The sequence below is a fragment of the Rutidosis leptorrhynchoides genome, chromosome 1 (assembly GCF_046630445.1).
Source record: "Rutidosis leptorrhynchoides isolate AG116_Rl617_1_P2 chromosome 1, CSIRO_AGI_Rlap_v1, whole genome shotgun sequence".
NCBI lineage: Eukaryota > Viridiplantae > Streptophyta > Magnoliopsida > Asterales > Asteraceae > Rutidosis > Rutidosis leptorrhynchoides.
The window spans coordinates 648181289-648325467 of NC_092333.1; the positions used below are offsets into that span (position 1 = coordinate 648181289).

Below are 144179 nucleotides of genomic sequence, written 5' to 3' on the forward strand. Positions count from 1 at the left end.
AGTAATAAGTTTATATAATTAATAAAACTAATTAAAATTAAAAATAAAAATTAAATAAAACTAAATTTAATTAATTAAATAAATAACCCTAATTAGGGTTTATAATTATAATAATAATTAATACACCGTAATTATATTGCTGTACCAGGCTCACATGTGGCGTGTCAGAAGGGCCATGCGGTCGCATGGATTTTACGTTATAATTTCATGCGGTCGCATGGTTAATGGTTCCAGGCCAGAATATGGGCTGCTACAGTACCAGGCCCGAAAACTAAATATATATATATATATATATATTTAGTTTTCTGTTTTATAAATATATAAAGTATTTATATAAAATAAATAAAAACTTATATTTTTACAAAAAAAACTACCTATTAGTTTTTGTAACTAAAAGAAAATACAAACTCTTTAATTTTTTTTTTTTTGAACAACTCTTAAAAATATATATATTTTGTTTTTATTTTTTATATTTTTGTATTTTTAATATTTAAAACGTATTTTTACAAAAGCGTATTTTTACAAAAGTAAACTAAGAATTTTTTAATTTTTTTTTATATATAGCGTTTCGCTTTCGGCGATGTTATGTCCCAGGCAGCGGCGCCAAAAATACTTGATGTTAAAGCGAAGGGGTACAAAATAGTAGTATTTTTATTACGAAATACTATTAAATACGATACAATTTTACACAAGTTATTTATTTATTTATAGAGTGGATATACCTAAACCTTGCTACAACACTTATAGGCAGTGTACCTAATCGTACAGTAGTGTAGTTTTTAGTAAGTCCGGTTCGTTCCACAGGGAGTTAGCCAAGTTTAACGCTATATTTTTAAAACTATATTTGTAAATATATAAATATATATACATAAGTAGTATTATTATTATAAAAGGGGGTTTTTAGAGTTTAATGACCGGTTTGTCGATTTTAAAACTTTAGTCGCAGTTAAAACCTAATGTAAAAAATATAAAAGACTTAATTTAAAACGTAAAGTAAATGACAATAATGAAATTGCGATAAATTAAAGTGCGATAAAAAAATGACGATAAATAAAATTGCTATAAATTAAAGTGCGATAATTAAAATGACAATAAATTAAAGTGCGATAATTAAAAGTGCAATTAAATATGAAATAAAGGAATTATGCTTATTTAAACTTCCGTAATCATGATGTTTGACGTGTTGATTTTAGTTTATTACCATGGGTTAATTGTCCTTTGTCCTGAATTATTCAATATGTTCATCTGGTTTTTGTCCATAACAGTCCATCAGTCATAAATATAAAGTGCGAGTGTCCTCGTCAAATTATCTTTATATCCGAAGTCAAATATTCCAACTAATTGGGGACTTAAACTATAATTACACCAATTTTCCTTGTATATAATTCACCCCTGTTTTAATAAGTCCATAGACTATTAATCCATTCCCGTGTTCGGTTAAATGAACGATTATTAGTACTTATAAATATCCCGCCCATCGTGTTCGATCGAGTGTATATGTTTATTTATAGGTACATCCAATTGTAAATCTTTATATTAAATTAACAAACTATCATTTAATTAAACAAATATAAAGCCCATTAATAGCCCATAGTCTAATTTCCACAAGTGTCGTTCTTTTGTCCAAACCCCAATTATGGTACAAAGCCCAATTACCCAATTTTAATATTTAGCCCAACATCACGATTACTTCGGCTTAAATAAGCATAATAATAACTTAGCTACGATACATTAATTTAAAAAGGTTGAACATAACTTACAATGATTAATAATAGCGTAGCGTTACACGGACAGAATTTTGACTTACACCCTTACAACATTCGCTAACATACCCTTATTATTAAAATTAAAATTAAAATTAAAATTATAATATATATATTTATTTTTACGTAAGAGGAAAGAAGAGAAAAAGATGTGTCTTTGTTCGACCAAAACTGCAAAATTTATAGATGTGGCCAGCATATTGGGGCCATGCGATCGCATGGATTTTCTTCTTCCTGGCCATGCGATCGCATGGCCAGCTGGGAGAGCTCACATGTTGTTGTTTTCTTCTTGCCGACGGTTTTATTAAATATATATAATATATAAATAATTTTAAGAATTATTTATATATTATATTATATTTATGTGCATAGTTGACTTGTAATTTTCGCCCCGTTACGTCGCGCTTTGAAAGTTGACTTTGGTACCGGTTTCGGATTTTCGAACGTCCTTGCATATAATTTAATATCTTGTATTTTGCGTTTCCCGTCTTGTACTCTTGTAATTTTGAGACGTTTCTCATCAATAATTTGAACCACTTTGATTGTACTTTGTACTTTTTAGCTTTTTGGTCGTTTGCGTCTTTAATTCGTCGAATATGTCTTTTGTCTTCACCTTTTATTATTTAAACGAATATCACTTGTAAATAGAACAAATGCAACTAAAAGCTTGTCTTTCTTGAGGGATAATGCTATGAAATATATGTTCGTTTTTAGCATTATCAGTCTCCTTCTTTAAATTCTTTTGAACTTCTGATTCTTTTATCATACCATTTCTTCGTTCTTTCTTTATAGATTAACGAATTTTCGTATGCTTCATGTCTTAATTCTTCTAATTCGTTTAGTTGACTTTACCGTAGACGTCCGGCTTCATGCAAATCAAGATTACATGTCTTCAAAGCCCAAAATGCTTTGTGCTCAATTTCTACTGGAAGGTGACATGCTTTTCCGTAAACAAGTTTAAAAGGTGTAGTTCCAATTGGAGTTTTGTAGGATGTTCTAAAAGCACAGAGTGCATCCTCCAATTTCATGGACCATTCCTTCAGATTTGATCCTACGGTTTTCTCTAGAATACGTTTTAATGTTCGGTTGGTATTTTCAACTTGTCCACTTGTTTGTGGATGATAAGCGGTTGAGATTTTATGAGTTACTCCATATCTTTTAAGAACTTTCTCAAGTTGATTATTACAAAAATGAGTACCCCGATCACTTATTAAAGCTTTCGGTGTTTCGAACCTTGCAAAAAGACGTTTTAAAAAGTTGACTACAACTCGTGCATCGTTAGTCGGGAGAGCTTGTGCTTCTACCCATTTAGATACATAATCAATGGCAACGAGAATGTAGAGATTATTATGAGATTTTGGAAATGGACCCATAAAGTCAATACCCCAAATGTCAAATACTTCACATACTTGAATGACATTTTGTGGCATTTCATCACGTTGACTTATTTTTCTGGCCCTTTGACAAGCATCACAGGATTTACAAAGAAGCTGTGCGTCTTTGAAAATTTTAGGCCAATAGAATCCAGCGTCATAGACTTTTCTTGCTGTGAGTTGAGGCCCATAATGCCCTCCTGTTGGTCCTGTGTGACAATGGCTTAATATTTGACTAGCTTCATCTCCGAATACACATCGGCGTATTATTTCATCAGGAAAACTTTTAACCAAATGTGGATCTTCCCAAAAATAGTGTTTTATATCACTAAAGAATTTCTTTCGTTTATGGTACGACAACCCTTTTTCAAGGAATCCACATACTAAATAGTTTGCATAGTCTGCAAACCATGGAATTTCATTATAATCTATCTTCAATAGATATTCATCAGGAAATTTATCTTGTATGGCCGATTCATTTAGAACTTCTAATTCATGATTTTCAAGACGAGAAAGATGATCAGCGGCGAGATTTTCTGCTCCCTTTTTGTCTCGGATTTCAATATCGAACTCTTGTAAGAGTAAGATCCAACGAATTAATCTTGGTTTAGCATCTTGTTTTGAAAATAGGTATCTAAGAGCAGAATAGTCGGTATAGACCACCGTTTTAGCTAGAACGAGATATGAATGAAATTTGTCAAAAGCAAAGACAATGGTAAGGAGTTCTTTTTCAGTAGTTGTGTAATTCGTTTGTGCTCCTTGTAACATCTTACTAGCATAATAAATAGGTTGAAATCGTTTTTCAATCCTTTGTCCTAAAACGGCTCCCATTGCAAAATCACTTGCATCGCACATAAGTTCAAATGGTAGATTCCAATTTGGAGTTATCATGATCGGCGTACTAGTGAGTTTTTCTTTAAGAATATTAAAAGATTTGATGCATTCATCTGAAAAGATGAATGGAGCATCCTTTTCTAGGAGTTTATTCATAAGAGTGGCAATTTTAGAAAAATCTTTTATGAAACGTCGGTAAAAACCGGCATGCCCTAGAAAACTCATAACTCCTCTAACATTGGTGGGATGTGGAAGTTTAGCAATTACATCTACTTTAGCTCTATCCACTTCAATTCCTTCCTTTGAGATTTTATGACCAAGAACGATGCCTTCTTTAACCATGAAATGGCATTTCTCCCAATTAAGAACTAGATTTGATTGTTCGCATCTAATAAGCATTCGTTCAAGATTAACTAGACATGTTTCAAAAGTATCACCGAAGACTGAAAAGTCATCCATGAAAACTTCTATGCATACTTCTATCATGTCATGAAAAATCGCGATCATGCACCTTTGACAGGTTGCAGGGGCATTGCATAGTCCAAATGGCATGCGTTTGTAAGTAAAAGTACCATAAGGGCACGTGAATGTGGTTTTTTCTTGGTCCTCAGGTGCTATTGGGATTTGAAAATATCCGAAAAAACCGTCAAGAAAACAATAGTAACTATTTCCGGCTAATCTTTCCAACATTTGATCAATGAAAGGTAAGGGAAAGTGATCTTTTCTGGTGGCGTCATTTAATTTTCTATAATCAATACAAACACGCCATCCTGTTACAGTTCTAGTAGGAATAAGCTCATTTTTCTCATTTGTGATGACAGTCATGCCACCCTTCTTAGGTACGCATTAAACTGGGCTTACCCATGGACTATCAGAGATTGGTTAAATTAATCCTGCATCAAGCAGTTTAATAACTTCGTTCTTAACAACATCTTGCATATTCGGATTTAGTCTTCGTTGGCGTTGCACATACGTTTTATGACCTTCTTCCATAAAGATTTTATGTGTGCAATACGAAGGACTTATGCCTTTAATGTCATGAATCTTCCATGCAATAGCTGGTTTATGAGCTTTTAGCACAGAAATGAGTCGAGATTTTTCATTTTCCGTAAGAGAAGACGATATTATTACAGGTAATTCAGATTCACTATGTAAATAAGCATATTCCAAAGGGTTTGGAAGTCGCTTTAACTCTAATGTCGGTGGTTCTTCTATCGATGATTTATATCGATATCTGTCTTCCTCTTTTAGCATTTGAATTTCTTCTGTTGTTGATTCATATCCATTAGCCATGAGTGTAGCTAACATTTCAGCTTCATCAATTGGTTCAGTTCCTTCTCCTAAAGAACATTCTCCTGTTCCTTGTAATTCTGGAAATTCTTCTAAAAATTCTACATGGAAATCTATAGTTTGAATATAATAACATGTATCATCTGCAGATTGCGGTTGTTGCATGGCTCTATCAATAGAAAAGGTAACACTCTCGTCCTCTATACTTAGGGTCAGTTTCTTACCAAACACGTCTATTATTGCTTTAGCCGTGTTTAAGAATGGTCTTCCTAATATGAGAGGAACTCGAGAATCTTCTTCCATGTCCAGAATAACAAAATCTACTGAAAATACTAAAGTACCAACTTTAACTATCATGTTCTCCATTATCCCTCTAGGATATTTTACTGATCGATCGGCTAGTTGTATGCTTATTCGTGTTGGTTTCAATTCTCCGAGGTCTAGTTTAGCATATAATGAATATGGCATTAAATTTATACTAGCACCTAAATCTGCCAATGCTTCTATTGAACTAAGACTACCCAGAAAATATGGAATTGTGAAACTTCCTGGATCTGATAATTTTTCTGGTATCTTATTCAACAATACTACAGAACAATTAGCATTCATTGTAATAGCCGAGAGTTCTTCCATTTTTTTTCTATTTGTGATTAGATTTTTCAAGAATTTAGCATATCTTGGCATTGCTGAAATCACATCAATGAAAGGAAGATTTACATTTATTTGTTTAAACATATCCAAGAATTTGGATTGCTCGGCTTCAAGTCTTTCTTTTCTCATTTTACTCGGGTAAGGAAGTGGTGGTTGATATGGTTTAACATAAGGCTTAGCCTTAACTGTGTTATCTTCATTAACCTTTTCAACTACTGGTTCTGTTTCCTTATCTTGCTCAGGTTGTTGTTCTTGTGGAGTAGGAATAGAGTGATCAGAAATTACAGGTATTTCAGGTGGTTTAAGTGTAATACCACTTCTTTTGGTAATGGCTTTAGCTGTTTCATTCCGGAGGGTTAGCATTTGTATCACAAGGTAGACTTTCTGGTTTTCTTTCACCTATCAACCTTGCTAGGTTGCTTACTTCTTGTTCCAGATTTTGAATAGAAGCTTGTTGATTTCTAAATGCTTGAGCATTTTGTTCATTGGTTTGTTTCTGAGATGTGAAAAACTGCGTTTGAGATTCAACTAGCTTTGACATCATATCTTCTAGATTTGGTCTTTTTTATCATCGGTTTGTGGTGGTTTATTTTGAAAAATAGGTCTTTGCTGATTGTAAGTATTATTAGATACTTGTTGATTGCTAGGACCTTGTTGGTTGTTGTATGGAACATTTCGGTTATAATTCTGATTTTGATTGTAGATTGGTCTTGGTGGTTGATAATTATTCTGATTATTATTTCCAGGTCTTTGGTTCATGTATGAAACATTCTCTCTTTGTTCCATTGTTTGTTCAATACTGAGACAATCTTTTGTCAAATGTGGCCCTCCACATTGCTCACAACTAATTCGTATTGAGTGAATATCCTTAGTCATCTTTTCCATTCGTCTCTCGACAGCATCTATTTTTGCAGAAATGGAATCAAAGTCATGGCTAGAATCGGCTCTAGTCGCTTTAGATGATCTAACGATATCTTTTTCTTGATGCCACTCATGTGAGTGGGAAGCAGTGTTATCAATAATTTTGTAAGCTTCAGTTGCGGTTTTCTTCATAATGGAACCACCAGCTGCTATATTGATGTCTTTTCTTGTAGTGATGTCGCATCCTTGATAGAATATTGGTACTATTTGATAAGTATCTAAACCATGTTGCGGACATCCTCTCAACAACTTTCCAAATCTTGTCCACGCCTCATATAGAGTTTCATTTGGCTTTTGCGTGAACGTAACAATTTCTCCTTGAAGTCTTACGGCTTTAGATGCCAGAAAGAATTGTTTAAGAAATTATTCAACTAAGACATCCCATGTATCAATCGCCCCTTCAGGTAACGATTCTAACCAATCTTTGGCTTCTCCCTTTAAAGTCCAGGGAAATAACATGAGATATATCTGTTCATCCTCCACTTCTCTTATTTTGAATAAAGTACAGATCCTATTAAAGGTACGAAGATGTTTGTTTGGATCTTCCTTCGGCGCACCAGTAAATTGGCATTGATTAGTTACCATATGTAGGATTTGTCCTTTGATTTCATAATCTGGCGCATTAATGTCTGGTTGAGTAATTGCATGACCTTGGCCAGTGCGTTTAGCTCTCATTCGATCTTCCATACTTAAAGGTTCCAGATTTTCCATGATTGAATTTGTTGAATCTGAATCACTAGAGGATTCTGATTTAATGGTTTCTTCCTCGATAATTTCTGGATGAGTGATTTGTGGTTCAGGAGGAATGATTGGTGGTTCAGGATCTCTGAATTGTCCCTGAATATCCTCAGGATTCTCAATTGTGAGGTCAGGTTCAAAAAATGGATTATCGAAAATTTGAATTTGAGTACTTGGTCGACTAGATGACGATTCTAAAGAAAAATCAACGGCGACAATATTGGCTAGATGTCTTGATCGAGTTACAGGTGGTGAACGTATAAAAGGTGGTGGACGTTTTTCTCGGTGCATTCACTGAATATCCTATTAGTTATAAAAGATAAAAATTATATAAGTTATCAAATTAATATATACTTTTCTGATTTTGCACACGTTTCGAATAGCCAATAGATGCAGCAGGTAGCCAGGACCCTTTAAATCAGAAGCCCACAACTCACCACTAACAAATCCAACTATTACTACGAACCAGAAAATTATGGATGTCTATCAATTTAACCACTTAAAATAATTTTTCGTTTTGAAATTTTAGAGAAGAAATAGAAAATTCTATGTCCTAAAAACTAGAGCGTCGAGAAATAACAAAGAAAAAGAGCGCGTCGAAAAACGTCGGAAAATAAAAGGTCTAAAAATAATAAAAAGAACGTAGCGCGTCGAAACTTAAAAGTCTAAAAACTAAGAATTAAAAGTTGCGTCTAAAAGTATTAAAGCTTAAAAGGAATACTATATCCAAAACGGCAATAACTTAAAAAGTACTAAAATCTTAAAACGGCGTCGCAAAATTCTAAAGCATCTAAATCTTTTTCTAAAGAAAAAGCACTTAAGGGATTTTATGGCAAAGCCTAAAAATCTAGAAACAAAAATAACTACGGCAAAATACTAAATTTAAACTAATTACGAACGATAAATATATAAATTACGATTAAACGATTAAAATATACAATTTATAAAAAGATATAAAAAGTGATAAAATTACAATTTTATAAAAATATTATTTTTATATTACTATTTTATAAAAGTATTAATTCTTATATATTAATGAAACTAAATAAAACTTAATATTACAAATTAAAAAAAACTAAAACTAAATATTATAATAATTAACCCTAATTAGGGTTTAATAATAATAATAATTAATAATACTCCGTAATTAATCGATTGTACCAGGTACCAGACCAGTCAAATCAATCCATGCGATCGTATGGATTTCGTGTTATATGCTCATGCGGTCGCATGAGTTCGGATACCAGGCCAGAAAGTTGGGCTGCTACAGTGATCGACCCGATTACATATTATTATTATTTTTTTTAATTTATATAAAATATTTATATAAATAAAAACTTATATTTTAAAAACTACCTATTAGTTTTTGTAACTAAAAAAAATACAAACTTTTTAATTTTTTTTAAAAAAAAAACGTAAAAATATATAGTAATATATATATATATATTTATTTTTCTTTTTCTTGTTTTTATATTTTTGATATTTAAAACGTATTTTTACAAAAAGAAATTAAAACTTAATAAAAAAAATTTTTTTATAGCGTTACGCTTTCGGCATTGTTTTTCCCCGGCAGCGGCGCCAAAAATACTTGATGTGTGCAGCGGTGTATACGAAATAGCTATATTTTTATTGCGAAATACTATTAAATACGATACAATTTTACACAAGTTATTTATTTATTTATAGAGTGGATATACCTAAACCTTGCTACAACACTTATAGGCAGTGTACCTAATCGTACAGTAGTGTAGTTTTAGTACATCCGGTTCGTTCCACAGGGAGCTAGCCAAGTTTAAAGCTATATTTTTAAAACTATATTTGTATATATATATATATATATATATATATATATATATATATATATATATATATATATATATATATATATATATATATATATATATATATATATATATATATATATATATATATATATATATATATATATATATATAAGTAGTATTATTATTATAAAAGGGGATTTTTACCGTTTAATGACCGGTTTGTCGATTTTAAAACTTTAGTTGCAGTTAAAACCTAATGTAATATATTAAAAATAAATATAACTTAATTTAAAGCGTAAAGTAAATGACAATAATTAAAGTGCGATAAATAAAAGTACGATAAATAAAATTGCGATAATTAAAAAGTATGATAATTAAAAGTGCAATAAATAAAATGACAGTAAATAAAAGTGTGATAAAATATGAAATAAAAGAATTATGCTTATTTAAACTTCCGTAATCATGATGTTTGACGTGTTGATTTTATTTTAATTTATTACCATGGGTTAATTGTCCTTTGTCCTGGATTATTCGATATGTCCATACGGTTTTGTCCATAATAGTCCATCAGTCATAAATATAAAGTGCGAGAGTCTTCGTCAAATTATCCTTATACTCGAAGTCAAATATTCCAACTAATTGGGGATTCGAACTGTAACAAGGTCTTAATACTTTGTTTAATGAATACACCAGGTTATCGACTGCGTTTAATCCAAGGTTTTATTACTTTGTTAACAATTACACCAATTACCCTTGTATGTAATTCACCCCTGTTTCAACAAGTCTATTGATTATTAATCCATCCCCATGTCCGGTCAAATGAATAATTATTGGTATTTATAGATATCCCGCCTACCGTACTCAGTCAAGCGTATGTGGTTATATATAAATACGTCAAATTATAAGTCTATATATTAAATTAACGAGGTATCATTTAGTTAATATAAAGCCCATTAATAGCCCATAGTCTAATTTCCACAAGTGTCGTTCTTTTATCCAAACCCCAATTATGGTCCAAAGCACGATTACCCCGTCTTTAATATTTAGCCCAACATCACGATTACTTCGATTTAAATAAGCATAATAATAACTTAGCTACGAGACATTAATTTAAAAAGGTTGAACATAACTTACAATGATTAATAATAGCGTAGCATTACACGGACAGAATTTCGACTTACACACTTACAATATTCGCTAACATAACCTTATTATTATTAATCTTTAATTAAAATTAAAATTAAAATTATAAATTATATATATATATATATATATATATATATATATATATATATATATATATATATATATATATCGTGAGAGAGAGTGGATAGAAAAAGATGTATGAAATTCGGCCAAAACACGCGAAATTTATAGGACCTGACCCAACTTTTTGGCTCATGCGATCGCATGAGATTTCTTCTTCCAGGCCATGCGATCACATGGCCAGCTGGATCAGGCCACATTCTCTTGTTTTCTAGTTTGCCGACGGTTTTAATATATAATATAATATATATATATATATATAATTTTAAGAATTAATTATATATTATATTATATTCATGTGTATAGTTGACTTGTAATTTTCGCTCCGTTGCGTCGCGCGTTAAGAGTTGACTCTGGTCCCGGTTCCGGATTTTCGAACGTCCTTTCGTACTATTTAATATCTTGTACTTTGCATTTTGAGGCTTGTACTCTTGTAACTTTTAGGCGTTTCTCATCAATAATTTGAACCTCTTGGATTGTACTTTGTACTATTGAGCTTTTTGGTCGTTTGCGTCTTCAATTCGTCAAATCTGTCTTTTGTCTTCACCTTTTAATATTTAAACGAATATCACTTGTAAATAGAACAATTGCAACCAAAATCTTGTCTTTCTTGAGGGATAATGCTATGAAATATATGTTCGTTTTTAGCATTATCACTCACCAAGCTTTACAAGAAAATCGTTAGTAATAATCATGCGTAACGATCCTACTCGTATCGCCGGATGTTGACTCTTTCTACTTAACGCATCCGCGACCACATTCGCCTTGCCCGGATGATAAAGTATTTCACAATCATAATCCTTTACCACATCCATCCACCTACGTTGACGATAATTCAAATCTCGTTGATTAAAGAGATGTTTCAAACTCTTATGATCCGAATAAATCGTACACTTGACACCATACAAGTAGTGACGCCAAATTTTCAACGCATGTACCACCGCCGCCAATTCAAGATCATGAGTCGGGTATCTCTTTTCGTGTTCCTTTAATTGTCGAGAGGCGTAAGCGATGACTTTACCTCTTTGCATTAGAACATACCCGATTTCATTTAATGAGGCATCACAATAAACCGTCATATCTTCGATTCCCTCCGGTAATACCAACACCGGAGCTTGACACAATTTCTCCTTTAGCAATTGGAAAGCAATTTCTTGCTCGTTTTCCCAATTAAACCTCACGTTCTTCCTCGTTAACTTCGTCAATGGAGAAGCAATTTTAGAAAAGTCTTGGATAAACCGACAATAATAACCGGCCAATCCGAGAAAACTTCGAATTTCCGTAGGTGTAGTCGATTTTCCCCAATTTTTCACCTTCTCTATCTTCCCCGGATCTACTTGAATACCTTCTCGATTCACAATATGGCCAAGGAATTGCACTTCCCTTAGCCAAAATTCACATTTGGAGAATTTTGCATACAACTTCTCCTTCTGCAACGTCTTCAACACTTCATGCAAATGGTGCTCATGTTCCTTCATACTCTTAGAATAAACAAGTATGTCGTCAATGAACACAATTACCGACTTGTCCAACATAGGTTGGCACACTCAGTTCATAAGATCCATGAATGCCGCCGGTGCATTCGTAAGACCAAATGACATAACCACAAACTCATAATGCCCGTAACGCGTTCGAAAAGCCGTTTTCTCTATGTCTTCCTCACGGACCCGCACTTGGTGATAGCCGGACCGTAAGTCAATTTTAGAAAAATACGTTGCACCTTGGAGTTGGTCAAACAAATTGTCAATCCGAGGCAATGGATAACGATTCTTGATCGTCACTTTGTTCAACTCCCGATAATCGATGCACATCTGCATACTACCATCTTTATTTTTCACAAACAATATCGGAGCGCCCCAAGGCGAAGCACTCGGTCGAATGAAACCCTTTTCAAGCAACTCTTGGATTTGATTTAACAACTCTTGCATTTCCGTCGGCGCTAAACGATAAGAAGTTTTAGCAATGGGGGTAGCTCCCGGAACCAACTCAATGCGAAATTCAACTTATCTTTCCACCGGAACACCCGGTAACTCATCCAAAAAATATCTTCGAATTCATTAACCACCGGAATTTCACGAATAGATGGTGATTCATCACGAGTATCAACTACATGGGCAAGAAAATTCATACCACCACTCTTAAGAAAACGTCGCGCCCGTGCATAAGTGCATAATGGTACGAGTCTTCTTCGCTTATCGCCATGAATGATCAACTCTCCCCCACTAGGGGTCTTCACACGAATGAACTTATCATGGAATGCAATATCGGCTCTATATCGATCGAGCCAATCCATACCCACAACAATATCAAACTCGCCCAAAGTCATCGAAATGAGATCAATTTTAAACGTTTCGGTACCAAACACAACATTACAATCCTTACACACTTCAACCCCTAGCACCGTCTTGCCATCCGCTATTTCGACTTCTACCGGATGACTTAACTTAGCTAGCGGTTGGTTAAGCTTAGACACAAATCGAGGCAACACAAAAGACAAATTAGCACCGCTATCAAATAATATCCTTGCCGGATTAGAGTTAACCATGAAAGTACCTGAGACAACTTCATTGGATTGCTTGGCCTCACCATTGGTCATCAAATAATTTCGCCCCTGAGCCGTACACGTCGCTTTCTCCAACCTCTTAACATGATCACCCCGCAAGTCAGGACATTCCGTCCTTCGGTGCCCTTCTTTACCACAATTAAAACAAGTGAGCTTGGTTGTAGATGATGGTTTCGGACAATCACGAGCCATATACCCTTATTTCCACAATTGTAGCACACATAAGTAAAATCTCCGGAAGCACCTTTCTTCACACTACCAACACTCTCGGAGCCTTTCTTTTTCTTCTTGTTTGAAAAGTTCGAATGACTAGTAGCTTCAAACTTCCTCTTGCCAAAAGTAAAGCCACTTTTTCTCAAGACGAGTGACTCAAAACCTTTGGCCATATCAAACAACTCATCAAAACTTTTCACCACGTTCACACTAATCTTCTCTTGATAACTATCATCCAAGGTTCGGTAAAAGTCTTCCTTCAACATTTGATCATTACCGACATACTCCGGGAAAAATTGGGTCTTCGCCAAGAAAGTGGACTTAAGAGTGTTCAAGTCCATCGACCCTTGCCTCAAAGTACGCAACTCGTCTTTAAGCCTTGAAAGATCGGCCGATGTTCGGTATTCCTTGAAAAACTCCACCTTGAATTCATCCCACGTGAATTCCATACATTGTTCTTCACCATAAAGGTTGATTTTCGCGTCCCACCACAACTTGGCATCACCTCTCAACATGCTACAACCGTACCTCGTCTTCTTATCGAGAGGGCATTCACAAGTACAAAAAGCCCCCTCCATATCGGAGATCCATCGGGCACTCTTAAGTGGGTCCCATTCGCCCTCAAAAGTAGGAGGTTGAGCATCTTTAAAGTTCTTATAGAAAAAAGTCTCGCTTTCCAACGTTATCCTCTTGAAGGACAACCTTAATTTGTTCCTTTACTACATTGACTAATTGTTCGTCAATCGTATCTAGAAACATCTTCTTAACATCTTCTAGGAAAGCCGCATGATGACTTTTCAAAATGGCCTCCACCTTGGCCGTAAACTCGGAGTCCTCGTTCGAGCCTCCACCATCGGTATCGTGTCCGTTTCTCATCTTCATTCTATAAAACAGAATTTGGTTAAACAACGGAACGGAAAGACATGTCATAAACATACACATACACTTCACCGCCTCATCTTGCTCAACAATCATCTTACATCGCTCGTTTGACACGATTTGAACTCATAACAATGGTAGCTAGTCATTGCTATGCGAGCACGCCGCAATAACTTGCTAGTACAACGTCTATCTCGCTTGATGATTGCAAACACAACATAAAACAATTAGCGCAAGGTTAGTTCACATAAATCTAGGCACTAACCAATCCCGGTCCGACCCATCTCCTACAAGTCCTTCAATAAATGCATACACAATAAAGTCTAAGTCTAGGCACCTATCTCAAGTCGCCTAAATCCTTTGGACCATGCTCTGATACCACTTGAAACAACCAAACCCGCATTCTACACGACAAATTTTTTTTTTAAATAATAAACCATTAACGCCCAAATTCAACGGTTACATAACGTGAACCGTTCCAAAATAATTCATTTAAACAATACGACAAGTTTAATGTTTATAAAGTGGCACGAAGGCCATTAACCAAACAAAAGTAAGTTCAACCCATTAACATGATAGTTTTAATCCAAACAACACTCGAGCATGGTTTGGGGCTAAACTACCCAAAACTCTAGGTCGACTTCCAAAAAGCTTCATCAAGCATCCAACAAGGGAACTAGTGCCCAACAACCCCTTTCCCTTTCTCCGCACCTGCATCTAAAAAGATAAACAATGAGAGGGGTAAGCTAATGCTTAGTGAGTGCAACAATTATACAATTACAAATACAACCTACTTACTTGCAATCACTTACGCATTTACCGCATACATGCTGAAATGTCCCGTTCTTATTGATTAAAAACGTTCCATATTAATTGATTTCGTTGCGAGGTTTTGACCTCTATATGAGACGTTTTTCAAAGACTGCATTCATTTTAAAACAAACCATAACCTTTATTTCATCAATAAAGGTTTAAAAAGCTTTACGTAGATTATCAAATAATGATAATCTAAAATATCCTGTTTACACACGACCATTACATAATGGTTTACAATACAAATATGTTACAACAAAATAAGTTTCTTGAATGCAGTTTTTACACAATATCATACAAGCATGGACTCCAAATCTCGTCCTTATTTAAGTATGCGACAGCGGAAGCTCTTAATAATCACCTGAGAATAAACATGCTTAAAACGTCAACAAAAATGTTGGTGAGTTATAGGTTTAACCTATATATATCAAATCATAATAATAGACCACAAGATTTCATATTTCAATACACATCCCATACATAGAGATAAAAATCATTCATATGGTGAACACCTGGTAACCGACATTAACAAGATGCATATATAAGAATATCCCCATCATTCCGAGACACCCTTCGGATATGATATAAATTTCGAAGTACTAAAACATCCGGTACTTTGGATGGGGCTTGTTGGGCCCGATAGATCTATCTTTAGGATTCGCGTCAATTAGGGTGTCTGTTCCCTAATTCTTAGATTACCAGAATTAATAAAAATGGGCATATTCGATTTCGATAATTCAACCATAGAATGTAGTTTCACGTACTTGTGTCTATTTTGTAAATCATTTATAAAACCTGCATGTATTCTCATCCCAAAAATATTAGATTTTTAAAAGTGGGACTATAACTCACTTTCACAGATTTTTTTTTTACTTCGTCGGGAAGTAAGACTTGGCCACTGGTTGATTCACGAACCTATAACAATATATACATATATATCAAAGTATGTTCAAAATATATTTACAACACTTTTAATATATTTTGATGTTTTACGTTTATTAAGTCAGCTGTCCTCGTTAGTAACCTACAACTAGTTGTCCACAGTTAGATGTACAGAAATAAATCGATAAATATTATCTTGAATCAATCCACGACCCAGTGTATACGTATCTCAGTATTGATCACAACTCAAACTATATATATTTTGGAATCAACCTCAACCCTGTATAGCTAACTCCAACATTCACATATAGAGTGTCTATGGTTGTTCCGAAATATATATAGATGTGTCGACATGATAGGTCGAAACATTGTATACGTGTCTATGGTATCTCAAGATTACATAATATACAATACAAGTTGATTAAGTTATGGTTGGAATAGATTTGTTACCAATTTTCACGTAGCTAAAATGAGAAAAATTATCCAATCTTGTTTTACCCATAACTTCTTCATTTTAAATCCGTTTTGAGTGAATCAAATTGCTATGGTTTCATATTGAACTCTATTTTATGAATCTAAACAGAAAAAGTATAGGTTTATAGTCGGAAAAATAAGTTACAAGTCGTTTTTGTAAAGGTAGTCATTTCAGTCGAAAGAACGACGTCTAGATGACCATTTTAGAAAACATACTTCCACTTTGAGTTTAACCATAATTTTTGGATATAGTTTCATGTTCATAATAAAAATCATTTTCTCAGAATAACAACTTTTAAATCAAAGTTTATCATAGTTTTTAATTAACTAATCCAAAACAGCCCGCGGTGTTACTACGGCGGCGTAAATTCGGTTTTACGGTGTTTTTCGTGTTTCCAGGTTTTAAATCATTAAGTTAGCATATCATATAGATATAGAACATGTGTTTAGTTGATTTTAAAAGTCAAGTTAGAAGGATTAACTTTTGTTTGCGAACAAGTTTAGAATTAACTAAACTATGTTCTAGTGATTACAAGTTTAAACCTTCGAATAAGATAGCTTTATATGTATGAATCGAATGATGTTATGAACATCATTACTACCTTAAGTTCCTTGGATAAACCTACTGGAAAAGAGAAAAATGGATCTAGCTTCAATGGATCCTTGGATGGCTGGAAGTTCTTGAAGCAGAATCATGACACGAAAACAAGTTCAAGTAAGATCATCACTTGAAATAAGATTGTTATAGTTATAGAAATTGAACCAAAGTTTGAATATGATTATTACCTTGTATTAGAATGATAACCTACTGTAAGAAACAAAGATTTCTTGAGGTTGGATGATCACCTTACAAGATTGGAAGTGAGCTAGCAAACTTGAAAGTATTCTTGATTTTATGAAACTAGAACTTTTGGAATTTATGAAGAACACTTAGAACTTGAAGATAGAACTTGAGAGAGATCAATTAGATGAAGAAAATTGAAGAATGAAAGTGTTTGTAGGTGTTTTTGGTCGTTGGTGTATGGATTAGATATAAAGGATATGTAATTTTGTTTTCATGTAAATAAGTCATGAATGATTACTCATATTTTTGTAATTTTATGAGATATTTCATGCTAGTTGCCAAATGATGGTTCCCACATGTGTTAGGTGACTCACATGGGCTGCTAAGAGCTGATCATTGGAGTGTATATACCAATAGTACATACATCTAAAAGCTGTGTATTGTACGAGTACGAATACGGGTGCATACGAGTAGAATTGTTGATGAAACTGAACGAGGATGTAATTGTAAGCATTTTTGTTAAGTAGAAGTATTTTGATAAGTGTATTGAAGTCTTTAAAAAGTGTATAAATACATATTAAAACACTACATGTATATACATTTTAACTGAGTCGTTAAGTCATCGTTAGTCGTTACATGTAAGTGTTGTTTTGAAACCTTTAGGTTAACGATCTTGTTAAATGTTGTTAACCCAATGTTTATAATATCAAATGAGATTTTAAATTATTATATTATCATGATATTATCATGTATGAATATCTCTTAATATGATATATATACATTAAATGTCTTTACAACGATAATCGTTACATATATGTCTCGTTTAAAAATCATTAAGTTAGTAGTCTTGTTTTTACATATGTAGTTCATTGTTAATATACTTTATGATATGTTTTCTTATCATAGTATCATGTTAACTATATATATATCCATATATATGTCATCATATAGTTTTTACAAGTTTTAACGTTCGTGAATCACCGATCAACTTGGGTGGTCAATTGTCTATATGAAACATATTTCAATTAATCAAGTCTTAACAAGTTTGATTGCTTAACATGTTAGAAACATTTAATCATGTAAATATCAATCTCAATTAATATATATAAACATGGAAAAGTTCGGGTCACTACAGTACCTACCCGTTAAATAAATTTCGTCCCGAAATTTTAAGCTGTTGAAGGTGTTGACGAATCTTCTGGAAATAGATGCGGGTATTTCTTCTTCATCTGATCTTCACGCTCCCAGGTGAACTCGGGTCCTCTACGAGCATTCCATCGAACCTTAACAATTGGTATCTTGTTTTGCTTAAGTCTTTTAACCTCACGATCCATTATTTCGACGGGTTCTTCGATGAATTGAAGTTTTTCGTTGATTTGGATTTCATCTAACGGAATAGTGAGATCTTCTTTAGCAAAACATTTCTTTAAATTCGAGACGTGGAAAGTGTTATGTACAGCCGCGAGTTGTTGAGGTAACTCTAGTCGGTAAGCTACTGGTCCGACACGATCAATAATCTTGAATGGTCCAATATACCTTGGATTTAATTTCCCTCGTTTACCAAATCGAACAACGCCTTTCCAAGGTGCAACTTTAAGCATGACCATCTCTCCAATTTCAAATTCTAGATCTTTTCTTTTAATGTCAGCGTAGCTCTTTTGTCGACTTTGGGCGGTTTTCAACCGTTGTTGAATTTGGATGATCTTCTCGGTAGTTTCTTGTATAATCTCCGGACCCGTAATCTGTCTATCCCCCACTTCACTCCAACAAATCGGAGACCTGCACTTTCTACCATAAAGTGCTTCAAATGGCGCCATCTCAATGCTTGAATGGTAGCTGTTGTTGTAGGAAAATTCTGCTAACGGTAGATGTCGATCCCAACTGTTTCCGAAATCAATAACACATGCTCGTAGCATGTCTTCAAGCGTTTGTATCGTCCTTTCGCTCTGCCCATCAGTTTGTGGATGATAGGCAGTACTCATGTCTAGACGAGTTCCTAATGCTTGCTGTAATGTCTGCCAGAATCTTGAAATAAATCTGCCATCCCTATCAGAGATAATAGAGATTGGTATTCCATGTCTGGAGACGACTTCCTTCAAATACAGTCGTGCTAACTTCTCCATCTTGTCATCTTCTCTTATTGGTAGGAAGTGTGCTGATTTGGTGAGATGATCAACTATTACCCAAATAGTATCAAAACCACTTGCAGTCCTTGGCAATTTAGTGATGAAATCCATGGTAATGTTTTCCCATTTCCATTCCGGGATTTCGGGTTGTTGAAGTAGACCTGATGGTTTCTGATGCTCAGCTTTGACCTTAGAACACGTCAAACATTCTCCTACGTATTTAGCAACATCGGCTTTCATACCCGGCCACCAAAAATGTTTCTTGAGATCCTTGTACATCTTCCCCGTTCCAGGATGTATTGAGTATCTGGTTTTATGAGCTTCTCTAAGTACCATTTCTCTCATATCTCCAAATTTTGGTACCCAAATCCTTTCAGCCCTATACCGGGTTCCGTCTTCCCTAATATTAAGATGCTTCTCCGATCCTTTGGGTATTTCATCCTTTAAATTTCCCTCTTTTAAAACTCCTTGTTGCGCCTCCTTTATTTGAGTAGTAATGTTATTATGAATCATTATATTCATAGATTTTACTCGAATGGGTTCTCTGTCCTTCCTGCTCAAGGCATCGGCTACCACATTTGCCTTCCCCGGGTGGTAATGAATCTCAAAGTCGTAATCATTCAATAATTCAATCCACCTACGCTGCCTCATATTCAGTTGTTTCTGATTAAATATGTGTTGAAGACTTTTGTGGTCGGTATATATAATACTTTTGACCCCATATAAGTAGTGCCTCCAAGTCTTTAATGCAAAAACAACCGCGCCTAATTCCAAATCATGCGTCGTATAATTTTGTTCGTGAATCTTCAATTGTCTAGACGCATAAGCAATCACCTTCGTTTGTTGCATTAATACACAACCGAGACCTTGCTTTGATGCATCACAATAAATCACAAAATCATCATTCCCTTCAGGCAATGACAATATAGGTGCCGTAGTTAGCTTTTTCTTCAATAACTGAAACGCTTTCTCTTGTTCATCATTCCATTCAAATTTCTTCCCTTTATGCGTTAATGCAGTCAAGGGTTTTGCTATTCTGGAAAAGTCTTGGATGAACCTTCTGTAGTAACCAGCTAGTCCTAAAAACTGGCGTATGTGTTTCGGATTTTTCGGGGTTTCCCACTTTTCAACAGTTTCTATCTTTGCCGGATCCACCTTAATACCTTCTTTGTTCACTATGTGACCGAGGAATTGAACTTCTTCCAACCAAAATGCACACTTTGAAAACTTAGCGTACAATTCTTCCTTCCTCAATACTTCTAACACCTTTCTCAAATGTTCACCATGTTCTTGGTCATTCTTTGAGTAAATAAGTATGTCATCAATGAAAACAATGACAAACTTGTCAAGGTATGGTCCACACACTCGGTTCATAAGGTCCATGAACACAGCTGGTGCATTAGTTAAACCAAACGGCATGACCATAAACTCGTAATGACCGTAACGTGTTCTGAAAGCAGTCTTTGGAATATCATCTTCTTTCACCCGCATTTGATGATACCCGGAACGTAAGTCAATCTTTGAATAAACAGACGAGCCTTGTAGTTGATCAAATAAGTCATCGATTCTCGGTAGTGGGTAGCGGTTCTTGATGGTAAGTTTGTTCAACTCTCGGTAGTCGATACACAACCTGAATGTACCATCTTTCTTCTTGACAAACAAAACAGGAGCTCCCCACGGTGATGTGCTTGGTCGAATGAAACCACGCTCTAAAAGTTCTTGTAATTGGCTTTGTAGTTCTTTCATCTCGCTGGGTGCGAGTCTGTAAGGAGCACGAGCTATTGGTGCAGCTCCTGGTACAAGATCTATTTGAAATTCAATGGATCGATGTGGGGGTAATCCCGGTAATTCTTTCGGAAATACATCAGGAAATTATTTTGCAATGGGAACATCATTGATGCTCTTTTCTTCAGTTTGTACATTCTCGACGTGTGCTAGAACAGCATAGCAACCTTTTCTTATTAGTTTTTGTGCCTTCAAATTACTAATAAGATGTAGCTTCGTGTTGCCCTTTTCTCCGTACACCATTAAGGGTTTTCCTTTTTCTCGTATAATGCGAATTGCATTTTTGTAACAAACGATCTCCGCTTTCACTTCTTTCAACCAGTCCATACCGATTATCACATCAAAACTCCCTAACTCTACTGGTATCAAATCAATCTTAAATGTTTCGCTAACCAGTTTAATTTCTCGATTCCGACATATATTATCTGCTGAAATTAATTTACCATTTGCTAATTCGAGTAAAAATTTACTATCCAAAGGCGTCAATGGACAACTTAATTTAGCACAAAAATCTCTACTCATATAGCTTCTATCCGCACCCGAATCAAATAAAACGTAAGCAGATTTATTGTCAATAAGAAACGTACCCGTAACAAGCTCCGGGTCTTCCTGTGCCTCTACCGCATTAATATTGAAAACTCTTCCACGGCCTTGTCCATTCGTGTTCTCCTGGTTCGGGCAATTTCTAATAATGTGGCCTGGTTTTCCACATTTATAACAAACTACATTGGCATAACTTGCTCCGACACTACTTGCTCCGCCATTACTCGTTCCGACACCATTTGTTCCTTTCGTTCTATTAACCCCTGGTCCGTAGACCTCACACTTCGCCGCGCTATGACCATTTCTTTTACACTTGTTGCAAAATTTGGTGCAGAACCCCGAGTGATTCTTTTCACACCTTTGGCATAGCTGCTTCTGATTGTTGTTGTTGTTGCGGTTATTATTGTTGTTGGGATGATTGTTGTAGTTGCTGTTGTTGTTGTTGTTGTTGTTGGGCCGTTTGTTGTAGTTGCGATTGATGTTGTGATTGTTGGGATAATTGTTGCGATTATTGTTGTAATTGCTGTTGTTGTTGTATTGGTGATTCTTATCACTGTTTTCCTCCCACTTTCTTTTGACTTGCTTCACATTGGCCTCTTCAGCAGTCTGTTCTTTAATTCTTTCTTCAATCTGGTTCACTAGTTTGTGAGCCATTCTACATGCCTGTTGTATGGAGGCGGGCTCGTGTGAACTTATATCTTCTTGGATTCTTTCCGGTAATCCTTTCACAAACGCGTCGATCTTCTCTTCCTCATCTTCGAATGCTCCCGGACACAATAGGCACAATTCTGTGAATCGTCTTTCGTACGTGGTAATATCAAATCCTTGGGTTCGTAACCCTCTAAGTTCTGTCTTGAGCTTATTGACCTCGGTTCTGGGACGGTACTTCTCGTTCATCAAGTGCTTGAATGCTGACCACGGTAGTGCGTACGCATCATCTTGTCCCACTTGCTCTAGATAGGTATTCCACCAGGTTAACGCAGAACCTGTGAAGGTATGCGTAGCGTACTTCACTTTGTCCTCTTCAGTACACTTACTTATGGCAAACACCGATTCAACCTTCTCGGTCCACCGTTTCAATCCGATCGGTCCTTCGGTTCCATCAAATTCCAAAGGTTTGCAGGCAGTGAATTCTTTGTAGGTGCATCCTACACGATTTCCTGTACTGCTAGATCCAAGGTTATTGTTGGTATGTAGCGCAGCCTGTACTGCGGCTATGTTTGAAGCTAGAAAAGTACGGAATTCCTCTTCATTCATATTCACGGTGTGTCGAGTAGTCGGTGCCATTTCCTTCAAAATAGTTAAATGGAACAAGTTAATCATACAGAATATTAAGAGTAGTTAATAGTATTTCGTAGCATAATATGAACTCATTTATAAAAGCTTTTTCTTCATATTAGCGTTTTATAAGTTTAAATTCGGGTAGTACCTACCCGTTAAGTTCATACTTAGTAGCTAATATACAATTCAACTACTACAATTCTATATGAAAAACTGATTATAATAATATTTCGCGTTCAAACTTTTATACAATATTTTACAAACTTACAATACCGCTTATTTTACATAAAGCATGAAATATAGCACACAATAACTTTGATACAAGATAGTTGTGAAGACAATTCTAGCTAGTACACAAGTCGTTCAGCAAAGGCAATAAAGACACGTAATTCATACGTCCAGAAACAAGTCATGCATTCTGGTTTTACTAGGACTACTTCCCATCCTTGGTCTTGTGCAACATAACCGTTATGGCCGTTGATAAGACAGCGTGTTGTAACGTCATCAAAGGGACGAGGGTTACGTAATGTCCAACAGTCCCGTAATAATCTAAAAACCTCATTTCTTACCCCAATTACCGACTCCGTCACTTGTGGAAACGTTTTGTTTAATAGTTGTAGCCCGATGTTCTTGTTCTCACTTTGGTGAGAAGCGAACATTACTAATCCGTAAGCATAACATGCTTCTTTATGTTGCATGTTAGCCGCTTTTTCTAAATCACGAAGTCCAATATTCGGATATATTGAGTCAAAATAATTTCTTAACCCGTTGCGTAAAATAGCATTTGGGTTCCCCGCAATATATGCGTCAAAGTAAACACATCGTAACTTATGGGTTTCCCAATGTGATATTCCCCATCTTTCAAACGAAAGTCTCTTATAAACCAAGACATTCTTGGAACGTTCTTCGAATGTCTTACAAACTGATCTCGCCTTAAATAGTTGTGCCGAGGAATTCTGACCGACTCTAGACAAGATTTCATCAATCATGTCTCCGGGTAGGTCTCTTAAAATATTGGGTTGTCTATCCATTTTGTGTTTTTAAACTGTAAAATAGACAAGAGTTAGATTCATAAAAAAAATATACTTATTAATACAAGCAATTTTTACATATATCATAAAGCATAAGCACACTATATTACATATATTACACCACACGAATACAACTATCTTATTCCGACTCGCTCGTTTCTTCTTCTTCGGTTTTGGTTCGTTTTGCCAAGTTTCTAGGGATATATGATGTTCCCCTAATACGAGCCGTCGTTGTCCACATTGGTTTAGAAAAACCTGGTGGTTTAGAGGTTCCCGGGTCATTGTTACAACTTAAGGACTTCGGGGGTTGACGATACATATAAAGTTCATCGGGGTTGGAATTAAATTTCTCTATTTTTATGCCCTTTCCCTTATTATTTTCTTTTGCCTTTTTAAATTCAGTTGGGGTAATTTCTATAACATCATCGGAATTCTCGTCGGAATCCGATTCATCGGAGAATTGGTAATCCTCCCAATATTTTGCTTCCTTGGCGGAAGCACCATTGACCATAATTAACTTTGGTCGGTTGGTTGAGGATTTTCTTTTACTTAACCGTTTTATTATTTCCCCCACCGGTTCTATTTCTTCATCCGGTTCCGATTCTTCTTCCGGTTCCGATTCTTCTTCCGGTTCCGACTCTTCTTCCGGTTCCTCTTCGGGAACTTGTGAATCAGTCCACAAATCATTCCAATTTACATTTGACTCTTCATTATTATTAGGTGAGTCAATGGGACTTGTTCTAGAGGTAGACATCTATCACATAATATCAAACACGTTAAGAGATTAATATATCACATAATATTCATATGTTAAAAATATATAGTTTCCAACAAAAATGTTAAGCAATCATTTTTAAAGAAAACACGGTCGAAGTCCAGACTCACTAATGCATCCTAACAAACTCGATAAGACACACTAATGCAAATTTTCTGGTTCTCTAAGACCAACGCTCGGATACCAACTGAAATGTCCCGTTCTTATTGATTAAAAATGTTCCATATTAATTGATTTCGTTGCGAGGTTTTGACCTCTATATGAGACGTTTTTCAAAGACTGCATTCATTTTAAAACAAACCATAACCTTTATTTCATCAATAAAGGTTTAAAAAGCTTTACGTAGATTATCAAATAATGATAATCTAAAATATCCTGTTTACACACGACCATTACATAATGGTTTACAATACAAATATGTTACAACAAAATAAGTTTCTTGAATGCAGTTTTTACACAATATCATACAAGCATGGACTCCAAATCTCGTCCTTATTTAAGTATGCGACAGCGGAAGCTCTTAATAATCACCTGAGAATAAACATGCTTAAAACGTCAACAAAAATGTTGGTGAGTTATAGGTTTAACCTATATATATCAAATCATAATAATAGACCACAGGATTTCATATTTCAATACACATCCCATACATAGAGATAAAAATCATTCATATGGTGAACACCTGGTAACCGACATTAACAAGATGCATATATAAGAATATCCCCATCATTCCGGGACACCCTTCGGATATGATATAAATTTCGAAGTACTAAAACATCCGGTACTTTGGATGGGGCTTGTTGGGCCCGATAGATCTATCTTTAGGATTCGCGTCAATTAGGGTGTCTGTTCCCTAATTCTTAGATTACCAGACTTAATAAAAAGGGGCATATTCGATTTCGATAATTCAACCATAGAATGTAGTTTCACGTACTTGTGTCTATTTTGTAAATCATTTATAAAACCTGCATGTATTCTCATCCCAAAAATATTAGATTTTTAAAAGTGGGACTATAACTCACTTTCACAGATTTTTTTTTTACTTCGTCGGGAAGTAAGACTTGGCCACTGGTTGATTCACGAACCTATAACAATATATACATATATATCAAAGTATGTTCAAAATATATTTACAACACTTTTAATATATTTTGATGTTTTACGTTTATTAAGTCAGCTGTCCTCGTTAGTAACCTACAACTAGTTGTCCACAGTTAGATGTACAGAAATAAATCGATAAATATTATCTTGAATCAATCCACGACCCAGTGTATACGTATCTCAGTATTGATCACAACTCAAACTATATATATTTTGGAATCAACCTCAACCCTGTATAGCTAACTCCAACATTCACATATAGAGTGTCTATGGTTGTTCCGAAATATATATAGATGTGTCGACATGATAGGTCGAAACATTGTATACGTGTCTATGGTATCTCAAGATTACATAATATACAATACAAGTTGATTAAGTTATGGTTGGAATAGATTTGTTACCAATTTTCACGTAGCTAAAATGAGAAAAATTATCCAATCTTGTTTTACCCATAACTTCTTCATTTTAAATCCGTTTTGAGTGAATCAAATTGCTATGGTTTCATATTGAACTCTATTTTATGAATCTAAACAGAAAAAGTATAGGTTTATAGTCGGAAAAATAAGTTACAAGACGTTTTTGTAAAGGTAGTCATTTCAGTCGAAAGAACGACGTCTAGATGACCATTTTAGAAAACATACTTCCACTTTGAGTTTAACCATAATTTTTGGATATAGTTTCATGTTCATAATAAAAATCATTTTCTCAGAATAACAACTTTTAAATCAAAGTTTATCATAGTTTTTAATTAACTAATCCAAAACAGCCCGCGGTGTTACTACGGCGGCGTAAATTCGGTTTTACGGTGTTTTTCGTGTTTCCAGGTTTTAAATCATTAAGTTAGCATATCATATAGATATAGAACATGTGTTTAGGTGATTTTAAAAGTCAAGTTAGAAGGATTAACTTTTGTTTGCGAACAAGTTTAGAATTAACTAAACTATGTTCTAGTGATTACAAGTTTAAACCTTCGAATAAGATAGCTTTATATGTATGAATCGAATGATATTATGAACATCATTACTACCTTAAGTTCCTTGGATAAACCTACTGGAAAAGAGAAAAATGGATCTAGCTTCAATGGATCCTTGGATGGCTGGAAGTTCTTGAAGCAGAATCATGACACGAAAACAAGTTCAAGTAAGATCATCACTTGAAATAAGATTGTTATAGTTATAGAAATTGAACCAAAGTTTGAATATGATTATTACCTTGTATTAGAATGATAACCTACTGTAAGAAACAAAGATTTCTTGAGGTTGGATGATCACCTTACAAGATTGGAAGTGAGCTAGCAAACTTGAAAGTATTCTTGATTTTATGAAACTAGAACTTTTGGAATTTATGAAGAACACTTAGAACTTGAAGATAGAACTTGAGAGAGATCAATTAGATGAAGAAAATTGAAGAATGAAAGTGTTTGTAGGTGTTTTTGGTCGTTGGTGTATGGATTAGATATAAAGGATATGTAATTTTGTTTTCATGTAAATAAGTCATGAATGATTACTCATATTTTTGTAATTTTATGAGATATTTCATGCTAGTTGCCAAATGATGGTTCCCACATGTGTTAGGTGACTCACATGGGCTGCTAAGAGCTGATCATTGGAGTGTATATACCAATAGTACATACATCTAAAAGCTGTGTATTGTACGAGTACGAATACGGGTGCATACGAGTAGAATTGTTGATGAAACTGAACGAGGATGTAATTGTAAGCATTTTTGTTAAGTAGAAGTATTTTGATAAGTGTATTGAAGTCTTTCAAAAGTGTATAAATACATATTAAAACACTACATGTATATACATTTTAACTGAGTCGTTAAGTCATCGTTAGTCGTTACATGTAAGTGTTGTTTTGAAACCTTTAGGTTAACGATCTTGTTAAATGTTGTTAACCCAATGTTTATAATATCAAATGAGATTTTAAATTATTATATTATCATGATATTATCATGTATGAATATCTCTTAATATGATATATATACATTAAATGTCTTTACAACGATAATCGTTACATATATGTCTCGTTTAAAAATCATTAAGTTAGTAGTCTTGTTTTTACATATGTAGTTCATTGTTAATATACTTTATGATATGTTTTCTTATCATAGTATCATGTTAACTATATATATATCCATATATATGTCATCATATAGTTTTTACAAGTTTTAACGTTCGTGAATCACCGATCAACTTGGGTGGTCAATTGTCTATATGAAACATATTTCAATTAATCAAGTCTTAACAAGTTTGATTGCTTAACATGTTAGAAACATTTAATCATGTAAATATCAATCTCAATTAATATATATAAACATGGAAAAGTTCGGGTCACTACACATGCTAGCAATATAAATAATCATACTATCACAAGTATAATGCTAAACCTTCGACCATACAAGCTAGCATAACAAAAGCATATAACCCGAACGATATAATATGCTACATTACAACGCACAACTATGGTTAACCAATAATACAAGAGATGGTACTCGCATTTCCCATCGTTGTTCATAACAACCGTTAGAGTACTTAACATGTCGTACACTAACCCCACGGGTGGCATCTTAACACGTCGATACTTCACCCCGGGCAGTGTCTTAACACGTTGACACTTCACCCATTACAACTCTTGGAGTGGCATCTTAACACGTCGATGCTTCACCCCGAGTGGTGTCTTAACACGTCGACACTTCACTCGCCATGTGAGATGTGGTGTCTTAACACGTCGACACTTCACAACTCTTGCTACACAAATAAATACATTATATATGCACGCATATAATTATTACACTCACCTTATCGCCTTTGGTGAACTAGGAATCAAGCTCGCAACCTTCAATGTAATGCACCTATCACATTATGCATTTAATTAACATACAATCTTGTAGAATTAACCACTAACACCTAACACTTGAGCATTTAATGGCCTAAAAGCATTAAATGACTCACATCTACCAAAACCGCCCATTAATGGCCATGACTCATCATAAATCACTAAAAGCTAGTGATTAGAGTCTACTAACACCAACTAACACAATTTATGGGTATTTCATAACCATCTCACCTAACTAGGTCAACAATCACCCATTTGACCCATTTCAACACTTAGAATTACAAGTTTTGGTCAAACTTAACCCATTAACACCCTTTCATCATTTCACAAGTGTATAAGTGACAAACAACACAATTAACACTTACAAATCTCAATTTGCATGACCAAACCCTAGATTAACACCATTTGGGTTTCCTTACATCAAATTAACCCAAATTCACCCATTAAATCCCCAAATGGGTCTTACAAGTCTCAAATGACAAAACCCTAGCCATAGATTAACTAAAACTCAAAACATGGAGTTAAGACTTACCAACACTATCCACTCATAGCTAAGAATGAGGGAAAAAACTTTACTTCTTGCTCCAAAGATCGAATCCCAAATCTTCACTCTTAAATCTAACCTTGAATCTAAATGGGTTTTGTGTTTTGAGAGGAAATAGAGAAAGGAAATGGAAAAGAAATGAATAAAAATGGATAAGTGGCTGAGATTTAGAGTCCCAATCAGATCCATACGTAAAAAGATGGAATTACCCTTGATTTAAAACTCAAAATATCAAGAAAATCATCAAAAATCCGTCCCCAGCCGCAAATTGCGCCTGCTGGCCGCAATTTACGCCCAGGCCGCAAAAACGGCCGCCCAAAGGCACCCATTTGGGTCCTGAATGGATTTTTGACCCCCAACCAGCCGCAAATTGCGCCTGACAGCCGCAATTTGCGCCTGGCACATTTTTTCCGGTTTTTGAACTTGTTTTGGTCGTAACTTTTTGACCGTAACTCCGTTTTCGATGAATCAAATATCGTTGAAAATGTAATAAAATTTCCTTTCTAATGGTAAGGTTTTAAAACATCAACTCAAACTTTATTTGGGGTCAAAAAGGTACGTACACATCTTGTAACTCAAACAACGTCCAGTTTTCTTCGACATTCGAACAAGCAACACGTGCATGCTTGGTATCCTTCATACACGCATCGTACAAACATCTTTATACAATTATACAACCAAGTATGAACATTCTAAAGGTCAATTACGTACCTCGGACATGTATGATGAAAAGCGTTCGAAAAAAATGAGACGCTCGAAAAATGAGACGTTCGAAAAAAAAACATTTAAACAATTTAATTAATTCATCTATTTATACTACTTTCCAAACCACAAAAACACACAACTTTAACTTCAACTTCAAACATTTTAATATTTTTACAACCAAAAAAAAATGTGTAACACTCCAAACACTCCAAACAATTCACGAATTGAAGATGATGATCTCAACAACACCCCTCCGATATCAAATCTATTGGCTTTCGGGCATCCAAATAATCCCGGATCATCATCCCGACCTATCCTTACGTGTGCGTCTTTATTTTAGAAATTTAATAAATGTAATTTTCTTTATTTAGGATTTTTAATAATGTATTTTTTAGTAGTAATGGTATTAATTTAAATGCTTTTTTTTAATTTATTAAATGTGTAATTTTTCTTTTTACATTTTAAATTACATAAGAAAAAATAAAACAAATAGAAAAAACAGAAAAAGAAACATAAAATGTCACATCATCATTCCACTAAAACTAACATCAAAAAAGAAACACCACCACTACTCCACTCAAAAAAGAAACACGTCATCCTCATCCAAAAAGTGCAAAAAGACAAGTGACACCATAAGAAACGTCTTCTACCAACACAAGTGGTCTTAGACCACTTGTATCGGGCTATACAAATGCCCGTTTCTTTATGATGTGGCAAAAGAAACACCTGATTTTATCCGTAGTTGGGCGTTTCTTTGAGGCGTTTATTAGGCGTCCGTTGGAAAGTAACATGAAAAGCAACGTGTGTTTCTTGAACTTTATTAATTTTTTATTATTTAAAAATATTTTTTTTATCCTCTTTTAATACTTAACCCAATTATATTTTAACACATCTTCACAATAGTCCTACCCAACACAAAAAAGAAACACCACCACTACTCCACTCAAAAAACCAACACGTCCTACTCATTCAAAGAGTGCAAAAAAGGCAAGTGACACGAGCAAGTAACGCCCTAACTAATACAAGTAGTCTTAATGTAGTTGAGAATTTTCAGGAACCATAATTTCCAAATTTGCCCTTTTTATTTATCTTTAATTATGAAAAGCATTTATTATTTTACAGCCGTTGATCTAATACATCTAGAGTCCATATTCATTCTGAGAGGAGTCTTTCTTCCTCGGGTTTGAGGGATCTCCACTCTTGGGCTCTTGGCTCATACGTTTCGTAAAAATATGGATTTTGTAATCATATTAATTATTTTAATTAATTATTAATCAAAAAATTTAACAATTACAAGTGTTTGGGGTAATTTCACGGTTTCACCTGCCCAAACCCACAGGAACATGTTTCGACCCATTACCTCTAGTATCAAATGCTTCAGGAAAGAATAACATACTCCGTAATATTAAAGATAATAAAGGAAATGACATGCATACCCATTTCAAGTTGGAGTACGGAATCCTACGTGCCAATATCTCCAACACAGTGCAACCAAGGCTCCATACATCAGCTGCAAGTACATAACCCTTTGTTCTTCTATTAACAACCTGATGACGCAGGATGTGGATTGTTAACTCGAAACACCTTAAAGTGAATGATACATAACTTGTAGATTTGATAATGTGGGATGTTTATCTTGAAATCATATAACCCACCTTAACTTCTGACCAAGAGTAGATGCATTCAACAAAAAAAAAATGAAGTACGAGAATAGAAGTGACCTCTGGTGCCATCCAGTATGGACTCCCTACGCAAGAGTTAATGTCATTCAATGTGGTTTCCTATCAGTATAAAAAGTGTATATGTATAAATATAATCAAATTGCAAAAAGAAACTAACACTCATAAGTCATAACCCATAAAAGCTTGTGTTTAATTACTTACCTTTGCTAATCCAAAATCTGAAAGCTTCACATACATAGCCCCTTGCATCAACCAATATATTAGCACATCTAATATCCCTATAAAATCTTTTCAGATTTGAAAATGGTTGAATAAATATACATGCATAGCTTCAATATAGCACAAAAATGGAAGAAATTTACCTATGTACGACCTTTCGTACATGCAGGTAATTCAAACTTCTCAAAATCTGTCTGGTGTATTCCGAGACTTGGGAATCTTGCAAGTCATGCTTTCGGTAAAGCTTCTCCAGAGAACCTTTAGAAACAAGCTCAAGAAAAATATACAGTTTGCCATCATCCTGAAACAGTATTTCAAATCAATATGTGTAGGATTAATGTGCAAGGTACAACATATAACTATATGGCCAACTTCATTTGAGCCTTCGGGGTCACACACATATACACCGAGACGTCAAATAAAATATATATGTGATGTATATATATTACTCAAGTAACAAAATAGTAAATCGAAATTAATTCATTTACTATTCATATGAGTAAATGAAACGAAATTAATTAATTTACTATTCTCATGAAAGCGACATGATAGAAAGGATTTTCACTTTACTTATAATATACTCCGTCGACAGCAAGCGTCGATTTATTGGCGACTTGACTGACTCTTAGAGCCTAAATTAAATTTCAGGCAGGATTTAAATCCCATGTAAATTTGATTTTACCATTTTCATGGCGTTTCAATTTTATTTTATTTTTTAAAAATCTTTTTCCTACTTATTGGCCGGAGGTCCACTCGGAAGCAATCTCTCCATCCGTCGAATACAGAGAGGGATGACTTTCTCTACTTTTGAGAGTGTTTTCACTCTGGGTGGAGAAATGACTTGTCTTTATTCTAGGATAGAGGAAGGATTGTCTACATCTCACCTTCCCCATACACCACTTATGTGGTATTGGGTGTGCTGTTGTTGTTGTTATTGTTATAATATACTTCGTATCTTGTTTTGAACAAAAAGTAAATCTCATTTGATTGTTACGTTTAACTAATATGGAAATTTGATTTCAAAAGGTATGATTTAAATAATCTTGGTGGCCAACAAAAAATATATAGTTGGTGGATGATGACTCATGTATTTGTTTAAATAATCGAATAAATGTGACTCATGAGGTGGTTTGGTTTTTCCTCCCTATTATATATATAGATGTTCTTTTAAGGCTTGAACGGAAGTAAGTAAAAATATAAAGAGAATAAGTCCCAAAAACCTTTGTGATATTTTTGTTAGAAGACAATCATCATTAGTCTTCTTTTACTCTTTTCAAAAGCATCATTTATACGGAGTATTATTAATCTTATTAATATAACTTGATTATATTGATAAGTTACTTGGGTTTGGACTAGCAACCATTGACGGTTGTTTGAAGTGTAGTGTGGACTATCCAAAGAGACGGTCATACTTTGATCGTAAGTTTCTCTCCGTCTCATCAATTTCTCCAAGAAAGGTATATCGTTAACTCCTCTTTTGTTTTTATATTCATAACAATTATTATGGTGTAATTGAATCATTGGGAAAGATTAATCGTGTGCATGTTTCATTAAGTAAGTGAATATTTAATCTTGTAAAATTTTGTTCATAAAATAATAAAAGATTATTATTTTAACTATCCGCTGCGTTAATCTGACTAAAAGTACACACGATTTTCCAACAGTGGTATCAGAGCCGCTTTTACACCGTTTTAATTGTCGTGTGACTATTCTTTAGATTTAGCTTTGTGGTGTATTGGTGAAAGTCGAAACCTTTTTGGTTTTTAAAGTCAACGCGGTTGATTTAGACTTAACCTCATGACGTACAAATATGATTGAAAGAATATCACTATTTTAAATTATAGATTTAATTGTTATGGCTTGAATATTTATTATAATTGTTGATTGTTGTATTCCATGGTTATACACATGCATTGTAACCATAGACAAGCCATATATAGATTTTAAAAATGTAGTTATTAAAATTGTGATTGCATACATAGCCCATAATGCCCCGACCTATGTATGATTGTTGTGATTATTGATTATGACAATATTATGTTGATTATTTGATTTATTAGAAAGGCCATTTTGAAGCCAAAGTTGTATTATATTTATTTTTCATTTTCATAGTATTGTATTTATGTTTATTCTAAATTGTAAAAGTATTAGATTAGTTGTATTTTTCAATTTTAAATAAATATAATAAGATGAAGATTAAAGATAAAGATGCAATGTGGAGTTTGACTTAGAAGATGGCGAACAGGTCAATTTGACAACGATGGCGTTTGTCAAGTTTTCACTTGATTCTTGAATTAAGTGGGAGCTACGATATTACCCTTAGTTTGACCTCTTGATCTCATGTCGGCTCATGAGATCAAGCATATGATTTTTGGGCTAGGCTATATGTGTGTGATGCATGGTTGTGTTTTATTTTTGTATTTATATATAATTGTTGATTATAATATATGCTAAATGTTTTTGAAAGGAAACATTAAATAAAACCGGTAACGAGTTTCAAATATTAAAATTGTTGATTTTAAAAACGTTAAACTCTAACGAGTTTAAAGTTAAATAATTTTGAGACTTAAATTACATATGTTTTTTTTATGGAAACATTAAATAAAACTCTAAACGAGTTTCAAAGATTAAAATTGATGATTTTAAAATAAACTCTAACGAGTTTAATGTTAAATGATTTTGAAAGTCAAATAACATATATGGACGACATTTTTTAAAACAGTTTTAAAATGATACACGTTTGTGTATTTGTTATTTTTATATCCTATAAATTAAATAACAAATTAGATCACAAATATAATCGACATATACAATTGGTTAAAATGTTTTTTAACTAATAGTGTAGCGAATCTTGTGTGCATGCATTATTCGTTGACACAAAATTTTTACAAAATACCCGTCAAATTTAAGTCATGTCATCCAATGAGCTTGCAAACACTCCTCGTTATTTTTGTGATCTAGTGAGACTAGGCTGAATTATAGCCACGAGGTGGATTTTTTGATCTAGTGAGACTAGCGTGAATTTTCACTGTGTCCAAATTGGACGAATTAATCGTATTCACGGTGAGACCTGAGTTCGAGGCAATGATGGGACAAACATGCCATTAGATAATAGTGGTTTGTTGGACTACATATATCTCTAGGTCCTATAAAGATCTAAGAGTTGTACTTGTAATGTAATTGGTACCCGCTACCTACCAATAGACTCCATAACTGCTAGCTGATCAACAGATGTGGCTATGGAACCTCTATGTAGATCTTAGACTTTCGTAAATTAATTGTTTTTAAAAAAAATATTATAAAAACTTGGATAGTTAATTTATTAAAGCTCAATATCGAAAATACTAAATTGAATCTTATATCTGTTGTAGATATCAAATAATCAAAACGTAAACCAAAACATACTTCCTTCTTTGTTGGAGAAGGATAAACTCAATGTTCAAACTTCCTAGACTTGCACTGCAACATGAGAATTGTTCTCAAGCATAATTGGAAGTTGAATAAAGTTTAGAACCCATATCTTTTCTTCATGTTGTGGCAGTTGCTGCTGCTCAGCAAAATGATTATCGAATGTTGTTCGATGATCAGGAAGAAATAGGATTGAAGGGTGAAAAAGAATAAGCTGAATACTTTGTGGAAGGAAAATGACAAATCATTTGCTAGGAAAAATATTCCACCTTCCAAGAAGGAAAGCCCAACAAAAGACGCCGAATGTTTCCATTGTGGAAAGGTTGGCAATTAGAGAAGAAAGTTGTCCTATCTTCCAATCTGAGCTGAGAAAAGGCAACGCTGGTGAGACTAGCAAATCAGGTATATTCCATATATAGTTATATACTTCTTCTAGTGATTCCTAGATCTTTGTTTACTGGTTGTGGCCTTCACACCTGTAACAATATGAAGGGAATGAGAAGAAGTAATAGACTGAAGAAAGACACACTGAATTTGCAAGCAGGCAAGGGGGATCAAGCTTTTGTTAAAGCTATTGGTACCTCTGAACTTACTTCTCTAAGTGGTCTTATTGTTTTGTTGGAACAATAGCATTATGCTCTCAATAATGCGAGGGACATAGTTTAAAAGATGTTAGTATTGAACTTGCATTTACACACTTAGGTATTTCAGTTTCTAATGATAATATATTTATCTTAATACCTATTCAAGTGATGGTATTTTTGAAATTAATATGCATAGTGTAATTTCAAATAAGAATTCTGTGTATACCTACATCGCCAAAGTCTTCAAGCAAGAATTGAATAAGACATATCTATGACATTGTCATATTGGTCATATAAACAAACAATGCATTTCAAAACTCCAATCTGATGGACTTTTGGAATCAATTGACTCTTAGTCATTTGATGTATGCGAGTCATGTTTATGTGAAAAGATGACAAATGCTTCTTTCTCCGATTTAGGTAAAAGAGCTAAAGATATTTTAGGACTAATACATACTGTTGTATGTAGCCCTTTAAGAACAATGTATAGATTTAGTTAATTTTACTTCATTACATTTACTGATGAGTACAGTAGCTATGATTATGTTCACTTGCTGAAACATAAACATAAAGCTATTTTAACATTCAAAAGTATTCCAAAATGAAGTAGATAATCAGCTTGGAAAGACCATTAAAGCACTTCGCTCCGATGGAGTAAGTAAGTTTATGAATCAAGAGTTTTTTTTGGACCACCTAAAGAATTGTGGGATTGTCTCATAGTTCACTCTACCTTACACACCACAACACGATGGTGTGTATGAGTAAGAGGAATCGAACTTTACTTGATATAGTTTGATTTATGATGAGTCTGATTTCTCTACTACCGTCTTTTAGGGATATGCATGAGAGTCTACTGCAGTCATACTCAATATGATTCCAACTATGAAGGTAGAAAAGACACCATATGAGTTATGGCATAGGAAGAATCCCAAGTTGTCTTATCTGAAAGTCTGGGGTTGTAAAGCGTACGTGAAGCATGACACTTCAAACAAATTAGAACCCAGAACTATCTAATGTTACTTTGTACGATACATAAAGGAAACAATGGGTTACTACTTTTACTACCAAGCTGAAGACAACGTGTTTTCTGCTCGGTCTGCTGAATTTCTGGAAAGAGATCTTCTCTTACAAGAAGTCAGTGGGAGTAAAGTAGATCTTGAAGAAATTCAAGTACTTTAAAGTAATATACCTTCAGTAAGCACTAGAAATCCACATGTTGAAACTGAGTGCACTGTTGGTGAGCCAGAACGTGTTACACCTGCACTTTATAGATCTAGTAGAACTCATCGGCTTATGAGGTTTAATTATCTGATTAATTCAGATAAACCTCAACTAAGGGATTATGTGTAGTGACCCGAACTTTTCCATGTTTTTATATATTAAATGAAATTGATATTTACATGATTAAATGTTTCCAACATGTTAAGCAATCAAACTTGTTAAGACTTGATTAATTGAAATAGGTTTCATATAGACAATTGACCACCCAAGTTGACCGGCGATTCACGAACGTTAAAACTTGTAAAAACTATATGATGACATATATATGGATATATATATATATAGTTAACATGATATTATGATAAGTAAACATATCATTAAGTATATTAACAATGAACTACATATGTAAAAACAAGACTACTAACTTAATGATTTTGAAACGAGACATATATGTAACGATTATCGTTGTAACGACATTTAATGTATATATATCATATTAAGATATATTAATACATCATGATATCATGATAATGTAATAATTTAACATCTCATTTGATTTAATAAACAATGGGTTAACAACATTTAACAAGATCGTTAACCTAAAGGTTTCAAAACAACACTTACATGTAACGACTAACGATGACTTAACGACTCAGTTAAAATGTATATACATGTAGTGTTTTAATATGTATTCATACACTTTTGAAAGACTTCAAGACACTTATCAAAATACTTCTACTTAACAAAAATGCTTACAATTACATCCTCGTTCAGTTTCATCAACAATTCTACTCGTATGCACCCGTATTCGTACTCGTACAATACACAGCTTTTAGATGTATGTACTATTGGTATATACACTCAAATGATCAGCTCTTAGCAGCCAATGTGAGTCACCTAACACATGTGGGAACCATCATTTGGCAACTAGCATGAAATATCTCATAAAATTACAAAAATATGAGTAATCATTCATGACTTATTTACATGTAAACAAAATTACACATCCTTTATATCTAATCCATATACCAACGACCAAAAACACCTACAAACACTTTCATTCTTCAATTTTCTTCATCTAATTAATTTCTCTCAAGTTCTATCTTCAAGTTCTAAGTGTTCTTCATAAATTCTACAAGTTCTAGTTTCATAAAATCAAGAATACTTCCAAGTTTGCTAGCTTACTTCCAATCTTGTAGAGTGATCATCCAACCTCAAGAAATCTTTATTATTTACAGTAAGATATCTTTCTAATACAAGGTAATACTCATATTCAAACTTTGATTCAATTTCTATAACTATAACAATCTTATTTCGAGTGGAAATCTTACTTGAACTTGTTTTCGTGTCATGATTCTGCTTCAAGAACTTTCAAGCCATCCAAGAATCCTTTGAAGCTAGATCCATTTTTCTCATTTCCAGTAGCTTTATCCAGAAAACTTAAGGTAGTAATGATGCTCATAACATCATTCGATTCATACATATAAAGCTATCTTATTCGAAGGTTTAAACTTGTAATCACTAGAACATAGTTTAGTTAATTCTAAACTTGTTAGCAAATAAAAGTTAATCCTTCTAACTTTAATTTTAAAATCAACTAAACACATGTTCTATATCTATATGATATGCTAACTTAATGATTTAAAACCTGGAAACACGAAGAACAATGTAAAACCGGACATACGCCGTCGTAGTAACACCGCGGGCTGTTTTGGGTTAGTTAATTAAAAACTATGATAAACTTTGATTTAAAAGTTTTTCTTCTGAGAAAATGATTTTTCTTATGAACATGAAACTATATCCAAAAATCATGGTTAAACTCAAAGTGTAAGTATGTTTTCTAAAATGGTCATCTAGACGTCGTTCTTTCGACTGAAATGACTACCTTTAAAAAATGACTTGTAACTTATATTTCTGACTATAAACCTATACTTTTTCTGTTTAGATTCATAAAATAGAGTTCAATATGATACCATAGCAATTTTATTCACTCAAAACGGATTTAAAATGAAGAAGTTATGGGTAAAACAAGATTGGATAATTTTTCTTGTTGTAGCAACGTGAAAATTGGTAACAAATCTATATTAATCATATCCTAGCTAACTTATATTGTATTATACATGTATTCTAATATATTATGTAATCTTGGGATACCATAGACATGTATGCAAATGTTTTGACATATCATATCGACCCATGTGTATATATTATTTGGAACAACCATAGACACTCTATATGCAGTAATGTGGGAGTTAGCTATACAAAGTTGAGGTTGATTCCAAAAATATATATACTTTGAGTTGTGATCTAGCCTGAGACGTGTATACACTGGGTCGTGGATTGATTCAAGATAATATATATCAATTTTTTTCTGTACATCTAACGTTGGACAACTAGTTGTAGGTTACTAACGAGGACAGCTGACTTAATAAACTTAAAACATCAAAATGTATTAAAAGTGTTGTAAATATATTTTGAATATACTTTTATATATATGTGCATATTTTTTATAGGTTCGTGAATCGACCAGTGGCCAAGTCTTACTTCCCGACGAAGTAAAAATCTGTGAAAGTGAGTTATAGTCCCACTTTTAAAATCTAATATTTTTGGGATGAGAATACATGCAGGTTTTATAAATGATTTACAAAATAGACACAAGTACGTGAAACTACATTCTATGGTTGAATTATCGAAATCGAATATGCCCCTTTTTATTAAGTCTGGTAATCTAAGAATTAGGGAACAGACGCCCTAATTGACGCGAATCCTAAAGATAGGTCTATTGGGCCTAACAAACCCCATCCAAAGTACCGGATGCTTCAGTACTTCGAAATTTATATCATATCCGAAGGGCGTCCCGGAATGATGGGGATATTCTTATATATGCATCTTGTTAATGTCGGTTACCAGGTGTTCACCATATGAATGATTTTTATCTCTATGTATGGGATGTATATTGAAATATGAAATCTTGTGGTCTATTATTACGATTTGATATATATAGGTTAAACCTATAACTCACCAACATTTTTGTTGACATTTAAAGCATGTTTATTCTCAGGTGAATACTAAGAGCTTCCGCTGTTGCATACTAAAATAAGGACAAGATTTGAAGTCCATGTTTGTATGATATTATGTAAAAACTGCATTCAAGAAACATATGTCGATGTAATATATTTCTATTGTAAACCATTATGTAATGGTCGTGTGTAAACAGTATATTTTAGATTATCATTATTTTGATAATCTACGTAATGCTTTTAAAACCTTTATTGATAAAATAAAGGTTATGGTTGTTTTAAAAATGAATGCAGTCTTTGAAAAACGTCTCATATAGAGGTCAAAACCTCGTAACGAAATCAATTAATATGGAACGTTTATAATCAATATGAACGGGACATTTCAGTTGGTATCCGAGCGTTGGTCTTAGAGAACCAGAAAATTTGCATTAGTGTGTCTTATCGAGTTTGTTAGGATGCATTAGTGAGTCTGGACTTCGACCGTGTTTTCTTTAAAAATGATTGCTTAACATTTTTGTTGGAAACTATATATTTTTAACATGTGAATATTATGTGATATATTAATCTCTTAACGTGTTTGATATTATGTGATAGATGTCTACCTCTAGAACAAGTCCCATTGACTCACCTAATAATAATGAAGAGTCAAATGTAAATTGGAATGATTCGTGGACTGATTCACAAGTTCCCGAAGAAGAACCGGAAGAAGAGTCGGAACCGAAAGAAAAATCGGAACCGGAAGAAGAATCAGAACCGGAAGAAGAAATAGAACCAGTGGGGGAAATAATAAAACGGTTAAGTAGAAGAAAATCCTCAACCAACCGACCAAAGTTAATTATGGTCAATGGTGTTTCCGCCAAGGAAGCAAAGTATTGGGAGGATTACCAATTCTCCGATGAATCAGATCCCTACAAGGATTCCGATGATGTTATAGAAATTACCCCAACACAATTTAATAAGGCAAAAGAGAACAATAAGGGAAAGGGCATAAAAATAGAGAAATTTGATTCCAAACCCGATGAACTTTATATGTATCGTCAACACCCGTATTTCTTAAGTTGTGACAATAACCCGGGAACCTCTAAACCACCAGGTTTTTCTAAACCAATGTGGAAAACGACGGCTCGTATTAGGGGAACATCATATATCCCTAGAAACTTGGCAAAATGAACCAAAACCAAAGAAGAAGAAACGAGCGAGTCGGAATAAGATAGTTGTATTCGTGTGGTGTAATATATGTAATATAGTGTGCTTATACTTTATGATATATGTAGAAATTGCTTGTATTAATAAGTATTTTTTTTATGAATCTAACTCTTGTCTATTTTACAGTATAAAAACACAAAATGGATAGACAACCCAATATTTTAAGAGACCTAACCGGAGACATGATTGATGAAATCTTGTCTAGAGTCAGTCAAAATTCCTCAGCACAACTATTTAAGGCGAGATCAGTTTGTAAGACATTCGAAGAACGTTCCAAGAATGCCTTGATGTATAAAAGGCTTTCGTTCGAAAGATGGGGGATATCACATTGGGAAATCCATAAGTTACGATGTGTTTACTTTGACGCATATATTGCGGGGAACCCAAATGCTATTACGCAACGGGTTAAGAAATTATTTTGACTCAATATATCCGAATATAGGACTTCGTGATTTAGAAAAAGCGGCTAACATGCAACATAAAGAAGCATGTTATGCTTACGGGTTAGTAATGTTCGCTTCTCACCAAAGTGAGAACAAGAACATCGGGCTACAACTATTAAACAAAACGTTTCCACAAGTGACGGAGTCGGTAATTGGGGTAAGAAATGAGGTTTTTAGGTTATTACGAGACTGTTAGTCATTACGTAACCTTCATCCTTTTGACGACGTTACAACACATTGTCTTACTATCGGTCACAACGGTTATGTTCCACAAAACCAAGGATGGGAAGTGGTATTAGTAAAACCAGAATGCATGACTTGTTTCTGGACGTATGAATTACGTGTCTTTATTACCTTTGCTGAACACCTTATTTATTAACTAGAATTATCTTCGCAACTACTTTGTATCAAAGTTTTATGTGCTATATTTCATGCTATATGTAAAAAAAAAGCGGTATTTTAAGTTTACAAGTTATTGTATAAAGGTTTGAATATGATATATTTTTTTTTTTTTGTGATTAGTTTTTCATATAGAATTGTAGTAGTTGAAATGGTATGTTAGCTACTAAGTATGAACTTAACGGGTAGGTACTACCTGAATTAAAGAGTATAAAACGCTAATATGAAGAAAGAGCTTTTATAAATAAGTTCATATTACGCTACGAAATACTATTGACTACTCTTGATATTCTATATGATTAACTCGTTTCATTTGACTATTTTGAAGGAAATGGCACCGACTACTTGACACACCTTGAATATGAGCGAAGAGGAATTTCGTGCGTTTCTTGCTTCAAACATAGCCGCAGTACAGGCTGCGCTACATACCAACAATAACTCCGAATCTAGCAATGCAGCTAACGGCGCAAGAAATCGTGTAGGATGCACCTACAAAGAATTCACTGCCTGCAAACCTTTGGAATTTGATGGAACCGAAGGACCGATCGGATTGAAACGGTGGATCGAGAAGGTCGAATCGGTGTTTGCCATAAGTAAGTGTACTGAAGAGGACAAAGTGAAGTACGCTACGTATACCTTCACAGGTACTGCGTAAACATGGTGGAATACCTATCTAGAGCAAGTGGGACAAGATGATGCTTACGCACTACCGTGGTCAGCATTCAAGCACTTGATGAACGAGAAGTACCGTCCCAGAACCGAGGTCAATAAGCTCAAGACAGAACTTAGAGGGTTACGAACCCAAGGATTTGATATTACCATGTACGAAAGACGATTCACAGAATTGTGCCTATTGTGTCCGAGAGCGTTCGAAGATGAGGAAGAGAAGATCGAGGCGTTTATGAAAGGATTACCGGAAAGAATCCAAGAAGATATAAGTTCACACGAGCCCGCCTCCATACAACAGGCATGTAGAATGGCTCACAAACTAGTTAACCAGATTGAGGAAAGAATTAAAGAACAGGCGGCTGAAGAGGCCAATGTGAAGCAAGTCAAAAGAAAGTGGGAGGAAAACGGTGATAAGAATCACCAATACAACAACAATAGCAATTACAACAATAATCGCAACAACTATCCCAACAATCGCAACATCAATCGCAACTACAACAAACGGCCCAACAACAACAACAACTACAACAATCATCCCAACAACAATAACAACCGCAACAACAACAACAATCTGAAGCAGCTATGCCAAAGGTGTGAAAAGTATCACTCGGGGTTCTGCACCAAATTTTGCAACAAGTGTAAAAGAAATGGTCATAGCGTGGCGAAGTGTGAGGTCTACGGACCAGGGGTTAACAGAACGAAAGGAACAAATGGTTTCGGAACGAGTAATGGCAGAGCAAGTAGTGTCGGAGCAAGTTATGCCAATGTAGTTTGTTATAAATGTGGAAAACCGGGCCACATTATTGGAAATTGCCCGAACCAGGAGAACACGAATGGATAAGGCCGTGGAAGAGTTTTAAATATTAATGCGGCAGAGGCACAGGAAGACCCGGAGCTTGTTACGGGTACGTTTCTTATTGATAATAAATCTGCTTACGTTTTATTTGATTCGGGTGCGGATAGAAGCTATATGAGTAGAGATTTTTGTGCTAAATTAAGTTGTCCATTGACGCCGTTGGATAGCAAATTTTTACTCGAATTAGCAAACGGTAAATTAATTTCAGCAGATTATATATGCTGGAATCGAGAAATTAAACTGGGTAGCGAAATATTTAAGATTGATTTGATACCAGTAGATTTAGGGAGTTTTGATGTAATAGTTGGCATGGACTGGCTGAAGAAGGTGAAAGCAGAGATCGTATGTTATAAAAATGCAATTCGCATTGTACGAGAAGAAGGAGAACCTTTAATGGTGTACGGAGAAAAGGGCAACACGAAGCTACATCTTATTAGTAATTTGAAGGCACAAAAACTAATAAGAAAAGGTTGCTATGCTGTTCTAGCACACGTCGAGAAAGTACAAACTATATATATATATATATATATATATATATATATATATATATATATATATATATATATATATATATATATATATATATATATATATATATATATATATATATAAAGAAAAGAGCATCAATGATGTTCCCGTCGCAAAAGAATTTTCCGATGTATTTCCGAAAGAATTATCGGGACTACCGCCACATCGATCTGTTGAATTTCAAATAGATCTTGTACCAGGAGCTGCACCAATAGCTCGTGCTCCTTATCACTCGCACCCAGCGAGATGAAAGAACTGCAAAGCCAACTGCAAGAACTATTAGAACGTGGTTTCATTCGACCAAGCACATCACCATGGGGAGCTCCTGTTTTGTTTGTCAAGAAGAAGGATGGTACATTTAGGTTGTGTATTGACTACAGAGAGTTGAACAAACTTACCATCAAAAACCATTATCCACTGCTGAGAATTGACGACTTATTTGATCAACTACAAGGCTCGTCAGTTTATTCGAAGATCGATTTACGTTCTGGATATCATCAAATGCGAGTAAAGGAGGATGATATTCCAAAAACTGCTTTTAGGACTCGTTATGGTCATTACGAGTTTATGGTTATGCCGTTTGGATTGACTAACACACCAGCTGTGTTCATGGACCTTATGAACCGAGTGTGTGGGCCATATCTTGACAAGTTTGTCATTGTTTTCATCGATGACATACTTATTTACTCAAAGAATGATCAAGAGCACGAAGAACATTTGAGAAAAGTGCTAGAAGTATTGAGGAAAGAAAAACTGTTCGTTAAGTTTTCAAAGTGTGCATTTTGGTTGGAAGAAGTTCAATTCCTCGGTCACATAGTGAACAAAGAAGGTATCCAGGAGGACCCGGCAAAGATCAAAACCGTTGAAAAGTGGGAAACCCCAAAAACTCCTAAGCATATACGTCAATTTTTAGGATTGGCTGGTTACTACAGATGATTCATCCAAGATTTCTCCAAAATAGCAAAACCCTTGACTGCATTAACGCATAAAGGGAAGAAATTTGAATGGAAGGATGAACAAGAGAAGGCGTTTCAATTATTGAAGAAAAAGCTAACTACGGCACCTATATTGTCATTGCCTGAAGGGAATGATGATTTTGTGATTTATTGTGACGCATCAAAGCAAGGTCTCGGTTGTGTATTAATGCAACGGACGAAGGTGATTGCTTATGCGTCTAGACAATTGAAGATTCACGAGCAAAATTATACGACGCATGATTTAGAATTAGGCGCGGTTGTTTTTGCATTAAAGACTTGGAGGCACTACTTATATGGGGTCAAAAGTATTATATATACCGACCACAAAAGTCTTCAACACATATTTAATCAGAAACAACTGAATATGAGGCAGCGTAGGTGGATTGAATTGTTGAATGATTACGACTTTGAGATTTGTTACCACCCGGGGAAGGCAAATGTGGTAGCGGACGCCTTGAGCAGAAAGGACAGAGAACCCATTCGAGTAAAATCTATGAATATAATGATTCACACTAACCTTACTACTCAAATAAAGGAGGCACAACAAGGAGTTTTAAAAGAGGGAAATTTAAAGGATGAAATACCCAAAGGATCAGAGAAGCATCTTAATATTCGGGAAGACGGAACCCGGTATAGGGCTGAAAGAATTTGGGTACCAAAATTTGGAGATATGAGAGAAATGGTACTTAGAGAAGCTCATAAAACCAGATACTCAATACATCCTGGAACGGGGAAGATGTACAAGGATCTTAAGAAACATTTTTGGTGGCCAGGTATGAAAGCCGATATTGCTAAATATGTAGGAGAATGTTTGATGTGTTCTAAGGTCAAAGCTGAACATCAGAAACCATCAGGTCTACTACAACAACCTGAAATCTCGAAATGGAAATGGGAAAACATTACCATGGATTTCATTACTAAATTGCCAAGGACTGCAAGTGGTTATGATACTATTTGGGTAATAGTTGATCGTCTCACCAAGTCAGCACACTTCCTGCCAATAAGAGAAGATGACAAGATGGAGAAGTTAGCACGACTGTATTTGAAGGAAGTCGTCTCCAGACATGGAATACCAATCTCTATTATCTCTGATAGGGATGGCAGATTTATTTCAAGATTCTGGCAGACATTACAGCAAGCATTAGGAACTCGTCTAGACATGAGTACTGCCTGTCATCCACAAACTGATGGGCAGAGCGAAAGGACGATACAAATGCTTGAAGACATGCTACGAGCATGTGTTATTGATTTCGGAAACAGTTGGGATCGACATCTACCGTTAGCAGAATTTTCCTACAACAACAGCTATCATTCAAGCATTGAGATGGCGCCGTTTGAAGTACTTTATGGTAGAAAGTGCAGGTCTCCGATTTGTTGGAGTGAAGTGGGGGATAGACAGATTACGGGTCCGGAGATAATACAAGAAACTACCGAGAAGATCATCCAAATTCAACAACGGTTGAAAACCGCCCAAAGTCGACAAAAGAGCTACGCCGACATTAAAAGAAAAGACATAGAATTTGAAATTGGAGAGATGGTCATGCTTAAGGTTGCACCTTGGAAAGGTGTTGTTCGATTTGGTAAACGAGGGAAATTAAATCCAAGGTATATTGGACCATTCAAGATTATTGATCGTGTCGGACCAGTAGCTTACCGACTTGAGTTACCTCAATAACTTGCGAATGTACATAACACTTTCCACGTCTCGAATTTTAAGAAATATTTTGCTAAAGAAAATCTCACTATTCCGTTGGACGAAATCCAAATCAATGAAAAACTTCAATTCATTGAAGAACCCGTCGAAATAATGGATCGTGAGGTTAAGAGACTTAAACAAAACAAGATACCGATTGTTAAGCTTCGATGGAATGCTCGTAGAGGACCCGAATTCACCTGGGAGCGTGAAGATCAGATGAAGAAGAAATACCCACATCTATTTCCAGAAGATTCGTCAACACTTTCAACAGCTTAAAATTTCGGGACGAAATTTATTTAACGGGTAGGTACTGTAGTGACCCGAACTTTTCCATGTTTTTATATATTAAATGAAATTGATATTTACATGATTAAATGTTTCCAACATGTTAAGCAATCAAACTTGTTAAGACTTGATTAATTGAAATAGGTTTCATATAGACAATTGACCACCCAAGTTGACCGGCGATTCACGAACGTTAAAACTTGTAAAAAACTATATGATGACATATATATGGATATATATATAGTTAACATGATATTATGATAAGTAAACATATCATTAAATATATTAACAATGAACTACATATGTAAAAACAAGACTACTAACTTAATGATTTTGAAACGAGACATATATGTAACGATTATCGTTGTAACGACATTTAATGTATATATATCATATTAAGATATATTAATACATCATGATATTATGATAATGTAATAATTTAACATCTCATTTGATTTAATAAACAATGGGTTAACAACATTTAACAAGATCGTTAACCTAAAGGTTTCAAAACAACACTTACATGTAACGACTAACGATGACTTAACGACTCAGTTAAAATGTATATACATGTAGTGTTTTAATATGTATTCATACACTTTTGAAAGACTTCAATACACTTATCAAAATACTTCTACTTAACAAAAATGCTTACAATTACATCCTCGTTCAGTTTCATCAACAATTCTACTCGTATGCACCCGTATTCGTACTCGTACAATACACAGCTTTTAGATGTATGTACTATTGAGATATACACTCCAATGATCAGCTCTTAGCAGCCCATGTGAGTCACCTAACACATGTGGGAACCATCATTTGGCAACTAGCATGAAATATCTCATAAAATTACAAAAATATGAGTAATCATTCATGACTTATTTACATGTAAACAAAATTACACATCATTTATATCTAATCCATATATCAACGAGCAAAAACACCTACAAACACTTTCATTCGTCAATTTTCTTCATCTAATTAATCTTTCTCAAGTTCTATCTTCAAGTTCTAAGTGTTCTTCATAAATTCTACAAGTTCTAGTTTCATAAAATCAAGAATACTTCCAAGTTTGCTAGCTTACTTCCAATCTTGTAGAGTGATCATCCAACCTCAAGAAATCTTTATTATTTACAGTAAGATATCTTTCTAATACAAGGTAATACTCATATTCAAACTTTGATTCAATTTCTATAACTATAACAATCTTATTTCGAGTGGAAATCTTACTTGAACTTGTTTTCGTGTCATGATTCTGCTTCAAGAACTTTCAAGTCATCCAAGGATCCTTTGAAGCTAGATCCATTTTTCTCATTTCCAGTAGCTTTATCCAGAAAACTTGAGGTAGTAATAATGTTCATAATATCATTCGATTCATACATATAAAGCTATCTTATTCGAATGTTTAAACTTGTAATCACTAGAACATAGTTTAGTTAATTCTAAACTTGTTCGCAAATAAAAGTTAATCCTTCTAACTTAAATTTTAAAATAAACTAAACACATGTTCTATATCTATATGATATGCTAACTTAATGATTTAAAACCTGGAAACACGAAGAACACTGTAAAACCGGACATACGCCGTCGTAGTAACACCGCGGGCTGTTTTTGGTTAGTTAATTAAAAACTATGATAAACTTTGATTTAAAAGTTGTTCTTCTGGGAAAATGATTTTTCTTATGAACATGAAACTATATCCAAAAATCATGGTTAAACTCAAAGTGGAAGTATGTTTTCTAAAATGGTCATCTAGACGTCGTTCTTTCGACTGAAATGACTACCTTTACAAAAACGACTTGTAAGTTATATTTCTGACAATAAACATATACTTTTTCTGTTTATATTCATAAAATAAAGTTCAATATGAAACCATAGCAATTTGATTCACTCAAAACGGATTTAAAATGAAGAAGTTATGGGTAAAACAAGATTGGATAATTTTTCTTGTTGTAGCAACGTGAAAATTGGTAACAAATCTATATTAATCATATCCTAGCTAACTTATATTGTATTATACATGTATTCTAATATATTATGTAATCTTGGGATACCATAGACACGTATGCAAATGTTTTGACATATCATATCGACCCATGTGTATATATTATTTGGAACAACCATAGACACTCTATATGCAGTAATGTGGGAGTTAGCTATACAGGGTTGAGGTTGATTCCAAAAATATATATACTTTGAGTTGTGATCTAGCCTGAGACGTGTATACACTGGGTCATGGATTGATTCAAGATAATATATATCAATTTTTTTCTGTACATCTAACGTTGGACAACTAGTTGTAGGTTACTAACGAGGACAGCTGACTTAATAAACTTAAAACATCAAAATGTATTAAAAGTGTTGTAAATATATTTTGAATATACTTTGATATGTATGTGCATATTTGTTATAGGTTCGTGAATCGACCAGTGGCCAAGTCTTACTTCCCGACGAAGTAAAAATCTGTGAAAGTGAATTATAGTCCCACTTTTAAAATCTAATATTTTTGGGATGAGAATACATGCAGGTTTTATAAATGATTTACAAAATAGACACAAGTACGTGAAACTACATTCTATGGTTGAATTATTGAAATCGAATATGCCCCTTTTTATTAAGTCTGGTAATCTAAGAATTAGGGAACAGACACCTTAATTGACGCGAATCCTAAAGATAGATCTATTGGGCCTAACAAACCCCATCCAAAGTACCGGATGCTTTAGTACTTCGAAATTTATATCATATCCGAAGGGTGTCCCGGAATGATGGGGATATTCTTATATATACATCTTGTTAATGTCGGTTACCAGGTGTTCACCATATGAATGATTTTTATCTCTATGTATGGGATGTATATTGAAATATGAAATCTTGTGGTCTATTGTTACGATTTGATATATATAGGTTAAACCTATAACTCAGCAACATTTTTGTTGACGTTTAAAGCATGTTTATTCTCAGGTGAATACTAAGAGCTTCCGCTGTTGCATACTAAAATAAGGACAAGATTTGGAGTCCATGTTTGTATGATATTATGTAAAAACTGCATTCAAGAAACATATGTCGATGTAATATATTTCTATTGTAAACCATTATGTAATGGTCGTGTGTAAACAGTATATTTTAGATTATCATTATTTGATAATCTACGTAATGCTTTTAAAACCTTTATTGATAAAATAAAGGTTATGGTTGTTTTAAAAATGAATGCAGTCTTTGAAAAACGTCTCATATAGAGGTCAAAACCTCGCAACGAAATCAATTAAAATGGAACGTTTATAATCAATATGAATGGGACATTTCATTATGATGAACCCTGAAATGTCCCGTTCATATTGATTATAAACGTTCCATATTAATTGATTTCGTTGCGAGGTTTTGACCTCTATATGAGACGTTTTTCAAAGACTGCATTCGTTTTTAAAACAAACCATAACCTTTATTTTATCGACAAGGTTAACAAGACACCACTTAGATTATCCATAAATGATATTCTAACAAATATCACACTTACACACTACCAATACATATTGGTTTACAAATATTAATATGTTACAACAAAATAAATCTCGAATCCGGTTTTACGGTGTTTTTCGTGTTTCCAGGTTTTAAATCATTAAGTTAGCATATCATATAGATATAGAACATGTGTTTAGTTGATTTTAAAAGTCAAGTTAGAAGGATTAACTTTTATTTGTGAACAAGTTTAGAATTAACTAAACTATGTTCTAGTGATTACAAGTTTAAACCTTCGAATAAGATAGCTTTATATGTATGAATCGAATGATGTTATGAACATCATTACTACCTCAAGTTTTCTGGATAAAGCTACTGGAAATGAGAAAAATGGATCTAGCTTCAAAGGATCCTTGGATGGCTTGAAAGTTCTTGAAGCAGAATCATGACACGAAAACAAGTTCAAGTAAGATTTTCACTCGAAATAAGATTGTTATAGTTATAGAAATTGAATCAAAGTTTGAATATAAGTATTACCTTGTATTATAAAGATATCTTACTGTAAATAATAAAGATTTCTTGAGGTTGGATGATCACTCTACAAGATTGGAAGTATGCTAGCAAACTTGGAAGTATTCTTGATTTTATGAAACTAGAACTTGTAGAATTTATGAAGAACACTTAGAACTTGAAGATAGAACTTGAGAGAGATTAATTAGATGAAGAAAATTGAAGAATGAAAGTGTTTGTAGGTGTTTTTGGTCGTTGGTATATGGATTAGATATAAAGGATATGTAATTTTGTTTTCATGTAAATAAGTCATGAATGATTACTCATATTTTTGTAATTTTATGAGATATTTCATGCTAGTTGCCAAATGATGGTTCCCACATGTGTTAGGTGACTCACATGGGCTGCTAAGAGCTGATCATTAGAGTGTATATACCAATAGTACATACATCTAAAAGCTGTATATTGTACGAGTACGAATACGGGTGCATACGAGTAGAATTGTTGATGAAACTGAACGAGGATGTAATTGTAAGCATTTTTGTTAAGTAGAAGTATTTTGATAAGTGTCTTGAAGTCTTTAAAAAGTGTATGAATACATATTAAAACACTACATGTATATACATTTTAACTGAGTCGTTAAGTCATCGTTAGTCGTTACATGTAAATGTTGTTTTGAAACCTTTAGGTTAACGATCTTGTTGAATGTTGTTAACCCATTGTTTATTATAACAAATGAGATGTTAAATTGTTATATTATCATGATATTATGATATATAATATATCTTAGTATGATATATATACAGTTAAATGTCGTTACAACGATAATCGTTACATATATGTCTCGTTTCGAAATCATTAAGTTCGTAGTCTTATTTTTACATATGTATTTCATTGTTAATACACTTAATAATATATTTAATTATCATTTAACATAATTAACCAAGTGTATCAATATCTTAATATGATTCGTATGTACCTAGTAAGACGTTGTTATTACGATAATCGTTATATATATCGTTTTCGAGTTTCTTAAATTAATAGTCTCATTTTTATGTATATAACTCATTGTTAAAATACCTAATGAGATACATACTTATAATAAAATCATGTTAACTATATATATAACCATATATATGTCATCGTATAGTTTTTACAAGTTTTAACGTTCGTGAATCACCGGTCAACTTGGGTGGTCAATTGTCTATATCAAACCTATTTCAATTAATCAAGTCTTAACAAGTTTGATTGCTTAACATGTTGGAAACATTTAATTTTGTAAATATCAATTTCATTTAATATATAAAAACATGAAAAAGTTCGGGTCACTACAACTTTCACAGATTTTTACTTCGTCGGAAAGTAAGACTTGGCCACTGGTCGATTCACGAACCTATAACAAATATGTACATATATATCAAAGTATGTTCAAAATATATTTACAACATTTTTAATACGTTTTGCTGTTTTAAGTTTATTAAGTCAGCTGTCCTCGTTAGTAACCTACAACTAGTTGTCCACAGTTAGATGTACAGAAAATAAAGCAATATATATTATCTTGAATCAATCCACGACCTCGTGTATACAAGCCTCAGGCTAGATCACAACTCAAAGTATATATAATATTTTGGAATCAACCTCAACCCTGTATAGCTAACTCCAACATTACTGCATATAGAGTGTCTATGGTTGTTCCGAAATATATATATAGATGGGTCGATATGATATGTCAAAACATTGTATTCGTGTCTATGGTATCCCAAGATTACATAATATATTAGAATACATGTATAATACAATATGAGTTAGCTAGGATATGATTAATATAGATTTGTTACCAATTTTCACGTAGCTACAACAAGAAAAATTATCCAATCTTGTTTTACCCATAACTTCTTCGTTTTAAATCCGTTTTGAGTGTTTCAAGTTGCTATGGTTTCATATTGAACTCTATTTTATGAATCTAAACAGAAAAAGTATAGGTTTATAGTAGAAAAAATAAGTTACGAGTCATTTTTGTAAAGGTAGTCATTTCAGTCGAAAGAACGACGTCTAGATGACCATTTTGGAAAACATACTTTCACTTTGAGTTTAACCATGATTTTTGGATATAGTTTCATGTTCATAAGAAAAATCATTTTCCCAGAAGAAAAACTTTTAAATCAAAGTTTATCATAGTTTTTAATTAACTAACCCAAAACAGCCCGCGGTGTTACTACGACGGCGTATATCCGGTTTTACGGTGTTTTTCGTGTTTCCAGGTTTTAAATCATCAAGTTAGCATATCATATAGATATAGAACATGTGTTTAGTTGATTTTAAAAGTCAAGTTAGAAGGATTAACTTTATTTGCGAACAAGTTTAGAATTAACTAAACTATGTTCTAGTCAAGGTTGGAGAATTCGGATCTCGGGGAGATCTCGTTTGGACCTTTTTAGGGATATCTCGGCATCTCGGAATAATCTTGGGGAGATCTCGGACGTTGACTTACGTAGACTTTATAGTTTTTCTAATAAAAATATACATATAAACATAAATATATGTATATTTACATACGTTTTTATTAGATTTTACAAAAATATCCGAGAAATGAGCGAGAAAATCTTAAAAATTACGAATATTACAAGAAAATCTTACAAATTAGCAAGAAAGTCCGAGAAATCGTGGCTTTGACTAAGTTTGACCCCGATGACTGAGAAATCTCGGGAGATGAACATCTCGTCTCGGTTGCCTTCTAAAAATGAGATCCCGGGGGAGATCTCGGGGAGATCTCAGGAGATTTACAACACTGGTTCTAGTGATTACAAGTTTAAATCTTCGAATAAGATAGTTTTATATGTATGAATCGAATGATGTTATAAACATCATTACTACCTTAATTTTAGTAGGTAAACCTACTGGAAATGAGAAAAATAGATCTAGCTTCAAAGTATCCTTTGATGGCTTGAAAGTTCTTGAAGCAGAATCATGACACGAAAACAAGTTCAAGTAAGATTTTCACTCGAAATAAGATTGTTATAGTTATAGAAATTGAATCAAAGTTTGAATATGAGTATTACCTTGTATTAGAAAGATATCTTACTGTAAATAAGAAAGATTTCTTGAGGTTGGATGATCACTTTACAAGATTGGAAGTAAGCTAGCAAACTTGGAAGTATTCTTGATTTTATGAAACTAGAACTTATAGAATTTATGAAGAACACTTAGAACTTGAAGATAGAACTTGAGAGAGATCAATTAGATGAATAAAATTGAAGAATGAAAGTGTTTGTAGGTGTTTTTGGTTGTTAGTATATGGATTAGATATAAAGGATGTGTAATTTTGTTTACTTGTAAATAAGTCATGAATGATTACTAATATTTTTGTAATTTTATGAGATATTTCATGCTAGTTGCCAAATGATGGTTCTCACATGTGTTAGGTGACTCACAAGGGCTGCTAAGAGCTGATCATTGGAGTGTATATACCAATAGTAAATACATTTAGAAGCTGGGTATTGTACGAGTACGAATACGAGTGCATACGAGTAGAATTGTTGATGAAAATGAATGATGATGTAATTGTAAGCATTTTTGTTAAGTAGAAGTACTTTGATAAGTGTATTGAAGTCTTTCAAAAGTGTATGAATACATATTAACACACTACATGTATATACATTTTAACTGAGTCGTTAAGTTATCGTTAGTCGTTACATGTAAGTGTTGTTTTGAAACCTTTAGGTTAACGATCTTGTTAAATGTTGTTAACCCATTGTTTATTATATCTAAAGAGATGTTAAATTATTACATTATCATGATATTATGATGTATTAATATATCTTAATATGATATATATATATACAATTAAATGTCGTTACAACGATAATCGTTACATATATGCCTCGTTTCGAAATCCTTAAGTTAGTAGTCTTGTTTTTACATATGTAGTTCATTGTTAATATACTTAATGATATGTTTACTTATCATAATACCATGTTAACTATATATATATCCATATATATGACATCATATAGTTTTTACAAGTTTTAACGTTCGTGAATCACCGGTCAACTTGGGTGGTCAATTGTCTATATGAAACCTATTTCAGTTAATCAAGTCTTAACAAGTTTGATTGCTTAACATGTTGGAAACACTTAATCATGTAAATAAAAATTTCGTTTAATATACATAAACATGGAAAAGTTCGGGTCACTACAGTACCTACCCGTTAAATAAATTTCGTCCCGAAATTTTAAGCAGTTGGAGGTGTTGACGTATCTTCTGGAAATAAGTGCTGGTATTTCTTCTTCATCTGATCTTCTCGTTCCCAGGTGAACTCGTGTCCTCTACGAGCATTCCATCGAACCTTAACAATTGGTATCTTGTTTTGCTTAAGTCTTTTCACCTCACGGTCCATTATTTCGACGGGTTCTTCGATGAATTGAAGTTTTTCGTTGATTTGGATTTCGTCTAACGGAATAGTGAGATCTTCTTTAGCAAAACATTTCTTCAAATTCGAGATGTGGAAAGTGTTATGTACAGCCGCGAGTTGTTGAGGTAACTCAAGTTGGTAAGCTACTGGTCCGACACGATCAATAATCTTGAATGGTCCAATATACCTTGGATTTAATTTCCCTCTTTTACCAAATCGAACAACGCCTTTCCAAGGTGCAACTTTAAGCATGACCATCTCTCCAATTTCAAATTCTATATCTTTTCTTTTAATGTCAGCGTAGCTCTTTTATCGACTTTGGGCGGTTTTCAACCGTTGTTGAATTTGGATGATCTTCTCGGTAGTTTCTTGTATTATCTCTGGACCCGTAATCTGTCTATCCCCCACTTCACTCCAACAAATCGGAGACCTGCACTTTCTACCATAAAGTGCTTCAAACGGTGCCATCTCAATGCTTGAATGGTAGCTGTTGTTGTAGGAAAATTCTGCTAACGGTAGATGTCGATCCCAACTGTTTTCGAAATCAATAACACATGCCCGTAGCATGTCTTCAAGCGTTTGTATCGTCCTTTCGCTCTGCCCATCAGTTTGTGGATGATAGGCAGTACTCATGTCTAGAAGAGTTCCTAATGCTTGCTGTAATGTCTGCCAGAATCTTGAAATAAATCTTCCATCCCTATCAGAGATAATAGAGATTGGTATTCCATGTCTGGAGACGACTTCCTTCAAATACAGTCGTGCTAACTTCTCCATCTTGTCATCTTTTCTTATTGGCAGGAAGTGTGCTGATTTGGTGAGACGATCAACTATTATCCAAATAGTATCAAAACCACTTGCAGTCCTTGGCAATTTAGTGATGAAATCCATGGTAATGTTTTCCCATTTCCATTCTGGTATTTCGGGTTGTTGAAGTAGACCTGATGGTTTCTGATGCTCAGCTTTGACCTTAGAACATATCAAACATTCTCCTATATATTTAGCAACATCGACTTTCATACCCGGCCACCAAAAATGTTTCTTGAGATCTTTATACATCTTCCCCGTTCCAAGATGTATTGAGTATCTGGTTTTATGAGCTTCTCTAAGTACCATTTCTCTCATATCTCCAAATTTTAGTACCCAATTTCTTTCAACCCTATACCGGGTTCCGTCTTCCCGAATATTAAGATGCTTCTCCGATCCTTTGGGTATTTCATCCTTTAAACTTCCTTCTTTTAAAACTCCTTGTTGCGCCTCCTTTATTTGAATAGTAAGGTTATTATGAATCATTATATTCATAGCTTTTACTCGAATGGGTTCTCTGTCCTTTCTGCTCAAGGCGTCGGCTACCACATTTGCCTTCCCCGGGTGGTAACGAATCTCAAAGTCGTAATCATTCAATAATTCAATCCACCTGCGCTGCCTCATGTTCAGTTGTTTCTGATTAAATATGTGTTGAAGACTTTTGTGGTCGTTATATATAATACTTTTGACCCCATATAAGTAGTGCCTCCAAGTCTTTAAAAAACAACCACGCCTAATTCCAAATCATGCGTCGTATAGACGCATAAGCAGTTACTTTCGTTCGTTGCATTAATACACAACCGAGACCTTGCTTTGAGGCGTCACAATATATCACAAAATCATCATTCCCTTCAGGTAATGACAATATAGGTGTCGTAGTTAACTTTTTCTTTAACAATTGAAACGCTTTTTCTTGTTCATCTTTCCATTCAAATTTCTTCCCTTTATGCGTTAATGCAGTCAAGGGTTTTGCTATTCTGAAAAAGTCTTGGATAAACCTTCTGTAGTAACCAGCCAGTCCTAAAAATTGGTGTATATGCTTTGGAGTTTTCGGGGTTTTCCACTTTTCAACGGTTTCAATCTTTGCTGGATCCACCTGAATACCTTCTTTGTTCACTATGTGACCGAGAAATTGAACTTCTTCCAACCAAAATGCACACTTTGAAAACTTAGCGTACAGTTTTTCCTTCCTTAACAACTCTAGCACTTTTCTCAAATGTTCTTCATGCTCTTGGTCATTCTTTGAGTAAATAATTATGTCATCGATGAAAACAATGACAAACTTGTCAAGGTATGGTCCACACACTCGGTTCATGAGGCCCATGAACACAACTGGTGCGTTGGTCAACCCAAACGGCATAACCATAAACTCGTAATGACCGTAACGCGTCCTAAAAGCAGTCTTTGGAATATCATCCTCCTTCACCCGCATTTGATGATACCCAGAATGTAAATCAATCTTCGAATAAACCGACGAGAGTTGTAGTTGATCAAATAAGTCGTCGATTCTCGGTAGTGGGTAGCGGTTCTTGATGGTAAGTTTGTTCAACTCTCGGTAGTCGATACATAACCTAAATGTACCATCCTTCTTCTTGACAAACAAAACAGTAGCTCCCCATGGTGATGTACTTGGTCGAATGAAACCACGCTCTAAAAGTTCTTGTAACTGACTTTGTAATTCTTTCATTTCGCTGGGTGCGAGTCTGTATGGAGCACGAGCTATTGGTGCAGCTCCTGGTACAAGATCTATTTGAAATTCAACGGATCGATGTGGGGGTAATCCCGGTAATTCTTTCGGAAATACATCGGGAAATTCTTTTGCGACGGGAAGATCACTGATGTTCTTTTCTTTAGGTTTAACTTCCTTGATGTGTGCTAGAATGACGTAACAACCTTTTCTTATTAGTTTTTGCGCCTTCAAACTACTAATAAGATTTAATTTCGCATTGTTCTTTTCTCCGTACACCATTAAAGGTTTTCCCTTTTCACGCATAATGCGAATTGCATTTTTGTAACAAACGACCTATGCTCTCACCTTTTTCAACCAGTCCATGCCAATTATTACATCAAAACTCCCTAACTCGACTGGTATTAAATCAATTTTAAACGTTTCATCCCCCAGTTTAATTTCTCTATCCCGACATATATTATCTGCTGAAATTAATTTACTGTTTGCTAATTCGAGTAAAAATTTACTATCCAAAGGCATCAATGGGCAACTTAATTTAGCACAAAAATCTCTACTCATATAGCTTCTATCCGCACCCGAATCAAATAAAACATAAGCAGATGTATTGTCAATAAGAAACGTACCCGTAACAAGCTCCGGGTCTTCCTGCGCTTCTGTCGCATTAATATTGAAAACTCTTCCGCGGCCTTGCCCATTAGTATTCCCTTGGTTTGGGCAATTTCTAATAATGTGGCCTGGTTTTCCACATTTATAACAAACTACGTCGGCATTATTTGTTCCGACCTTATTTGTTTCTTAATTTTTGTTGTTCTTTGGTCCGTAAACCTCACATTTTGCCGCGCCATGACCACTTCTCTTACACTTGGTGCAAACTGTTGTGCAAAACACATTCGGATGGTACTCTGCACACCTGAAGCATGGTTGTTTCTGTTGTTTGTTGTTATTGAGGTTATTGTTGGGATTGTTATTGTTGTTGAAACGGTTATTGTAGTTGTTGTTGTTGTTGTTGGGACGTTTGTTGTAGTTATTATTAGGATTGCGGTTATTGTTGCGATTGTTGTTGCGGTTGTGATTGTAATTGTTATTGTTGTTGTACTGGTGACTCTTGTCACCGTTTTCCTCCCACTTCCTCTTGAGTTGTTTCGTGTTGGCTACTTCGGCCGCCTGTTCTTTAATTCTCCCCTCAATCTGATTTATGAGTTTATAAGCCATTCGACTTGCCTTCGGTATGGAAGCGGGCTCGTGTGAACTCACATCTTCTTGAATCCTTACTGGTAACCCTTTTACAAATGCGTCGATCTTCTCTTCTTCATCTTCGAACGCTCCCGGACACAATAGGCACAACTCTGTGAATCGTCGTTCATATGTGGTAATGTCGAATCCTTGTGTTCGTAACTCTCTAAGTTCTACCTTGAGCTTATTGACTTCGTTTCTAGGACGGTACTGCTCGTTCATCAATTGCTTGAATGCCGACCACGGTAGTGCGTAAGCAGCATTTTGTCCTACCTGTTCAAGATAGGTGTTCCACCACGTTAACGCAGTACCTGTGAAGGTATGCGTAGCGTACTTAACTTTGTCCTCTTCAGTACACTTACTTATGGCAAACACCGATTCGACCTTCTCGGTCCACCGTTTCAATCCAATTGGTCCTTCGGTTCCATCAAATTCCAAAGGTTTGCAGGCAGTGAATTCTTTGTAGGAGCATCCTACACGATTTCTTGTGGAATTAGTTCCACTGCTAGATCCAGAGTTATTGTTATTTTGCATCGCAGCCTGTACTGCGGCTATGTTTGCTGCAAGGAAAACATGGAAGTCTTCCTCGCTCATGTTCAAATTCTGACGAGTCGCCGGTGCCATTTCCTTCAAAAATAGCCCAAAAGAATTGAGTTAATCATATAGAATTTAAGAGTAGTCAATAGTATTTCGTAGCATAATATGAACTTATTTATAAAAGCTTTTTCTTCATATTAGCATTTTATAATTTTAATTCGGGTAGTACCTACCTGTTAAGTTCATACTTAGTACCTATTATACAATTCAACTACTACGATTCTATATGAAAAACTTATTACAATAATATTTCGCGTTCAAACTTTTATACAATATTTTACAAACATACAATACCACTATTATACATATAGGATGAAATATAACACATAATAACTTGCTACACGGCAGCTATAAAGGTAATTCTAATTAATACGCAAGTTGTTCAGCAAAGGCAATAAAGATACGTAATTCATAAGTCCATAAATAGGTCATGCATTCTGGTTTTACTTAAACGACTTTCCATCCTTGATCTTGTGGAAAGTAACCGTTATGACCATTGGCTAGACAGCATGTTGTAATGTCATCAAAAGGACGAGGGTTTCGTAATGCCTAACAGCCTTGTAGCAATCTAAAAACCTTGTTTCTTACCCCAACTACTGAGTCCATCACTTGTGGGAATGTTTCGTTTAATAGTTGTAATCCGATGTTCTTTTTCTCACTTTGGTGAGAAGCGAACATCACTAACCCGTAAGCATAACATGCTCCTTTATGTTACATGTTAGAAGCTCTTTCTAATTCACGAAATCCTATGTTGGGATATGTTGAGTCAAAATAGGTTCTTAACCCGTAGCGAAAAATTGCATTTGGGTTCCCCGCATTTAACGCTTTAAAGAAAACACTGCGTAACTTACGATCTCCCCAATGTGATATACCCCACCTATCAAAGGAAAGCCTTTTATAAACTAAGGCATTTCTGGAAAGTCTTTCAAATGTTTGACAAGTTAATTTCGCCATAACTAATTGTGCTGATGAATTCTGACCTACTCTAGACAAGATTTCATTAATCATATCCTCTGGTAGGTCTTCTAAAATATTCGGTTGTCTACCCTTAACGTCCATTTTGTGTTTTTATACTGTAAAAATAGACGAGGGTTAGATTCATAAAAGATAATTAACAAACAATACAAGCAATTTTACATTTATCAAAAAAGCACAAGCACACTATATTACATATATTACACAACATGATTACAACTCTTTAATCCGACTCACTCGTTTCTTCTTCTTCGGACTTGGTTCGTTTTGCTAATTTCCTAGGCATATATGATGCTCCCCTAATACGAGCTGTCGTTTTCCACAATGGTTTAGAAAAACCTGGTGGTTTAGAGGTTCCCGGGTTATTGTTACATTTTAGGAAATACGGACTTTGCTGATACATATAAAGTTCATCGGGGTTGGAATCAGGTTTCTCTATTTTTATACATTTTCCCTTATTATTTTCTTTTGCTTTATTAAATTGGGTCGAGGTAATTTCTATAACATCGTCGGAATCCTCATCGAGATCCGATTCATCGAAAAATTGGTAATCTTCCCAATATTTTGCTTCCTCGGCGGAAACACCATTGACCATTATTGACTTTGGTCCGTTGGTTGAGGATTTTCTTTTATTTAACCGATTTACTGTAGGTATCAATATTTCTTCCTCCAGGACCTCTTCTTCTTCCGGTTCTTCCTCTTCCGGTTCCTCCTCTTCTGGTTCCTCTTCTTCCGGTTCCTCCTCTTCCGGTTCATCTTCTTCCGGTTCCTCTTCGGGAATTTGTGAATCTTCCCAAAGTATATTCGACTCTTCATTATTATTAGGTGAGTCGATGGGATTTGTACTAGAGGTAGACATCTATCACACAATATCAAACACGTTAAGAGATTTATATATCACATAATATTTACATTTTAATAATATATAGTTTCCAACAAAAAAGTTAAGCAATCGTTTTTTGAAAAAAAAAACACGGTCGAAGTCCAGACTCACTAATGCATTCTAACAAACTCGGTAAGACACACTAATGCAAAAATTCTGGTTCTCTAAGACCAACGCTCGGATACCAACTGAAATGTCCCGTTCATATTGATTATAAACATTCCATATTAATTGATTTCGTTGCGAGGTTTTGACCTCTATATGAGACGTTTTTCAAAGACTGCATTCGTTTTTAAAACAAACCATAACTTTTATTTTATCAACAAGGTTACCAAGACACTACTTGATTATCCAGAAATGATAATCTAACAAATATCACACTTACACACTACCAATACATATTGGTTTACAAATATTAATATGTTACAACAAAATAAATCTCGAATGCAGTTAATATTATACAAGCATGCTGACACCAAATCTTGTCCATATAATAGCATGCAACAGCGGAAGCTCTTAATAATCACCTGAGAATAAACATGCTTTAAACGTCAACAAAAATGTTGGTGAGTTATAGGTTTAACCTATATTTATCAAATCGTAATAATAGACCACAAGATTTCATATTTCAATATACATCCCATACATAGAGATAAAAATCATTCATATGGTGAACACCTGGTAACCGACCTTAACAAGATGCATATAGAATATCCCCTATCGTTCCGGGACTCCCTTCGGACATGATGAATTCGAAGTACTAAAGCATCCGGTACTTTGGATGGAGCTCGTTGGGCCCAATAGATCTATCTTTAGGATTCGCGTCAATTAGGGTGTCTGTTCCCTAATTCTTAGATTACCAGACTAAAAAGGGGCATAATCGGTTTAATAATCCAGCCATAGAATGTAGTTTCATGACTTGTGTCTATTTTGTAAAACATTTATAAAACTGCATGTATTCTCATCCCAAAATATTAGATTTTAAAAGTGGGACCATAACTCACTTTCACAGATTTTTAATTCGTCGGGAAGTAAGACTTGACAACTGGTCGATTCATGAACTTATAACAAATATGTACATATATATCAAAGTATGTTTAAAATATATTTACAACATTTTTGATACGTTTTGCTGTTTTAAGTTTATTAAGTCAGCTGTCCTCGTTAGTAACCTACAACTAGTTGTCCACAGTTAGATGTACAGAAAATAAAGCAATATATATTATCTTGAATCAATCCACGACCTCGTGTATACAAGCCTCAGGCTAGATCACAACTCAAAGTATATATAATATTTTAGAATCAACCTCAACCTTGTATAGCTAACTCCAACATTACTGCATATAGAGTGTCTATGGTTGTTCCGAAATATATATATATATATGGGTCGATATGATATGTCAAAACATTGTATTTGTGTCTATGGTATCCCAAGATTACATAATATATTAGAATACATGTATAATATAATATGAGTTAGCTAGGATATGATTAATATAGATTTGTTACCAATTTTCACGTAGCTACAACAAGAAAAATTATCCAATCTTGTTTTACCCGTAACTTCTTCGTTTTAAATCCGTTTTGAGTGTTTCAAGTTGCTATGGTTTCATATTGAACTTAAGTTTATGAATCTAAATAGAAAAAGTATAAGTTTATAGTCGAAAATACAGGTTACAAGGTGTTTTTGTAAAGGTAGTCATTTCAGTCGAAAGAACGACGTCTAGATGACCATTTTGGAAAACATACTTCCACTTTGAGTTTAACCATGACTTTTGGATATAGTTTCATGTTCATAAGAAAAATCATTTTCCCAGAAGAACAACTTTTAAATCAAAGTTTATCATAGTTTTTAATTAACTAACCCAAAACAGCCCGCGGTGTTACTACGATGGCGTATATCCTGTTTTACGGTGTTTTTCGTGTTTTCAGGTTTTAAATCATCAAGTTAGCATATCATATAGATATAGAACATGTGTTTAGTTGATTTTAAAAGTCAAGTTAGAAGGATTAACTTTATTTGCGAACAAGTTTAGAATTAACTAAACTATGTTCTAGTGATTACAAGTTTAAATCTTCGAATAAGATAGTTTTATATGTATGAATCGAATGATGTTATGAAAGTTAAATAGACCTATTGGAAATGAGAAAAATAGATCTAGCTTCAAAGGATCCTTGGATGGCTTGAAAGTTCTTGAAGCAGAATCATGACACGAAAACAAGTTCAAGTAAGATTTTCACTCGAAATAAGATTGTTATAGTTATAGAAATTGAATCAAAGTTTGAATATGAGTATTACCTTGTATTAGAAAGATATCTTACTGTAAATAAGAAAAATTTCTTGAGGTTGGATGATCACTTTACAAGATTGGAAGTAAGCTAGCAAACTTGGAAGTATTCTTGATTTTATGAAACTAGAACTTATAGAATTTATGAAGAACACTTAGAACTTGAAGATAGAACTTGAGAGGGATCAATTAGATGAAGAAAAGTGAAGAATGAAAGTGTTTGTAGGTGTTTTTGGTCATTGTTATATGGATTAGATATAAAGGATGTGTAATTTTGTTTACTTGTAAATAAGTCATGAATGATTACTAATATTTTTGTAATTTTATGAGATATTTCATGCTAGTTGCCAAATGATGGTTCCCACATGTGTTAGGTGACTCACAAGGGCTACTAAGAGCTGATCATTGGAGTGTATATACCAATAGTAAATACATTTAGAAGCTGGGTATTGTATGAGTACGAATACGAGTGCATACGAGTAGAATTGTTGATGAAAATGAATGAGGATGTAATTGTAAGCATTTTTGTTAAGTAGAAGTACTTTGATAAGTGTTTTAAAGTCTTTCGAAAGTGTATGAATACATATTAAAACACTACATGTATATACATTTTAACCGAGTCGTTAAGTCATCGTTAGTCGTTACATGTAAATGTTGTTTTGAAACCTTTAGGTTAACGATCTTGTTAAATGTTGTTAACCCATTGTTTATTATATCTAAAGAGATGTTAAATTATTATATTATCATGATATTATGATGTATTAATATATCTTAATATGATATATATATATATATATATATATATATATATATATATATATATATATATATATATATATACACACACAATTAAATGTCGTTACAACGATAATCGTTACATATATGCCTCGTTTCGAAATCCTTAAGTTAGTAGTCTTGTTTTTACATATGTAGTTTATTGTTAATATACTTAATGATATGTTTACTTATCATAATACCATGTTAACTATATATATATCCATATATATGACATCATATAGTTTTTACAAGTTTTAACGTTCGTAAATCACCGGTCAACTTGGGTGGTCAATTGTCTATATGAAACCTATTTCAATTAATCAAGTCTTAACAAGTTTAACGGCTTAACATGTTGGAAACACTTAATCATGTAAATAACAATTTCATTTAATATATATAAACATGGAAAAGTTCGGGTCACTAGAAACCCTCTAGCTGCGTGAGGCCATATCAGATTCTAAATCTGAAAATGACTAGATTCTATGAATACAGATATGCAGTCCATGAAGGATAATCAAGTATGAGACTTGATTGATCTTCTACCCAATTGTAAGAAAAAGAGGTAAAAATGGGTCTTCAAAGGAAGACTGATATGGACGGTAATGTAAACACTTTTAAAGCTCGATTGGTGACAAAAGGTTATGATGAAAGTTTTTCACTAGTCGCGAGCCTTAAAACAATTAGGATACTTATTTCCATGGTTACTTTTCATGATAATAAAATATGGTTAATGGATGTCAAAACCGCTTTCCTAAATGGCGACCTAAGCGAGGACGTATATATTGTAGTGACCCGAACTTTTCCATGTTTATATATATTAATTGAGATTGATATTTACATGATTAAATGTTTCCAACATGTTAAGCAATCAAACTTGTTAAGACTTGATTAACTGAAATATGTTTCATATAGACAATTGACCACCCAAGTTGACCGGTGATTCACGAACGTTAAAACTTGTAAAAACTATATGATGACATATATATGGATATATATATAGTTAACATGATACTATGATAAGTAAACATATCATTAAGTATATTAACAATGAACTACATATGTAAAAACAAGACTACTAACTTAATGATTTTTAAACGAGACATATATGTAACGATTATCGTTGTAAAGACATTTAATGTATATATATATATATATCATATTAAGAGATATTCATACATGATAATATCATGATAATATAATAATTTAAAATCTCATTTGATATTATAAACATTGGGTTAACAACATTTAACAAGATCGTTAACCTAAAGGTTTCAAAACAACACTTACATGTAATGACTAACGATGACTTAACGACTCAGTTAAAATGTATATACATGTAGTGTTTTAATATGTATTTATACACTTTTGAAAGACTTCAATACACTTATCAAAATACTTCTACTTAACAAAAATGCTTACAATTACATCCTCGTTCAGTTTCATCAACAATTCTACTCGTATGCACCCGTATTCGTACTCGTACAATACACAGCTTTTAGATGTATGTACTATTGGTATATACACTCCAATGATCAGCTCTTAGCAGCCCATGTGAGTCACCTAACACATGTGGGAACCATCATTTGGCAACTAGCATGAAATATCTCATAAAATTACAAAAATATGAGTAATCATTCATGACTTATTTACATGAAAACAAAATTACATATCCTTTATATCTAATCCATACACCAACGACCAAAAACACCTACAAACACTTTCATTCTTCAATTTTCTTCATCTAATTGATCTCTCTCAAGTTCTATCTTCAAGTTCTAAGTGTTCTTCATAAATTCTACAAGTTCTAGTTACATAAAATCAAGAATACTTTCAAGTTTGCTAGCTCACTTCCAATCTTGTAAGGTGATCATCCAACCTCAAGAAATCTTTGTTTCTTACAGTAGGTTATCATTCTAATACAAGGTAATAATCATATTCAAACTTTGGTTCAATTTCTATAACTATAACAATCTTATTTCAAGTGATGATCTTACTTGAACTTGTTTTCGTGTCATGATTCTGCTTCAAGAACTTCGAGCCATCCAAGGATCCGTTGAAGCTAGATCCATTTTTCTCTTTTCCAGTAGGTTTATCCAAGGAACTTAAGGTAGTAATGATGTTCATAACATCATTCGATTCATACATATAAAGCTATCTTATTCGAAGGTTTAAACTTGTAATCACTAGAACATAGTTTAGTTAATTCTAAACTTGTTCGCAAACAAAAGTTAATCCTTCTAACTTGACTTTTAAAATCAACTAAACACATGTTCTATATCTATATGATATGCTAACTTAATGATTTAAAACCTGGAAACACGAAAAACACCGTAAAACCGGATTTACGCCGTCGTAGTAATACCGCGGGCTGTTTTGGGTTAGTTAATTAAAAACTATGATAAACTTTGATTTAAAAGTTGTTATTCTGAGAAAATGATTTTTATTATGAACATGAAACTATATCCAAAAATTATGGTTAAACTCAAAGTGGAAGTATGTTTTCTAAAATGGTCATCTAGACGTCGTTCTTTCGACTGAAATGACTACCTTTACAAAAACGACTTGTAACTTATTTTTTCGACTATAAACCTATACTTTTTCTGTTTAGATTCATAAAATAGAGTTCAATATGAAACCATAGCAATTTGATTCACTCAAAACGGATTTAAAATGAAGAAGTTATGGGTAAAACAAGATTGGATAATTTTTCTCATTTTAGCTACGTGAAAATTGGTAACAAACCTATTCCAACCATAACTTAATCAACTTGTATTGTATATTATGTAATCTTGAGATACCATAGACACGTATACAATGTTTCGATCTATCATGTCGACACATCTATATATATTTCGGAACAACCATAGACACTCTATATGTGAATGTTGGAGTTAGCTATACAGGGTTGAGGTTGATTCCAAAATATATATAGTTTGAGTTGTGATCAATACTGAGATACGTATACACTGGGTCGTGGATTGATTCAAGATAATATTTATCGATTTATTTCTGTACATCTAACTGTGGACAACTAGTTGTAGGTTACTAACGAGGACAGCTGACTTAATAAACTTAAAACATCAAAATATATTAAAAGTGTTGTAAATATATTTTGAACATACTTTGATATATATGTATATATTGTTATAGGTTCGTGAATCAACCAGTGGCCAAGTCTTACTTCCCGACGAAGTAAAAATCTGTGAAAGTGAGTTATAGTCCCACTTTTAAAATCTAATATTTTGGGATGAGAATACATGCAGGTTTTATAAATGATTTACAAAATAGACACAAGTACGTGAAACTACATTCTATGGTTGAATTATCGAAATCGAATATGCCCCTTTTTATTAAGTCTGGTAATCTAAGAATTAGGGAACAGACACCCTAATTGATGCGAATCCTAAAGATAGATCTATTGGGCCTAACAAACCCCATCCAAAGTACCGGATGCTTTAGTACTTCGAAATTTATATCATATCCGGAGGGTGTCCCGGAAAGATGGGGATATTCTTATATATGCATCTTGTTAATGTCGGTTACCAGGTGTTCACCATATGAATGATTTTTATCTCTATGTATGGGATGTGTATTGAAATATGAAATCTTGTGGTCTATTATTATGATTTGATATATATAGGTTAAATCTATAACTCACCAACATTTTTGTTGACGTTTTAAGCATGTTTATTCTCAGGTGATTATTAAGAGCTTCCGCTGTCGCATACTTAAATAAGGACGAGATTTGGAGTCCATGCTTGTATGATATTGTGTAAAAACTGCATTCAAGAAACTTATTTTGTTGTAACATATTTGTATTGTAAACCATTATGTAATGGTCGTGTGTAAACAGGATATTTTAGATTATCATTATTTGATAATCTACGTAAAGCTTTTTAAACCTTTATTGATGAAATAATGGTTATGGTTTGTTTTAAAATGAATGCAGTCTTTGAAAAACGTCTCATATAGAGGTCAAAACCTCGCAACGAAATCAATTAATATGGAACGTTTTTAATCAATAAGAACGGAACATTTCAGTTGGTATCCGAGCGTTGGTCTTAGAGAACCAGAATTTTGCATTAGTGTGTCTTATCGAGTTTGTTAGGATGCATTAGTGAGTCTGGACTTCGACCGTGTTTACTTGAAAAATGATTGCTTAACAAATTTTGTTGGAAACTATATATTTTTAACATGTGAATATTATGTGATATATTAATCTCTTAACGCGTTTAATATTATGTGATAGATGTCTACCTCTAGAACAAGTCCCATTGACTCACCTAATAATAATGAAGAGTCAAATGTAAATTGGAATGATTCGTGGACTGATTCACAAGTTTCCGAAGAGGAAACGGAAGAAGAGTCGGAACCGGAAGAAGAATCGGAACCGGAAGAAGAATCGGAACCGGATGAAGAAATAGAACCGGTGGGGAAAATAATAAAACGGTTAAGTAAAAGAAAATCCTCAACCAACCGACCAAGGTTAATTATGGTCAATGGTGTTTCCGCCACGGAAGCAAAATATTGGGAGGATTACCAATTCTCCGATGAATCGGATTCCGACGAGAATTCCGATGATGTTATAGAAATTACCCCAACTGAATTTAAAAAGGCAAAAGAAAATAATAAGGGAAAGGGCATAAAAATAGAGAAATCTAATTCCAACCCCGATGAACTTTATATGTATCGTCAACCCCCGAAGTCCTTAAGTTGTAACAATGACCCGGGAAACTCTAAACCACCAGGTTTTTCTAAACCAATGTGGAAAACGACGGCTCGTATTACGGGAACGTCATATATCCCTAGAAACTTGGCAAAACGAACCAAAATCGAAGAAGAAGAAACAAGCGAGTCGGAATAAGATAGTTGTATTCGTGTGGTGTAATATATGTAATATAGTGTGCTTATGCTTTATGATATATGTAAAAATTGCTTGTATTAATAAGTATTTTTTTATGAATCTAACTCTTGTCTATTTTACAGTATAAAAACACAAAATGGATAGACAACCCAATATTTTAAGAGACCTACCCGGAGACATGATTGATGAAATCTTGTCTAGAGTCGGTCAGAATTCTTCGGCACAACTATTTAAGGCGAGATCAGTTTGTAAGACATTCGAAGAACGTTCCAAGAATGCATTGGTTTATAAAAGGCTTTCGTTCGTAAGATGGGGGATATCACATTGAGAAATCCATAAGTTACGATGTGTTTACTTTGACGCATATATTGCGGGGAACCCAAATGCTATTTTACGCAATGGGTTAAGAAATTATTTTGACTCAATATATCCGAATATTGGACTTCGTGATTTAGAAAAAGCGGCTAACATGCAACATAAAGAAGCATGTTATGCTTACGGATTAGTAATGTTCGCTTCTCACCAAAGTGAGAACAAGAACATCGGGCTACAACTATTAAACAAAACGTTCCCACAAGTGACGGAGTCGGTAATTGGGGTAAGAAATGAGGTTTTTAGATTGTTACGGGACTGTTGGACATTACGTAACCCTCGTCCCTTTGACGACGTTACAACACGCTGTCTTATCAACGGCCATAACGGTTATGTTCCACAAGACCAAGGATGGGAAGTAATCCTAGTAAAACCAGAATGCATGACTTGTTTCTGGACGTATGAATTACGTGTCTTTATTGCCTTTGCTGAACGACTTGTGTACTAGCTAGAATTATCTTCACAACCATCTTGTATCAAATTTATTGTGTGCTATATTTCATGCTATATGTAAAATAAGCGGTATTGTAAGTTTGTAAAATATTGTGTAAAAGTTTGAACGCGAAATATTATTATAATCAGTTTTTCATATAGAATTGTAGTAGTTGAATTGTATATTAGCTACTAAGTATGAACTTAACGGGTAGGTACTACCCGAATTTAAACTTATAAAACGCTAATATGAAGAAAAAGCTTTTATAAATGAGTTCATATTATGCTACGAAATACTATTAACTACTCTTAATATTCTGTATGATTAACTTGTTCCATTTGACTATTTTGAAGGAAATGGCACCGACTACTCGACACACCGTGAATATAAATGAAGAGGAATTTCGTACTTTTCTAGCTTCAAACATAGCCGCAGTACAGGCTGCGCTACATACCAACAATAACCTTGGATCTAGCAGTACAGGAAATCGTGTAGGATGCACCTACAAAGAATTCACTGCCTGCAAACCTTTGAAATTTGATGGAACCGAAGGACCGATCGGATTGAAACGGTGGACCGAGAAGGTCGAATCAGTGTTTGCCATAAGTAAGTGTACTGAAGAGGACAAAATGAAGTACGCTACGCATACCTTCACAGGTTCTGCGTTAACATGGTGGAATACCTATCTAGAGCAAGTGGGACAAGACGATGCGTACGCACTACCGTGGTCAGCATTCAAGCACTTGATGAACGAGAAGTACCGTCCCAGAACCGAGGTCAATAAGCTCAAGACAGAACTTAGAGGGTTACGAACTCAAGGATTTGATATTACCACGTACGAAAGACGATTCACAGAATTGTGCCTATTGTGTCCGGGAGCATTCGAAGATGAGGAAGAGAAGATCGACGCGTTTGTGAAAGGATTACCGGAAAGAATCCAAGAAGATATAAGTTCACACGAGCCCGCCTCCATACAACAGGCATGTAGAATGGCTCACAAACTAGTGAACCAGATTGAAGAAAGAATTAAAGAACAGACTGCTGAAGAGGCCAATGTGAAGCAACTCAAAAGAAAGTGGGAGGAAAACGGTGATAAGAATCACCAATACAACAACAACAGCAATTACAACAATTATCCCAACAATCGCAACCACAACAAACGGCCCAACAACAACAACAACAACAACAACAACAACAGCAACAGCAACTACAACAATCATCCCAACAACAATAATAACCGCAACAATAACAACAATCAGAAGCAGCTATGCCAAAGGTGTGAAAAGTATCACTCGGGGTTCTGCACCAAATTTTGCAACAAGTGTAAAATAAATGGTCATAGCGCGGCGAAGTGTGAGGTCTTCGGACCAGGGGTTAATAGAACGAAAGGAACAAATGGTGTCGGAACGAGTAATGGCGGAGCAAGTAGTGTCGGAGCAAGTTATGCCAATGTAGTTTGTTATAAATGTGGAAAACCGGGCCACATTATTAGAAATTGCCCAAACCAGGAGAACACGAATGGACAAGGCCGCGGAAGAGTTTTCAATATTAATGTGGCAGAGGCACAGGAAGACCCGGAGCTAGTTACGGGTACGTTTTCTGCTTACGTTTTATTTGATTCGGGTGCGGATAGAAGCTATATGAGTAAAGATTTTTGTGCTAAATTAAGTTGTCCATTGACGCCTTTGGATAGTAAATTTTTACTCGAATTAGCAAATGGTAAATTAATTTCAGCAGATAATATATGTCGGAATCGAGAAATTAAACTGGTTAGCGAAACATTTAAGATTGATTTGATACCAGTAGAGTTAGGGAGTTTTGATGTGATAATCGGTATGGACTGGTTGAAAGAAGTGAAAGCAGAGATCGTTTGTTACAAAAATGCAATTCGCATTATACGAGAAAAAGGAAAACCCTTAATGGTGTACGGAGAAAAGGGCAACACGAAGCTACATCTTATTAGTAATTTGAAGGCACAAAAACTAATAAGAACAGGTTGCTATGCTGTTCTAGCACACGTCGAGAAAGTACAAACTGAAGAAAAGAGCATCAATGATGTTCCCATTGCAAAAGAATTTCCCGATGTATTTCCGAAAGAATTACCGGGATTACCCCCACATCGATCCGTTGAATTTCAAATAGATCTTGTACCAGGAGCTGCACCAATAGCTCGTGCTCCTTACAGACTCGCACCCAGCGAGATGAAAGAACTGCAAAGCCAATTACAAGAACTTTTAGAGCGTGGTTTCATTCGACCAAGCACATCACCGTGGGGAGCTCCTGTTTTGTTTGTCAAGAAGAAAGATGGTACATTTAGGTTGTGTATCGACTACCGAGAGTTGAACAAACTTACCATCAAGAACCGCTACCCACTACCGAGAATCGACGACTTATTTGATCAACTACAAGGCTCGTCTGTTTATTCAAAGATTGACTTACGTTCCGGGTATCATCAAATGCGGGTGAAAGAAGATGATATTCCAAAGACTGCTTTCAGAACACGTTACGGTCATTACGAGTTTATGGTCATGCCGTTTGGTTTAACTAATGCACCAGCTGTGTTCATGGACCTTATGAACCGAGTGTGTGGACCATACCTTGACAAGTTTGTCATTGTTTTCATTGATGACATACTTATTTACTCACAGAATGACCAAGAACACGGTGAACATTTGAGAAAGGTGTTAGAAGTATTGAGGAAGGAAGAATTGTACGCTAAGTTTTCAAAGTGTGCATTTTGGTTGGAAGAAGTTCAATTCCTCGGTCACATAGTGAACAAAGAAGGTATTAAGGTGGATCCGGCAAAGATAGAAACTGTTGAAAAGTGGGAAACCCCGAAAACTCCGAAACACATACGCCAGTTTTTAGGACTAGCTGGTTACTACAGAAGGTTCATCCAAGATTTTTCCAGAATAGCAAAACCCTTGACTGCATTAACGCATAAAGGGAAGAAATTTGAATGGAATGATGAACAAGAGAAAGCGTTTCAGTTATTGAAGAAAAAGCTAACTACGGCACCTATATTGTCATTGCCTGAAGGGAATGATGATTTTGTGATTTATTGTGACGCATCAAAGCAAGGTCTCGGTTGTGTATTAATGCAACGAACGAAGGTGATTGCTTATGCGTCTAGACAATTGAAGATTCACGAGCAAAATTATACGACGCATGATTTAGAATTAGGCGCGGTTGTTTTTGCATTAAAGACTTGGAGGCACTACTTATATGGGGTCAAAAGTATTATATATACCGACCACAAAAGTCTTCAACACATATTTAATCAGAAACAACTGAATATGAGGCAGCGTAGGTGGATTGAATTGTTGAATGATTACGACTTTGAGATTCGTTACCACCCGGGGAAGGCAAATGTGGTAGCCGATGCCTTGAGCAGGAAGGACAGAGAACTCATTCGAGTAAAATCTATGAATATAATGATTCATAATAACCTTACTACTCAAATAAAGGAGGCGCAACAAGGAGTTTTAAAAGAGGGAAATTTAAAGGATGAAATACCCAAAGGATCGGAGAAGCATCTTAATATTCGGTAAGACGGAACCCGGTATAGGGCTGAAAGGATTTGGGTACCAAAATTTGGAGATATGAGAGAAATGGTACTTAGAGAAGCTCATAAAACCAGATACTCAATACATCCTGGAACGGGGAAGATGTACAAGGATCTCAAGAAACATTTTTGGTGGCCGGGTATGAAAGCCGATGTTGCTAAATATGTAGGAGAATGTTTGACGTGTTCTAAGGTCAAAGCTGAGCATCAGAAACCATCAGGTCTACTTCAACAACCGGAAATCCCGGAATGGAAATGGGAAAACATTACCATGGATTTCATCACTAAATTGCCAAGGACTGCAAGTGGTTTTGATACTATTTGGGTAATAGTTGATCGTCTCACAAAATCAGCACACTATCTGCCAATAAGAGAAGATGACAAGATGGAGAAGTTAGCACGACTGTATTTGAAGGAAGTCGTCTCCAGACATGGAATACCAATCTCTATTATCTCTGATAGGGATGGCAGATTTATTTCAAGATTCTGGCAGACATTACAGCAAGCATTAGGAACTCGTCTAGACATGAGTACTGCCTATCATCCACAAACTGATGGGCAGAGTGAAAGGACGATACAAACGCTTGAAGACATGCTACGAGCATGTGTTATTGATTTCGGAAACAGTTGGGATCGACATCTACCGTTAGCAGAATTTTCCTACAACAACAGCTACCATTCAAGCATTGAGATGGCGCCGTTTGAAGCACTTTATGGTAGAAAGTGCAGGTCTCCGATTTGTTGGAGTGAAGAGGGGGATAGACAGATTACGGGTCCGGAGATTATACAAGAAACTACCGAGAAGATCATCCAAATTCAACAACGGTTAAAAACCGCCCAAAGTCGACAAAAGAGCTACGCTAACATTAAAAGAAAAGATATAGAATTTGAAATTGGAGAGATGGTCATGCTTAAAGTTGCACCTTGGAAAGGCGTTGTTCGATTTGGTAAACGAGGGAAATTAAATCCAAGGTATATTGGACCATTCAAGATTATTGATCGTGTCGGACCAGTAGCTTACCGACTTGAGTTACCTCAACAACTCGCGGCTGTACATAACACTTTCCACGTCTCGAATTTGAAGAAATGTTTTGCTAAAGAAGATCTCACTATTCCGTTAGATGAAATCCAAATCAACGAAAAACTTCAATTCATCGAAGAACCCGTCGAAATAATGGATCGTGAGGTTAAAAGACTTAAGCAAAACAAGATACCAATTGTTAAGGTTCGATGGAATGCTCGTAGAGGACCCGAGTTCACCTGAGAGCGTGAAGATCAGATGAAGAAGAAATACCCGCATCTATTTCCAGAAGATTCGTCAACACCTTCAACAGCTTAAAATTTCGGGACGAAATTTATTTAACGGGTAGGTACTGTAGTGACCCGAACTTTTCCATGTTTATATATATTAATTGAGATTGATATTTACATGATTAAATGTTTCCAACATGTTAAGCAATCAAACTTGTTAAGACTTGATTAACTGAAATTTGTTTCATATAGACAATTGACCACCCAAGTTGACCGGTGATTCACGAACGTTAAAACTTGTAAAAACTATATGATGACATATATATGGATATATATATAGTTAACATGATACTATGATAAGTAAACATATCATTAAGTATATTAACAATGAACTACATATGTAAAAACAAGACTACTAACTTAATGATTTTTAAACGAGACATATATGTAACGATTATCGTTGTAAAGACATTTAATGTATATATATATATATATCATATTAAGAGATATTCATACATGATAATATCATGATAATATAATAATTTAAAATCTCATTTGATATTATAAACATTGGGTTAACAACATTTAACAAGATCGTTAACCTAAAGGTTTCAAAACAACACTTACATGTAATGACTAACGATGACTTAACGACTCAGTTAAAATGTATATACATGTAGTGTTTTAATATGTATTTATACACTTTTGAAAGACTTCAATACACTTATCAAAATACTTCTACTTAACAAAAATGCTTACAATTACATCCTCGTTCAGTTTCATCAACAATTCTACTCGTATGCACCCGTATTCGTACTCGTACAATACACAGCTTTTAGATGTATGTACTATTGGTATATACACTCCAATGATCAGCTCTTAGCAGCCCATGTGAGTCACCTAACACATGTGGGAACCATCATTTGGCAACTAGCATGAAATATCTCATAAAATTACAAAAATATGAGTAATCATTCATGACTTATTTACATGAAAACAAAATTACATATCCTTTATATCTAATCCATACACCAACGACCAAAAACACCTACAAACACTTTCATTCTTCAATTTTCTTCATCTAATTGATCTCTCTCAAGTTCTATCTTCAAGTTCTAAGTGTTCTTCATAAATTCTACAAGTTCTAGTTACATAAAATCAAGAATACTTTCAAGTTTGCTAGCTCACTTCCAATCTTGTAAGGTGATCATCCAACCTCAAGAAATCTTTGTTTCTTACAGTAGGTTATCATTCTAATACAAGGTAATAATCATATTCAAACTTTGGTTCAATTTCTATAACTATAACAATCTTATTTCAAGTGATGATCTTACTTGAACTTGTTTTCGTGTCATGATTCTGCTTCAAGAACTTCGAGCCATCCAAGGATCCGTTGAAGCTAGATCCATTTTTCTCTTTTCCAGTAGGTTTATCCAAGGAACTTAAGGTAGTAATGATGTTCATAACATCATTCGATTCATACATATAAAGCTATCTTATTCGAAGGTTTAAACTTGTAATCACTAGAACATAGTTTAGTTAATTCTAAACTTGTTCGCAAACAAAAGTTAATCCTTCTAACTTGACTTTTAAAATCAACTAAACACATGTTCTATATCTATATGATATGCTAACTTAATGATTTAAAACCTGGAAACACGAAAAACACCGTAAAACCGGATTTACGCCGTCGTAGTAATACCGCGGGCTGTTTTGGGTTAGTTAATTAAAAACTATGATAAACTTTGATTTAAAAGTTGTTATTCTGAGAAAATGATTTTTATTATGAACATGAAACTATATCCAAAAATTATGGTTAAACTCAAAGTGGAAGTATGTTTTCTAAAATGGTCATCTAGACGTCGTTCTTTCGACTGAAATGACTACCTTTACAAAAACGACTTGTAACTTATTTTTTCGACTATAAACCTATACTTTTTCTGTTTAGATTCATAAAATAGAGTTCAATATGAAACCATAGCAATTTGATTCACTCAAAACGGATTTAAAATGAAGAAGTTATGGGTAAAACAAGATTGGATAATTTTTCTCATTTTAGCTACGTGAAAATTGGTAACAAACCTATTCCAACCATAACTTAATCAACTTGTATTGTATATTATGTAATCTTGAGATACCATAGACACGTATACAATGTTTCGATCTATCATGTCGACACATCTATATATATTTCGGAACAACCATAGACACTCTATATGTGAATGTTGGAGTTAGCTATACAGGGTTGAGGTTGATTCCAAAATATATATAGTTTGAGTTGTGATCAATACTGAGATACGTATACACTGGGTCGTGGATTGATTCAAAATAATATTTATCGATTTATTTCTGTACATCTAACTGTGGACAACTAGTTGTAGGTTACTAACGAGGACAGCTGACTTAATAAACTTAAAACATCAAAATATATTAAAAGTGTTGTAAATATATTTTGAACATACTTTGATATATATGTATATATTGTTATAGGTTCGTGAATCAACCAGTGGCCAAGTCTTACTTCCCGACGAAGTAAAAATCTGTGAAAGTGAGTTATAGTCCCACTTTTAAAATCTAATATTTTGGGATGAGAATACATGCAGGTTTTATAAATGATTTACAAAATAGACACAAGTACGTGAAACTACATTCTATGGTTGAATTATCGAAATCGAATATGCCCCTTTTTATTAAGTCTGGTAATCTAAGAATTAGGGAACAGACACCCTAATTGATGCGAATCCTAAAGATAGATCTATTGGGCCTAACAAACCCCATCCAAAGTACCGGATGCTTTAGTACTTCGAAATTTATATCATATCCGGAGGGTGTCCCGGAAAGATGGGGATATTCTTATATATGCATCTTGTTAATGTCGGTTACCAGGTGTTCACCATATGAATGATTTTTATCTCTATGTATGGGATGTGTATTGAAATATGAAATCTTGTGGTCTATTATTATGATTTGATATATATAGGTTAAATCTATAACTCACCAACATTTTTGTTGACGTTTTAAGCATGTTTATTCTCAGGTGATTATTAAGAGCTTCCGCTGTCGCATACTTAAATAAGGACGAGATTTGGAGTCCATGCTTGTATGATATTGTGTAAAAACTGCATTCAAGAAACTTATTTTGTTGTAACATATTTGTATTGTAAACCATTATGTAATGGTCGTGTGTAAACAGGATATTTTAGATTATCATTATTTGATAATCTACGTAAAGCTTTTTAAACCTTTATTGATGAAATAATGGTTATGGTTTGTTTTAAAATGAATGCAGTCTTTGAAAAACGTCTCATATAGAGGTCAAAACCTCGCAACGAAATCAATTAATATGGAACGTTTTTAATCAATAAGAACGGAACATTTCAGTTGGTATCCGAGCGTTGGTCTTAGAGAACCAGAATTTTGCATTAGTGTGTCTTATCGAGTTTGTTAGGATGCATTAGTGAGTCTGGACTTCGACCGTGTTTACTTGAAAAATGATTGCTTAACAAATTTTGTTGGAAACTATATATTTTTAACATGTGAATATTATGTGATATATTAATCTCTTAACGCGTTTAATATTATGTGATAGATGTCTACCTCTAGAACAAGTCCCATTGACTCACCTAATAATAATGAAGAGTCAAATGTAAATTGGAATGATTCGTGGACTGATTCACAAGTTTCCGAAGAGGAAACGGAAGAAGAGTCGGAACCGGAAGAAGAATCGGAACCGGAAGAAGAATCGGAACCGGATGAAGAAATAGAACCGGTGGGGAAAATAATAAAACGGTTAAGTAAAAGAAAATCCTCAACCAACCGACCAAGGTTAATTATGGTCAATGGTGTTTCCGCCACGGAAGCAAAATATTGGGAGGATTACCAATTCTCCGATGAATCGGATTCCGACGAGAATTCCGATGATGTTATAGAAATTACCCCAACTGAATTTAAAAAGGCAAAAGAAAATAATAAGGGAAAGGGCATAAAAATAGAGAAATCTAATTCCAACCCCGATGAACTTTATATGTATCGTCAACCCCCGAAGTCCTTAAGTTGTAACAATGACCCGGGAAACTCTAAACCACCAGGTTTTTCTAAACCAATGTGGAAAACGACGGCTCGTATTACGGGAACGTCATATATCCCTAGAAACTTGGCAAAACGAACCAAAATCGAAGAAGAAGAAACAAGCGAGTCGGAATAAGATAGTTGTATTCGTGTGGTGTAATATATGTAATATAGTGTGCTTATGCTTTATGATATATGTAAAAATTGCTTGTATTAATAAGTATTTTTTTATGAATCTAACTCTTGTCTATTTTACAGTATAAAAACACAAAATGGATAGACAACCCAATATTTTAAGAGACCTACCCGGAGACATGATTGATGAAATCTTGTCTAGAGTCGGTCAGAATTCTTCGGCACAACTATTTAAGGCGAGATCAGTTTGTAAGACATTCGAAGAACGTTCCAAGAATGCATTGGTTTATAAAAGGCTTTCGTTCGTAAGATGGGGGATATCACATTGAGAAATCCATAAGTTACGATGTGTTTACTTTGACGCATATATTGCGGGGAACCCAAATGCTATTTTACGCAATGGGTTAAGAAATTATTTTGACTCAATATATCCGAATATTGGACTTCGTGATTTAGAAAAAGCGGCTAACATGCAACATAAAGAAGCATGTTATGCTTACGGATTAGTAATGTTCGCTTCTCACCAAAGTGAGAACAAGAACATCGGGCTACAACTATTAAACAAAACGTTCCCACAAGTGACGGAGTCGGTAATTGGGGTAAGAAATGAGGTTTTTAGATTGTTACGGGACTGTTGGACATTACGTAACCCTCGTCCCTTTGACGACGTTACAACACGCTGTCTTATCAACGGCCATAACGGTTATGTTCCACAAGACCAAGGATGGGAAGTAATCCTAGTAAAACCAGAATGCATGACTTGTTTCTGGACGTATGAATTACGTGTCTTTATTGCCTTTGCTGAACGACTTGTGTACTAGCTAGAATTATCTTCACAACCATCTTGTATCAAATTTATTGTGTGCTATATTTCATGCTATATGTAAAATAAGCGGTATTGTAAGTTTGTAAAATATTGTGTAAAAGTTTGAACGCGAAATATTATTATAATCAGTTTTTCATATAGAATTGTAGTAGTTGAATTGTATATTAGCTACTAAGTATGAACTTAACGGGTAGGTACTACCCGAATTTAAACTTATAAAACGCTAATATGAAGAAAAAGCTTTTATAAATGAGTTCATATTATGCTACGAAATACTATTAACTACTCTTAATATTCTGTATGATTAACTTGTTCCATTTGACTATTTTGAAGGAAATGGCACCGACTACTCGACACACCGTGAATATAAATGAAGAGGAATTTCGTACTTTTCTAGCTTCAAACATAGCCGCAGTACAGGCTGCGCTACATACCAACAATAACCTTGGATCTAGCAGTACAGGAAATCGTGTAGGATGCACCTACAAAGAATTCACTGCCTGCAAACCTTTGAAATTTGATGGAACCGAAGGACCGATCGGATTGAAACGGTGGACCGAGAAGGTCGAATCAGTGTTTGCCATAAGTAAGTGTACTGAAGAGGACAAAATGAAGTACGCTACGCATACCTTCACAGGTTCTGCGTTAACATGGTGGAATACCTATCTAGAGCAAGTGGGACAAGACGATGCGTACGCACTACCGTGGTCAGCATTCAAGCACTTGATGAACGAGAAGTACCGTCCCAGAACCGAGGTCAATAAGCTCAAGACAGAACTTAGAGGGTTACGAACTCAAGGATTTGATATTACCACGTACGAAAGACGATTCACAGAATTGTGCCTATTGTGTCCGGGAGCATTCGAAGATGAGGAAGAGAAGATCGACGCGTTTGTGAAAGGATTACCGGAAAGAATCCAAGAAGATATAAGTTCACACGAGCCCGCCTCCATACAACAGGCATGTAGAATGGCTCACAAACTAGTGAACCAGATTGAAGAAAGAATTAAAGAACAGACTGCTGAAGAGGCCAATGTGAAGCAACTCAAAAGAAAGTGGGAGGAAAACGGTGATAAGAATCACCAATACAACAACAACAGCAATTACAACAATTATCCCAACAATCGCAACCACAACAAACGGCCCAACAACAACAACAACAACAACAACAACAACAGCAACAGCAACTACAACAATCATCCCAACAACAATAATAACCGCAACAATAACAACAATCAGAAGCAGCTATGCCAAAGGTGTGAAAAGTATCACTCGGGGTTCTGCACCAAATTTTGCAACAAGTGTAAAATAAATGGTCATAGCGCGGCGAAGTGTGAGGTCTTCGGACCAGGGGTTAATAGAACGAAAGGAACAAATGGTGTCGGAACGAGTAATGGCGGAGCAAGTAGTGTCGGAGCAAGTTATGCCAATGTAGTTTGTTATAAATGTGGAAAACCGGGCCACATTATTAGAAATTGCCCAAACCAGGAGAACACGAATGGACAAGGCCGCGGAAGAGTTTTCAATATTAATGTGGCAGAGGCACAGGAAGACCCGGAGCTAGTTACGGGTACGTTTTCTGCTTACGTTTTATTTGATTCGGGTGCGGATAGAAGCTATATGAGTAAAGATTTTTGTGCTAAATTAAGTTGTCCATTGACGCCTTTGGATAGTAAATTTTTACTCGAATTAGCAAATGGTAAATTAATTTCAGCAGATAATATATGTCGGAATCGAGAAATTAAACTGGTTAGCGAAACATTTAAGATTGATTTGATACCAGTAGAGTTAGGGAGTTTTGATGTGATAATCGGTATGGACTGGTTGAAAGAAGTGAAAGCAGAGATCGTTTGTTACAAAAATGCAATTCGCATTATACGAGAAAAAGGAAAACCCTTAATGGTGTACGGAGAAAAGGGCAACACGAAGCTACATCTTATTAGTAATTTGAAGGCACAAAAACTAATAAGAACAGGTTGCTATGCTGTTCTAGCACACGTCGAGAAAGTACAAACTGAAGAAAAGAGCATCAATGATGTTCCCATTGCAAAAGAATTTCCCGATGTATTTCCGAAAGAATTACCGGGATTACCCCCACATCGATCCGTTGAATTTCAAATAGATCTTGTACCAGGAGCTGCACCAATAGCTCGTGCTCCTTACAGACTCGCACCCAGCGAGATGAAAGAACTGCAAAGCCAATTACAAGAACTTTTAGAGCGTGGTTTCATTCGACCAAGCACATCACCGTGGGGAGCTCCTGTTTTGTTTGTCAAGAAGAAAGATGGTACATTTAGGTTGTGTATCGACTACCGAGAGTTGAACAAACTTACCATCAAGAACCGCTACCCACTACCGAGAATCGACGACTTATTTGATCAACTACAAGGCTCGTCTGTTTATTCAAAGATTGACTTACGTTCCGGGTATCATCAAATGCGGGTGAAAGAAGATGATATTCCAAAGACTGCTTTCAGAACACGTTACGGTCATTACGAGTTTATGGTCATGCCGTTTGGTTTAACTAATGCACCAGCTGTGTTCATGGACCTTATGAACCGAGTGTGTGGACCATACCTTGACAAGTTTGTCATTGTTTTCATTGATGACATACTTATTTACTCACAGAATGACCAAGAACACGGTGAACATTTGAGAAAGGTGTTAGAAGTATTGAGGAAGGAAGAATTGTACGCTAAGTTTTCAAAGTGTGCATTTTGGTTGGAAGAAGTTCAATTCCTCGGTCACATAGTGAACAAAGAAGGTATTAAGGTGGATCCGGCAAAGATAGAAACTGTTGAAAAGTGGGAAACCCCGAAAACTCCGAAACACATACGCCAGTTTTTAGGACTAGCTGGTTACTACAGAAGGTTCATCCAAGATTTTTCCAGAATAGCAAAACCCTTGACTGCATTAACGCATAAAGGGAAGAAATTTGAATGGAATGATGAACAAGAGAAAGCGTTTCAGTTATTGAAGAAAAAGCTAACTACGGCACCTATATTGTCATTGCCTGAAGGGAATGATGATTTTGTGATTTATTGTGACGCATCAAAGCAAGGTCTCGGTTGTGTATTAATGCAACGAACGAAGGTGATTGCTTATGCGTCTAGACAATTGAAGATTCACGAGCAAAATTATACGACGCATGATTTAGAATTAGGCGCGGTTGTTTTTGCATTAAAGACTTGGAGGCACTACTTATATGGGGTCAAAAGTATTATATATACCGACCACAAAAGTCTTCAACACATATTTAATCAGAAACAACTGAATATGAGGCAGCGTAGGTGGATTGAATTGTTGAATGATTACGACTTTGAGATTCGTTACCACCCGGGGAAGGCAAATGTGGTAGCCGATGCCTTGAGCAGGAAGGACAGAGAACTCATTCGAGTAAAATCTATGAATATAATGATTCATAATAACCTTACTACTCAAATAAAGGAGGCGCAACAAGGAGTTTTAAAAGAGGGAAATTTAAAGGATGAAATACCCAAAGGATCGGAGAAGCATCTTAATATTCGGTAAGACGGAACCCGGTATAGGGCTGAAAGGATTTGGGTACCAAAATTTGGAGATATGAGAGAAATGGTACTTAGAGAAGCTCATAAAACCAGATACTCAATACATCCTGGAACGGGGAAGATGTACAAGGATCTCAAGAAACATTTTTGGTGGCCGGGTATGAAAGCCGATGTTGCTAAATATGTAGGAGAATGTTTGACGTGTTCTAAGGTCAAAGCTGAGCATCAGAAACCATCAGGTCTACTTCAACAACCGGAAATCCCGGAATGGAAATAGGAAAACATTACCATGGATTTCATCACTAAATTGCCAAGGACTGCAAGTGGTTTTGATACTATTTGGGTAATAGTTGATCGTCTCACAAAATCAGCACACTATCTGCCAATAAGAGAAGATGACAAGATGGAGAAGTTAGCACGACTGTATTTGAAGGAAGTCGTCTCCAGACATGGAATACCAATCTCTATTATCTCTGATAGGGATGGCAGATTTATTTCAAGATTCTGGCAGACATTACAGCAAGCATTAGGAACTCGTCTAGACATGAGTACTGCCTATCATCCACAAACTGATGGGCAGAGCGAAAGGACGATACAAACGCTTGAAGACATGCTACGAGCATGTGTTATTGATTTCGGAAACAGTTGGGATCGACATCTACCGTTAGCAGAATTTTCCTACAACAACAGCTACCATTCAAGCATTGAGATGGCGCCGTTTGAAGCACTTTATGGTAGAAAGTGCAGGTCTCCGATTTGTTGGAGTGAAGAGGGGGATAGACAGATTACGGGTCCGGAGATTATACAAGAAACTACCGAGAAGATCATCCAAATTCAACAACGGTTAAAAACCGCCCAAAGTCGACAAAAGAGCTACGCTAACATTAAAAGAAAAGATATAGAATTTGAAATTGGAGAGATGGTCATGCTTAAAGTTGCACCTTGGAAAGGCGTTGTTCGATTTGGTAAACGAGGGAAATTAAATCCAAGGTATATTGGACCATTCAAGATTATTGATCGTGTCGGACCAGTAGCTTACCGACTTGAGTTACCTCAACAACTCGCGGCTGTACATAACACTTTCCACGTCTCGAATTTGAAGAAATGTTTTGCTAAAGAAGATCTCACTATTCCGTTAGATGAAATCCAAATCAACGAAAAACTTCAATTCATCGAAGAACCCGTCGAAATAATGGATCGTGAGGTTAAAAGACTTAAGCAAAACAAGATACCAATTGTTAAGGTTCGATGGAATGCTCGTAGAGGACCCGAGTTCACCTGAGAGCGTGAAGATCAGATGAAGAAGAAATACCCGCATCTATTTCCAGAAGATTCGTCAACACCTTCAACAGCTTAAAATTTCGGGACGAAATTTATTTAACGGGTAGGTACTGTAGTGACCCGAACTTTTCCATGTTTATATATATTAATTGAGATTGATATTTACATGATTAAATGTTTCCAACATGTTAAGCAATCAAACTTGTTAAGACTTGATTAACTGAAATTTGTTTCATATAGACAATTGACCACCCAAGTTGACCGGTGATTCACGAACGTTAAAACTTGTAAAAACTATATGATGACATATATATGGATATATATATAGTTAACATGATACTATGATAAGTAAACATATCATTAAGTATATTAACAATGAACTACATATGTAAAAACAAGACTACTAACTTAATGATTTTTAAACGAGACATATATGTAACGATTATCGTTGTAAAGACATTTAATGTATATATATATATATATCATATTAAGAGATATTCATACATGATAATATCATGATAATATAATAATTTAAAATCTCATTTGATATTATAAACATTGGGTTAACAACATTTAACAAGATCGTTAACCTAAAGGTTTCAAAACAACACTTACATGTAATGACTAACGATGACTTAACGACTCAGTTAAAATGTATATACATGTAGTGTTTTAATATGTATTTATACACTTTTGAAAGACTTCAATACACTTATCAAAATACTTCTACTTAACAAAAATGCTTACAATTACATCCTCGTTCAGTTTCATCAACAATTCTACTCGTATGCACCCGTATTCGTACTCGTACAATACACAGCTTTTAGATGTATGTACTATTGGTATATACACTCCAATGATCAGCTCTTAGCAGCCCATGTGAGTCACCTAACACATGTGGGAACCATCATTTGGCAACTAGCATGAAATATCTCATAAAATTACAAAAATATGAGTAATCATTCATGACTTATTTACATGAAAACAAAATTACATATCCTTTATATCTAATCCATACACCAACGACCAAAAACACCTACAAACACTTTCATTCTTCAATTTTCTTCATCTAATTGATCTCTCTCAAGTTCTATCTTCAAGTTCTAAGTGTTCTTCATAAATTCTACAAGTTCTAGTTACATAAAATCAAGAATACTTTCAAGTTTGCTAGCTCACTTCCAATCTTGTAAGGTGATCATCCAACCTCAAGAAATCTTTGTTTCTTACAGTAGGTTATCATTCTAATACAAGGTAATAATCATATTCAAACTTTGGTTCAATTTCTATAACTATAACAATCTTATTTCAAGTGATGATCTTACTTGAACTTGTTTTCGTGTCATGATTCTGCTTCAAGAACTTCGAGCCATCCAAGGATCCGTTGAAGCTAGATCCATTTTTCTCTTTTCCAGTAGGTTTATCCAAGGAACTTAAGGTAGTAATGATGTTCATAACATCATTCGATTCATACATATAAAGCTATCTTATTCGAAGGTTTAAACTTGTAATCACTAGAACATAGTTTAGTTAATTCTAAACTTGTTCGCAAACAAAAGTTAATCCTTCTAACTTGACTTTTAAAATCAACTAAACACATGTTCTATATCTATATGATATGCTAACTTAATGATTTAAAACCTGGAAACACGAAAAACACCGTAAAACCGGATTTACGCCGTCGTAGTAATACCGCGGGCTGTTTTGGGTTAGTTAATTAAAAACTATGATAAACTTTGATTTAAAAGTTGTTATTCTGAGAAAATGATTTTTATTATGAACATGAAACTATATCCAAAAATTATGGTTAAACTCAAAGTGGAAGTATGTTTTCTAAAATGGTCATCTAGACGTCGTTCTTTCGACTGAAATGACTACCTTTACAAAAACGACTTGTAACTTATTTTTTCGACTATAAACCTATACTTTTTCTGTTTAGATTCATAAAATAGAGTTCAATATGAAACCATAGCAATTTGATTCACTCAAAACGGATTTAAAATGAAGAAGTTATGGGTAAAACAAGATTGGATAATTTTTCTCATTTTAGCTACGTGAAAATTGGTAACAAACCTATTCCAACCATAACTTAATCAACTTGTATTGTATATTATGTAATCTTGAGATACCATAGACACGTATACAATGTTTCGATCTATCATGTCGACACATCTATATATATTTCGGAACAACCATAGACACTCTATATGTGAATGTTGGAGTTAGCTATACAGGGTTGAGGTTGATTCCAAAATATATATAGTTTGAGTTGTGATCAATACTGAGATACGTATACACTGGGTCGTGGATTGATTCAAAATAATATTTATCGATTTATTTCTGTACATCTAACTGTGGACAACTAGTTGTAGGTTACTAACGAGGACAGCTGACTTAATAAACTTAAAACATCAAAATATATTAAAAGTGTTGTAAATATATTTTGAACATACTTTGATATATATGTATATATTGTTATAGGTTCGTGAATCAACCAGTGGCCAAGTCTTACTTCCCGACGAAGTAAAAATCTGTGAAAGTGAGTTATAGTCCCACTTTTAAAATCTAATATTTTGGGATGAGAATACATGCAGGTTTTATAAATGATTTACAAAATAGACACAAGTACGTGAAACTACATTCTATGGTTGAATTATCGAAATCGAATATGCCCCTTTTTATTAAGTCTGGTAATCTAAGAATTAGGGAACAGACACCCTAATTGATGCGAATCCTAAAGATAGATCTATTGGGCCTAACAAACCCCATCCAAAGTACCGGATGCTTTAGTACTTCGAAATTTATATCATATCCGGAGGGTGTCCCGGAAAGATGGGGATATTCTTATATATGCATCTTGTTAATGTCGGTTACCAGGTGTTCACCATATGAATGATTTTTATCTCTATGTATGGGATGTGTATTGAAATATGAAATCTTGTGGTCTATTATTATGATTTGATATATATAGGTTAAATCTATAACTCACCAACATTTTTGTTGACGTTTTAAGCATGTTTATTCTCAGGTGATTATTAAGAGCTTCCGCTGTCGCATACTTAAATAAGGACGAGATTTGGAGTCCATGCTTGTATGATATTGTGTAAAAACTGCATTCAAGAAACTTATTTTGTTGTAACATATTTGTATTGTAAACCATTATGTAATGGTCGTGTGTAAACAGGATATTTTAGATTATCATTATTTGATAATCTACGTAAAGCTTTTTAAACCTTTATTGATGAAATAATGGTTATGGTTTGTTTTAAAATGAATGCAGTCTTTGAAAAACGTCTCATATAGAGGTCAAAACCTCGCAACGAAATCAATTAATATGGAACGTTTTTAATCAATAAGAACGGAACATTTCAGTTGGTATCCGAGCGTTGGTCTTAGAGAACCAGAATTTTGCATTAGTGTGTCTTATCGAGTTTGTTAGGATGCATTAGTGAGTCTGGACTTCGACCGTGTTTACTTGAAAAATGATTGCTTAACAAATTTTGTTGGAAACTATATATTTTTAACATGTGAATATTATGTGATATATTAATCTCTTAACGCGTTTAATATTATGTGATAGATGTCTACCTCTAGAACAAGTCCCATTGACTCACCTAATAATAATGAAGAGTCAAATGTAAATTGGAATGATTCGTGGACTGATTCACAAGTTTCCGAAGAGGAAACGGAAGAAGAGTCGGAACCGGAAGAAGAATCGGAACCGGAAGAAGAATCGGAACCGGATGAAGAAATAGAACCGGTGGGGAAAATAATAAAACGGTTAAGTAAAAGAAAATCCTCAACCAACCGACCAAGGTTAATTATGGTCAATGGTGTTTCCGCCACGGAAGCAAAATATTGGGAGGATTACCAATTCTCCGATGAATCGGATTCCGACGAGAATTCCGATGATGTTATAGAAATTACCCCAACTGAATTTAAAAAGGCAAAAGAAAATAATAAGGGAAAGGGCATAAAAATAGAGAAATCTAATTCCAACCCCGATGAACTTTATATGTATCGTCAACCCCCGAAGTCCTTAAGTTGTAACAATGACCCGGGAAACTCTAAACCACCAGGTTTTTCTAAACCAATGTGGAAAACGACGGCTCGTATTACGGGAACGTCATATATCCCTAGAAACTTGGCAAAACGAACCAAAATCGAAGAAGAAGAAACAAGCGAGTCGGAATAAGATAGTTGTATTCGTGTGGTGTAATATATGTAATATAGTGTGCTTATGCTTTATGATATATGTAAAAATTGCTTGTATTAATAAGTATTTTTTTATGAATCTAACTCTTGTCTATTTTACAGTATAAAAACACAAAATGGATAGACAACCCAATATTTTAAGAGACCTACCCGGAGACATGATTGATGAAATCTTGTCTAGAGTCGGTCAGAATTCTTCGGCACAACTATTTAAGGCGAGATCAGTTTGTAAGACATTCGAAGAACGTTCCAAGAATGCATTGGTTTATAAAAGGCTTTCGTTCGTAAGATGGGGGATATCACATTGAGAAATCCATAAGTTACGATGTGTTTACTTTGACGCATATATTGCGGGGAACCCAAATGCTATTTTACGCAATGGGTTAAGAAATTATTTTGACTCAATATATCCGAATATTGGACTTCGTGATTTAGAAAAAGCGGCTAACATGCAACATAAAGAAGCATGTTATGCTTACGGATTAGTAATGTTCGCTTCTCACCAAAGTGAGAACAAGAACATCGGGCTACAACTATTAAACAAAACGTTCCCACAAGTGACGGAGTCGGTAATTGGGGTAAGAAATGAGGTTTTTAGATTGTTACGGGACTGTTGGACATTACGTAACCCTCGTCCCTTTGACGACGTTACAACACGCTGTCTTATCAACGGCCATAACGGTTATGTTCCACAAGACCAAGGATGGGAAGTAATCCTAGTAAAACCAGAATGCATGACTTGTTTCTGGACGTATGAATTACGTGTCTTTATTGCCTTTGCTGAACGACTTGTGTACTAGCTAGAATTATCTTCACAACCATCTTGTATCAAATTTATTGTGTGCTATATTTCATGCTATATGTAAAATAAGCGGTATTGTAAGTTTGTAAAATATTGTGTAAAAGTTTGAACGCGAAATATTATTATAATCAGTTTTTCATATAGAATTGTAGTAGTTGAATTGTATATTAGCTACTAAGTATGAACTTAACGGGTAGGTACTACCCGAATTTAAACTTATAAAACGCTAATATGAAGAAAAAGCTTTTATAAATGAGTTCATATTATGCTACGAAATACTATTAACTACTCTTAATATTCTGTATGATTAACTTGTTCCATTTGACTATTTTGAAGGAAATGGCACCGACTACTCGACACACCGTGAATATAAATGAAGAGGAATTTCGTACTTTTCTAGCTTCAAACATAGCCGCAGTACAGGCTGCGCTACATACCAACAATAACCTTGGATCTAGCAGTACAGGAAATCGTGTAGGATGCACCTACAAAGAATTCACTGCCTGCAAACCTTTGAAATTTGATGGAACCGAAGGACCGATCGGATTGAAATGGTGGACCGAGAAGGTCGAATCAGTGTTTGCCATAAGTAAGTGTACTGAAGAGGACAAAATGAAGTACGCTACGCATACCTTCACAGGTTCTGCGTTAACATGGTGGAATACCTATCTAGAGCAAGTGGGACAAGACGATGCGTACGCACTACCGTGGTCAGCATTCAAGCACTTGATGAACGAGAAGTACCGTCCTAGAACCGAGGTCAATAAGCTCAAGACAGAACTTAGAGGGTTACGAACTCAAGGATTTGATATTACCACGTACGAAAGACGATTCACAGAATTGTGCCTATTGTGTCCGGGAGCATTCGAAGATGAGGAAGAGAAGATCGACGCGTTTGTGAAAGGATTACCGGAAAGAATCCAAGAAGATATAAGTTCACACGAGCCCGCCTCCATACAACAGGCATGTAGAATGGCTCACAAACTAGTGAACCAGATTGAAGAAAGAATTAAAGAACAGACTGCTGAAGAGGCCAATGTGAAGCAACTCAAAAGAAAGTGGGAGGAAAACGGTGATAAGAATCACCAATACAACAACAACAGCAATTACAACAATTATCCCAACAATCGCAACCACAACAAACGGCCCAACAACAACAACAACAACAACAACAACAGCAACAGCAACTACAACAATCATCCCAACAACAATAATAACCGCAACAATAACAACAATCAGAAGCAGCTATGCCAAAGGTGTGAAAAGTATCACTCGGGGTTCTGCACCAAATTTTGCAACAAGTGTAAAATAAATGGTCATAGCGCGGCGAAGTGTGAGGTCTTCGGACCAGGGGTTAATAGAACGAAAGGAACAAATGGTGTCGGAACGAGTAATGGCGGAGCAAGTAGTGTCGGAGCAAGTTATGCCAATGTAGTTTGTTATAAATGTGGAAAACCGGGCCACATTATTAGAAATTGCCCAAACCAGGAGAACACGAATGGACAAGGCCGCGGAAGAGTTTTCAATATTAATGTGGCAGAGGCACAGGAAGACCCGGAGCTAGTTACGGGTACGTTTTCTGCTTACGTTTTATTTGATTCGGGTGCGGATAGAAGCTATATGAGTAAAGATTTTTGTGCTAAATTAAGTTGTCCATTGACGCCTTTGGATAGTAAATTTTTACTCGAATTAGCAAATGGTAAATTAATTTCAGCAGATAATATATGTCGGAATCGAGAAATTAAACTGGTTAGCGAAACATTTAAGATTGATTTGATACCAGTAGAGTTAGGGAGTTTTGATGTGATAATCGGTATGGACTGGTTGAAAGAAGTGAAAGCAGAGATCGTTTGTTACAAAAATGCAATTCGCATTATACGAGAAAAAGGAAAACCCTTAATGGTGTACGGAGAAAAGGGCAACACGAAGCTACATCTTATTAGTAATTTGAAGGCACAAAAACTAATAAGAACAGGTTGCTATGCTGTTCTAGCACACGTCGAGAAAGTACAAACTGAAGAAAAGAGCATCAATGATGTTCCCATTGCAAAAGAATTTCCCGATGTATTTCCGAAAGAATTACCGGGATTACCCCCACATCGATCCGTTGAATTTCAAATAGATCTTGTACCAGGAGCTGCACCAATAGCTCGTGCTCCTTACAGACTCGCACCCAGCGAGATGAAAGAACTGCAAAGCCAATTACAAGAACTTTTAGAGCGTGGTTTCATTCGACCAAGCACATCACCGTGGGGAGCTCCTGTTTTGTTTGTCAAGAAGAAAGATGGTACATTTAGGTTGTGTATCGACTACCGAGAGTTGAACAAACTTACCATCAAGAACCGCTACCCACTACCGAGAATCGACGACTTATTTGATCAACTACAAGGCTCGTCTGTTTATTCAAAGATTGACTTACGTTCCGGGTATCATCAAATGCGGGTGAAAGAAGATGATATTCCAAAGACTGCTTTCAGAACACGTTACGGTCATTACGAGTTTATGGTCATGCCGTTTGGTTTAACTAATGCACCAGCTGTGTTCATGGACCTTATGAACCGAGTGTGTGGACCATACCTTGACAAGTTTGTCATTGTTTTCATTGATGACATACTTATTTACTCACAGAATGACCAAGAACACGGTGAACATTTGAGAAAGGTGTTAGAAGTATTGAGGAAGGAAGAATTGTACGCTAAGTTTTCAAAGTGTGCATTTTGGTTGGAAGAAGTTCAATTCCTCGGTCACATAGTGAACAAAGAAGGTATTAAGGTGGATCCGGCAAAGATAGAAACTGTTGAAAAGTGGGAAACCCCGAAAACTCCGAAACACATACGCCAGTTTTTAGGACTAGCTGGTTACTACAGAAGGTTCATCCAAGATTTTTCCAGAATAGCAAAACCCTTGACTGCATTAACGCATAAAGGGAAGAAATTTGAATGGAATGATGAACAAGAGAAAGCGTTTCAGTTATTGAAGAAAAAGCTAACTACGGCACCTATATTGTCATTGCCTGAAGGGAATGATGATTTTGTGATTTATTGTGACGCATCAAAGCAAGGTCTCGGTTGTGTATTAATGCAACGAACGAAGGTGATTGCTTATGCGTCTAGACAATTGAAGATTCACGAGCAAAATTATACGACGCATGATTTAGAATTAGGCGCGGTTGTTTTTGCATTAAAGACTTGGAGGCACTACTTATATGGGGTCAAAAGTATTATATATACCGACCACAAAAGTCTTCAACACATATTTAATCAGAAACAACTGAATATGAGGCAGCGTAGGTGGATTGAATTGTTGAATGATTACGACTTTGAGATTCGTTACCACCCGGGGAAGGCAAATGTGGTAGCCGATGCCTTGAGCAGGAAGGACAGAGAACTCATTCGAGTAAAATCTATGAATATAATGATTCATAATAACCTTACTACTCAAATAAAGGAGGCGCAACAAGGAGTTTTAAAAGAGGGAAATTTAAAGGATGAAATACCCAAAGGATCGGAGAAGCATCTTAATATTCGGTAAGACGGAACCCGGTATAGGGCTGAAAGGATTTGGGTACCAAAATTTGGAGATATGAGAGAAATGGTACTTAGAGAAGCTCATAAAACCAGATACTCAATACATCCTGGAACGGGGAAGATGTACAAGGATCTCAAGAAACATTTTTGGTGGCCGGGTATGAAAGCCGATGTTGCTAAATATGTAGGAGAATGTTTGACGTGTTCTAAGGTCAAAGCTGAGCATCAGAAACCATCAGGTCTACTTCAACAACCGGAAATCCCGGAATGGAAATGGGAAAACATTACCATGGATTTCATCACTAAATTGCCAAGGACTGCAAGTGGTTTTGATACTATTTGGGTAATAGTTGATCGTCTCACAAAATCAGCACACTATCTGCCAATAAGAGAAGATGACAAGATGGAGAAGTTAGCACGACTGTATTTGAAGGAAGTCGTCTCCAGACATGGAATACCAATCTCTATTATCTCTGATAGGGATGGCAGATTTATTTCAAGATTCTGGCAGACATTACAGCAAGCATTAGGAACTCGTCTAGACATGAGTACTGCCTATCATCCACAAACTGATGGGCAGAGCGAAAGGACGATACAAACGCTTGAAGACATGCTACGAGCATGTGTTATTGATTTCGGAAACAGTTGGGATCGACATCTACCGTTAGCAGAATTTTCCTACAACAACAGCTACCATTCAAGCATTGAGATGGCGCCGTTTGAAGCACTTTATGGTAGAAAGTGCAGGTCTCCGATTTGTTGGAGTGAAGAGGGGGATAGACAGATTACGGGTCCGGAGATTATACAAGAAACTACCGAGAAGATCATCCAAATTCAACAACGGTTAAAAACCGCCCAAAGTCGACAAAAGAGCTACGCTAACATTAAAAGAAAAGATATAGAATTTGAAATTGGAGAGATGGTCATGCTTAAAGTTGCACCTTGGAAAGGCGTTGTTCGATTTGGTAAACGAGGGAAATTAAATCCAAGGTATATTGGACCATTCAAGATTATTGATCGTGTCGGACCAGTAGCTTACCGACTTGAGTTACCTCAACAACTCGCGGCTGTACATAACACTTTCCACGTCTCGAATTTGAAGAAATGTTTTGCTAAAGAAGATCTCACTATTCCGTTAGATGAAATCCAAATCAACGAAAAACTTCAATTCATCGAAGAACCCGTCGAAATAATGGATCGTGAGGTTAAAAGACTTAAGCAAAACAAGATACCAATTGTTAAGGTTCGATGGAATGCTCGTAGAGGACCCGAGTTCACCTGAGAGCGTGAAGATCAGATGAAGAAGAAATACCCGCATCTATTTCCAGAAGATTCGTCAACACCTTCAACAGCTTAAAATTTCGGGACGAAATTTATTTAACGGGTAGGTACTGTAGTGACCCGAACTTTTCCATGTTTATATATATTAATTGAGATTGATATTTACATGATTAAATGTTTCCAACATGTTAAGCAATCAAACTTGTTAAGACTTGATTAACTGAAATTTGTTTCATATAGACAATTGACCACCCAAGTTGACCGGTGATTCACGAACGTTAAAACTTGTAAAAACTATATGATGACATATATATGGATATATATATAGTTAACATGATACTATGATAAGTAAACATATCATTAAGTATATTAACAATGAACTACATATGTAAAAACAAGACTACTAACTTAATGATTTTTAAACGAGACATATATGTAACGATTATCGTTGTAAAGACATTTAATGTATATATATATATATATATATATCATATTAAGAGATATTCATACATGATAATATCATGATAATATAATAATTTAAAATCTCATTTGATATTATAAACATTGGGTTAACAACATTTAACAAGATCGTTAACCTAAAGGTTTCAAAACAACACTTACATGTAATGACTAACGATGACTTAACGACTCAGTTAAAATGTATATACATGTAGTGTTTTAATATGTATTTATACACTTTTGAAAGACTTCAATACACTTATCAAAATACTTCTACTTAACAAAAATGCTTACAATTACATCCTCGTTCAGTTTCATCAACAATTCTACTCGTATGCACCCGTATTCGTACTCGTACAATACACAGCTTTTAGATGTATGTACTATTGGTATATACACTCCAATGATCAGCTCTTAGCAGCCCATGTGAGTCACCTAACACATGTGGGAACCATCATTTGGCAACTAGCATGAAATATCTCATAAAATTACAAAAATATGAGTAATCATTCATGACTTATTTACATGAAAACAAAATTACATATCCTTTATATCTAATCCATACACCAACGACCAAAAACACCTACAAACACTTTCATTCTTCAATTTTCTTCATCTAATTGATCTCTCTCAAGTTCTATCTTCAAGTTCTAAGTATTCTTCATAAATTCTACAAGTTCTAGTTACATAAAATCAAGAATACTTTCAAGTTTGCTAGCTCACTTCCAATCTTGTAAGGTGATCATCCAACCTCAAGAAATCTTTGTTTCTTACAGTAGGTTATCATTCTAATACAAGGTAATAATCATATTCAAACTTTGGTTCAATTTCTATAACTATAACAATCTTATTTCAAGTGATGATCTTACTTGAACTTGTTTTCGTGTCATGATTCTGCTTCAAGAACTTCGAGCCATCCAAGGATCCGTTGAAGCTAGATCCATTTTTCTCTTTTCCAGTAGGTTTATCCAAGGAACTTAAGGTAGTAATGATGTTCATAACATCATTCGATTCATACATATAAAGCTATCTTATTCGAAGGTTTAAACTTGTAATCACTAGAACATAGTTTAGTTAATTCTAAACTTGTTCGCAAACAAAAGTTAATCCTTCTAACTTGACTTTTAAAATCAACTAAACACATGTTCTATATCTATATGATATGCTAACTTAATGATTTAAAACCTGGAAACACGAAAAACACCGTAAAACCGGATTTACGCCGTCGTAGTAACACCGCGGGCTGTTTTGGGTTAGTTAATTAAAAACTATGATAAACTTTGATTTAAAAGTTGTTATTCTGAGAAAATGATTTTTATTATGAACATGAAACTATATCCAAAAATTATGGTTAAACTCAAAGTGGAAGTATGTTTTCTAAAATGGTCATCTAGACGTCGTTCTTTCGACTGAAATGACTACCTTTACAAAAACGACTTGTAACTTATTTTTTCGACTATAAACCTATACTTTTTCTGTTTAGATTCATAAAATAGAGTTCAATATGAAACTATAGCAATTTGATTCACTCAAAACGGATTTAAAATGAAGAAGTTATGGGTAAAACAAGATTGGATAATTTTTCTTATTTTAGCTACGTGAAATTTGGTAACAAATCTATTCCTACCATAACTTAATCAACTTGTATTGTATATTATGTAATCTTGAGATACCATAGACACGTATACAATGTTTCGACCTATCATGTCGACACATCTATATATATTTCGGAACAACCATAGACACTCTATATGTGAATGTTGGAGTTAGCTATACAGGGTTGAGGTTGATTCCAAAATATATATAGTTTGAGTTGTGATCAATACTGAGATACGTATACACTGGGTCGTGGATTGATTCAAAATAATATTTATCGATTTATTTCTGTACATCTAACTGTGGACAACTAGTTGTAGGTTACTAACGAGGACAGCTGACTTAATAAACTTAAAACATCAAAATATATTAAAAGTGTTGTAAATATATTTTGAACATACTTTGATATATATGTATATATTGTTATAGGTTCGTGAATCAACCAGTGGCCAAGTCTTACTTCCCGACGAAGTAAAAATCTGTGAAAGTGAGTTATAGTCCCACTTTTAAAATCTAATATTTTGGGATGAGAATACATGCAGGTTTTATAAATGATTTACAAAATAGACACAAGTACGTGAAACTACATTCTATGGTTGAATTATCGAAATCGAATATGCCCCTTTTTATTAAGTCTGGTAATCTAAGAATTAGGGAACAGACACCCTAATTGACGCGAATCCTAAAGATAGATCTATTGGGCCTAACAAACCCCATCCAAAGTACCGGATGCTTTAGTACTTCGAAATTTATATCATATCCGAAGGGTGTCCCGGAATGATGGGGATATTCTTATATATGTATCTTGTTAATGTCGGTTACCAGGTGTTCACCATATGAATGATTTTTATCTCTATGTATGGGATGTGTATTGAAATATGAAATCTTGTGGTCTATTATTATGATTTGATATATATAGGTTAAACCTATAACTCACCAACATTTTTGTTGACGTTTTAAGCATGTTTATTCTCAGGTGATTATTAAGAGCTTCCGCTGTCGCATACTTAAATAAGGACGAGATTTGGAGTCCATGCTTGTATGATATTGTGTAAAAACTGCATTCAAGAAACTTATTTTGTTGTAACATATTTGTATTGTAAACCATTATGTAATGGTCGTGTGTAAACAGGATATTTTAGATTATCATTATTTGATAATCTACGTAAAGCTTTTTAAACCTTTATTGATGAAATAAAGGTTATGGTTTGTTTTAAAATGAATGCAGTCTTTGAAAAACGTCTCATATAGAGGTCAAAACCTCGCAACGAAATCAATTAATATGGAACGTTTTTAATCAATAACAACGGGACATTTCATATATAGTTCAGCCGGAAGGGTTTATGAATCCTAAACATCCTAATAAAGTATGCAAGCTTCTAAAATCCATTTATGGATAAAAGCAAGCATCCAGGAGCTAGAATCTTAAGTTTAATGAGAAAATCAAAGTGTTTAATTTTTCTCAAAATCAAGATAAGCCCTGAGTTTACATTAGAGCAAGTGGGAGCAGAGTAGTCTTCTTGATCTTATATGTTGATGACATATTACTTATTAGAAATAACATTCCAACTTGCAAGATGTCAAGTCTTGGCTTGGAAAATGTATTTCCATAAAGGATCTTGATGAAGCTACTTATATTATTGGAATGAGGATCTATACAATAGATCCAATTGGCTTATTTGTTTGAATCAAAGTACATACATTATCTTGCACAGATTTAGCATGCAAAACTCCAAGCATGGAGCTTTGCCAATGCAAAAGGGCATAACCGTGAGAAAGTCTCAAAAGTCCTATAACAGCAGATGAGATGAGACAAATGAAATGTATCACATATGCTTCGGCTATATGATCCATTATGTATGCCATGATATGTACTATACCCGATGTTTAATTAGTTTTAAGTTTGACGAGTCATTGTCAACATAATCCATGTGAAGTATATTGGATTGTTATTAAGAATATTCTTTAGTATTTGCAGAGTACTAATGATATGTTCTTGGTTTACGGTGGTTTGGAAGAAGAGTTAAGTATTAAGTTTTATACTGATTATAGTTTCCAAACTGATCAAGATGATTCTCAATCCAGTCACGTTGTTTCTTTGTCATGATGGGCGATACAGATGATTGGAAGAGCTCTAGGCAGAGCACTATTGAACAATCTACAACAAAAGCAGAATACATTGTTGACTGAGAAGCTGCTCAGAAAGCTGTCTAGATAAGGAAGTTTGTTGTTATACTCAGAGTAGTACACAACATTTAATCTTCTATAATATGTATTGTGATAGTTCGAGTGTTAATATACTTTTGAAAGAATCACATGTACATAAAAGTATCTGGCACATTCTTCAAAAGTTTGACTACATTCATTAAGTCGTTAAGAGGAATTATATTAGTATTCTTAAAGGTTCATACAAATGATAATGTGGTTGACCCGTTCATGAAGCCCATGATACACAACAAGCATGATGATCATTCTAGTAATACTGGACTTCGTTATGCTACTGATCTTTTTCATTTGTAATTTAGTATTTGGATATTTTTTGGAACATTAAGCAGTTTTATATTAATGAATTGATATATAGTTGGTATGATCGTTTTCATTTATATCATTGTATTCTATATTAGCATGTTTAATCCATGAATAATTGTTGATTATTCAAAATCTCCATAATCGGTCACGTTATGGGAATAACATGAATTAAGATTAATGTGAAATTTTGGTTATATTCATTGATGATAAATAGTTAACTTGTAGAGACCAAAATTCATATGTATTCATTGATGATGAATATTGGAATGACCCATCCGAGATGTCACTACATGGATCATTGTCAGTAGTGAATCTTTTAGTGATTATGTCTTTATATCCTTAGACTTGAGAGGCACGCCAGTTTTGATGTGTGGAACATTGTACTTTGATATGGTTAAACGCTGTCCTGAATAAGGCTGTTATAAAGGCCATTATTGGGTATAATGTAAAGCTCGTGATAGACACGTGTATGCAATATATGATTTGTTCCTCTAAAATGTTTGGAGTTAGATACTTTTGAGCTCCTCGATGAATGAATAAGATATTTGTGTGACCGCACCCAGATGTAATTAAGATGATACTTAATTAATTTGGTGATCTAATTCAGTTCTAAGATCGAGAAATAAAATTGTTAAACAAATGAGAATGACCGATGATCCATATCTCAAGTTTAACTAAAGTATCTGAAACAAAAGGACGAATGACATTTAACACTTACCATAAACAGTTTCGAGAAACTACCCTCACATGAATTTGGGGACAATGACGTGTTGCTAGACGCTTACCATTGTTTGTATAGTTACTTGGTGTTGTGTCATGCACAAGTGGGAGTCTGTAGGATTAATGTGCAAGGTACAACATATAACTATATGGTCAACTTCATTTGAGCATTCGGGGTCACACACATATACACCGAGACGTCAAATAAAATATATATATGATGTATATATATTACTCAAGTAACAAAATAGTAAGTCGAAATTAATTAATTTACTATTCATATGAATAGTAAATGAAACGAAATTAATTAATTTACTATTCACATGAAAACGACATGATAGAAAGGATTTTCACTTTACTTATAATATACTCCGTATCTTGTTTTGAACAAAAAATAAATCTCATTTGATTGTTACGTTTAACTAATATGGAAATTTGATTTCAAAATGTATGATTTAAATAATCTTGGTGGCCAACAAAAAATATATAGTTGGTGGATGATGACTCATGTATTTGTTTAAATAATCGAATAAATGTGACTCATGAGGTGGTTTGATTTTTCCTCCCTATTATATATATAGATGTTCTTTTAAGGCTTGAACGGAAGTAAGTAAAAATATAAAGAGAATAAGTCCCAAAAACCTTTGTGATATTTTTGTTAGAAGACAATCATCATTAGTCTTCTTTTACTCTTTTCAAAAGCATCATTTATACGGAGTATTATTAATCTTATTAATATAACTTGATTATATTGATAAGTTACTTGGGTTTGGACTAGCATCCATTGACGGTTGTTTGAAGTGTAGTGTGGACTATCCAAAGAGACGGTCATACTTTTGATCGTAAGTTTCTCTCCGTCTCATCAATTTCTCCAAGAAAGGTATATCGTTAACTCCTCTTTTGTTTTTATATTCATGACAATTATTATGGTGTAATTGAATCATTGGGAAAGATTAATAGTGTGCATGTTTCATTAAATAAGTGAATATTTAATCTTGTAAAATTTTGTTCATAAAATAATAAAAGATTATTATTTTAACTATCCGCTGCGTTAATCTGACTAAAAGTATACACGATTTTCCAACAATATGTACCAACAAGATAATATTAATCTGAAAATGTAAAAACTGTCCTCTAATATTTAGAGGATGTAAGCTTGATTTAAGACTCCATAAATGAGAAACACCTTAAGAGTCTAAATGCATACCTTATATGTTCCAAGATCTCGAACCGTTCTCATGATGGAGTTGACTTAGAAAACATATCTCCTGTAATAAAACTAAAATTAAGAATAATAAAAAGAAATTAAAAAGGAGGCTTAGTATAGTGTCAAATTATTGATACGAACCTCTATATATATATATATATATATATATATATATATATATATATATATATATATATATATATATATATATATATATATTCTAACTAAATAAAAAAAAGTTGATTTTGATGTATAACGTGTGAAACTCGAACAAAAATGGTCGAACTAATTTGGAGAAATTTGAACTTATTTATGTTCTAAAAAATTATAATTAGAAGAAAATCATGTCCAATTTGAATAAAATTTGAAAATTCGAACATGTTCTACATTTTTATGTTCTACCTTATGTGTTCTACATTGCATGTTCTACATTTTCACCAGCTCAAAAATTGCTCGACCATGAAAAAATGCCCTAATTCGAACCAATTTTCGTTCTACAATTTTGTAGAACCGAACCAAATTTTGTAGAACCGAACCAAATTTTGTAGAACCAAACAGAATTGTAGAACATGTGATTTTCATGCATCTAATCTTTTTGTTCGACTAACCACAAAATTGTTCGGCCGCGTCAATTTTTTGTTCGAATATAAGTTCTCAGGTTCTCACAGTACAAGTGTTCTCAGTGGATCTCTCCCCTATATATATATATATATATATATATATATATATATATATATATATATATATATATATATATATATATATATATATATATATATATATATATATATATATATATATAATTCGAGAAAACCTTTTTTTGGGTAATGGGTTTTACCCGGTGAATATTTTTATTAAAAAAAATAATAAAATGCAAATAGGGACAACAACCACAAGCGCACCTTGTGGCCTCTCAGACAACCAAAAAAAACAAGCTAGACCTAAATATCTAACGAGGACTAGCAAAAAACAAGAAAACCAAACGACCCATCTAAACAAGGACACACAACTACAACCAGCCCGACTTCATTCCAAACGTAGTCGATGTCTTAGTAACCTTTTTCCCCGCCATAAACTGGGCCGTTTCCTCCTTTTCAGATTCAACATCGCTCGGTTCATCCACTAGGTTATATGTGTCATTATTTAAAGTTCCGAACGAATTTTGAATCTTCACTTGTTGACCCTTACTTGTCCCACCTTCCGACCTTTTTTTATCCACTTGAGTAACTTTTTTATCCACTTGAGTAACCTTCGGCAAGCCAATAGTATTAACACTTTGGGCCACATTCTTCTTGGGCCTGTATACCAATTTTTGCTTTCCTTTTCCCACATTAAACCCGTCTGTTTGCCTTCTTGTTTGATCGTGATTTGGATTCTTTCCTTTATTTTGAGTTTGAAAACCATCACTATCCACTATTTTCGTGACTACTATAGGAGTAATATGCTTTGTACATTGCGCATCTTGGTGACCAAAAACTTTACATCCCGAGCATCGCGGAGGTTTCCATTCATACTCTATCTTCACCGTATCTACCGTGCTTCTCTCACCATTAATTCCAGGAGTAGCTACCGTGAGAGTCGACTTCAACTCATGCTCTGCTAATATTTCAATCATTGCACGGGCATATTTTGGCCGACCTCATACCTCAACGCACATGGTACTAGTATAGGAATCCAACATAATAGGATTTCCAATCTTGGATGCAATCATACTTAGACCATCAGCATTATAACCTGTTAATGGAACATCGTGAATCTTAACCCATACTGGGACCTTTGTCAGATCTTCTTTGGTTAAGGAGATATTCGCCGACCATTTATTGAGAATGATCGGGGAAGTTCTGATCATCCAGGGTCCATTCTCAATAACATCCTGCATACCCTTTGCAGTAGCAAACTTGAAGAAAAAGAAACCTTTAGAATTCATCATTGTCTTTTCGATTCCATATTTACTCCACACATTCATGACATAATTCTTCACAACAGGGTATGCAACTCGTTTTCCAATAAAGTAACCATATAGCGTGTTGCTATATCTATCAACAGCCTCCATAACATACGAGATAGGCAATTCCACATCGACTCCTTCATTCAGAGTATTCATGTTTTGTAAAAGACGAAAGTTGACCTTATTGCCACTCGAGGTACCCTCTGTTGCTTTTAGATATGAGATCTTTGAAGGTGACTTAGGATCCACTGATGTGGCTATTGGAGATCCAACTAATGGTGGAGAAACATTGCCCTTCGTATCACCAATAACATGAGGATCAACATTAACTGCTTCAGAAATAGCCCGGGGAGTAATGTTTTCATTCAATTTCTTCAGATTTTCTTCCAACTGATCCGACAAACCAATATCTGGCGCAATTGGATCTTCCTCATGCACATAAACCTCATCTTCAAATGATACTTTGACCGAACGAACACTCACATGGACCTCATCATCCGATGATTCAACCACCGTGTGAACACTTGCAATGTCATCTTCAACAACAGTTTCACCCTTAGGATCATCATCTTCTTGTTGTTGCAAGAACAGTCCATCTGTTGTCGTGCACATTTGAGTGACACCAATATCCACATCGTTCAATAACCCTGTTTCAATTGGTGTTTGATCATCCGACAACCCTTCTGTAACTGATTGGTTATCCTCTATGGAACTTCCAAGATCATCCTTGTGAGATTGACTACCACAAACCTTAGCATCTTTATTCAGATTCTTTTTCTTCTTCTTCCCCCCTGAATTCTTGCCCATTCCTTATTCCAATCGTAAATAGCCTTTATGTTAGTAGATCTTCAATAGCAGAACACGTAATCATAAGCAGATTGCAAGAAACAGCATAAAAATTGAGTCAAAAAGACATGAGCTGTTTGTGATCTGTTTGTGATCTAGTGTGAACGCAGGGAAAATTTGGGAGGAGTCAAACTCGAGAAAACCTTAACGACTTATAAATCACCTGTTCAAATTTGAGAATGATTCGTTTTTGGATGAGACCTTGATCAAGCAAAGAAATTTCTTTCACAGCAAAAAAGAACCCAGATCTTCAAACAAAAACAAAAGTCATATCAGAAAATGACACAAAGAAAGAGGTATTGTTATTATCAGCAACCGCATTTGATATTTCTGCAGAATGGTTCCATTTTCTGATTTGAACTTAAGAAAGTAGAACAAGACATCACTATTCACTAAGAGAATGGGAATGTCTGAAAATCAGAACTTAAATTGCAGAAGATTCTTGTTTTCTTTAAGATCATCACGCTCCAACAAATGACAATGATCAAATGGAAGCATCAGAGAATAACATGACAGCAGATTCTGAACAATTAAAAAAACCAAACCAATCAACATACTAGAAACTATGTCCATGAAAACAAGATTCTAAGAGTCAGAACAACACTCTAGGAGAACATTATTTAATGATATGACATTAGTACTAAAGCCATTAAACATACAAATCAGCGAACTTTTTTAAACTCTTCACATCTTGGAAGTTACACCTAACGAGCTCGATTCAAGTTTTCCCTTGTTGGATTTGCTTAAGAAGAGTTGTTGCCAACTCTAATGTCTCATTTGTTTTCCCTTGTTGGATTTGCTTAAGAATAGTTGCTGCCAACTCTAATGACGTATTTGGTCGTTTATGTGGATCTGCATCGCGTTCTGCCTGTGTGTTTTCTTGACTACTTTGTCCCATGGGTGCCATGTTGAATACTTGTTGCTGCTTAAAACGCTGCTGCACTTGATGGTATAGAGATGATAAATGGTGCTCAAAGCCAATATGCAAACTAGGTGAAGGCCCCGTTTGCGGAATATTATAACCGCTATCAGGAATCAATGTATTATTGTCCGATTGCCTGAAGTCTTCATTTGCTAGTTGCTTTGCGTTCCCAAGAAGCGCAGCCAATTGTGCAAGTTGATCAGGTTGTATGACACTCGCTTCTTCATGACTGTATTGCGGTATGGTTGGACTTTCACGTCGGTAATTACTTGAATTAACATAATCATTGGGTGGTTGAATCATGAAATTCTCACCATCTGGACCATTTTCTGATTTGAAACCAATTCTTGATTCATAAATCTCCTGCAAATTAAGGGCACTCTCGAGTTTTTTGACAACAAGAGACATCGTTGGCCGTTCTTCACGATATTCATGTATACATTGATATGCAATGTCTGAAAATATTTCCAACGAACTCGGATCCATTTGTTGTTTTAAATCTTGAAATATAATCTCATCCAATTTCTTGTCTATGTAGCTTTTTTTCCACATGCGAACTGAAGTCTGATACTCACCATTCTTATTGCTAAAGCATAATTTCCCGCACAATACTTCAAATAAGACCACACCAAAAGAGTACACGTCAGACTCTTTTGTTAGCATGCCCATCTCTAAATACTGCGGGTCAAGGTACCCAATGGTACCTACAATGTTGGTAATGAGAACACTATGCCTCTGATTAGCTGGCCCCATCTTTGATAGGCCCAAATCAGAGATCTTTGAATTCCAATTCTCATCCAGAAGGATGTTGGAACTTTTTATATCGCGATGCAAGACTCTTTCGTGTAAGCCTTTTGGATCATGAAGGTAATTTAGTCCCTTCGCAGTTGCAAGGCATATCTGGAGACGTTGCTTCCACGTAAGAGTAGGGTCACTTAAATGGTTATCGAGACTACCACGCGATGCAAGCTCGTACACTAGAATCTTCTCATCGGCCTCATCACAATATCCCAATAGAGAGATGAGATTTTTATGCGTGTAACGAGAAAGCATCATGATCTCTCTCCAGAATTCAGAATTACCTTGCCCATATCTACTATCTAGACGCTTAAAAGCAACAAACTCTTGCCCTTTAGAGTGACAGATTAATCCTTTGTACACGTTCCCAAAACCACCTTTTCCAAGTAAGTTGTTGTCACTAAAGTTGTTGGTGGCCAACTTAATATCTTCAAGCTGGATTTTGAGATGTTTAAACTCCTCAAAGAAAGCTGACATTATTAGTTGTTAATCAATTGATCAAATGATCAATTGATGATGAGAAAACTCAAAATTTCAAATCAAGGGCGTGTTGTAATAATTGCAAAAGCAAGACCTGAAAATGATGATAATAACTGAAGATAGTTGGACGAGCTATCTGTTAAACCTACTCTAAATATTCATTACGTAATCCAAAAAATTAATCAAGGATTATTTGACTAAATCTTTACAACTTTGGTCAAATGATTATGACCAAATACAGAAAATTAAAGAGCACTATAAGAGAAATGCTTTACGGAATCACCAGAAGAATTATTCTCACCTGGATAATGAATAACCAAATCTGCAGATTGAGAGAACTAGGGTTTCAGAATATATTTTCAGAGATAATTTAAATTTAAATTAATGAGTATGAAATGAAATGAATAAAAAGTCTTCATATTTCTTCAGTATTATAGAAAAAAATACGCTTAGACCCTTTTAATCTCGAGCTTTACAGAAACACCCTTATACACTTGAACCTTCACAGCTATAGTCCTCCGAGATTGAACCTTTGAAAAAGTAGCAATAATATACTTATATACTTATATTTTAATTTTATACTTTGAATCTTAATCTTAACCTTAACACCTTACAAACAAATCAAGGTAACTACGTAAATATGCAAATAGGCAATAACAATTTTGAATCTTAATTGCAAACAATTTTGACTATGCTTCATTTCTTTTTTAGAACGTAACTACGTAAAAATGCAAATAGGCAATAACATTATGATTGTCATGTATTTTTATAACAATATCTAACTACGTTCAATTTTAACCATTCACTGTAGGAGGTGATCCTCACATACACATTTTTAATCTCTCCAAATTTCTATCTTAAATTGACCATTATACCCTTCACAATAATATTAACTGATCTACCCTCTAACTATTTATCTTGACCATTTTCTCTTTCTATCGTTTAACACTAAATACTAATTGCCGTAATTTACCTCTAACCCCTAAGCGACCCTAGTGTCGTGATACACTTTACTTCTAACCCTAAGTGTCTTGATATACCAACTTGTTGAACATCTCTTCTAAAACATATTGTGGTATCGATAATTCTTTGTCACTATGGTCTCCTCAATTCCTTGAGCAGAGGCGTAGCTACTTGATGGGTAATGGTGGCCCGTGCCACCAGTCACTTGGGCTGGATCATATTATCTATTTTGGGCTTTGTATAAGTAGTAGCATAGAACTACTATTGTGCTACAAGTAAGTCCAACAAAGAATAGACCACCCAGTAGATCAAACAGTGAACATAGCCATCAAGGCTCGTGTGAGAAAACACCATCACATTCTTGATCTTCCACCTTCATGCTTTTCCTTTCACCGTTGGAACACTGACCACATATGTGCGCACAAATTCAGACGAACTCAATTCTTCAACCCGAGTCAACTCTCACTGTACGGATGTAGTAATACCAGTGACTCCCACAGTCCCACAAGAATATCATGTTCATCTTCTCCGGTCAGTTGCAACATAGTTGCCATTGGAGGTGATCTAACCGAAGTTTTGAAATCTCTAGTGCTTCCAAATCGACCAACTTTTTCATTGCAACAGTCGTTAGCCAAGACATTTGCAGGTCGGCATATACATTGTACACGTTGTAGACAATGAATGGTCGCAACATTTGTTGATATTTTTCACACTGAACCACTTTTTTACTACTATTTATAAGTGAAGGTCACTAAAGTTGTTGGTGGCTAACTTAATATCTTCAAGTTTGAATTTTAGATGTTTAAACTGCTCAAAGAAAGCTGCCATTATTTGTTGATTAATTAGATAATAAGAAAATTCAAAGCAAGTATGAAGTATGAGTTGTAATAATTGCAAACGTAAGACCTGAAAAGGATGATAATAAATAAATGATGAAAGTTGGACGAGCTATCCTTTTGTATGTGGCAGGTGGGATATCCAAGTCACTATAATGCAGACAATTTTGACTACATACATGCTTTATCATTTTGTTGTGTTTATGTATCAGTTGTATTGTTGTTCGTCTTTTTCATCTGCGGATGAGAAAATACTTTGTTTTATAGTTATTGTAAATATAGCCCAAAAAAAAAAAAAAAAATTTTCTCTTGTACCAGTTAACAACCAAGATCTAAATTTGATGAAGAGTTCTAACAACACAACCAAATAAACCATGACCTTGAAAAGACACAGATTAATACTCTGAAATACGTAGAAATTCCAACATATCTTAACTTCGTCAAATCACAATGTTAGAACAACTTCTAAAGTTGGCGATCAACACCAATACTACGAGACTTGAATTGGATTTCTTCATTCAAGGGTAAAATCGTTTCAACAATAGCGATTTTGCTACAGTCAACTCAGTGAGCCTAAAGACAGTCATTAATACACTCGGCAGACATATTCTACTACTTAATTATTTAATCTAACAATTTTCTTTTCTTTCTTCCCCTATACTCCAAACTATGTACATAATTCCTTTACAAACATGCCTATGCAAGCGACTTTTTACAACAAATGACAACCACATTTGAGAATACAACTTAAAACAACACATACGGGCAGAACCATACTGACTCCGGTATATGATTTTACAAGTGGACCCACCGAGACGTCTCTAACTCCAAGCTTGAAACGGAGTCCATTCACGTGCCAATTAATACAACAAATGTGTCTTACGATTAAGGCATGAGCTATCCAACAGAATCACCTTCAAAAGATCATATAAAACAACTCAGTTTAAAGCCATCAACATACAGATCTTCACTAATCTAAAGGTGTCTAAAATTATATCCATCAATCTGTAAAGTCCTACTTGCATCAAATAGAAACGCTAAAATGACTATATTTAAGCCACAAAAAAAAGGGATCAGTAATTGTATGGTTTGATGTCAGTAAATGACATCGAACAATTTGGCTAAATGTAAAGAAAATTAAAATAATTATCTAGGTGGCTACGTCGACCCATTTCCTAGAAATGGGTTGATGTCGATTACTTTATCTACAATGGGTCAAACAAGTAAAACATTTAAACTTGGTTAAACGCAACTGGTTGAATGTCACCCAAAGTGCTCTTAAATAACAAAAATCATCTAAAACTTGGCTAAATTCTTTATCTTATGTGTTAAAAAAAAATCAGATAATTATTTTAGCAGATAAATCAGTTATGATGTTCTTACTTCACTAATTATTAATTATTAACATACTCAAAAAACAACAGGTATGTGTTAACGAGTGGGTCTGCTTTACCACCTCTATGCTTATCATAACTAAGCTCAAAACAGAGCATCCAAGAAGCTAAAAGAGTCATGAACTTACCCATATTGCTTGTCCAAAGCTGCTACAATTGTGGGCTGTTGTTGTGTGGAGAAGCAAGGGATGAGTCCATAGACGTTGATCTTTTCAAAAATGGATGGTCCAGTAGTTGAGCAGCAGTGGGCCGGTCATTAGGATTAACTTGTAAGCATTTAAGTATGAAATCATGGGCCTCAGCAGACAACGTGTTGGGAATTTCAGGAGGTTCACCCCTACCAATTCTGAATAATGCTTGCATCTGGAAACCAGAATACATATTCATTACAATAATACAACTTAGCATTAACTATTACAAACAGAACAACTTACATCTGTAAAATAGAAATATCTACCAACTTCAAGGGTAAAAGTACTATTTTATATTTCAACTGGATCAAACATACAACTTTAGCAATAAAAAGCAGGTCAAAAGTTGCCCAGGGTGCAACTTTGATGCATTAATAGCTTTATTTATTTATTTGACCACAAATCGCTTTAGTATATATATAAATTTATATTTATATAACTTAACATAAATTTATTATATATAATAAATTTATTATATAATAATAAAATAATAATAAATTTATCATATATAAATTAATATATTACTACGTATTATTATATAAAATAAATTTATATATAATAAATGTATTTATATTTATTATTAAATTGTATATAAAAAATAAAAATAAAAATTTATTATACAAATTTATATTTATATATTTATATATAAATAAATAATCATTACAATGACATAGCTTTGGTGAACATATTCAATCCATTAATTACTCCTCCTAAAAAGAACTTTTAAAGCAAGACAAGGAAAAGTTTGTGGGTCAACCCAACCTGACCCGTATGAATAGATCACCCATTTTGACCAAACTTTTAGAGACCCAAAAGATATAAAGATGTAATAGCTCTAGAGAAAATATCAAAGATAATAATGGAAATGACATGCATACCCCTTCCAAGTGGTAGTACGGAATTTTACGTGTCAACATCTCCAACACAGTGCAACCAAGGCTCCATATATCAGCTGCTAGTCCATAACCCTTAGTTGATCGATTATTAACAACCTGAGGGTGCAAGACATAAGCTGTTAACACAAAACATCCGACAAAAGTAATCCATAGTACTAAGGATCCGAATGTGGACACCATATTGTCTTAGATTTTCAAGTATCGATTAATATAAAGTTGTAGGATGCATATTTCAAGAACATGCAGTGCACCCATCTTCTAAACCCCACCCCTACAATATAGATACAGCCAAATACTAAACGACAATCAAGAAAATAGAAGTCACCTCAGGTGCCATCCAATAGGGAGTTCCTTTGCAAGATTTAATATCATTCAATGTGGTTGCCTACGGATACAAACAGCATATATGTAGTCAGATAAGCAACTATATGACTAATCAAATACAGAATAGATAAAAACTAACAATAATGAATAACAGAAGTTTGTGTATTGCTTACCTTTGCCAGTCCAAAATCTGCAAGCTTCACAGACCCACTTACGTCAACTAATATATTAGCACATTTAATGTCCCTATAAAAACACAAAGCATAATATATCAAATTAATAAGGATTGAAGATACATCTATAACTTTTAGGTACTATCAAACTGATAGAGGACTTACCTATGAACTACTTTTCGGTCATGCAGGTATTTCAACCCGCTCAAAATCTGCCTGGTGTAAGCAGAGACTTGGGAATCGCGTAAGTCATACTTTTGATAGAGCTTTGCAAGTGAACCTTTGGTTACAAGCTCAAGAAAGATATATAGCTTTCCATCATCCTAAAGCATAATTTCAAGTTAACATGTGCCAGTATAATGAAAAAATGAACTAAAACTATTGGTTTGGCTCAAAAGATCTTAATAGCTGAAATAAAAGATGTAATGATAGGTCGTGATATTGTACGGTTAGTACTAGAGGTGGCCATTTCAACCAACTTACTATGAAATGTTTCAATTTGGGTTATGTTTTATCTCTAACGGGTCAAATCAACAAAACTAGCAGGAAGGGGTAAGAGTCAAGGAGATCAAATATCTCCCAAGTCCCAAAGTGTATTTTCAATGCATAAAATATATTTAAGACTATCGAGTTAGTTATTAATGAAATAGATTGCAACTATATTTGACATTGAAAATATTTAAAGATTAATATCTTTTAACGGAAAGAGTTTCAGGTCAACCAAACTCGTTTGTTGCAACCTGACCCAAAAAAACTTAGAACGGCCCTATTCCTAAGGCACAAGACCCGCCCATTTGGCCTCCTCTGGTTTTCTTTTTTAATCTGATTACAATTGTTCTATTTTCCAAAGATTGCAAATTGTTCAATTTTCTAAAGTTTGCAACTGCAAGCAGCCTGTGCCGTATGATACATATAAAGACCTTAATAAGTAAAATAATGTCCTCTTCAATAATTAGCAGCTATGAGATGGCTTTCGCTCTTTAACGAAAAAGGAAGACCTTAAGAAACAAAATACAAACCTTATCTGTTCCGAGATATCGAACTATGTTCTCATGATGGAATTGACTTAATAAAGAGATCTCCTGAAACAACAAAAGGATGACAAAAGGGCTTAGTATGCAGAAACTCAGAATGTGGTGGGTATAACCCAATGCATAACTAGAAGAATCAATGGTGATTTATGGATCACCTGTTCAAGTTGAATAATGCTCTGCTTTCCCTGGTTACCTTGATCAAGCAAAGAAACCTCCTTCACAGCAAAAAAGAAACCGAATCTGCAAACAAAATCAGAAATCATATAAGAGAAGGACGACCCAATATAAGAAACTTAAAAAAAAAAGATTAAGCAATGTTATTATCAACAACCGAGATGACTTGCGCCATAAAACAATGATGCAGGAGCTTATGTAGAAAAAAGGTTAGCAGGGTTTCATCATCACAGAAAAAAAGTATGGTCACTTATATGAAGGATTGAAAAGAATAGCACAGCCTTGACACTACCCCAAAACCATAATGATAATTCACACAAGTTCTATCTAACAAAACTAGTTTTGGATGTAGTTGATAAGCACAGCCTGTCAGGTAATAATGCATACAAGCCTATGTAACGTGACTTACTCATTAAAACCTTCGTACACAGTGCCAAACGAACCGCTTCCAAGTAAATCACCCTTCTGCCAGTTCTTAAAACTGCCTATCAACGTCCCATTTGGCGAAACAAAATATTGAAGCTCAGCAACTGCACCAGAAGATCGTTCATCCTCGACCTCATCCCCGGACTCATCTTCATTATCAAGTATACCGACACTAGACGGTGAGACAACTGTGTCAATTCTCGTTGTAATCATCCCATTTGTCTCAACAACTCCCACTTCAATTGGCCTAACAGCCTCAGCTGGTCCATCCGATTCCAAGTCTTCATTATCCCCCGGAGCAAAGCTCCGAATCAAATCCCAATTCGAACCCGAATCATCCACCGTTACTAGAGACATCACCGGCGGTGGAGCAAGCAACGGTGGCCGTACACCTTTTATTCCACTTTCGCCCTCCACATTTCGTCTCTCACACGCTTTATCCATATAATCATCATCATCATCATCACCATCATCTTCCAAAGACCTGTTATTATTAACTCTATCAACGCTGACGTCATCATCAAGTTTATTGCTTCCGTTTATCACCAAAACCCTAGCTCCATCAATTTCACCATCCGTTTCAACTTCATCATCATCATCATCATCACTTAAACTAACTTTCCTTTCAAAGCTAACAGAAAACAAATCACTCTCAGCCGATTCACGAATAGAAACAGGATTGGATTTACAAACCCTAGGTGAATACGACTTATGTGCTTTGTAATCAGCTGCAGGTATAGCAAAATCTTCAGGACCTGAAAGCCCTAACCGTCTACAAATCAAGTCAAATTCACCTTCTGTTCCTTCAATTCGAAAGCTAGTTCTATCAGCTAACGATGAAATATCAAGTGATCGAGTTCTGGGAGCTGATTGATTATCGTAAGATGATGATAATGATGATGACGGCGATGTTGATGTCGATGCGTCGTAATCGATGTTTTTAATTGCGTTTCTCCGTTCGAGTCTCGGTCCTACCGCCCGGTGCTTTTGCCTCGAGTGTAATTTCATAATAATGCATATATTCTGTATGTATATCTTTCAGTTTGAATGATGGAAGTAGTAATATAAAGAATGAGAAGAAGGGGGAGGATTTGGTGTTTGTTTGAGTGCGTGAATATAGACGAATCTACGCGGTTGCAGGTTTTGGTTTGACGATCCTAGTGTAATTATATTTTATGACGACATACAGAATACAGAACATCTATAATTGTAGGGATCATTCTAACACACTTTTTATACTCACACCCAAATTTAAAGAAATGTGATATTATTAGAAAAGTAAAAGATTAAAATAAATGTGTGAACATCAAAAAAAGAGTTTTTTAGAATCATCCCCGTAATTCTATTATCTATAATCTATATCTATATGTATATCTATAATCTATAATATACATTAAAAAAACATTTAATTAGCAACTTTAAATCTGAACCCTTAAATAAAAAAAATACCTCAAATGCCCTTCCTTATCAACCATTGAATCAAACTATAACTTTATAACTATTTCTGTAATCACAAAACTCCCCAAAATACCCTTTAAAGAATAAAAATACGGGAGGAAAAATCTGAATAGGGATCACGCTATTCTCATTCACTTACCCAAGACACCCCATTTTTAGGAACCCTAATCGATTACTGAAACAAAATGGTTTCTCCATTACAGGCGGCCTTCAATCTGGTATTCTTCATCTTTCAACAAAAATCAACAACCTCTGGATCGATTTATGCTTGAGTTGAAGAAAGTAAAAGTGCACTGAAATTGAATCCAAAAAATATCGCCTACGAAAATTGAACATTAATCGCGGGTTAGTACCTTTGATTTAATCCTTAGATCGTTATTTTTTCTTTATATCATCTTTGATTGAGTGGTTCGCGGGTGAGTATTTCTGATTTAGGGCTCCGATCAATCGATTTTTCAAATATCATCTCTGATTTGGTGCTTCGATCAATCGATTTTTCAAATATCAACAATTAACAGTAAATTTTAATTTGAGATCTTCTGTTTAGTTCTGAATTTGTTATCGATTAAGGTGGTTTAATTCGTTTTCATTCAAAGTACCTGCAGTGGTTGTTTCTCCTATTGTTTGTCCTCCTGTTAATTCGGTTTCAGTTGATTTCGATATCTGTTGTTGCTGAGGTAATTCGATTTCTTTAATTTTCCCCTATGTTCCATTGTTAATGATTATTGATTGAATGATATATCTGCTGTAATTATTTTATGTCATCTCAAATTTGCTAAGTCAGTTTGAATTATATGTTTGTATGTCTGTTTCATCAACGCATCCAGAAGCATATATATATTTGAAATTGAATTAGTTTATGAATCTTTTGTTGGTAAATTAATGGTAATAGCAAAATGCAGGTAGTCCAAAGTTCAAGCGGGTGAACCTTCATGGCCAAAAAGGGGTATTCTTATTTTTTTTATTTTTTATTTTTTTGCTCAGTGGATTTGAATTTAGGACCACTAGGTATTCTCACCCTTAGATACCAAAAAGGGGATGTTACTCCTTTCTTGGGCTGTCTATGGAGTTAATGGAGGCGGGCTCCAGAGCACGCTCAGTATAAGAAAAGATAGGAATCATAAATCTATCTGCTGACTCACCTGGTGCGTGCATCACGTTAAAAATATAGAGGTGGCAAAAGGACGGGTCAGGTTAAATGCTGAATGTATATTTGTATGTCATGTTCAATCCAATTTCTACTTATTTCAGTCATTATTAATTTTACACTTTTTACTTTACAGCCACTAACATCGTAATGTCCATTATGATGATTGCATCATCCTTTAATAACACTTTTATCCCAGGAACATCACTTGCTACCATCACTCAACATTCCGCCAGCAAACATTCATTGAACATCAAGACTAACCGTTCACTGTTAGCTAATATCACTAACGGTTAGTGTTTTTCAACAACTATCTTAAAGTATGCCATTTAATTAATAATCTGCTGGATGTACAATAATTTTTCTTAATAATTGCTGGTATTAACAACAGTATAACAAAACAAACCTTCCCCTGCCTCATTAGGATCAAATCAACCAAGTACGAATACAGGCAAATCGGTTGGACGCCCGCCAAGATACATGCTTCAAGACAATGAAGTTGTCCCTTTCAACTTGGATGCTGACTCAGACATCAAAAATTATTCAGGTTGTATCAATACTTTGCAGTCTATATCTATTTTCTGTAATTGTTTATGAGTATTTTTTTTATACCTCTTCACTTTATTCCAACAAATTAGCCTTTGATGACTACAAACTATTTTTTACATGCCTGATATTTTTAAATTATTTATCTATTTGTAGAAACCATTATACCAATTCTTAATACCTGTTATTAAAAAATTATAAATACATTATTATTTTTGAGATTCGGCGGTAAACAATTCTCAACAACAGTTAAACTTCTTAACAACAGCAAAAGCAAAATGAGAGGCTTATTCTACTACCACACAAGGACTTACTAAACACATCAGTAAGACTCTTTATAACAAATTAAAGAGTTATTAATATTTCATCAAAGATGTAACATAATATGCTTTTTTAAAGTTTCAAGCAAAACATTAATTTACTAAAAATGAGTATGCTTTATAACTTTGTATATGGTTGAAATTTTTTAACCAGGTACATATAAATCGTAAAATCGTGTTGGTAGACCACTTACCTACACATCTAAACGATTGGAAGATGTTTCGAGAAATAGCACTGACAATTTACAGATAAGTAAGTCAATATAAACTTGGACATGTTATTTTTAAAATGTACCTTATATCATTCTGATAAAAAGTTATAATTCTCAACATGTAAACACTTCTATGTCTATAGGCGGAACTTGCATACACACAAATTTTACCCCTTCTAACTCACCTTCCAATATTGCATCATGTACTGTATCAACAGAACATGCAAAAGTTTAGTTTACTACATTTATATAACAATTTTTTTTTGTAACTAATACATAACTAACTTTTTACTATATGAATATATCTATTTAATTTGTTATTTGTACTATTTAACACTAAATGCTACAAAATTGTATTTCAGGAAATTCAATAATTAACGCAGTAAAATGCCCTAGAGGCAGACCAAAAAAATGTTACATTGCATAATGATCATAAAACAACAATCTGGAAGTAGCATTAACATATCACTCTGATCGATTCATATTTAAGTAACATAAAATCATGTGTTTATTGTATATTAACACATTACTTGTTATTGAAGCTGCCCAAACAAGCACATCCAGAACGCTGGTAAACAATACAACTGTCCAGGTTAATGTATCAGTTGCAAATAACAACAACACTACATGTTTTCATTAATAACACAACATCAGCTTCATATTACTAATAACACCATTCCTTCTACATTCATCTTCTTCCAGAATCAATCCCAATAATCAGTATCTAACAAGATTGGCGGGTAGATTTCGTTGATCAATCGCTACTGCTTCATCATCGTTCCTCTCACAAACGAAGGTTGGTTTTATTTTAATTTTTTTTTTTTTTTTTTTTTGATGATTCTGGTGTTTTAGGGTTTTATTGCAGTTGGAAAAACTCCATGATTTTTCTTATGATTTTGGTGTTTAGGGTTCAGAGCAAAACTCCATCGCAAAAATTCTCAACAATCACATGCAAATGCAGTCGGAAACTTCACAAATCACTCTATAATCATTTACGGGTCGATTTCTTGAATCAATAACTTCATTTGCAAATCTTGGGTTAGTAATTCTTAATTTTTTTAGGTCAAAAACTGTTGTCTCTGATGAATTGTGTTCGATTATGTATTCTATTGCTTGTAATCTACGATTTAAAGTTGATAAATATCTTAACTGTATTCTCTTCGATTAGTGTTTTTAAAAACTTTAACTGTGCTACCTCGAAATTGTTTATGTGCTAACAACAACACCAGTTCATGAGTAAGTCCCTTTTTTATGTTATTATTTTTTTATATTGTGTAGTTAAATTGTCTATCAGAATACATATTTAATAAATAAAGTTGTTTAATTTGATGTTTAATCTTTGTCGGCTTTATTATTAGACTTGAACAACAATCAGGGTTTTTCTTTAACATGAAGTATTTTGATATTAAAATTCACTTGTTAACACATATTCTTAGTTATCTTTAATTGGATTGTGATGTGTTTATGTATTTGTTGCTTTCTTTGAGACTTTTGGTCATGTCTCCATGTTGTCCATTCTTTTCAGGCTATTCACTATGCTTTTTGACATGCTTTATAGTTCATGGTGACTGCATACAGACTTTGAAGTACTAATGTTAATCGAGACATACAAGGTATGATAAATATACGTCATTCACTTCAATATTTATTAAATCACAAAGAGGTTATTGATATGCACGTATAAGCATATGATTATGTTATAGTTTATTGCAAATGGGTCAAACCGTAAGCATATGCAGGTAACTGTGTTTAAAGTTATGTAGAATTAGATTAAAGGTTGCAATTTGCCCCATTTAGATGTAACTGTGCATAATTGGGATATATTTTTTTACAAATGGGTCAAACCAATATGTTAAATTATGAGAAGAACAAGTCAAATGGGGCACTTTTCAAATAAGTTTATGTCAAAATAAACAATAAAAAATTGTCATCATGCACTAACAATTTTAATCATTAATTCGTTATCAATATTAGTTCATGATTAACTAACAAGATTCTGTTGGTTGGTTTCATAGTCAAAGTAGAAAGGGCTTGATGATGAGTTATTGTCGGTGCCCATCACATAACCCATATCCAGTTATTCTCCTCCACTTTCACCTCTGGAGGTAGCGAAATCGATAGAAGTTGAATGAAGTTAACGACTATAATGTTTCGAGTGCAGCTGAACCGGCCGCCAACACAATTCATGTTGCTAAATTGTCTTTCATTCACTGTGTTTTTTCCACTTGATTTTTTTGTTGGACAATAAAGTTATTTGTGCGGATATGTTGAACTCTTTTATGATATAACTACATTCAGAATCTATATGGTAATATAAACACAAATTATAACTACATTCAAAATTTTATTGTACGAAACCCGCGATTCCGCGGGTCTTAAGCTAATACAGAATGATATACCATTCTGTATTAATCAAAATTGGGTTACCCTAGGGATGGCAATGGATCGGATATGGATCGGGTGATGCTATAGATGGGCAAAAAAACCGGATCCAGATCCGATCCGGTGACCCGATCCGGAACCGGATCCAAGCAAAACCGGACACAGCAAAAACCGGATCCGGATCCGAGATCCGATCCGGTTCCACCCGGATCCAGTTTTTCAAGAAAACCGGATTTTTTCCGGATATAAACCGGATTTTATCCGATCCGGTTTGGATCCGGATCCGGATCTGATCCGGTTTTTCAAAAAACTAGTTTTTTTTTTTTTTTTTTTTTTTTTTTTTTGCAGTTTCAGTCTTTTTTTTGCAGTTTTTTGAGTTTTTTTTTTTTTACCATTTTAACCCCCACAAAGTCCATTATAAATACATGGTAATGCCTTGGTTGAAAATGCACCAACAAACATTCTCATATTTATTTCTAAATCACTAAATATTCTCTAATCTCTAGTCTAATACTCTAAGTATCTCATAATGGATAATTCACAAGCTTCCGTTTCCGGTTCCGCTTCCGTTGGAACATCTTCACAAAAGTATAACGGGTGATGGCCATGCCGAAGCTCGATATACTTTAGTCTTAATACATTATTGGGTGATGGCCATGCCGAAGCTCGAAATGTATTAATTATAATTGTATTGTTCGAATAAAAGTGTTTTTATTTTTATTATTGTATCGTTCGAATAAAAGTGTTATTTATATAATTGTATTGTTCGAATATTGTTATTTATATTATCTATTGTGTTGAGCACTTGAGCGTTACAACTTTTCTTTATGCCAATTATATTATTGTTGTCAAACGTTAAAAAAAATAGAACCGGTAAAAATATAATTCGCAAAATCGAATCCTAGTCCAAGAAAAATCCGAAAAAATCCGATCGAGATCCGAAAAAGAACCGGTTCGGGAAAAAAATCCGAAAAAAATCCGACGCCGAGAACCGGAACCGGATCCGGAACCGGTTCCCAAAAATCCGGACAAAAAAATCCGGTTTTTTTTTTTGTCCGAATCCGGTTTTTTATCCGGTTTGTGCATCTATGGGTGATGCCGTATCCATATCCATTTATATTTTTGAATCCATATCCATATCTATTTAAATAAAATTCATCCATCTATATCCATATCCGTCGGGTGAAGCGGGTTAATGGATAATCATCCATATCCATTCATATTTATTTTAGCAATTATAAGCGCTGATTTACTGAATACGATCAAAAGTAATATTTATCAATAGTTTATGCGAGCGAAGGCCACATTTTTACTAATCTATATAAGAAATAGTAATCAAATAGTCTATTAAACATGTAAAGATATCGATTACAAGTAAGTTGCTTACTTTTTAGTTACATAGAATCACATTTAAATCACCAAAGTACGATAAATACATTTAATGATTTAAATAAAAAAATATAAGAAAATATTTATATTTTTAGAGAAAATATAAAGAAAAATGAATATAATTAATGAAATGTCAATGCATAAATGATATTAATTCTAGTGATAAATTTATATATTTAGTTATCTCGGGTGAAAGCAGGTTCATCCATGAATGAAACTTTTCATCCATATTCATTTCGATTCATCCATATCCGTATTCATATCCATTTAGATTGTCCATATCCACGAATAATCGGGTGGATCGGGTGGATATCTACTGGATCGGGTATCCAATGTCATCCCTAATTACCCTTCATGAGTTACTATTTACATACTCCTCTTTCTCTCTAGACCAAGTTTCTCAGCCTTCCTCTAAACCCAGCTTTTCCAACAGCTTCTGGTGCTTTCCCGGCCTCCAGCATCTCGTTCGATGATCCTTCTTTCCCGCTTTTTATCTTCCCTTTCTCTCAGATCTGTGTGTGTATGACATTTTTCGACGGTCTTGGGTGCGGCCGACTTCCTTCAGGCGTCTCCGGCGACACAGGTGGAGAATGCCTCGTGCATTCTATGTTTAAGGGAATCGTTTGGTAAGTTATCCTCTCCGTCGTTCTTGGTTGCTTTTTTCGGTCGGATGTGTTTCTTAAAGTTCCGGCGACCTTCGGCCTACCTCGAAAGTTCTTAGGCGGCGATCTCCTGATGAGATCTGAGGCTTTGGAGGTGGTAATGGCCATTTTTTGTCTTTGGTCGCCGTCTTCCCAACTTCCCATCCTCAGATCTAGGGCGTCGGTGCACTTGCTCCGGCGTGTTTTCGCCGGATTTGCTTCCCGTTTTTTATGTTTTTTATGGGTGTTCATGTAAGTCGGTATTATTTTCTGAAAATGGGAGTATATGCTTTTTGGCTAGCTATGTTGGTTCTGTTTCCGGTCTGAAAATGGGTGCTCATCGTCGACAGGGGGTGTGGTGGCCGGAATCAGGTTTGTTTTCCAGCTGCCGCACGTGTTTGTCGTTTTAAAGTGGGTTGGGTTATAGGCTAGCTATGTTGGTTCCGTTTCGCTCCATCTTCCCAGTCGCCATCTGGGGTTCATTCTGGAACAACGTCATTGCCGCCGTAGTAGACTTTGTCGATATCGAAAAATGAGGTTTTCTGTTGTGGTCTCTTGAGGGCTTTTCGACCGCCCGTTCGGTTGTTTGGTCTGTATCTGTGACGATCGCTCCAAATCCATATGGACGAACACGTCATTAATTGATTTCATTGCGAGGTATTTGACCTCTATATGATACGTTTTGTAAACATTGCATTCTTTTGAAAAGGCGCACCATAAATGAATATTTAAATCAAAGGTTTTCGACATATGATGATTTTTACTTATAGACAATCACCATAAATAATAGTTTACAACAGTATTTCCGTTGGCAATGCAGTCAAAATAAGATACATGGTGATGATTTGGTGAATGCAACGTTTCCTTGAAAAATATGTCATGTAAGACTCCATGCACATAGCTTGTCTAACATCTAAGCAAACAGCGGAAGACTTCTAGGGAACCTGAGAATAAACATGCTAACAAGTGTCAACACAAAGGTTGGTGAGTTCATAGTTTTAATATTACACATAATCCGTATATCAATGTGGATTACAAAAGTTCAGTTATTTTATTCAAAACGTTTATCAATATGTTTTAACATAAAAGGTGGACCACAAGATTTCAGTTGTTTCATCTGAAACGTTTATCAATATGTTTTAAATAAAAGGTGGACCACAAGATTTCAGTTGTTTCATCCGAAACGTTTATCAATTGGTTCTACAAAATTGAGCACCCTGGTAACTAAACTTTAACGTTTATATAATTTGTACCCTTTGTATAATCATCTTAATAATACACGCAAACCAACGTGTATGTAGCGACCCCGACAAATCGTCAAGTGACGGCGTCGTCTACGTAGGTCCCATTGCATGGTCATAAGTCTTTAAGACAAAGTTTGACCAAAATATGTCGCCTTCATTTCAAAATAAAGATTGTTCCCAAAGTTTACAAGAATTGTTCAACCAAAAGTTAAGTTACAAGGTTATAAGTACAAAGGAAATCTAGGCGACACGGTTTAAAGTAAAGTCATAAGACGCTCCATGAAAAGCATGTATACTCGACATCCAATGCAAGTATCAAATAATGAGCGGAAGCATGTATCACATATCGTGCAAGACCTGAGAAAAACATAGAAATCTGTCAACGAAAACGTTGGTGAAATCATAGGTTTAGTAAGTATTAAACGTTGTTTTTGAACCACAAGATTTTGTAATCCCATAACGTAGATTATCCAAATCATTTGCATTCCAAAAGTGTTGTTATACGCGAGCACTCAATTATCAAAACTTAACCAACGTTACCCCATCACACAGTGCTAGAACCCACACTAAAACACAAAAATATATTTCATCCGCATAACGGTAGCGAACCGTCCGAATGAGGGTTTGTTAAACCCGTATGGCCACACAATATAAGTTCTCGCTTACACCCTGCAAGTGTAACTAATGATAATCGAATTGAGGCATTTTTGTTCTAACTCGCACGTGGAATGTTTGTTTTCACACTTGTGTTCAAAACATAAAAGTAAGTAGTACAAGATGTAACAAAGTATATGTTTTCTCAGCCCACGATTTAAAAGTATAAAAGTTGTTGAAAAGGTGGGACTATGATCTCACCTTGAGCGCGAGAGTTAATAAAGTACTTCAACAAGTAGACGCGTGCAAAGACAAAGCTAGTCTTGACCTAAACATATAGGTTGTATCAATAACGGTAAACACAAACGGTCAAAGATGTTCAATTAGTCCTATGGCTCGTTACGACTCGATTAATATAGCATGTGAATCAATTTGTCAAGTTTCATGCACGATACAAGTAGTTAAGTATGTTAGAACGATTGTATAATCGTTTGGTTAAGTTTGACTAAAAGTCAAACTTGATCAAAGTCAAAGTCAACGGGGTCGGGTCGGGTATCCGACAATTTTCCCAAGACGAGAAGTCATATAAGAGCCTAATAGTCAAGTTTCATGTTAAACGGAGTTTTAGTTAAGCGGAAACATTTTTGTGACATTTAAAAACAAAAGAGAGTGGCCTGGGGCTTTTGCGCGGCGCGCACTGGGTTGCGCGGCGCGCACCCAAGTGCAATTTCTGGTCAGAACTCAACCAAGAAGGCAAACATCTGGGATCTCTGATTCTGCGCGGCGCGCGGGTAAATGCGCGGCGCGCAATACCTGGGAATCATGCAGTTTGCAGAAAAATGGTCCAAGTCACGAACCAAAATACAATATAACACATTTCATGCACCGAAAACACTTAAAACGCATAACCTATATCATTAGAAAGGTAATTTGACAAGGAAAACAACTAAGCACATTTCATCAAGCAATTCATCACTAACAACAACCAAAAACCGCATTAAACGTTCATAATCAAAGTTTCAAGTTCTAAAACGCATTTTATGATTCGGGCAACCAATTTACATGTATGATATGCCGTTTCGAAGGTAATCATACACACATTGCAACAAAATTCTTATCTACAATATTTCATAGCATTTGGTGCATCAAAAGTTCATCTAAAGCTTATCAAACCCTAATCCAAGTTCACAAAATCACTAATCATGTTCTTGGAGTTTCCTTAATCAACCTATACATCAAAACGAAGCTAATGATACTAGTAACACTTTTAAAACATGCACTTTAACAATCTAACAACATTTGATCATCCAAAATCAAGGATTTAGCAAGTAATTTTCATATTGAACTAGTTACACCAAAAACAACGAATCGAGCATACAAATTACATACACGACATCACAATGAGCCATAGACACTAATTAACAACTTTATAACTCAAAAATCTCAAGAACACATAAAATTAGTGATTTTAGAAAGTTACCCAAATGAGATGAAGTTGGTATCAAATTGAAGAGGATGAAGAGAGGATTCCAAATATGTATTTTGTTTTGGTTGAAGCTTCCAAATCCGAATTTAGATGATGATTCTTTGTAGTGGTGTTTGAGAGAAAATTGGAAAGTATAGAAAGAAAATGGAAATGAAAATGAAAAGGAAAATGGGGAGGTGGGTGTTGACTAGTCAAGCTAGTCACATCTTTGCTCCAATGGCGAAACTAGTCCCTCGCGTTCGGTTGCGGGTGCGTGAATTGACCAAACGAATTATTTTAAATTTCACGGAAGTACGGGAGATATTAAAAATCCGATAACGAGAATATTTAAAATGTTACTTAACAAAGGATACGAATCTAGATATGAAGGGTATTATTTAAAAAGAAAAAGACGGGCGTTAAAATAATTTAACGGAAAAATGCGGGATGTTACATTATCCACACCTCAAAAGAAATTTCGTCCCGAAATTTAGTTGGAAGTAATAGTCGATGTCTCTTACTCGAGACTTAGTGTAGTAACTCTACGAATGATTGAAGGCACTTTCTTGGACATTCCACGAATCCGGATAGTCGGGGTGTTACGTTGTATTAGGGCTTGATTTTACGATCCACAAGTTCAGCCAGTTTTTCCTATGAGGAGGAGTTTGTCATCAATAGTTGGTGCATCTAGAAGGATTGCACGTTCCTGTTTCGCAGGACACGTTTCTAAGTTTGTTACACGAAATGTGGGGTAAACGGAAACTTAATTGAGTCGGAAGTTCTAAACGATAGGAAGCGGTTCCAATACGCCCCAAGGTTTCAAAAGGTTCGATATTGCGGATATAGCCTTTCTCGATTTCCCAAAATGGATTACACCTTTCCAAGGTGCGGTTTCTCAATATTACGCGGTTACACACTGGGATTTGTGAGGTTTTCATCTAAGTTTGGTATGACTCTTTTGGGCGACTACGGGTCGTCTCGAGCCCTTCTCGGACTTGGATTATCTCAATTGTTGTTTCTTGGATGAGTTAAGATTCGGTGTTTTGTTTGCCACATGCTTTGGTCCAACGAATAGGGGTATGACATTAGCGGTCATATAGGGTTTCGGAAAGTGCGTGTGAACACACGAGTGGTAACTACTGTTGTAAGAGGGATCTACTAAAAGCGACCATGCAAGTTTGAAACATGTCTTTCGAAGACGTAAATCGTTCGTTTGTTCGGTTCGTCGGGTTGTGGAAGATACGCGGTACACATGTCTAAGTGGGTTTCCAAGGTTTCTTGCAAAACTAGAAGCGATACGAGTATTTTGATCCGAGGTAATTGGCAATGGTACACCGTGTTAGAATAGGATCTCTTAAGATATGTTTGAACAAGTCAGTTAGGGTTCGAAAAAAGAAAGAAAAAAAAAATGTTCGTTAGGACTATTCACCCTCGTGGCGAATACTAAGGTAATATGAGGAATTTCTCTATCCATGGAGAAATGTTACAAGGAGTTCCCTTAAACGGAAGTGCGAGCGATAAAGATAGGAGTGAAACGAGGACTTAGAATAGGATGAGCTTACATCTCGAGGTTGCCATAACGTGCCTCTAGTTGTCAAAAAAAAAAAAAATGAAGTCTGAAAGAGAAACGAGATAGTACATGATAATGCTAAAAACGAACATATATTTCATAGCATTATTCCTCAAGAAAGACAAGCTTTTAGTTGCAATTGTTCTATTTACAAGTGATATTCGTTTAAATAATAAAAGGTGAAGACAAAAGACAGATTCGACGAATTGAAGACGCAAACGACCAAAAAGCTCAAAAGTACAAAAGACAATCAAAAAGGTTCCAATTATTGATAAGAAACGTCTCGAAATTACAAAAGTACAAGATTTAAAACGCAAAGTACAAGATATTAAATTGTACGCGAGGACGTTCGAAAATCCGGAACCGGGACCAGAGTCAACTCTTAACGCTCGACGCAACGGACTAAAAATTACAAGTTAACTATGTATATAAATATAATATAATATATAATTAATTATATTAATTATATATATATTAAAAACCGTCGGCAGAGAAAACTCCAAGGACTGAGCTGTAATTTCTATCTCCGCGACTCGCGGAGTTTGAAGAGCATTTTGCCGCGAGTCGCGGAGCCCCAAAAATCAACTCTGGCTATAAAGCCAACCGAATTCTGATCAAAAATATCATCTTTTTCTTCTCTTATCATACGTAAAACTTATATATATATATATATATATATATATATATATATATATATATATATATATATATATAATTTATATTTTAATTTTAATTTTAATTCTAATAATAAGGGTATGTTAGCGAATGTTGTAAGGGTGTAAGTCGAAATTCTGTCCGTGTAACGCTACGCTATTTTTAATCATTGTAAGTTATGTTCAACCTTTTTACATTAATGTCTCGTAGCTAAGTTATTATTATGCTTATTTAAAACGAAGTAATCATGATGTTGGGCTAATTACTAAAATTGGGTAATTGGGCTTTGTACCATAATTGGGGTTTGGACAAAAGAACGACACTTGTGGAAATTAGACTATGGGCTATTAATGGGCTTTATATTTGTTTAACTAAATGAAAGTTTGTTAATGTTAATATAAAGATTTACAATTGGGCGTCCCTATAAATTACCATATACACTCGATCGGACACGATGGGCGGGGTATTTATATGTACGAATAATCGTTCATTTAACCGGACACGGGAATGGATTAATAGCCACTAGAATAATTAAAACAGGGGTGAAATTACATTCAAGGGTAATTGGTGTAATTGTTAACAAAGTAGTAAAACCTTGGTTTACACGCAGTCGATAACCTGGTGTATTCATTAAACAAAGTATTAAAACCTTGTTACAATTCGAATCCCCAATTAGTTGGAATATTTAACTTCGGGTATAAGGATAATTTGACGAGGACACTCGCACTTTATATTTATGACTGATGGACTGTTATGGACAAAAAACAGACGGACATATTGAATAATCCAGGGCAAAGGACAATTAACCCATGGGCATAAAACTAAAATCAACACGTCAAACATCATGATTACGGAAGTTTAAATAAGCATAATTCTTTTATTTCATATTTAATTTCCTTTATTTTATATTTAATTGCACTTCTAATTATCGCACTTTTATTTATTGTTATTTAATCGCACTTTTAATTATCGTACTTTTTAATTATCGCAATTTTATTTTATCGCATTTTTATTATTCGCAATTTCATTATCGTTATTTACTTTACGCTTTAATTTAAATCTTGTATTTATTTTATATTTTACATTAGGTTTTAACTGCGACTAAAGTCTTAAAATCGACAAACCGGTCATCAAACGGTAAAAACCCCCCTTTATAATAATAATATTACTTATATATATATTTGTATTTTTAATAAAAGTAAACTAATATAGCGTTGAGCTTTGTTTAAAGATTTCCCTGTGGAACGAACCGGACTTACTAAAAACTACACTACTGTACGATTAGGTACACTGCCTATAAGTGTTGTAGCAAGGTTTAAGTATATCCATTCTATAAATAAATAAATATCTTGTGTAAAATTGTATCGTATTTAATAGTGTTTTCTGCTAAAATTAATAACTATTTTATATACACCTCGCATGACATCAAGTATTTTTGGCGCCGCTGCCGGGAAACTTCTTAAACGCCGGAAGCGCAACGCTAATATAAAAAAAAAAAAAAAAAAAGATTTTTAGTTACTTCTATTAAAAATTCGCTTTTGTAAAAATACGTTTTAATTATTCAAAAATATAAAAAGAAAAACAAAAATATAAGTATTTTTAAGATTTTGTTAAATATTTAAGTTTTATAAGTTTCTTTATTTTTATTTTAGTTTATAAAAATATAAGTTTTATTAAATATCTTTTATTTAATTAAAAAACAGAAAACAGAAAATAAAAAAAATAAAAATAAAGAAAAACGCGTAAAAATTTCAAACCTGTCAGCTGAAATTCTGAACCCCGCGACTCGCGGGGTTTTCTTCATTAATTACCGCAACTCGCGGAGACCATCTGACACGCGAACAGAAACCCTAATCCTGCATTAATTATGATTTTTAATTAATTATTAATTATTATTTAAACCTAATTATTATTATTATTATTAGTTTTAGTTTTATTTTTACTTTTTATTTAATTTATGTATTTAGTATTAATTAGTTTTATTAAATTGAAAAATTAATAGTTTAATAAAATAAATAATATAAAAATAATATTTTTATAAAAATTGTAATTTTTACAACTTTTTGTATATTTTTATATTTTGTCCCTTTTTAGTCGTTGTAGCATAACTTTTGTATTTTTAGCTCATATTTAATTTTAAACTTAGTTTTTGCTATAGTTATTTTTACTCCTAGATTTTTAGGCTTTGCCGTAGAATTCCTTAAGTGCTTTTTCTTTAGACTAAGATTTAGGTGCTTTAGAATTTTGCGACGCCATTTTAAGTTTTAGTTTCTTTTTATTTGAGATTTAGTTTTTCCTGTAAGCTTTAATATTTTTAGACCTTTTACTATGTACCAATTATCATTCCAATTAGTAATTTCAATTTGCGATTATAATTTTAAGTTAGTTGTAGTAATAAGGTTAGGTTAGTTAAGTTTTTATAAGTTTCTTTTATTTTTCCGTCACCTTTTATTTTTCAACCATTTTTTTTCGACGAACTCTTTTTCTCTCTTATTTCTCGCTATTCTAGTTTTTAGGACATAGATTTTTATTCTACTTCTTATCTAAATTTCTTAAAATTACGAAAATTTATTTTGAGTGGTTAAATTAATAGACATCAAAATTTTCTGGTTCGTAGTAATAGTTGGATTTGTACGTGGACCGGGTTATTGGAGCCAAACAGTCCTCAATTATATTGAGACCAAACGAATCCTGCCCCTCTGCTGCATCTTTTGGCTATTCGAAACGTGGGCAAAATCAGAAAAGTCTATTGATTGGATAACTTATTATAATTTTTCTTTCCTTTTTAAAAAACTAATAGGATATTCAGTAAATGCACCGAGCAAGACGTTCATCACCTTTTGTACGTTCACCACCTGTAACTCGATCAAGACATCGTTTAACAAATATAACCGCCGTTGATTTTTCTTTAGAATCGTCATCCAGTCAACCAAGTACTTCAGTTCAAATTTTCGATAATCCATTTTTTGAACCCAACCTCACAATTGAGAATCCAGAGAATATTCAGGAACGGTTCGTAGATCCTGAACCACTAAACTTTCCTCCGGAACCACCAATCATTCAAACAGAGATTGTTGAGGAACGAACCATTAAATCAGAATCATCTAGTGATACCGATTCAACAAATTCAATTATGGATAATCTGGAACCTTTAAGTATGGAAGACCGAATGAGAGCTAAACGCACTGGCCAAGGTCACGCAATTACTCATCCAGACATTAATGCGCCAGATTATGAAATCAAAGGACAAATTCTACACATGGTGACTAATCAATGCCAATTTAGTGGTGCGCCGAAGGAAGATCCAAATGAACATCTACGTACCTTTAATAGGATCTGCACACTATTTAAAATACGAGAAGTGGAGGATGAACAGATATATCTCATGTTATTTCCCTGGACTTTAAAGGGAGAAGCCAAAGATTGGTTGGAATCGTTACCTGAAGGGGCGATCGATACATGGGACGTTTTAATTGACAAATTTCTTAAACAATTCTTTCCTGCATCTAAAGCCGTAAGACTTCAAGCAGAAATTGTTACGTTCACACAGAAACCAAATGAAACTCTATATGAGGCGTGGACAAGATATGGAAAGTTGTTAAGAGGATGTCCACAACATGGTTTAGACACCTGTCAAATAGTACAAATATTCTACCAAGGATGCGACATCACTACAAGGAAAGACATAGATATAGCAGCTGGTGGTTCTATTATGAAGAAAACCGAAACTGATGCTTACAAAATTATTGATAATACTGCTTCCCACTCACATGAGTGGCACCAAGAAAAAGATATCGTTAGATCATCTAAAGCAGCTAGAGCCGATTCTAGCCATGACTTAGATTCCATTTCCGCAAAGATAGATGCTGTGGAGAGACGAATGGAAAAGATGACTAAGGATATTCACTCAATACGAATTAGTTGTGAGCAGTGTGGAGGACCACATTTGACAAAAGATTGTCTCAGTATTGAATTAACAATGGAACAAAGAGAGAATATTTCATACATAAACCAAAGGCCTGGAAATAATTATCAGAATAATTATCAACCGCCAAGACCGATTTACAATCAAAACCAGAATTATAACCGAAATATTCCATACAACAACCAACAAGGTCCTAGCAATCAACAAGTATCCAATAATACTTACAATCAGCAAAGACCGAATTTTCAAAACAAACCACCACAACAAACCGATGATAAAAAGCCGAATTTAGAAGATATGATGACGAAGCTAGTTGAAACTCAAACACAGTTTTTCACATCTCAGAAACAAACCAATGAACAAAATGCTCAAGCATTTAGAAATCAACAAGCTTCTATTCAAAATCTGGAACAAGAAGTGAGTAACCTAGCAAGGTTAATAGGTGAAAGAAAACCGGGAAGTCTACCTAGCGATACAAATGCTAACCCCCGGAATGAAACAGCTAAAGCTATTACCACAAGAAGTGGTACAACACTTAAACCACCTGAAATACCTGTAACTTCTGATGAAACTATTCCTACTCCACAAGAACCACAACCTGATCAAGATAAGGAAAAAGAACCGGTAGTTGAAAAGGTTAATGAAGATAACACAGTTAAGGATAAACCTTATGTTAAACCATACCAACCACCACTTCCTTACCCGAGTAAAATGAAGAAAGAAAAACTTGAAGCTGAGCAATCCAAATTCTTGGATATGTTTAAACAGATAAATGTAAATCTTCCTTTCATTGATGTGATTTCAGGAATGCCAAGATATGCTAAATTCTTGAAAGATCTAATCTCAAATAGAAAGAAAATGGAAGAACTCTCGGCTGTTACTATGAATGCTAATTGTTCAGCAGTGCTGTTGAATAAGATACCAGAAAAACTATCTGATCCAGGAAGTTTCACAATTCCATGTTTTCTGGGTAGTCTTAGTTCAATAGAAGCATTGACAGACTTAGGTGCTAGTATAAATCTAATGCCGTATTCACTATACGCTAAACTAGACCTTGGAGAATTGAAACCAACCAGAATAAGCATACAACTAGCCGATAGATCAATAAAATATCCTAGAGGGATAATGGAGAACATGCTAGTTAAAGTTGGTACTTTAGTATTTCCAGTAGATTTTGTTGTTTTGGACATGGAAGAAGATTCTCAAGTTCCTCTCATATTAGGAAGACCATTCTTAAACACGGCTAAAGCAATGATAGACGTGTTCGGTAAGAAACTGACCCTAAGTATAGAGGATGAGAGTGTTACCTTTTCAGTTGATAGAGCAATGCAACAACCACAATCTGCAGATGATACATGTTATTATATTCAAACTATAGATGCACATGCAGAATTATTAGAAGAATTTCCAGAATTACAAGGAACAGGAGAATGTTCTTTAGGAGAAGGTAATGAACCAATTGATGAAGCTGAAATGTTAGCTACACTAATAGCTAATGGATATGAACCAACAACAGAAGAAATTCAAATGCTAAAAGAAGAAGACAGATATCGATATAAATCATCGATAGAAGAACCTCCGAAATTAGAGTTAAAGCCACTTCCAAACCATTTGGAATACGCTTATTTACATGGTGAATCTGAATTACCTGTAATAATATCGTCTTCTCTTACTGAAAATGAGAAATCACAACTCATTTCTGTGTTGAAAGCTCATAAACCAGCTATTGCATGGAAGATTCATGATATTAAAGGAATAAGTCCTTCGTATTGCACACATAAAATCCTTATGGAAGAAGGTCATAAAACGTATGTGCAACGCCAACGGAGACTAAATCCTAATATGCAAGGTGTAGTTAAGAAAGAGATTATTAAACTGCTAGATGCAGGTTTGATATATCCAATCTCTGATAGTCCATGGGTAAGCCCAGTTCAATGCGTACCTAAGAAGGGTGGTATGACTGTCATTACAAATGAGAAAAATGAGCTTATTCCTACTAGGACTGTAACATGATGGCGTGTATGTATTGATTATAGAAAATTAAATGACGCCACCAGAAAAGATCACTTTCCCTTACCTTTCATAGATCAAATGTTGGAAAGATTAGCCGGAAATAGTTACTATTATTTTCTAGATGGATTTTCCGGATATTTTCAAATTCCAATAGCACCCGAGGACCAAGAGAAAACCACATTTACGTGCCCTTATGGTACTTTTGCTTACAAAAGAATGCCATTTGGACTTTGCAACGCCCCTGCAACCTTTCAAAGGTGTATGATGGCGATTTTTCATGACATGATAGAAGAATGCATGGAAGTATTCATGGATGACTTTTCAGTCTTCGGTGATACATTTAAATCATGTCTGGTTAATCTGGAACGAATGCTAATTAGATGCGAAAAATCAAATCTAGTACTTAATTGGGAGAAATGCCATTTCATGGTTAAAGAAGGCATCGTTCTTGGACATAAAATTTCAAAAGAAGGAATTGAAGTGGATAGAGCTAAAGTAGATGTAATTGCTAAACTTCCACATCCCACAAATGTTAGAGGAGTTAGGAGTTTTCTAGGGCATGCCGGTTTTTACCGACGTTTCATAAAAGATTTTTCTAAAATTGCCACTCCTATGAATAAACTCCTAGAAAAGGATGCGCCATTCATCTTTTCAGATGAATGTATCAAATCTTTTAATATTCTTAAAGAAAAACTCACTAATGCACCGATCATGATAACACCAAATTGGAATCTACCATTTGAACTAATGTGCGATGCAAGTGATTTTGCAATGGGAGCCGTTTTAGGACAAAGGATTGAAAAACGATTTCAACCTATATATTATGCTAGTAAGACATTACAAGGAGCACAAACGAACTATACAACTACTGAAAAAGAACTCCTTGCTATTGTCTTTGCTTTTGACAAATTTCGATCATATCTCGTTCTAGCAAAAACGGTGGTCTATACCGACCATTCTGCTCTTAGATACCTATTTTCAAAACAAGATGCTAAACCAAGACTAATCCGTTGGATCTTACTCTTACAAGAGTTTGATATTGAAATCCGAGATAAAAGAGGAGCAGAAAATCTCGCCGCTGATCATCTTTCTCGTCTTGAAAATCCCGAATTAGAAGTTCTGAATGAATCGGCCATACAAGACAACTTTCCTGATGAATATCTATTGAAGATAGATTATAATGAAATCCCATGGTTTGCAGACTATGCAAACTACTTAGTTTGTGGATTCCTTGAAAAAGGATTATCGTACCAAAGACGAAAGAAACTCTTCAGTGATATAAAATACTATTTCTGGGAAGATCCACATCTGTTTAAAAGTTGTCCCGATGGAATAATACGCCGATGTGTATTTGGAGATGAATCTAGTAAAATTTTAAACCATTGTCACACAGGACCAACAGGAGGGCATTATGGGCCTCAACTAACAGCAAGAAAAGTTTATGAAGCTGGATTCTATTGGCCTACAATTTACAAAGATGCACACCTTCTTTGCAAATCCTGTGATGCATGTCAAAGGACCGGAAAAATAAGTCAACGTGATGAAATGCCACAAAATGTCATCCAAGTATGTGAAGTATTTGACATTTGGGGTATTGACTTTATGGGTCCATTTCCAAAATCTCATAATAATCTATATATACTCGTAGCCATTGATTATGTATCTAAATGGGCGGAAGCACAAGCTCTCCCAACTAACGATGCACGAGTTGTAGTCAACTTTTTAAAACGTCTTTTTGCAAGGTTCGGAACACCGAAAGCTTTAATAAGTGATCGGGGTACTCATTTCTGTAATAATCAACTTGAGAAAGTTCTTAAAAGATATGGGGTAACTCATAAAATCTCCACCGCATATCATCCACAAACAAGTGGACAAGTTGAAAATACCAACCGAGCTTTAAAACGTATTCTAGAGAAAACCGTAGGATCAAATCCGAAGGAATGGTCCATTAAATTGGAGGATGCACTCTGGGCTTTTAGAACAGCCTACAAAACTCCAATTGGAACCACACCTTTTAGACTTGTTTATGGAAAAGCATGTCATCTTCCAGTAGAAATTGAACACAAAGCATTTTGGGCTTTGAAGACATATAATCTTGATTTATATGAAGCCGGACGTCTACGATTAAGTCAACTAAACGAATTAGAAGAATTAAGACATGAAGCATACGAAAATTCGTTAATCTATAAAGAAAGAACGAAGAAATGGCATGATAAAAGAATCAGAAGTTCAAAAGAATTTAAAGAAGGAGACAGAGTTCTTCTTTTCAATTCACGATTCAAGCTATTTTCTGGAAAATTGAAATCAAGATGGTCTGGACCATTCATAGTCAAAAGAGTTTTCCCATACGGAACGATAGAATTAATAAATTCAAATGGGATGGAATTTAAAGTTAATGGTCACAGAGTTAAACATTACATACATGGTCCAATGGAAGTCGACAACGAAGTTAATCACAATTTTGATACCACAGCTAACTAAGTGTGGGGAGAATTAAGTCTTTAAAGGATAATATGTATTTCTGTTAGAGTTAGATTGTCTGTTTTCGTGTAGTTCTCGAAAATGGAACCCGAATGGTCTTTCCCTAGCAGACCCTAAAGAACTAGTCTTCTCCCCCCATTCTGAATTTTTATTTTTCTTAGGTTTTTACAAAATAAAGACTGCCTGTGAACTAAACCATGGTCTAATGCTACACGCTTTGATCACTAAACGTAATAATGACATACTACCGAGAGAATTAGTATCAGTAATCAGAGAAAGAATGGACGGAGTTAGAAAAGAATCCAGATGCGAAGATAATAAGTTACAATTTGGTAAAGGAAAATCAAAATCCGCAGCGAAAAGAAGAGCACGACACCTAGAACGATGTCACAAATGCGGAAAATTGTTACTGATTTCTTGCAAATGAGGGCATTGCAAGATCTTAAGTGTGGGAAGGGGTAAAATTCTTTCGGATTTTAAATTTTTTACTTTATACACTTGGTTACCATTAAAAATACTAGTAAAGCAGTAGTTGTATTAGAATCTAGTGCTCTCTGATAAAAAAGAACAGCCCTAGTCTTATATACTGACTACCCAATTCTAGTAAAATTTTTCAATTAAATGAATTCAAATCATGTTTATACATATTTATGAACAATAAAACTAGGTTTTAACACCGAAATTATTGTTACCTCGGAAAGGACATAAATTAAGAAACAAACTAAAATGTCAAAATTCATTTAAAATGGAATAGAGGACGATAAAAAGAAAAATAAAAAGCCAAGTGTGGGAAAATTTACCAAGTTATCTTAAACATATGTCACATATATCTGTAACAAATAACTGAAAATACTTTTGCTTTGGACTAAACTAAACTGTTTTACCCGATGAAAGAAAAGAAGAGATGGATCTACATGATGAATCAATTCCATCATTAAAAGGAAGTAAAGTCTTCCGAAAAAGACACGCGCTTCTTGATTTAGGTCATGAAGTTGTCGTTCAGACCAGCTGTAGGTTGACGAAAAATCTAGAAAAGTCATCTCTAAAATCAGCAGGAAATCCACGGACCTCAGCATTAAACAGGGTCGCCAAGTGGTCAGATTTATCCTAACCATGAGAAGGATTTATCTCGTACAATGGGGGGCACCATGCAAATTAGCTGGATAAGACTAATGAATCAGATCCCCAGAAAGGATAATCTCCTTAAAGATTAAAAATCAGCTTTTAAGACTGATATTACTCAATCCTAGAGATTGACCTTAAAGATTGAGAATTCAAACTCATGGAATTCAATGATATCTAAACTCGAGCTTAAACGAGAAAATATTTTGATCAAAATTACAAACCGATTTGTTTTCTGAAAACCCTATTTTCAATGCGTTAATTACCATTGAACGTAAAATCCTAGGAATTCACCTGGAATTCATTAGGTCACCTGAACTAAATCGGGTGTCAACCGTAAGAACGGTGGTTGCATAATGGTCAAAGACAGGACCTTGTGCCAAACCGAAAAATTATAAGGGTGAGCTTTACTATTGCTCCTACCAAGGATAGTAATTGCGTCCGACACGTTATAGACCATAATCAAAAGCATGTCACGGGACATTGCCTTAACAGTTGCTTGTTCAACGCTTTCCTTTATAACCGGACGGTAGTTTGCCGAAAGGTAATATACGGGACAAGTAAACTGGACGTGTTGCTTTCCAAATACAAGGTTAGCAAGTGGGTGACACAAAACCGCAAGTTTTGAGCTAAAATTTTCAAATCTGAAACCCACCAAACCCACAAAAATATTTTGCAAACACCGGTAAAGGGTTATTCCGGAAAACTTATCTAGGGTAAAAACTAGATTTCAAAAGATCAAATGTTTTCATAAAGATCCAATTTCCTTAATGGATCTAAATTTTTATAGTCATGTGGGACTGTAAACCATATCGTTACTACCATTGTTTATACCGCCGTATAGAAATCACTGATGTACAAAGTGTGAAGAATAAAGAAGTGATTTTAGTATTTCAAGACAATATTGCTTGAGGACAAGCAACGCTCAAGTGTGGGAATATTTGATAATGCTAAAAACGAACATATATTTCATAGCATTATTCCTCAAGAAAGACAAGCTTTTAGTTGCAATTGTTCTATTTACAAGTGATATTCGTTTAAATAATAAAAGGTGAAGACAAAAGACAGATTCGACGAATTGAAGACGCAAACGACCAAAAAGCTCAAAAGTACAAAGACAATCAAAAAGGTTCCAATTATTGATCAGAAACGTCTCGAAATTACAAAAGTACAAGATTCAAAACGCAAAGTACAAGATATTAAATTGTACGCGAGGACGTTCGAAAATCCGGAACCGGGACCAGAGTCAACTCTTAACGCTCGACGCAACGGACTAAAAATTACAAGTTAACTATGTATATAAATATAATATAATATATAATTTATTATATTAATTATATATATATTGTATATATATATTAAAAACCGTCGGCAGAGAAAACTCCAAGGACTGAGCTGTAATTTCTATCTCCGCGACTCGCGGAGTTTGAAGAGCATTTTGCCGCGAGTCGCGGAGCCCCAAAAATCAACTCTGGCTATAAAGCCAACCGAATTCTGATCAAAAATATCATCTTTTTCTTCTCTTATCATACGTAAAACTTATATATATATATAATTTATATTTTAATTTTAATTTTAATTCTAATAATAAGGGTATGTTAGCGAATGTTGTAAGGGTGTAAGTCGAAATTCTGTCCGTGTAACGCTACGCTATTTTTAATCATTGTAAGTTATGTTCAACCTTTTTACATTAATGTCTCGTAGCTAAGTTATTATTATGCTTATTTAAAACGAAGTAATCATGATGTTGGGCTAATTACTAAAATTGGGTAATTGGGCTTTGTACCATAATTGGGGTTTGGACAAAAGAACGACACTTGTGGAAATTAGACTATGGGCTATTAATGGGCTTTATATTTGTTTAACTAAATGAAAGTTTGTTAATGTTAATATAAAGATTTACAATTGGGCGTCCCTATAAATTACCATATACACTCGATCGGACACGATGGGCGGGGTATTTATATGTACGAATAATCGTTCATTTAACCGGACACGGGAATGGATTAATAGCCACTAGAATAATTAAAACAGGGGTGAAATTACATTCAAGGGTAATTGGTGTAATTGTTAACAAAGTAGTAAAACCTTGGTTTACACGCAGTCGATAACCTGGTGTATTCATTAAACAAAGTATTAAAACCTTGTTACAATTCGAATCCCCAATTAGTTGGAATATTTAACTTCGGGTATAAGGATAATTTGACGAGGACACTCGCACTTTATATTTATGACTGATGGACTGTTATGGACAAAAACCAGACGGACATATTGAATAATCCAGGGCAAAGGACAATTAACCCATGGGCATAAAACTAAAATCAACACGTCAAACATCATGATTACGGAAGTTTAAATAAGCATAATTCTTTTATTTCATATTTAATTTCCTTTATTTTATATTTAATTGCACTTCTAATTATCGCACTTTTATTTATTGTTATTTAATCGCACTTTTAATTATCGTACTTTTTAATTATCGCAATTTTATTTTATCGCATTTTTATTATTCGCAATTTCATTATCGTTATTTACTTTACGCTTTAATTTAAATCTTGTATTTATTTTATATTTTACATTAGGTTTTAACTGCGACTAAAGTCTTAAAATCAACAAACCGGTCATTAAACGGTAAAAACCCCCCTTTATAATAATAATATTACTTATATATATATTTGTATTTTTAATAAAAGTAAACTAATATAGCGTTGAGCTTTGTTTAAAGATTTCCCTGTGGAACGAACCGGACTTACTAAAAACTACACTACTGTACGATTAGGTACACTGCCTATAAGTGTTGTAGCAAGGTTTAAGTATATCCATTCTATAAATAAATAAATATCTTGTGTAAAATTGTATCGTATTTAATAGTGTTTTCTGCTAAAATTAATAACTATTTTATATACACCTCGCATGACATCAGTACACGTAATTGTATAGTTCGGGGTTGAATAATGGTTGGACGATTATCAGCAACACAAGGGCGTTAAGTCAAAGAAGAGTGAAGTATCGTTGGATTGTGTGTTATCTTAAATTCCAGTAATATCAGACGGTAACGGTGAAATAGCATGGTATGTAGTGTGGTACGTGATGACGAGAAAGTTGATCGGATCCACAATTTAGTATTCGAATTCTTCGTGCAAAATAACGAATTTCCGTTCCGTTGATTTCGAGTCGAGGGAGTATGCCTTTCGGCGTCCAAGTAGAAATGTTTCCATATTTGAGTCCCATCTGGTGTTGTACGAATTTAGCTAGAAATGTTGGTGTGAAGAATCACGCTCAAGGTGCGAACACGGAGAGGTTTAAAGTTTTCCTTAGTGAGTTAACGAGTTTAAAAGTCGTGTAACACGAGGAAAGTCAGAAATGAATCTTCGGTAATAACAGACGAGATCTAAGATTTTTACGAATACAAGTCCGAGTTGGTAGAGTTTCCTGATTACCTGTGGCTTGATTTCGAGATTGATTGTAATGCCTTGACCATTAACATCATGGTCTAGAAAATTGGACTTCGTTCAACAGAAATTCTCACTCAGAGACTTTGGTATAGAGTTGCTCTTTTCTCAAAAGTTCGAGCTTAAGATGGTGATGTTGTTCGTTTTCCTTCTTTACTTGAATAAGTTAAGATGTCATCTATAAATACGATAACAGATTAGTCTATATGAATTTGCATACGCGGTTCAAGAGGTTTATGGATACGGGCGAGCCCTAAATAAATCAAACGGTACTAAGAGAGATTTACAACTAACGTTGCGAGTTCGGAAAGTGGCTTAGGAGACATCGTCTCACTTAACCCCCAATTGATGATAACCGGAACGGAGGTCGATTTGGAACATACGGGATTCGTGCAAATAATCATGAGGTCATGGATGCGAGGGAGAGGGTATCGGTTTCCAACCGAAAATTTCTTAGTTCACAATAATCTATACATAAATGTAGGGCAACAATTTCTCCTTAATGAATAGGTTTTGAGTTCCTTAGTTCTATTGGTGTCGAGTTCAATTTCTTAACGTATATCCTCCGATAATATTTATAGGCACACAATATTTTTCCGTTAGTCACTTAAATCGTCTAAGTAGTATCTAGGGAAAAAGGTGGAATGTAAAGAGTACAGGTCAAAGTCTCGGTTGTAAAACGTCTAGCGGTAATCGAATCGAACAAGTATGAAGTATACGGTTTGTTGTGAAGAAACGTACCCGTGACTAGTCCATCGTCGTCTCGGGCATCCTAGGTGTCGATGTTGTAAGTTCAACGGCGCGCGTTGGTTTTTGCTTTATTCTTTGGGCATTCATTCCTAAAATGACCCGATTGGCCACATTTGTAGCAAATACTCGGCTTTGGTGCGTCGGGCCCCTTTTGAGTGACGGGGGCGGTACTTCCACAATACTTGGCAATATGACCACTACCTTGGCACCGATGGCAAATTAGCTTGCCACATTCACCAAAATGATGCTTGTGGCATTTGTTGCAAAAAGGTCGTGTCCCGGCATAACTTTTCTTGCCGACGGGGGTGAGAGGTTCCTTGGCAAAGTTGTTGTTGTAGTTACTCGATTGGGGGGCTTCCCATTTTCTTTTGTTGTCACCCGACTCATCCTCGGCTTTAGGTGCCGGCACTTCAATCTCGTCTACCGTTTTGATCAATTGACGGGCCATATTCAGGGCCTCTTGGTGATTACTGGGTTTGGATGACATTACTCCTTGTTTGATGCTCTTGGGAAGACCATCCATGTAAAGTTCAACCCTTAGAGGTTCAGGGGTCACGAGGTTTGGGCACATCAAGGATAGCTCAGAAAATCGTTGATTATATGCCTTTAGGTCATTCCCGACCGCTTTTAAATTTCTTAGTTCGTGTTCGAGCTTACGGGTCTCTTCGCGCGGGAAGTATTCGGTGATCATCTTTTTCTTTAAGTCGGCCCATGAGAGAGTGTGAGCTTCATCGATACCCACCGACAGCACATACGTATTCCACCATGTGAGGGCGATACCGGCAAAAGTGTGGGTGGAATATTTGACTTTGTCTTGGTCTCGACAACCGCTTATGCTAAAGACGGCTTCTGTTTGCTCAAACCATCGGGTGAGCACAACCGGTCCTCCGGTCCCATCGAAGGTGTGAGGTTTGCACCCCATGAAAGTTTTGTAGGAGCAACCCTCGTTTGAATTACCGGCTCCATGGTTGTTGTGGTTGTGGTTGTTATTGATGTCAGAGGAGATACTAGCCATAGCCGCACCTATGGCGGTGGCTATCATGCGTTGAAAAGCTTGTTCGGAAGTTTCATTACGTGGCCCGCGACGGGGAGGCATTGTTCCTTCAAGACACAAGAATATCGTTGATTAGTATTCTCCATAATACTAATCATGATAGGGAATGATGATGTAGAGAAAATTTTCCTTGACTCGCCTTAAATTCTTTATGTCATAATGTCGGAATGTCCATATGAATCACCGTAATATAATCCCGGAAATTATATTACCCTGATTCTCATGTGCATTTAACATTACCTCATAAAGTCAAGGTGGCGCGTCAACAAAATTTATCAACGTAAGATCAAGATCGAATACGAGTTAGATATGATAGAAGAGTTCGAGTATAGATGCACAAATAGTCAAGTAATTCCTACTTCAGTCTATATGCCGGTTGTAGTCTAGATTCACCTATGTACCCTATGACTCGGGGTGGACACAAATGAACTCTAAATCCCTACAACCAAGGCTCTGATACCACTTGTAGCGACCCCGACAAATCGTCAAGTGACGGCGTCGTCTACGTAGGTCCCATTGCATGGTCATAAGTCTTTAAGACAAAGTTTGACCAAAATATGTCGCCTTCATTTCAAAATAAAGATTGTTCCCAAAGTTTACAAGAATTGTTCAACCAAAAGTTAAGTTACAAGGTTATAAGTACAAAGGAAATCTAGGCGACACGGTTTAAAGTAAAGTCATAAGACGCTCCATGAAAAGCATGTATACTCGACATCCAATGCAAGTATCAAATAATGAGCGGAAGCATGTATCACATATCGTGCAAGACCTGAGAAAAACATAGAAATCTGTCAACGAAAACGTTGGTGAAATCATAGGTTTAGTAAGTATTAAACGTTGTTTTTGAACCACAAGATTTTGTAATCCCATAACGTAGATTATCCAAATCACTTGCATTCCAAAAGTGTTGTTATACGCGAGCACTCAATTATCAAAACTTAACCAACGTTACCCCATCACACAGTGCTAGAACCCACACTAAAACACAAAAATATATTTCATCCGCATAACGGTAGCGAACCGTCCGAATGAGGGTTTGTTAAACCCGTATGGCCACACAATATAAGTTCTCGCTTACACCCTGCAAGTGTAACTAATGATAATCGAATTGAGGCATTTTTGTTCTAACTCGCACGTGGAATGTTTGTTTTCACACTTGTGTTCAAAACATAAAAGTAAGTAGTACAAGATGTAATAAAGTATATGTTTTCTCAGCCCACGATTTAAAAGTATAAAAGTTGTTGAAAAGGTGGGACTATGATCTCACCTTGAGCGCGAGAGTTAATAAAGTACTTCAACAAGTAGACGCGTGCAAAGACAAAGCTAGTCTTGACCTAAACATATAGGTTGTATCAATAACGGTAAACACAAACGGTCAAAGATGTTCAATTAGTCCTATGGCTCGTTACGACTCAATTAATATAGCATGTGAATCAATTTGTCAAGTTTCATGCACGATACAAGTAGTTAAGTATGTTAGAACGATTGTATAATCGTTTGGTTAAGTTTGACTAAAAGTCAAACTTGGTCAAAGTCAAAGTCAACGGGGTCGGGTCGGGTATCCGACAATTTTCCCAAGACGAGAAGTCATATAAGAGCCTAATAGTCAAGTTTCATGTTAAATGGAGTTTTAGTTAAGCGGAAACATTTTTGTGACATTTAAAAACAAAAGAGAGTGGCCTGGGGCTTTTGCGCGGCGCGCACTGGGTTGCGCGGCGCGCACCCAAGTGCAATTTCTGGTCAGAACTCAACCAAGAAGGCAAACATCTGGGATCTCTGATTCTGCGCGGCGCGCGGGTAAATGCGCGGCGCGCAATACCTGGGAATCATGCAGTTTGCAGAAAAATGGTCCAAGTCACGAACCAAAATACAATATAACACATTTCATGCACCGAAAACACTTAAAACGCATAACCTATATCATTAGAAAGGTAATTTGACAAGGAAAACAACTAAGCACATTTCATCAAGCAATTCATCACTAACAACAACCAAAAACCGCATTAAACGTTCATAATCAAAGTTTCAAGTTCTAAAACGCATTTTATGATTCGGGCAACCAATTTACATGTATGATATGCCGTTTCGAAGGTAATCATACACACATTGCAACAAAATTCTTATCTACAATATTTCATAGAATTTGGTGCATCAAAAGTTCATCTAAAGCTTATCAAACCCTAATCCAAGTTCACAAAATCACTAATCATGTTCTTGGAGTTTCCTTAATCAACCTATACATCAAAACGAAGCTAATGATACTAGTAACACTTTTAAAACATGCACTTTAACAATCTAACAACATTTGATCATCCAAAATCAAGGATTTAGCAAGTAATTTTCATATTGAACTAGTTACACCAAAAACAACGAATCGAGCATACAAATTACATACACGACATCACAATGAGCCATAGACACTAATTAACAACTTTATAACTCAAAAATCTCAAGAACACATAAAATTAGTGATTTTAGAAAGTTACCCAAATGAGATGAAGTTGGTATCAAATTGAAGAGGATGAAGAGAGGATTCCAAATATGTATTTTGTTTTGGTTGAAGCTTCCAAATCCGAATTTAGATGATGATTCTTTGTAGTGGTGTTTGAGAGAAAATTGGAAAGTATAGAAAGAAAATGGAAATGAAAATGAAAAGGAAAATGGGGAGGTGGGTGTTGACTAGTCAAGCTAGTCACATCTTTGCTCCAATGGCGAAACTAGTCCCTCGCGTTCGGTTGCGGGTGCGTGAATTGACCAAACGAATTATTTTAAATTTCACGGAAGTACGGGAGATATTAAAAATCCGATAACGAGAATATTTAAAATGTTACTTAACAAAGGATACGAATCTAGATATGAAGGGTATTATTTAAAAAGAAAAAGACGGGCGTTAAAATAATTTAACGGAAAAATGCGGGATGTTA

The 144179-nt window shown here is 34.7% G+C and overlaps 2 protein-coding genes across 3 annotated transcripts; both read right to left on the reverse strand.

Moving 5' to 3' along the window:
• Nucleotides 1-32096: 32096 nt before the first annotated feature.
• On the reverse strand, nt 32097-106798 carry LOC139885764 (probable serine/threonine-protein kinase PBL28). 2 transcript variants are annotated; one of them, XR_011772078.1, is made up of 3 exons: nt 106727-106798; nt 101432-101492; nt 32097-32161 (listed from the first exon to the last, which is right to left on the reverse strand). XR_011772078.1 is itself a non-coding variant. In XM_071869523.1 (2 exons), the coding sequence occupies exon 2, from the start codon at nt 106420-106422 to the stop codon at nt 104944-104946; it is 1479 nt and encodes a 492-aa protein (XP_071725624.1). In that variant the 5' UTR covers nt 106423-106519; nt 106727-106772; the 3' UTR covers nt 104655-104943. The 2 variants fall into 2 exon arrangements, 1 of the variants encoding a protein (XP_071725624.1); XM_071869523.1 differs by lacking the exons at nt 32097-32161; nt 101432-101492 and adding an exon at nt 104655-106519 and having other exon boundaries at nt 106727-106772.
• Nucleotides 106799-108651: 1853 nt separating this feature from the next.
• On the reverse strand, nt 108652-113983 carry LOC139885765 (mitogen-activated protein kinase kinase kinase 1-like). Its single transcript, XM_071869524.1, has 9 exons — nt 112820-113983; nt 112392-112476; nt 112222-112284; nt 111368-111525; nt 111203-111275; nt 111031-111090; nt 110688-110801; nt 109747-109981; nt 108652-109138 (listed from the first exon to the last, which is right to left on the reverse strand). The coding sequence occupies exons 1-8, from the start codon at nt 113842-113844 to the stop codon at nt 109769-109771; spliced, it is 1791 nt and encodes a 596-aa protein (XP_071725625.1). The 5' UTR covers nt 113845-113983; the 3' UTR covers nt 108652-109138; nt 109747-109768.
• Between the last annotated feature and the right edge of the window lie 30196 nt (nt 113984-144179).

Bases quoted from the DNA above. Each gene is read 5' to 3' on its own strand.
- LOC139885764 (XM_071869523.1), bottom strand. From the start codon at position 106,422: ATGTCAGCTTTCTTTGAGGAGTTTAAACATCTCAAAATCCAGCTTGAA.
- LOC139885765 (XM_071869524.1), bottom strand. From the start codon at position 113,844: ATGAAATTACACTCGAGGCAAAAGCACCGGGCGGTAGGACCGAGACTC. The intron at 112,477-112,819 runs GTAAGTCACGTT...TTTTGTTTGCAG, and splicing joins GTGTACGAAGGTTTTAATGA to ATTCGGTTTCTTTTTTGCTG. The intron at 111,276-111,367 runs GTAAGTCCTCTA...GTGTTTTTATAG, and splicing joins GACCGAAAAGTAGTTCATAG to GGACATTAAATGTGCTAATA.